This window comes from Podarcis melisellensis (genome assembly GCF_964234715.1).
Source record: "Podarcis melisellensis genome assembly, chromosome: 16".
Taxonomy (NCBI): Eukaryota; Metazoa; Chordata; class Lepidosauria; order Squamata; family Lacertidae; genus Podarcis; species Podarcis melisellensis.
This window is the reverse complement of record NC_138533.1, coordinates 4,712,460-4,834,355: the sequence shown is the minus strand read 5'-3', so window position 1 is coordinate 4,834,355 and position 121,896 is coordinate 4,712,460. Positions and strand designations below refer to the sequence as shown.

At 46.8% G+C, this 121,896-nt stretch overlaps 3 protein-coding genes and 2 long non-coding RNA genes across 9 annotated transcripts; 4 read left to right on the top strand and 1 right to left on the bottom strand.

Annotated features, from left to right (window-relative positions):
- Window positions 1–1,181: 1,181 nt before the first annotated feature.
- Window positions 1,182–42,737, top strand: RPRD2 (regulation of nuclear pre-mRNA domain containing 2). Of its 4 annotated transcripts, XR_014163470.1 has the most exons (12): window positions 1,182–1,498; window positions 25,671–25,800; window positions 26,890–26,990; window positions 28,205–28,354; window positions 29,576–29,628; window positions 32,247–32,373; window positions 33,051–33,226; window positions 33,981–34,272; window positions 35,062–35,382; window positions 35,924–36,127; window positions 36,826–39,910; window positions 40,002–42,737. XR_014163470.1 is itself a non-coding variant. In XM_081891296.1 (11 exons), exons 1-11 carry the CDS (start codon window positions 1,222–1,224, stop codon window positions 39,552–39,554), a joined length of 4,488 nt encoding a protein of 1,495 aa, XP_081747422.1. In that variant the 5' UTR covers window positions 1,182–1,221; the 3' UTR covers window positions 39,555–42,737. The 4 variants fall into 4 exon arrangements, 3 of the variants coding, with proteins under 3 accessions (XP_081747422.1, XP_081747421.1, XP_081747423.1); XM_081891296.1 differs by having other exon boundaries at window positions 28,277–28,354; window positions 36,826–42,737; XM_081891295.1 differs by having other exon boundaries at window positions 36,826–42,737.
- A 6,735-nt stretch (window positions 42,738–49,472) lies between these two features.
- On the top strand, window positions 49,473–79,736 carry TARS2 (threonyl-tRNA synthetase 2, mitochondrial). 2 transcript variants are annotated; one of them, XM_081891471.1, is made up of 18 exons: window positions 49,477–51,180; window positions 52,731–52,921; window positions 53,814–53,937; window positions 56,910–57,034; window positions 60,550–60,667; window positions 62,801–62,865; window positions 64,146–64,224; window positions 65,279–65,425; window positions 65,919–66,017; window positions 66,999–67,165; window positions 67,292–67,454; window positions 68,062–68,199; window positions 68,694–68,771; window positions 70,207–70,307; window positions 73,514–73,618; window positions 74,867–74,939; window positions 76,081–76,195; window positions 78,310–79,736. In XM_081891471.1, the coding sequence occupies exons 1-18, from the start codon at window positions 51,115–51,117 to the stop codon at window positions 78,456–78,458; spliced, it is 2,103 nt and encodes a 700-aa protein (XP_081747597.1). In that variant the 5' UTR covers window positions 49,477–51,114; the 3' UTR covers window positions 78,459–79,736. The 2 variants fall into 2 exon arrangements, with proteins under 2 accessions (XP_081747598.1, XP_081747597.1); XM_081891472.1 differs by lacking the exons at window positions 73,514–73,618; window positions 74,867–74,939; window positions 76,081–76,195; window positions 78,310–79,736 and adding an exon at window positions 72,734–73,495 and having other exon boundaries at window positions 49,473–51,180.
- A 2,629-nt stretch (window positions 79,737–82,365) lies between these two features.
- On the bottom strand, window positions 82,366–90,258 carry LOC309358786. Its single transcript, XR_014163597.1, has 3 exons — window positions 89,366–90,258; window positions 87,822–87,908; window positions 82,366–83,983 (listed from the first exon to the last, which is right to left on the bottom strand). It is a non-coding gene; the product is annotated as an uncharacterized lncRNA (long non-coding RNA).
- A 6,095-nt stretch (window positions 90,259–96,353) lies between these two features.
- Window positions 96,354–108,604, top strand: ECM1 (extracellular matrix protein 1). The gene is made up of 7 exons (XM_081891673.1): window positions 96,354–96,568; window positions 101,462–101,563; window positions 102,118–102,461; window positions 104,226–104,663; window positions 105,189–105,409; window positions 107,008–107,095; window positions 107,394–108,604. The coding sequence occupies exons 1-7, from the start codon at window positions 96,493–96,495 to the stop codon at window positions 107,571–107,573; spliced, it is 1,449 nt and encodes a 482-aa protein (XP_081747799.1). The 5' UTR covers window positions 96,354–96,492; the 3' UTR covers window positions 107,574–108,604.
- Window positions 108,605–117,222: 8,618 nt separating this feature from the next.
- LOC309358773 lies at window positions 117,223–120,078 on the top strand. Its single transcript, XR_014163582.1, has 2 exons — window positions 117,223–117,757; window positions 119,462–120,078. It is a non-coding gene; the product is annotated as an uncharacterized lncRNA (long non-coding RNA).
- The last annotated feature ends 1,818 nt before the right edge of the window (window positions 120,079–121,896 follow it).

The window sequence follows — 121,896 nt, the reverse complement described above, 5'->3', positions numbered from 1 at the left end:
TAGTTTGTCTACCTATGCAATAAACAGAACAATTGTGCTGTTTCATTGTTTTCAAGTTATTGCAACAAACTGACACAATAGATATTGGCGTATTACCAGTGTAAAAAATGCAATGCGATACAACACAGCCAGTAAATGTATTCGTATTCACAGGACTCCTGTAAAATTAGCAAAGATACATCATAACTGTGATAATCTATGTTAGAAATGTAAAGAAAAGGAAGGAACATTTTATCATATGTGGTGGACCTGCCCCAAGGTGAGAGACTTCTAGGAAAAGATATACTGTATAACGAATTGAAAAAAATGTTGAAATATACATTTATAAATAAACCAGAGGCCTTTCTTCTTGGAATAACAGGTTTGGAATTGCCCAACAAAGATGTTAAATTATTTTCGTATGCCACAACTGTGGCTCGTATTCTGTTAGCTAAAAAGTGGAAAACCCAAGAATTACCAATGATAGAAGAATGGCAGATGAAGATGGTGGATTTTTCGGAGCTAGCCAACCTAACCGGAAGAGTCTGCGACCAGAAGGAGGAGGAGTACCAGGAAGATCAAATTGAATTACTTAGTTAAATATGTTAAGTTAAACCAACTGAAAACAGCTTGCAGATACTTAATTGGCATAGGATTTTAAGTTAAGTGATGAATTAATATGTTTAATTTCATAATGTGAAGATCTAAGGATGTGAATGTTTAAGTTAAATTTTGCAAGAAAACCGTTAAAAGGACATGCAATGAAATTCAACCAAGGGGAAGCGAGGAAGTCACTTAACAATGTTAATAAGTGTAATTTTCAATGAGGTTATGATTTATGTTTGTCTTATGTGTTTGTTTGTTTATAATGCCGTGAAAACCAATAAAAACTTTTTTTGGGGGAAAAATGTATTCGTATCCATAACGCTAAATGCGCAGCTGCCATTTAACTATGACCATAATCGATATCACCTCGCCTCCTCCCTTCCCCGCCCTTCGCGATGAGCTTCCCGGGGAGAAAAAAAAGCTCCGCCTCGTCCCGAGTGCGCCTGCGCGCTGGAGAGGAGACGGCAAGCGAGAGAGAGAGAAGCGCGCTCGAGGCGGGCGGGCTGAGCGCGCGCACGTACGCTACGCACGCACGCACGCTCCGAGACACGCTCCCTCCCTCGCGCTCCCTCGCTCTCGTCCCCCCTCCCCCCCCTTCCCGAGCGGCGTTGCTTGTGCGACCGAAGGGGAGGGAAGATGGCGGCCGGCGGCAGTGGCGGCGGCGGCAAGGCCTCCTCCTCGTCGTCGTCGTCGTCCTCCTCTTCTTCGTCGTCGTCCTCCGCCGCTGCCGCGGGCGGCGGGGGCGGGCCGGCCTCGTCGTCGTCGTCCGGCCCTCTGGAGGCGTCCCTGGACAGGAAGCTGCAAGGGGTGACCAACACCATGGAGTCCATCCAGGGCCTGTCGTCGTGGTGCCTGGAGAACAAGCGGCACCACAGCACCATCGTCCACCACTGGATCAAGTGGATGCGCAGATGTGAGTGCGCGGGGGGGAGGCGGGCGGGCGGGGAGGGGCTCACCTGAGGGGCTCGAGGGGGGGCAGGGAAATGGGGGGTGGCAAAGGTGGGATACCTGGCGACGCCTCCTCCGTCACCTTTCAACAAAGCCTCGCTCGGCCGAAATCTCCCTCCCGCCCGGATAGACGCGTCAGTTGTTTTATTTTCACACACACATGTATTTGTATTTTGCTGTTTTAAACAGGGTTTCCAAATAGCTGCTTTTAAAAAAAAAAGTTATTTTTGCATGCGGTTGTCTTGAGCTGGCGTTTCTGTTATGTGCCGCTTTTTTCTATGTGGCGGTGTGGGATATACCTGGCATCGCCGCCACCGCCTCCCGCGTTCTTCTTCTTCTTCTTTCAAGGAGCCTTATATATATAAAAGGTCTTCCTCCCACTTGGTATCGCTCCCCGATCTGAATTGGTTTTTTTACATGTTCTGTTTGAAAAGGTTTGCCGCTGCTGCTGTTTGATTAAGTTGCTTTTGTACGCTGTTGTTGTCAAGGGCTTTTATAAATGTAGCTGTTTTTTATATGCTGTCTGTCTGCCTCTTTCCTCTCTCTCTGCCACCTTCCTTTTTCAAGGAGCCTTCTAAAATCTTCGCCTCACTTGTTATCTGTCTCGGAGCTGAATTGATTTTTTTTTTAGTGTAGGCGCTGTTGTTTGGAACTTTACCTGTTGTTTTTATAAATGTGACTGTCATATGTGGCATAATTTATGGGAAATTGCTCCAAGATGCTTCCTGGGGAGCAGTTCATAAATAAAATTATTAATAATGATATCTATGTGTAGATTTGCTTGGTGTTTTATGCAGGGCGCGATGTTACTATGATGGTGAAGATTTTACTTGGCTTTTTATATCGTATGCATTATTAATATTTTTGTGATGATGACCATTAACGTTATTATGTTGAGGGTACTCATCCTGTGTCTCTCTGTGTGGATTTTAGTTGGTAGTTTGTAATTGTTGCTATTACTGTAATTATTCATAGTGCTGTCGTATCTATGTAGACTAGCAGTTTATAGAGGGTGCATTACTATTACTGTGATTATATTTCTCTGGTAGTAGCACATGATGCGTACAGTATTTATGTGTAGATTTTATTTGGAAGTCTATCCAAAGTGCATAATTAAGGTTGCTATGATTATGATTATTGATGCTACAACAGAGGCACCATCTCAGTACAACATGTAGGTTTACTTGACAGTTTATAACGGATGCATTATTAGTAGTATTGCTGTGATTATTATGGTGCTGCTGCTGGTGTGTATATCTTAGCTGGTAGATGTTATTTTATAGTTTAGTTTATAGTGTGCATTATTTATTTAGCTGAAAGACAAGGATTTGTTTAGACAAGTGTCAAATGCTTCCACCCTGCTTCCCTCGGGGTAAGGTAGTCCTTCAGAAGTCCCTGTTTTGGCATTGTATTAACAGTACTATGATAAGCTACGTTGTGGTGGTTGAGGATAGTGTTATGTGCAAAATCACTTTGTAGAATTTACTTTTCATTTTATACAGGGTGCAATATTACTGTTACAGTGGTGGTAATGATGACTGTGGTGGCAACGATTATGGCAGCGTGTACAAGATATGCATAGTTTGCTTGGCAATTCGTGTAGTTTCTTAATTTTGCTGTGGTGTTTGTGCGTACACAATATCTGTGTGAATTTGACGCAGCATATTATATAGGGTGCACTGTTACTGATATTCCTACGTTGATGATGAGGCCAAATGCACTATATGCTTTCACTATGTGTGTGTGTGTATAATCCATCAATCAGTCTCCTTTATTGGCATAGAAAAAGTTCATCATATACATGGATCAGAACACTTACCCAGAGTTTGGAATGAGGCACAGTGTGGTGTCTTCATCACATACGGTTTATTTACACATATATACCACCTCAGACCACGATGGAGGGGTTCACAGCATTAGCACCCCAAGACGGGTCTTGCTTCCCCCATAGCTGCAGCCATGGGTGAATGAATGAATGAATAAATTTATTACGGTCATAGACCAGAAAAAACATAAAAAAACAACAATAGTTTACAAAGGGAATAATGGTGTCAATTAAAAATTGTGAAATTATACATAAAAGCAATACACATATGCACACACACCCACACACACACGCACATATACGCATATATGCACTACAGTGTATGTATAGACTTAAAAAATGGGGGGGCTTGTCCAGGGGTCAAGTCTTTTACTTTTTTACAGCTAATGCCCTCCGCTTGATCGCAGCCGCAGAAAATTTGGCCACTTTCAGTGTTACTTCTGGGTTTTTATCTCCTAGTAGGATTTTCAGCCGCTGAGATTCAGATCGACCTGGAGATTTCTGAACGATAGGGGAGATAAACAGTGACCTAATATCCCCGTAAAGGTCGCAGTGTAACAACACATGTGAAGCCGTTTCCACCTCTTTCAGACCACATGGGCAAACTCGTTCAGCATAGGGTGTGCCCTCGTATCTGCCCTTTAGTAAGGCAGATGGCAGTACATCAAATCTGGTAAGGGTAAACGCCCGCCTGTATTTTGCGATTTGTAGATCCAGCAAATATGGTGTTAGATTAAACCCTTTTCCATAATCTTGGATAGCTGGATATTTATCTATCTTGCTCATATGGTCCTGAAGCTCTACATCTCCTATTCGCTGGCTCACCATCCTTTTAGCCTTTTCAAAACCTGAGGCTATAAGTTCTTGTGGGGAAAGCCCCAGGCCCTTCAATTTTTCATAAAGCGACAATCTCCATTTAGACTGGAACGGGTCTATTAGAGTCAATGGAGCCACTCCCACTGGGAAAAATATGAGTTTTAGCCAGAAGTGAATCTTCAGGATCCATATCCTGGCATTAATAGGGAGTTGACCTACCTCCAGCCTGATGGCTGTGTTGGAGACACAGGTAGGTAACCCTAGTAGGGAGCGGTAAAATTTGGTTTGTACAGATTCCAGGGACTTGAGTTTTTGACAATTAAATATCTGGGTGCCATACATCAATTGTGGAAGTATTTTTGCAACAAAGACCTGGGAGGCAGCAGGAACATATTGACCTCCTTTTCTGTAAAAGAATCTTATGATAGCTCTGGAAGATCTTTGCGCATTTACAATGGAATTCTTAATCTGATGGCACCAAGATCCCTTCTCATCAAAAATTATTCCAAGATATCTAAAAGATGTTACTTGCTCAATAGGTTGGTTATTAATTTTCCATTTATGTCGGAGTTTTCTCTTGGAGAACACCATAATTTTTGATTTAGTGTAGTTTATTATTAGGTGTTCAGCTTCGCAGTACTCTGTAAGAGCTCGTAAAAGTTTTCTTAGACCCACACAAGAGAAGGAAATAAGTGCCGCATCATCTGCGTACAAAAGGACTGGGATTGGTATATTATTTAGGTTTGGGGGATGAGTACTTGCTTCCTCCATCTTTCCGACTAAGGAGTTTATATAGAAGTTAAATAGAATAGGGGCAAGAACACAGCCTTGCTTGACACCATGGAAACTTTGGATTTCCTTTGATAGGTTCCCATAACGGTCGCATCTAACACGGATCCGAGTATTTTCATGTAGTCTACGGATAAGAAGCAAAAGACGTCTATCGATGTTTGTGGCATTTAATTTTTCCCAGAGTCTGTGCCGGGGTATCAAATCGAAAGCTGATTTGAAATCTATAAAGGCTACATAGAGGGAGCCTCCTTTCTTTGAGGTGTATTTCTCCACTAGATGTTGCAATACCAGTCCTTGGTCTAGAGTTGATCTATGTCCCTGAAACCAGCCTGGGCTTCCTTTAGGATGTGCTCCTGTTCCAGCCAGTCCGCAAACTTTTCACGTAAGTGAGTTGCATAAAGTTTGCTAATGATGCTTAAGAGACTGATTGGTCTGTAATTGGCTGGATCAAGTTTACAGCCTTTCTTGAATATGGGAACGATGATTGCCAATCCCCAGTCCTCTGGTATTATTGCTGTTTGATCTATGCTGGTGAATAGGGTGGCAAGGACTGGGGCCCACCAGTCAATATTGGCTTTGAGAAGCTCAGGAGAGATATTATCTGCTCCCGGGGCTTTTCTGTGTTTGAGTGCCTGAATAAGCCTCCTGATCTCCGCAACCGACACCGGAGGCCACTCATCACCTGCCGCACACTGTATTAGTGGCTGTGTCAAAGGCAGAGCTGAATATGAAGATTGGAAAAATGCCTCCCAAGTCCCTGCAGGTATAGTGTACTCCACTTCTGAGGAGGTAGATCGCACTCCATTTGCTACCAGTCTCCAGAAGGTGGCCGAGTCTCTCTCTCTGGATGCATCTATTAGGCATTTCCATTCTCTTTTCTGTGCCAGGAGTTTTTTGTTTTTGATCAAGATTTTATAATTTCGTTTATCTTCAAACCAGACCGTGGGGAGTTGGGGTAAATTGGCAGATCTATAATTCTTGTATTTTTTCAGTAAGTTTAGCTTCATGTCCTGACATTCTTGATCAAACCAGGGTTTGGAGTTTTTATATACTGAGGATTGCCTACTTGACCTGTTCCTTTTTTCCTTCAGGGAATCTTGAAGGAGTGAAATTAACTCCTGAAATAAATTTATCTTTAATTCATGGCTTGAGGAAGTTATAAGGTTTTCTCTCTTAGTGAGGAATTCCTTTGAGCATAGCCTACTTGAAATTTCCTTATGCAGTTCATCTGTCCATCTGATACGAGAATATCTGAGCTCCAAAGCTGTAGGGCTCGAATGTTCGATTTTCTCAGCGCAGGATAAATCCTTTCCCGCAGCTACGAGTGCACTTAATGGCAGATGGTCACTGTCTAAGCGCTCCTCCACTTTGCATTCCAGAACTTTGTTTTGAAGATCATACGACACGATTATATAATCAATTGTGGAGGCGCCATTGTTAGATATAAATGTGAATTCTCCGACCTTCTCCCCCTCTGTACGGCCATGGGTGCCTGCAGAAATCAGGCTTGACTCTCCCTGCATTTCAAGCCTGCAGCATTTCCTGCAGCTTCTAGCTCACATCACTCAACCCTCAACTCCAGCCTTCTGAGGGAGGGAAGCCCACCCATTTGCCTTCTGGTCCCCTTAGGGACCCATACTTAGCGGGCCATTACCAGGCTGGCCTGGCTATTCCAGCAATTGAGTCCATGCTCAGACATACAGCCTACCCCACCTCCATACTTGTGTATCAGGGAAGATGTGAGTTGTAGTACAACAACTTTGGTCTTTGCAACAGCCCTGCACGGTGAAATAAGAATGGAGAGAGTAGATGCAAGGGGGATTGGGTGGGATTTCCTGCCATTGTTTGTGGTTATTGGTATGTGTAAGTGTAATGTTTGGGGAAGGACCTTATTGTAGAGCATCTGCTATGCATTCAGAAAGTCCCAGGTTCAGTCACCGATATCTCCAGGTAGGGCTAGGAATGGTTCCTGCCTGACACTCTGGAGAGACACTTCAAGTCAGTCTAGAACAATATTGTGCTAGATCAGGCATGTCCAAAGTCCGTTTCGGGGGCCTAATCCGGCCCACTAGTCAATTTAATCTGGCCCCTGTGGTAGTTTATCTCCTGGGGTAAAATCCTTAAAAAACCCTCAGTCCCCACGGCTCTTCACTTCATCAAATCTGACCTTCTTTGGAAAAAGTTTGGACACCACTGTGCTAGATGGACCCACGGTCTTGCTCAGGATAAGTCTGCTTCCTCTGTTGCCCCTAGATACGGATTTATAGAAAATCACATCTATGTGGGTGCAGATCTCACTTGTTAACTATAGCTTGTGCATCTACAGATGAAGGGTGATATACAAATTTAGTATAACAGGTTTAGTATAACACTTTACCAGGTCTTTATGATAAGAATTATTATGATGGTGATTCTTGCTGCTGATGCAAACATTTGGGATTGGTGCAGTGTACCCACTTAAATATTTATGCAGAGTGAATGTTCCTTGGTGCTCCTTGCAAGGGTCCCTCAAGGTGGGCTGAATATGAAGGGATTGCAAAGCGGTGGTGAGACCCTCTGCTTTATGGCCAGTAAGGCAGCAAGAGGACAGTGGGGAGTTAACTTCCTCTACAGGGGAGGAGAACAATGCGCTGTCCTCCTTGGAGGAAAGGAGTGATAAAAATGCAATAAATAAATGGATAAAATAACACAAACTTTGGCATTCCCCACTTCCCCTTCAAAGCGTTCAGAGGCAAATATGTAACTTCTGCCTTGCAGCAATTCTTTTTAGTGGGCTAAGAATGGGGGCTCTGGGGCAGTTCAAAGGGGTCTGCAATCCGTACAGAGGTGATTGGTGTAAGGGTGATGTTTAAGGCTGCTATCCTGCACCTGTGTTTCTTGGAATTAAGTTCAGTTGAAGCCAGCGGGGCTTGCTTCTGAGAGAGGGTCTGTGGTATGGCAAGCAGGCTGATCAATGCATCTGAAGAGGCCAAAGGATTCTGCTTGTATTATCTCGGTGACCCATGTAATAACTTTGCAAAGAGGGCCAAAATTTGCGGGGGTGGAGTGAGTTCCCACACAAAGTGAGGTGGGCTTAGTTTATTAGCACCCATGCACTACATTTCAATAGTATAGAAACCCTTTGCATACATTAGGTCAAAAGGATGGGTTGGTCTGCCTTGGTGCAGTAATACTTTTCAGATGTTTGAAGTGATGGTCTGTACAAAGCTGCGGTAAGGAACACTTAAATAACGGATTCCAATCCTTTTGATGAAGATTTGGGAAGGAGGGTGCTGAGGCTGAGTGAGTAGCGGCTTGGTTAGGGCCACCCAGCAGCTTGGTGGGTGGCGTGAGGTTTGAATCTTGAACCTGCTTGGTTGTCCTGAATATTTCCTAAGATAACAGGCAGCTCGGGGTAATTAGAGAAAGTGCCACATTCTCCTATTGTTAGCCCTTATATGTGTCATATTACCCCTGTAATGTAGGCTAAGTTGCAAGAACTGGGTTGTTGTGGTTGCTCAGTGAACCTCCTGCCTGAGTGGGAATCCAGTATCTTAGATTTTATTGCTTTGGGAAATGGAAAACATTGGGGGTGGTTCTGAATTGAGAGCACGGCATTCAAGCTGTTGACTTCAGGTACAGAATGAGATAAGTAGAATGGATGTAGGTGACTTTTTAACAATAATTCTAGATGACAAAAAACTCTTATGTTTTTTATCTGTCATGAATTGCCTGGAGTGTCGCTGAACAGCAGGGTGCTAAATCTGCTTTTGAAAGCCAGCAAACCTTCCTTTGCTGCTGCTGCTGCTGTTTTCAAAAGCAAGTTTGACTGTCCTGTGTTCTCCCCTCAAGTGCATAGCTAAATCTGAAGATTGGACAGTGTACAGGGATTCAACAGGCTGGCCAGTAAATAAACCTTTCCCCTCCACTTGAATATTTGCAATTAGCGAGCTGGAGGGGCTGCAAGTAGCCTTGCAAAGAAGTCTATGAAAGTTGCTAGGCTTGTGGACCATCCACCCATAATGCCTTATTAGTCACTGTTGCCTTATTAAAAAAAAGAACAATCTTGTAAATCTTCCCAGCTTGCCTCAAGGCAGTCAATTCCAACCACAAGTTGCTGGGCAAGTGACAATTGTCAAGCCTGTATTAATGTTTGTAAATGTAAGGAGTTGTGTGTGTATGCGTGTGTCCGTCCGTCCATCCGTCCGTGTGTGTCCTTCTTAGCCATCTCACTTCCACCTCTCTCCTAACATACTGGATTGTGAGCCCTGTCTGTCCATATTTAAGTAGAGATAGAGAGCCTATGGCCTTCCAGGTGTTGTTGGACTCCCATCTCCCTGGTCATCCCTGACCACTGGTAGGGCCAGTAGGAACTTAGGAAGCTGCATGAAACTGGGTTAGACCACTGGCCCATCTGTCTCAGTACAGTGGTACCTCAGGTTACAGACGCTTCAGGTTACAGACTCTGCTAACCCAGAAATAGTACCTCAGGTTAAGAACTTTGCTTCAGGATGAGAACACAAATCGTGCGGCTGCAGCGCGGCAGCAGCGGGAGGCCCCATTAGCTAAAGTGGTACCTCAGGTTAAGAACAGTTTCAGGTTAAGAATGGACCTCCAGAACGAATTAAGTTCTTAACCCTGAGGTACCACTGTATTGTCCACACTGGCAGCAGTTCCCCGGGCTTTCAGGCAGGAACTTCTAGTCCTACCTGGAGACACCCGCCATCAGGGCAGGGACCCTCTGCACTCAAAGCAGATTCTGTACCACTGAGCTATCCTTCCCCATAAGTGCAACATCTGGAGTGCCTTAGGTTTGACCTGCCGGCTGGCTCAAGTCCTCAACATGGTTGTCCAAGAAGAGCAGGATTGCTGTGATATCTCAACCACTTTGAATTTCCTTTCTGTGAGCAAACTATTTCAGTTTGTCCTCTTGGATAATGCTTAAGCCCCCGGGAAGCTTGAAATGTAGGTTGCATTTTCAAGCAAGACTGCTCACCTCTGTGTATTTGGCTGGGGCCTAGGGTGTATCTGAATCTGTCTGATCACAGAATTTTAGAATTGTAGAGCTGGAAGGGATCCCGGGGGTCATCTCGTCCAAGCCCCTGCAATGAAACAGAGGTGGCCCTTATAGGAATTGAACCTGCAACTAGTGATGTGAGGTGAGAATATTTTCTGGAGAATATTCTCTGCTAGAAAATTCTCCGGAAAATATTCTTCACAAACTGTAAATTTGCGGTTAGTGGCAGGCTTAGTGATTAACGTGAGTCATTCAGGTTGAATTTTCAATTTCAAGTTTAGTGAAAAAAAAAATCAAAGAATGTGAATTCACTGCATAGCCCCATTGAATAAAAGCATCTGTACAATTTTTGGTTGCCGTTTGAACAAGTTTACCCATGAATAAGCATGTATGTTAACTAATCATATCATTTTCAGTGCATTAAAATGAATATTCTCCTATTTTAAATGAAAATTCTCTAATACCTATATTCTCATTAATCGAGAATTTTCTCCAAAAGATTATTCTCGAGAATTTAACATCGCTATCTGCAACATTGGCGTTGTATCAGCACCATGTTCTAACCAACTGAGCTAACTGCTTCCTTCTGTTCTGTACCTGCAGCTGAGCTGAAACCTGTTCCTGTGGGGCAAAATATTGCCTAAGCTGTAATTGCAGCAAGATAAACCCCAAAAGTGAGCAACTATATTGGTGCAGTCAGTGCTGTATTCTAAAGGAGTGTATTAGACAGTTGCACTTGGCTTGCTTCCTACCGATGAAGGGAAGGAAATAAGCCAAGGCAGTAATATTTTACTGGAAGAACTTCTGCTAGTTTTAGGAATATGCAAATCTGAGTTACAAGCCAAGAGTGCTTCGCTAGCCGTGAATGCACTTGGTAGTGTTGAATGTTGGCTGCTTAGGGATGTTCTCATACATCTCTTTTGCAAGGATCAGCTTCTGAACTTGCAGCAGATCACATACTTATTTTTCTTTTCTTTTTGTGAAACGTAGACTCCTGCTTGCTCCCCTCATAGTCTGGAGGTGCATGGTGGGTTATCTGAGAATCCCTGAGCCAGTCCTTCACGATAATTTTGGTTCATTCACACTATCTTTCCAGACCTTGTGACAACGGCGTTTGTGGGACTATTTCATAGGCGGTCTCTGTGAGAGTCCTGATTGTCTATGTATTATGTGAAATCTTTCCATTAATTAGAAACTGCAACTTTAGGAGTTGCGGTGAGATACGGAAAAGGCAGTTGGGTGTAACAAAAGTCTTGAAAAGAAAAATGAAGTTTGCCTATCAAAATCCTAATGAATTGCAAAACAGCTGTTCTTGGGAGTTTGTGATCTTTAAAATGAGATGTTTCCAAAGAACACTTACTCAGTGAAAAGGCTTCTGGTGTGCACACAGTGGCTGAATTCACACATAAAACTGTGCCATAGTTTGTTCAAGAAGCCACGAGTTGTCTTTTTAGATGCCACACAGCTTATTTCTCCAAAACTGGTTCATTTTTCTCCTCTTGTACCTTTGAAGCTTGGTGAGCATCTGTGACAGGAGGCAAACAAACCATGGCTAAGCTTGGCTCAGAACAAAGCCATACGGTTTGCAAGCCAGCCACACACGATGGCTTCACACCATGGTTTGTTGCCACAAAACAAACCATGGTTGGTCTGCCAGGTTGTTCAGAAGTTTCAACCAACCACCATTTGGCTGTAGCTGAGTGTTAGAGCATCTGCTTTGCTTGCAGAAAGTCCTAGGTTCAGTCCCTGGCATCTCCAGGCAGGACTGGGAGAGATCCCTGCCTGAAGCCATGGAGAGCTGCTGCCAGTCAGTGTAGGCAGTACTGAGCTAGGTGGACCCCGGTCAGTGTTCAAAACTCCCATTGTTCTAGGCGCATTTTGCAGCAGGAAATTTCATTAGCGTGAGAAGTTTCTGAGCTCTTGGTGCAGTACCGCACCTAAGATTTCAGATTAAAACTGCAGATTGGAAGGAAAGGAGGACTCTTTTATGTCTCTACACTTCCAATTACTCTCTAAAGACTGAGGAAGAGACCCTCTTAAGAATATTAGAGGGGTGGGCAGGGGAGGAGTAGACCATGTGAAAAATGAACATGAATTTTAGCTGCAGTTCATTCATTTTCAGCTTTGTATTCTTGCTATATAAAAGCGCATCTAGACATTCTGTTGTTGTGCCCATAACCTAGGTTTAAGGTGCCATTTAGCTCCTAGCTTTCATATCTCAGTTTCTAACACGGACCCCAGTGGGCTTGAGTCAGTTTAAGGCAGCTTCCGGTGTTGGTAAACACACCATGGCTTGCTGATTCTATCTGAGCATGGACAGAGAGTTTGGTCTCAGATAGCCTTCCCTAACAGTCCTGGTTTCTCCCAGAGATTATGGGGTTCAGACTCCCACCAGTCCCAGCCAATACAGCCCATGGTCAGCGATCATGGGAGTTGTAATCCAACAACATACTTTACAAAGACTGATCTGGGGGCAGGGGTAGCCTTTTATAGAATCGTAGAATTGCAGAGTTGGAAGGGAATGCAGGAATCTCGACATTTTGGTTCTCATACATGCTGCTTGCATGCCAATCCCACACTTAAGGATCAGGTCTTATTAGCAGCACCTACTGAACATGGAGGCTCCACCATTGCCTGTACTTCTCTTGGTTCTTCTGTGGACTCAGCCTTGAGCAGATTCTTTTTCCACACTCCTGCAAACACCTGGCTTGATTTCTAGGTGATTTTTAAAAAAGAGTTAGCGTTTGTCAGAGACCTCGGGAACTCCTGGGACCTGGTTGCTGACGCACAAATTGTACGCATGAACCTAGTGGAAACGTGGAAGCACCTGCTTGTGCCAGACGGTGTGTGATGGTTCAGCTCCTCCTACCTCAATGCCAGCAATACTATACCTCTCACACCGGAGGAACACCCTGATCCCAGGCATTGTTTTTCAGAAATCTCATTCATTTTCATTGAACACCTGCTTCAAGAAGCTTAGAATTGGAGGACACAGAAGTTGCCCTTCTCTGGTTTCTTTTGTACCTCGGAAGAGAGGAGGGGTAGCAGAATGGTAGAGTAATCTATGGGCTGGTTTTTTCTTCCCTTGCAGAATTGCCCATTGCTGCAAAGCTGCTTTAGAAACTTCTGGGTCTGGTTGTAAATATTGACTTAAGTGTCACAGGGAAAAAGGGAACCCGCCTGTAGAAAGGATGTTTGAATAATGTTTGTTTCTGTTCTCCAAGCCAAGAGACAACTCTGCCTGCCTGCCTGCCTGCCTGTCTATTTAATTTATATCCCACCATTTCCCCAGTGGAGCTTGTGTTGGCTCACGTGGTTCTTTAAAGGAGTTGAGGGTGAATGAAGTCTTGCTCGCCTTCAGAGTCAGGGATTTTTTATACGTGGAAGGAAATAAATGGATTGACTGCTATTTCCAAACTGGAAAAGACACAAGGAGACCGTGTATGTAAAAAATTGGACAAGCTTCTTGTTCACATGGCTGTATGTAACAAAGCCTTCAGGTTTAGCCAAATGACTCATCAATTGGAATGGAAAGGTTGCTACTGTTGAAATGTGTGACCAGTCAAAGGACAACAAACCGGGTAGCTAGTTTTGAGCTGTATGTGTGAACAATTAAATGTGGAGCCCCCCCAGGGGATGCTCTGATTTCTCTCTTATTCCTATTCCTCGTCTTCTACTTCCTGAAGGACTTTTTCATAGATAGAATAATTGGAAGGGTGATATACATTGTTAGTCTCACACACGAGAGTATACCCAATGTAATCAATGGCCTTATGCTCAGAGGACAGTTGACTTAGTTGGATGTCAGTAGAAAATTTGGGAAACACCTGGAGGGGGGAGTCTATGACAACAAAATGATAACTATTTTGGGATGATGAGCGAAACAGTTTCTAAAGCAAGGTTCTATTCAAAATGTGTAGTGTAGAGGTTCTTAAGTAAGATCTCCATTTTTATTTTTTTAAATTCCATTAGTTGTATCCAACTAGGTTTACTCAGAATAGACACCTTGAAATTAATGGACCTAAGTTAGTCATGCCCATTAATAGCTGGTTACAATCCTTAATCTATAGGCAGCTTCTCGAGGGAGCTCCCAGCATGTTAGCAGCAACACCCGTAATAATTAAATAATAAAAACACCATATTAAAACATAGCATATCTAAAAATCATTAAAACAATGGATAAAAACAGTAGCAGGCTAAATAAATTTGTAAAAACAGCCTGCTAAGACTTTAGCAGCTGCTAAAGGCTTGTCTTCTACAATTTGAAGATGATACAGTTACATTCCCTCCAGCCACTGGGTAGCACTACACTTTGTGACTCTCTTATCTAGTGCATCTTCCTAAATTAACTCCTGGCTTTCCTGATATTGCCATGTTCTTCTTTGCTTCAATTCTCTACCTGCCCGAGAGCTTGTGTATTTTGTTTAAGAGCGTATGACCAAAGCAGGTCGCAAGCCAGAGGTTTCTTTTCTGAGAGATGGGGAGCAGCCATTGCTTCTTTATCCTAGAATCCCAGGTGTGCAACCTGAGATCTCAACACCTGGGAGGGACTCAGCCTGCAAATCTCCATCTCAGAATGGAGTCTACATACAGGCTGACCTCACCATGCAACAGCCCACCTAACCTTTCCTTTAAAAAAAGAAACCCTCACCCAGTCATGCCCTACCTTGTGTAACGTTATTTGATGAAGAGTTCTGCAGTGCTCAAAAGCTTGCCACACTTTTGTGCTGCATAATAAAGGTATTGCCTAACTCTGGACTTTGGAGTTTGCCAGCTTTTTGGTGCTTGATGTTTGTTGAATGGGAGCTAATTAATACCTTGAAGATGTTTCTTAAACAGTCTGTGAAGTTTGGAAGTTAGTAGGAGGCTAGATGTGCTTCTGAGCCAGAGCAGAACTCAAATTTTGAGTGGGAGAACAGGGAAAAATAGTTTGGGGATGTGAAATAGCCAGCAAGAAAGATAGTGCTGCATTCTTCAGCCAATGGAGCAGCAGCATTTGGAACTGATGCTGTTCATTTATCACTTACTTTGCATTCTTGGACAACACATTTTGTCAAAATGACCTCTATGCGGTTTACATTAAAGCAAAATGTAGAGTTAAGAATCACAAAAATGGCAAAAGTATGCAGTTAAAAGCCAACAATCAGTATAAAATGCAGAGGCTGTGTGATTTAGACATTTGCAACTTCCATACATTTTGAAGCTGGGGTGGGAGTGAAGAACAATTTTGCCCACAGGAATTTTGGAAAATGATAGAAATAAATCAGATCTAAGCTTTACTATATTTCTAAGAACACCAGACCCTCTTTTTTTAATGCATTTCTGGTCCATTTGGGTCCCTGTGTTTCTCCCTGCTTAGGACAGAGGCACCAGACAGTGTCGCTAGCAGATGTTCTCTTTTGCTTTGGCAAGATGGGAAAAGCTTGGTTTGTTTGCCTTGAGGGGCTTAACTCTCCCAGTGGCCGCTGTTCACACATCAGGATAAGCCAGTGGCACTGGTCTTGTGGAACATCAGGCGCCCACATGGCCCAGGTGCCCCCACTTCATTTCTGCCTGGCACAAGCAGGAGGAATAAGCTAGCAGTCACAGTTAAGTTGGCTTCCCAACAATTCATGAACGGAGGGTCCTGGCTTGTTCTTCTCTAACAAGCCAGGATCCCCAGCCAGCCTTAAACCAAGGTTTGCTTGTCACTTTTGAATCTCAGCTTGCTTCTTGCACTGGTGAAGAGAGAAGTGGGAGCGATTGATCAGTGTTCATGACAGTGGTGTAGGTTTTCTGGAAAATGCTTGGTTTGCAACAGAAAATGTCCTATTGCCCATCTAATTTAGCATGTTAATTTTGCTCTGTAATTAGTAAATACAGTGGTACCTTGGGTTACATACGCTTCAGGTTACAGACTTTGCTAACCCAGAAATAGTCCTCCAGGTTAAGAACTTTGCTTCAGGATAAGAACCGAAATCGTGCTCCAGTTGCGCGGCGGCAGCGGGAGGCCCCATTAGCTAAAGTGGTGCTTCAGGTTAAGAACAGTTTCAGCTTAAGAACAGACCTCTGGAACGAATTAAGGACTTAACCCGAGGTACCACTGAAAAGCTAGAAACTTTGAAACAGCCAAGCTTGGCTAATAATCGTGTTTGCAGTTGGCACCTGTGCTGTGCGTTCTTACTATCAAACTTCAGAAACGGGAAGTTTTTCTGTGTGTGTGTGGGACCTGGCTTTGTAGAAATTTCTGCCCTGCATCACTTGGGAACAGGGCACTCATTCCCCAGAAGCCAAGAGTATGCAGTTCTGGCTTATTATCATGACATGTGAATACAGTCAGTACCTACAAAGCTCTGCTTACGTGGTTCAGCCAGGATAAGGGCTGGCAGCAGTGGGGAGCAGGCATGAGAATTGAATCAAGGAGGTTCCCTCCCCTTTTTAAGCAGCCATAGCATTGAATTGGTGATACCCTGAAACATTACAGCTTTATCAAAAAGCCACTGGATAAATTTCCGTCTGGGCTGCTTAACCATAGCAGACCACTTGTCGATCTTTGAGAGGCTGCATCAACTACTGCCCTAAAGGTGCAGTGAGCAGCCACGAATTTGTTACAAGAAAGTCTCACCTTTGAAGGTCTGTTTCATTCACTGCTCCTTTCCTGTTCTGCGCACAAATTGCATTTCCCAAGGCCCTGTGTTTTATGGCAAGAGGTTTCAAGTGCTCTCTTCCCAAGGCCTCCCAGCCCCACGGCAAAGATCAAGTGGCTTGTGTTTGTGCTGAGAGCCTCCCTCCACACCCATACCCACACCCACACATGCGCTACACAGCTGTTTCCTATCTCCAGATGTGTAAAATCACCGCTGGGTTGCTACATCTTCCTCATCCCAGGCACAGGGACAGAGATGATGAGTTGGGGAGATCCTAGGAAATTTCTAGAGATTCTTTTAATTACTCCACTCCTGTTTATTCCCATTGGAACAAAGGTGAGGAAATGAAGTTGCCTTGTTCCCCGGAGCAATTTTATTGTGACTCTTGGGGAGGGACTGGAAGGCAGTACTGCTTCTGAATACAGTGGTACCTCGGGTTAAGTACTTAATTCATTCCGGAGGTCTGTTCTTAACCTGAAACTGTTCTTAACCTGAAGCACCACTTTAGGGGCCTCTTGCTGCCGCTGCGCCGTCAGAGCACGATTTCTGTTCTCATCCTGAAGCAAAGTTCTTAACCTGAAGCACTATTTCTGGGTTAGCAGAGCCTGTAACCTGAAGCGTATGTAACCCGGGGTACCACTGTATTAGTTGCTGAAAACCAGAGGAGGGGAGGGGGCTCTTGAGCTCGGGTCCACTGTGAGAGTGAGATCCTGAACGCCTCTCCTCATATTTCTGGGTTCACCTGCTGAAAAGCAAGGCTCCTTCCTTGATTCAGGGCTGGCTGTGTGGAGCGGGCACATTCCTTCTTGGGCTCCTCGCACAGCTGCCACATGAATCCCAGATGCGTTAATTCATCCTGCAGTTGTGCCAAAGGACCTGGGCAGGGAGGGTCTCCTTCTGCTAAGCCAGGGCCACAGAGTAGACCCCTAGAGTGTGCTTGGCCACCAGCAAGTGGGATGTGTGGGGTTTGGTTGGTGTGTGAACCTGGTGCTTGCAGGAGGCCAAAGAAAATATTTGTTTCCAGCTTAAGGAGCTGAGAGAAACGGAAGGGACGGAAGGAGGGTGTAGGTGGCAGGAAGGAATAGCAAGAGGCCATCTTTATTGTCTCTTAGTGCAGACTCGCCGCCCACCATGAACCACCATTGGCAGCAGATACGTTCTTTGCTTATTCTCTTTTATTCTCTTGTTAATTATGTTTTAAATGTGCAGTTTATAGTTGACTTCCTTTGCTAATGTTTTCTTTTGAAATATCTTTAAGATATTTATTTATTTATTTATTTATTTTGGTTAGCTATTGTCAGGGAACTGCCATCGGAGCCAGAGGGAGAGGGAGGGCTCCAGAGGGATTCCGGAGAGCATCCCCGGAGGGAGAGAAGCAGCTCATCTTCTGGGGAAGGAAATCAGCGTAGCACCAGTGGAGAAGGGGGGCAGATGGGGGAATCGGCGAGGTGGCTCCATGACTCCTCGCCGGGGACCAGCGGGGAGAGCACGGGTCCTCCGCTGCCCACACCCTCCCTGCACAGAAGGCTTCCGCGCAGGGAGAGTAGGCGGAGACTAGGCATCAAAGAGCTTCTTTGCTGGAAGAAGTTCAAGAAACGCCCACTGACGGATTCTGCCAGCGATTGAGACAGCCACGGGCGAGTGGCTGTCCGGACAGAAAGGGTTCACTCAGGCAAGCCAGCCAGGTGTGGTGCCGATTTACGCACGAGCAACCCCTGGAACCGTTACAGCTATGCTACATTAAATGTGCATTCTGCTGTTGACCTCTTTTGCAATGTTTTATTTTGAAATCTTTAGGATAATATTTAGTTTCCTGTTAAGAATGTATACTTTACTTGTTGATTTTCTGCAGCAATGTTCCATTCTGAATTGTTTTATTTGATGTTTTAATGTGTTGTAAACCGCTCTGAGATTATTATTTTTCTGTTGAAGATATAAAGCGGTATAGAAGCGAAATGAATAACAACTGGGGGGGGAGGGGGAGAGCTAAAAGGCGGCAGGGCTGGAAAAATCATTTCAGATTCAGAGGGCCCAGTGCTGAGCATTTCAGGAGCTAGTCCTACACTATTGTGGATGCTGTAGTAGCATTCCAACTCAGCCCCTCACCCTGGCATATTCTACTGGCTACGATAGAATGCTTCTTTCAAGGCTGATTTTAGCAGGTGGAGGGGAGGAGCCCTGTGGGTGCTGGAAGGGGGCTCTGGAAGGCACATGTATGGGCGCCATGTGGCTGCCCCCCATCCTAGGCAGTTCTCTTGCTGCTGCTTGGATGCCAGTTGTCTGGGGTCTTTCCCGCTCCCCACAGAGGGGCAGCTTTTAGAACTAGTGTGGCCAGACCTGCCCCTTGTGGGTGGGTGAACGAATGAACGAATCTTTATTTGCATCAGCCGTCAGCCATAGCAATAAAACAATACGAAATACAAAGAATAGAAATAAAAAGTCAATTATGTAAAATACATTTTAGGGTTTTGAAGCCTTGTGAGTCGTTGTTGAGTACACACAGATGGCAGTATATCTGAAAGCCCTTGCCCCCACCCAGAAGGACAGGGAACTTTATTCATTCTCTTTTGATTTTGCTGCTCCATTCAAGACTTTGAGCCAGGGAGCGTGCTTGGTGCATCTTGTTTTCTCGAGGGAACAAATACTGGGTGAGAGTTTTGACAGAGGTGGAATCTTGGTCAGACCTTGTGCTGTTTCTGCATAGCAAAGGGAGAGAAGATTTAGGAGGTGGGATGGGGGGGAGCCTTTTCTGAAGGAAAAGGAGGCTTCCTGCCTTGAGCGCAGCCTTGCATTGACTGTTTTTCAATGTCTCCTCTGATCTTTTGTCTTTCTTTCTTTTTTGCATTGGACAATTTCTTTAATGAGCATGATAAAAAGCTCTTTTTTTAAAAGCAAAGGCTTTGCAGTCCTGTGCACAGGTACTAAGCAGTATTTCAAGTGGGATTTCTATTTATTTCATAACATTTATACACAGCTTGATTGTAAAAAAAACCTTAAAGTGGTTTACAACAAACAAAACATTAAAATCAAAAGTAAAGAGCATGGGATTGTGCTATTTGGGGATTGTGCTATTTGGGGAGGGAATACTTTGCCATATGTTTCTGGACTCCTAGCAATTGTGGCCAGTGGTCAGGGATGATGGGCTTAGAGTCCACAGTCTGCATACCTCCAGATTAGGGAAGGGGAAGAATGAAGTGATGAAACTTTGCTGCAGGTCTGCTTGTTTCAGCCTGGACGTGGAACTGGGCACAGGGCGAAGCAGCATTTGAAGTGGCGGGGGTGTGTGTGTGTGTGTGTGTATGTGTGCTAGAAGCTAAGCTGGTGCCTTTATTGTCCAATGAGCTTCCGGGAGCTGGTGGTAAACCCAAAGGATCAAGGAAGCTCGTGATCTTCACACTCACATAAGAAGTCAGTCCCTTGGTTCAACTGGCTCAGTGTTGTCCACTCTGGCTGGCAGCAGCTGTCTAGGGTTTCAGGCAAGGGATATTGTCAGCCTTACCTGGAGATGCTGGGGACTGAGCCTGGAACCTTCCACATGCAGGGCATGAATTCTGTACCACTGAGCCATGACCCTTCTCCCGCTTGCCATTGCCAAGGAGCCCTGTTGCATCTTCTTTGTGTGTTTTGAGATAGCAAGAAGCATCTTTCAAGTCCCCGTGAGACACATGCATGTCTTCTCAGGCTCAGAAGTTACCCTCCGTGAGCTCTGTGTATGCCCAATAATGTTTCTAGCCCCTTTTTGCTGTCCTTCATAGAAAGAGGAGGAGTAATTCTGGGCAGGCTGCTTTTACCCACTGTTAGTAAAGGGTAAAGGGACCCCTGACCATTAAGTCCAGTCATGGCTGATCCTGGGTTTGCGGCGCTCATCTCGCTTTATTGGCCGAGGGAGCCGGCGTACAGCTTCCGGGTCATGTAGCCAGCATGACTGAGCCGCTTCTGGCGAACCAGAGCAGCGCACGGAAACGCCGTTTACCTTCCCACTGGAGCGGTACCTATTTATCTACTTGCACTTTGAGGTGCTTTCGAACTGCTAGGTTGGCAGGAGCCAGGACCGAGCAGAGGGAGCTCACCACGTCGCGGGGATTCGAACCGCCAACCTTCTGATCAGCAAGTCCTAGGCTCTGTGGTTTAACCCACAGCGCCACCTGTGTCCCTTACCCACCGTTACTGATCTTCAAAAAAACCCCCTTATAAGCTTCAGAGGAATCCCAGGGTTTGTAGAACACCTGGGATAAGCTGAGAACAAGAGGTGCTTGTTAACAAGAGTTAAGACTTGCTGTCTAATTTTCTACCCTCTTAAAAAGGAGCATCTTCCAGTCCCCAAATTGTGCTTGTCTTTCTAGTAATCGCTGCTTTCTGTGGATACCATGACATTAGGAAGTCTGTTTGTTACAGTGTAGGAATCTGGCCTTTGGAGTGGCACTGAGGGAAATTGAGCTCCCTCCCATTACGTATCAGGGCAGCCAGCATCTCTTACTGTCTTTCTGGCACCTACTGAAGACTTTCATATCCCGACAAGTGATTAAGTCAGGGGAGGATTGTACCTGTCTCTACCTGTCTCTACTTGAATAAATTGTTTGGAAATACGCTTTTTCGGTTGATGTTATTTATTGTTAATGGCATTGGAGTGTTTTATGGGGAGCGATTTATAAATGACAGAAACAATTAAAATAATCATGGGTCTTTGGGTGAGGAACATCTTTGCAAATATTTTCTGCAGAATTGGAACCCTGAAATGTGACAGTACAAACTATTAAAGGCTTTTCTTAGCATAATGGGAGCTACCTATAAAAAACCGCTGATCAAACAGATAGGTCCCTTGAGTCTGTTGGCGCCTCAGCTTGACTTAAATTAGTGGCTTGAATTTTTTATTTTTTATTTAAAACCAGTCCCTGTAGAGCCTGTTGACAAAAGTATGTCTCCACTAGCAGATCTCAGTTCAGCCTGCCTTATGTTTGGTTTGAAGAGCAGTTGGCTGTCAGTTCAGTGGTAATTGCAGAATATGCTGGTAGGCCAGGCAAAAGAAAATCTGTTGTCTGTTTCTGTCTTTTGTGGAATAAGCATGCTATTTTGTGTTGTAGCTTTTTATAGTTTCCGATGACTTAGAAATAGTCTTCAATCTTTGCATATCATGAGCGTTAGAATATGGCTTTACCTTGGGAGTTGGTAGCTAATGCAAATTGGCCCTACTTCCTTCCCTTTTTATATTGCAGGGGTGGGGCACATTTTCAACCCAAGGGAGGCAGCCTTTTGAGGGCCAGGGGCCAAGGTGGCTGTCCAAGCCAAATCAGTGTCTTGTGATGCTTGCTGTTATGCAGTAGGTGGGACGTGGGTGGCGCTGTGGTCTAAACCACTGAGCCTCTTGGGCTTGCTGAGATCAGAAGGTTGGCGGTTTGAATCCCCGCAACAGAGTGAGCTCCCGTTGCTCTGTCCAAGCTCCTGCCAACCTAGCAGTTCGAAAGCACGCCAGTGAAAGTAGATAAATAGGTACCACTACAGCAGGAAGGTAAACAGCGTTTCCATGCTCTCTGGTTTCCGTCACAGTCAGGGTGGACTTGATTTAAATCACTAGTCAGTAAGACTTGATTTACTGGACTTAACTGTCAGGGGTCCTTTACCTTTTTTTAAAGACTTGGTTTAAATATTTTTTTTTTTTTACAGAAAGACTTATTCTTGCTGGTATAATCTTAATATTTACTAGCAGATGAAGGTTTCATTTTTGGAATAATAAATTTTCAGAGTAGTTTTTACAGTTATATCAAAAATTACTAATTTGGGTATACTATTAGAAATACATAGACAGGTAATTATGAAATTATTGTGAGGTTTAATAAGTTAACTGTTTATATTTGGACAACTTTTCTGCTGTACTTTATTGGAAGGAGAAAAATGATCATTTCCTTAATAACAATTTAAACAATTTATTGAACTAAAGCAATAACATTGTAGCATATGTATCCCTGTTTGTTAACTGATGTGGTTAAACTTAAACAAAACAAAAAACCTTAGACTGAGTTTTACCACACATGAAAAACCTAAAACAAATCCTTATTTCCTGATGAATAGCCTTTGGACTATAATGTAACTTAAATAGAAAAATATTTAGAAAGCCTTTTCCTCCAAAAGCATTTTATTTTAAAAATCTGATTTAAATAATAATAAAAAATTATTTATTTACTTATTTTATTTTTTTAATCATTGATTTTTATCCACCCTGATCACGGTGTTTCATTGCACCAGAAGCGGGTTAGTCCTGCTAGCCACATGATCCGGAAAGCTGTCTGTGGACAAACGCCAGCTCCCTTGGCCTGAAAGTGGAGATGAGCGCCGCAACCCCATAGTCACCTTTGACTGGACTTAACCATCCAGGGGCCCTTTTCTTTTTACCTTTACCTATGCAGTAGGCTACGTACCAGCCTTGTGCAAGCCACAGTTTTCTACATGCACCTACCTCTCCACCCTCCCATCCAGACATGTAAGAGGCGTTAATCACAACTCTGGAGCACTTTGCAGCCAGGACAGCTTGTTCCGTTTTTTAAACCTCACCGATGGCAGGAGTGCTTGCAAGCAAATAAATACTTAATTAGAACGATTAATGGTTTGATGCTGTGCAGGGTGTGCGATGGCATGGGGAAATAGGCAAGATTTCACTGTGCTGTCCTAGTAATTTTGATGAGTGTGAGAGGCTGGATCTCTCACATTTGGAATTTGGACTGGATAGCGCTGTTTCTGTTACACTGCCCTGGGGGAAGGACCTCTTTTCAGTCAGGGCTGCATTCGCTCCTGGGCAAGACCAAAGTGGGCAAAGTAGCAGTTGTGACTCCTTAACTTTTGTCCGGTGAGCTAGATTCTGTTCTGTGCTGTCCAGGCAGGCAAGAGGCATTGCCACAGCTCAGGCCTATGTTCCCGCCAGGCAGAGGCACAAGAGAGGGCAGTGGCAGACAGAGGTGGGTCCTGGGGACAGTGCTGAGGACCAGATTGAGAGGTCTGGATGCTGGAGGTTCCCACGCACACAGTGCTACAGTGAGAAGCTGCATTCTGTGCTTTTTACTTCTGTTTGCCGGTGGTTACGTTCCTTGCATCATGAGAGAGAGAGAGAACAGACTAATTTAAAAAAGCTAAAAGGGGTATGTAACCTTTTATTAGGTTTCAGGTGCTTTACATCTTGAGTTTCGTCTCCTCCTTACATTACTAACAGTATATGGGCCCAGCAAGGAACAATTGTTGCTAATAATAATAATAATAATAATAATAATAATAATAATAATAATAATTTATTATTTATTCCCCACCCATCTGGCTGGATTTCCCCAGCTACTCTGGGCGGCTTCCAACAAAATAGTGAATTTCAGTACTGTAGTTTGTCAAACATTAAAAGCTTCCCTAAACAGAGCTGCCTTCAGATGTCTTCTAAAAGTCTGGTAGTTGTTTTTCTCTTTGACATCTGGTGGGAGGGCGTTCCACAGGGCGGGTGCCACTATCCAGAAGGCCCTCTGCCTGGTTCCCTGTAACTTGGCTTCTCGAAGTGAGGGAACTGCCAGAAGGCCCTCGGCACTGGACCTCAGTGTCCGGGCAGAACAATGGGGGTGGAGATGCACCTTCAGGTATAGTGGACCAAGGCCGTTTAGGGCTTTAAAGGTCAGCACCAACACTTTGAATTGTGCTCGAAAACATACTGTCTCTCCCCTTTGAGGCAATAAATGAGATCTAGCAAAAGTACCTGCTGAACATAGCATTGAGTCAGGCTTTTGGGTTGCTTCCGGGCAGGGTATACGCAGGAGGAGCGCCTTCCGAGGCTGCCCTGCCCTCTGTCCCCAATGTGATGGGAGCGGATTGCAGCACAGTCTGTTGCACTGTTCGCATCTTCATATCAGCAGTTCAGGGACAAGACTTGCCCATCTGGCTTACAGTTTGGGAGCAGAGATCAGAAGGGCTGCAGAATGGACTTGAATGGCCCGACTGCACGGATTGCAGTAGCCCATGTGTGGCTGCCTCACTGAGGAGGGGCCATCGTTCTGCATCAGGGGGTGGGGATATTGAGCTTGGGCCGCATTTGTGGAGTCTGGGAAACCTGATGGCTCCTTCTCTGCTGCAGAGTAGGGCCAGGGGGAAATCTGTGACGGCAACAGTGGGGTGGATAGGAAAACATCATTCTTCACCTGCCCTCTGCTTTCCCCACACTGTGGCAAATACCCTGTCTGGCTGGGGGAAGATTGCATAGGTTTGCCTCCTGCTTGCCTGGATTCAGAATAGAGAGGGGCGTGTAAGTTGTTTGTAGAATAAAATTTACATTTGTTGCTCCGCCCGTTTTTGTCCCTGGCTCCGCCCACCACTCACTTGTGGCCCTCAGGTTGAGAAGGTTTTCCTGTTCCTGTTCCAAATGCTTGGACTTCCCAACTGAAGGATCTTAATCAGGCAGAGAAGGGACACTGCCAGTCAGAGTCGACAGCACTGGTCAGCTTGGTCCAAGGCAGCTTCTTGCACATCTCCTTACAAGTCTTGACTCCAGCATCCGCCCTGGCTTCCTGAGCACTGCTGGTTCTCGATAGTTGCCAAGCTGGTCTTCAGAGAGTGGCCCTGCCTCTCTGCAAGGCAGAATCACAAGGATTCATGCAGATGGTGGCCTTGTGGTTGTGTGCTGTTCAGGGTGAGAATCTGTTCTGCCAGGTTGTGGAAAGGGATGAGCAGAAACACCTTTTAAAATTGCAGGTCACATTTTTTAAATGCTCCCATTTCTGCTGGGCTTTTCAATAGGGAGCCTTTTGACCCGAGGCATGTGCTGGCTGGTGCTGAAGCGAGTTGTAGCCCAGAACATCTGGAGGGCATCAGATTGGCAATGGCTGCCCATTAGCATGCTTGCTTTACTAGTATTTGCCAAGAGAAGGTTAAAAACGCCCAAACTGCCATGCTTTGCCTAATATTGCAGTTGCATCCCACATCCATTCATTGTCGCTGATGAACTTTACAAAACACATATTTTTTCTGAAGGAAAATTAAGTGTTGCAATAATTTCTACCCTACATTGCCGCCTTATCCCGTGGCTTTACTACCAACTGACCTTCTTCCTCCTTGCTCTTTCCAGCTGCCTTTCCGCATCGACTGAACCTTTTCTACCTGGCCAATGATGTCATCCAGAACTGCAAAAGGAAAAACGCGATTGTGTTCCGTGACACGTTTGCTGAAGTGCTCCCGGAGGCTGCCGCTTTGGTGAAGTAAGTTGATGGCTTCCCCCTGCATTTCTCATCCGACACAACAAAAGTCTTTTCGTTTTGCTGCTCGCCAAACTCAAGTTGGTGTGCGGAGGAGGCTGGCTGGATTTCTTTGTTTGCTTTGTGAATGAACAGCAAGGCATGTGTGAAAGCAGGTTCTGTCACAGGGTACTTCTTAGGAAGCAGAAAGCGCAGTGCGAGGGCAGGACATTGGCTTCTTTAGGTAGCCTGTGCTTAAGTAACAACACCCAAGTGACAACACTCCTTGGCACTTTTCAGGGAACAAGACAGAAGGTCTCTGTCCCAAAGATCTTAAAATCTAAAATAATTTTGTGATTTTAGCTTTGAAGCCACAGGCTTTTGTGTTGATATTCAGCTCTGGCTGGGGCAGATGGGAATTGTAGCCCAAAAAGAAACTAGAGGACATCAGGTTGATGAAAACTGTCCTAAGGGAAAGATATGGGGGGGGGGGAGATTTTTGCCTTTTCTCAGCAAACTATCCCTCTTTGCAGGTGTTGCTTGACTGCCTTGATCTAACCCCTGGTTTTACAAGTGCAGCACTGTTTGCCGCTTTGTAAGGACAAGTTGTACTAACTGAAAGCCAGGGCGTTGCCAGATGAAAAGACACCTTAGTCCATCTGTGAGCTCTGTCAATGTGTTTGTTAAATTTGCCTATGGAAAAAACAGTTTACAGCTTCACCCTGTAGGCGTGTGTCTGTTTCATGGTAGGAATGCCCCTCCAGAGTGGAGAATTTGGGGGAAGAGACTTTAGTGAGTGGCAGATCCCTGCACTAGCATTGTAAGATACGTGCTGAGGCTAGGACTACTATCTATGTCAGAATGTGCATGTTTTTTTGTGGAATTGGGGGGGGGGGGAAATATCAGTTGTACATATTTTTGTCATTTGCCCCAACCTGTGCTGGTTGCTATCCCCACCTGCAGAAAATTATTGAAACAGAAGGTAAGGTGAGAAGCCTCCTTTTTGCATTTTATTTTAATCAGCCATCTCTTCTGGCACTTTGTATGTCCATAGAGGAGAGGGCAAATTGATTCATTAGAAACAGTCATGTGTTATCTATGTGTCCTTTTCAGAGATCCATCAGTCTCCAAATCTATAGAAAGAATCTTTAAAATCTGGGAAGATAGAAATGTGTATCCAGAAGAAACCATCATGTTACTGAAAGAAGCTTTAAGTAAGTTCTCCATTACTCTTTTTCACATCTGTGCAGTCGTGGTGATGACTTAGAGGGTGAGTGAGGCAGAGTTTGGTTTGAGATTACGAGGACAACGTTTCATCTTTTAAATCCATTAACTATCATCTCTCTGCACCTGCACAGAAGTCAGTAGTGGCATTTTGCTTAGGGAAGAGAATTCTGGACTGTCTGCCCCAGGTTGCTGTGGTTTACACCACTTGCCACTTAATTTCCGTCCTTAATTTTAAATATCCTAAAGGTTTCTTAAATATCCAGCCCTGGGGAAACCCAGCCAGATGGGCGGAGTATAATAAGAAACAATTATTATTATTATTATTATTATTATTATTATTATTATTACAGTTCTATGTGACACTGGTGAGTGATGCAGTCTTTTAGCTTGCTGGGGCAACAAAGTTCCAGTTCAGCATTTCCCAGTGGAAAGTTCATGCAGTACATTTTTGTATGCAACTGTAAGGAAACTCACTCCATGGAAGCAGGATCCTCCTTTGTCCAGACTAACCTAATAGCCCCGCAGAGTAGCATCCGTACACTGAAGCCTCACAGACGGTCATGATGTTGCACGATAAGTCCTGCTTTTGCTATTTTGACGATGCTTTTCGTCTGGGGTGCTGGTGTTAGCATGTACCATCTCCCTTGTAACCCTTGGATTAGTGCCCCAGTCAACAGACTTTTCTCACAGCAGCAAGAGATTTTTAATGTTGATTTCCAGGTTGCTGTTCCTCAGAGCTTGTTTGTCTGTGGAGCCCCTACAGTATAAATGCTGGGCTGGGTGGGTCATGAAAGTAGAATGAGTTGTGGGGAGTGGCATGTTCAAAAAGTGTGAGAGACTTCCGTATTTAATTTGCACGGTGGAATCTTTCAAGTCCATTTAAGCTGCCAGACACCCATGGACATAAGGCTTCCTGTCTGCGCTCACAAGCCAAGCGAAAGGGGCTTTTAAACTACTGCCTGCAAACTCACTTGAGGTCCCAACTCCGTTCCTTGAGATTGCCAACTTCGTCCTTTTCATGTAAAGCCTGATTGAAATCCTGAAAGGCAGAGGGACCCGTCCTCAGAAGTTTCCGCATTGTAAGCTCAGATTTTTGGTTTTAAGTCTCCTGCTGCTTTGCCTTGTCAAATGTTTGCCAGCAGGTATCAACCTCTATTGGTCTCTCTCTTTCTCTCCCTTTTTTTATTTTAAACATGCATAGAGACTCCTAAAGGGCATCCCATAATCTCAGACTGCAAAACAAAAAACAAAACAAAACAAAAATGTTTTCCAGGTTCCACTTTCAAAGCTCAGAAGCAGCAGAAAGAAACTCAGAGCAAACAGCCAACTAAGTCATGGAAGAAACCTCAAAGTAAGGAAATCCTCACGGGAAACGGTCTGAGCTTTTGATATTTTAACCTCCTTGAGGAACAGCCTAGAACAGACACACACACACCAAAAAAACAATAACACCTCACCGTAGGCACTCACGGTGCCTTGTGTTCTTCGTCAGGCTGGCAGCGTCCTTTGCTAAAGGCACCAAGAGAGGCACTTCTTAAAATTATGCAGGACATATGACTGTGTTTAAATTAGACCGTGGTGTACAGAGAAAAGATGTGGTGGGGTGTTTAGGGGAGCTGGCGTTAGTATATTGAAAGATGGAGAGGCAGCACACATGATTAGTGAGTGGCAATTTACACCTGGCCGGTCAGACTTGAAGCCAAGGACCTTCATCCAGTGGCGCAGGACTAGGTTAACTTAAACAGCAGGCTCCTTTAAATGCAGCGGGGAGAGAGCGAGCACGCAGATAACAAACCGTCTTTGGCATTCTCGGAGAACAGCTTATAAGAGCAGTACAGGCAGGAAAGCCCCAAATGGCTAAGAGAAGATGACCAATGGGACGCCAGACAGGAAAGGCTTCTGTCAACCGCATTAGGCTAATGTTTGGGAGTTGGGCTTGGATCCACCTGGAAACCAGTTTGGCACAAGGCCGAAAGCCTGTCTCTCTAACGGCACGTTGTTCCTCTGTCAGGAGAAGAGACGTAACGGAGGCTGCAAATAGTCTTCATTTTGCTGAGCAACATCTGGATTTATCCTGAAAGGAGTATTCCGTTCTTCCTCTCTGGAAGCAGCAAATTAGAGCAAGGAAGCTAAGGCGTTGCTTTGCAAGCATTTGGCAGGGGTGGGGGGTACCGCAGAATGACCCACCTCTCACAAGAAGTTGCCCATCGCATCTCTGCATTAGTTGCTGCCCTGCACTAGGACAGAACAGGCATTCATGCAGAGGAGGGAGGGGATTCCTCCTCTTGCCTCTTTAGGGTAAGAGGCGCAGCAGTGCACTCAGAGGGTTTTTTTTTGGGGGGGTTGGTGGCAGAGGGCTGTTCCTGGGGAGCAACCAACCCGGGTGTATCACTCTCCCTGCATGTGTGAAGCATCCGTGTTACAATTGAGTGTGGAGGGAGGATAGTGGCTTCCTGCTGGGGGATTTTGCACAGACCCTTGCATGTGGGAAACGAAGGAGGGGGTTCTCCTCTAGAATGCTGCACCTGCCTGCACTATCTTCCTTAAACACCTTGCTCCTTTGTTCCCACAGGCTCTACAAATCCAAAAGCCGCACTGAAGTCCAAGATTGTTGCAGAATTTCGAGTAAGTCCAGTAACCTCCTCACCTTATTCGCTTTGTGCGTGGGCACGAGACCTGAAAAACCGTCAGTTTGCAGCAAGGATGACAAACTGGTGGCCCTTGGTGCTCAGGTCAGAAAGCAGGCCCTGGGGACCAGAGGTTGCTCGACTCCAACTCCCAGCAGCTGGTACAGGCCCAGGGAGGTTGCTGGTGGGAGTTGGCATCCAGAGACAACTGCAGGCCCACCGGTTAACGGCACCTGCCTTGAACTCTGCACCCATATCTGCCTTAAGACGGAGTGTCAATGAGATAGCAAAGTGGATAGGCTAGACACTCCAATGAGCTCTGCACGTTTTTCGAGCTACCCATAGGAATGCGGGGTAAACAAGAAAGTTAAGAGGAGCCCACTGGATCAGGCCAGTGGCTCATCTAGTCCAGCATCCTGTTCCCACAGTGGCCAACCAAGGGAAGCCCACAAGCTGAATCCAAGCACAATAGCACCAGCCTCTTTTGCTGCTGCCAGCAGATGGTCTGAATGGGAAGACAGAGCATGGCCATTGTGGCTAGTTGCCCACTCCTGCATGAATTTGTTCAGTCTTATTTTGAAGCTGAGGGGCGTAACCAAAGGGTGCTCATCAATGGTTCCTCTTCATCCTGGAGAAGAGTGACTAGTGGGGTGCCACAGGGTTCTGTCTTGGGCCCGGTCTTATTCAACATCTTTATCAACGACTTGGAAGATGGACTCAAGGGCATCCTGATCAAATTTGCAGATGACACCAAACTGGGAGGGGTGGCTAACACCCCAGAGGACAGGATCACACTTCAAAACGACCTTGACAGATTAGAGAACTGGGCCAAAACAAACAAGATGAATTTTAACAGGGAGAAATGTAAAGTATTGCACTTGGGCAAAAAAAAATGAGAGGCACAAATACAAGATGGGTGACACCTGGCTTGAGAGCAGTACATGTGAAAAGGATCTAGGAGTCTTGGTTGACCACAAACTTGACATGAGCCAACAGTGTGACGCGGCAGCTAAAAAAGCCAATGCAATTCTGGGCTGCATCAATAGGAGTATAGCATCTAGATCAAGGGAAGTAATAGTGCCACTGTATTCTGCTCTGGTCAGACCTCACCTGGAGTACTGTGTCCAGTTCTGGGCACCACAGTTCAAGAAGGACACTGACAAACTGGAACGTGTCCAGAGGAGGGCAACCAAAATGGTCAAAGGCCTGGAAACGATGCCTTATGAGGAACGGCTAAGGGAGCTGGGCATGTTTAGCCTGGAGAAGAGGAGGTTAAGGGGTGATATGATAGCCATGTTCAAATATATAAAAGGATGTCACATAGAGGAGGGAGAAAGGTTGTTTTCTGCTGCTCCAGAGAAGCAGACACGGAGCAATGGATCCAAACTACAAGAACTACAAGAAAGAAGATTCCACCTAAACATTAGGAAGAACTTCCTGACAGTAAGAGCTGTTTGACAGTGGAATTTGCTGCCAAGGAGTGTGATGGAGTCTCCTTCTTTGGAGGTCTTTAAGCAGAGGCTTGACAACCATATGTCAGGAGTGCTCTGATCGTGTTTCCTGCTTGGCAGGGGGTTGGACTCGATGGCCCTGGTGGTCTCTTCCAACTCTATGATTCTATGATTCTAACTACCTCAGTGAGAGGGTATTCTGTAGTTTTAGAAGCCACGAAGAAGTGCCTTTTTGGAAGCAGCACAAATATGGCCAGTCCCCTCTATTTGAAAACATAAAATCTAGCATGTCTTGCTCATTCATTCATTCTCTCTCTCACACACGTAACCGGTCATGTGTTTGGATGTATTTTGACATATCCACATCTTTTAAAAAGAAGGGACAGATTTGGAAATCGTATTACAAAGGCAATTTGTTTTGGGGTGCATGTGCCAGAATAGCAGGGCAAGACTCTGCTGCAAGCTGCAGGGGCAAAATCTAGATCCTGGAGCCTTGTTAGCAGCTTGGTCAACCGGAAGAGAGATGCTGAATCCTGGGCATCTTCGGGGCCTGTGTGTTCTTGTTGCTGGGTGTGTATTTAACGGTCACCTTTTGCCCACTGCCACACAGTGTGATGCCCTGGTGGTCGAGATGGCAGTCAAGAGGTCAGAGATCAGCACTGTACATGAGAGGGAGGCCAGAGAAATTGGGTGTTGGTGGGGAGAGGGGCACAGAAGCTAGAAAAATATCTTGCGTGCCTCACACCTGCAACGGTTTCCCATCTTTCTGTACACGTCGGACTCCCCCCTACCCCAAGAATTGGAAGCATTTGCACTGCATTCTTCTCTCCCTGCCTGTGTCACCACAAAGTACTTTCAGCTTCATAAATCAAAACAAAAAAAAAATTCCTTCCAGTAGCACCTTAAAGACCAACTAAGTTAGTTCTTCGTATGAGCTTTCGTGTGCATGCACACTTCTTTCTGAAGAAGTGTGCATGCACACGAAAGCTCATACCAAGAACTAACTTAGTTGGTCTTTAAGGTGCTATTAGAAGGAATTTTTTTTTGTTTTGACTATGGCAGACCAACACGGCTACCTATCTGTAACTTCATAAATCAGTTTGCTTCCATTTTTGTGTCTTGACGGAATCCACATCTCTCTCATTTTCTCTCCCTCCCCGTCCAGCCGCAGTCCCTGGTTGATGAACTGCTCTGCTACAAGCGTTCCGAGGACCAGATAGAGCTGAAGGAAAAGCAGCTCTCCACCATGAGAGTCGACGTCTGCAGCACCGAGACCCTGAAGTGCTTGAAAGGTGCAGTGCACAGGCGGGGCGGGACATTGGATTTCCCTTAAGCCACGTTGCCTTAAGAACTGCCCGAACCCTTACATATCCCTGCCTGTATACAAATACACACACGCCTATCCTCCCATGACCACCACCAAGGTGTAGGGTCAATGGCTTGTCTCCACAAAGTTCTACTCAGAGTAGATCCAGAGTAGTTAGATCTACTAACTTAATTGGGTCTGCTCTGAAGATCTCCCAGGCTGGGAGGAGAAAAGGAAGCTCCCAGGTGAGAGATGGGAGGGTGTCACACACCTTCTGTGTGAGACAAGAATTAAAATCTACTTTTGAGAGAGGGCTTTGTATTGTATTATAATTTTTCTCTCTTTTGTTTTGCTTTGTTGTTTTGTTTTGTACTTTTATTTAGATGAGTTTGATTAGTTTGTTTTTTATTATTTTATTATTTTTATTTTTTATTTATTATGTTGAAAAGATTCAGTGTATGTGTGTGTGAGAGAGTGTGTATGTGTGTGTGTCACACACACACACACAAGTAATATATATATAGATATAGATATATATGGGTCTGAGTAGGACTAGCACTGACCATCGCCTGTTGATTTCTTTCGGGGGAGGAAGGGTTGGTCTCTCTTGCTTTCTCTCCTCCCCCTGCTAAGCCAAAAAAAACCCCCTCCTTTCCCTTTCAGACAAAACAGGGGGAAAGAAATTCTCCAAGGAGTTTGAGGAGGCGAGTGCCAAGCTGGAAGAGTTTGTCAACAGCCTGGACAAGCAGGTGAAAAGCGGCCCATCCTTGACAGAGGTGCTCGAGAACGCGGGGATCTTCTACGAAGCGCAATACAAGGAGGTCAAGGTGGTGGCAAATGTGAGTGCAAAGGGGATTCTACACTCCATAAAGCAGCCTCCCGGCTGAGCACACCCATCAGCCCTGGGCATTGGCCAGGGGGGTTTGGTGGCGCTGCCATTTGAAATGTCCCGCAGGCACCAAATTCAGAAAGGCTAAAGCATCAACTGAGTCAGTGTAGTTAACGCAGTCTCATGTTCATTGGAAACCTGTGGCTTTCAAACTGCACTATTGGGAGTGGAGGGCAGTTTTCCTCCAGAACTCGACTGAGGATTTCTTAACGAACAGATTGGTGGTGAGCAAGCACCCAGTTCTGTGTTGCTCTGGGCAGCCACAGGAGAGCATTGGGCGTGCTCCAGAGTGTCCTCTTGGTTCGGGCGGGGCAGCACCCAGGGGCAGAGTCTCTTCAGTGGTGGCACCAAAACATCATAGAGTTGGAAGGGATCCCGAGGGTCATCTTGGAACCCCTTCCAATTCTCCAACCCTTCTGCAACCACAGCTAAAGAATCACTGACAGATGGCCACCCAACCTCTCCTTAAAAATCTCCAATGAAGGAGATTCCACCACCTTCTGAGCGGGAGTCTGTTCCACTGTCAAACAATCAGGAGTCCCCGTCCCCCAAATGTTTAGCCAGAGTCTTTTTTTTTTTTGTAATCTGAATGCAGTGGTTCAGGTCCTACTTTCTGGACAGCAGAAAACACAAATATTTGTGCACGCTTGTTAAAGGTAAGACATGAATACGGCTTTTCTCTCTCATTCCACCGCTTTGGCCAGGCTTACAAGACCTTTGCTAACAGAGTGAACAACCTCAAGAAGAAACTGGATCAGCTGAAGGCGACGCTTCCTGACCCTGAAGAATCGCCCGTCCCCTCCCCAAGCATGGACGCCCCCTCCCCGACTGGCTCGGAGTCTCCCTTCCCTGGGATGGGGGAGGACGACAACTCCCCTCCCCCAGGGGCAGAAAGGGAGAAGTCTCCGACTCCAGAGCCCGCAACGGACAATCGTGACGTGGAGGACATGGAGCTCTCCGATGTGGAGGAGGAGGAGGAAGCCCCAAAGATCATTGGTAGGTTGTCCATCACGGGTTTTTTTTTGGAGGGGGGCTTGAACTTAGGGAATGGCCACATGTAAAGATGGTTCTGGACTCTGCCATTCTGGGGGGTGGGAAGAGGTGAGGGATCTGTGGAAAAACAGGAGGGGCAATCATCATTGTGTCGGGGAGACAAGCAAAGCGTTGGTTCCCAAATGGGCAGTACTGCCCCTTGGGGGCACTGGGGTTACTTAAGGGGGGGCTCCAGAGTATTAAATGACTATCAGAGTTTGGAAAGTTGGCAGCAAGAGCTGGTTCAAGCTCATCAGTTTTGTTGAATGAATTAAACTAAATAGATTGAATCAGGTTTTGTGATTCAATATGCAGTTAATTACTGTTTTGAATTTTATCGTGTTCTTTCCCTTGTGGCTTGTGCAAAGCGCTCTTCTATATAATGCTTTTCATAGGTTAAGAGTAGGGGGCACTGGGGATGAGTTTAGGAAGCCAAGCTGGCAGTGGCCGCATAAGGTTTAGGAAACACATAAACTGCCACATTGGGGGGCAGGCGGGATAAGGAACTGAAATGGTTAGAATTGTTCTAAACTTTGTTTCGCACACACAGACAGAGTATTGCAAACACCATGAATGAATTTTGTGCATTTTCCTTCTCCAACCTCGTGCCCTTTGGATGTTTGGCTGCCAATCCTATTATCCACTGTGGGGAGTGTATTCTAAAACACCTGGAGGGTCCCTGCTTAGGGAAAGCTGGTGTGGACCGAGCAATGCCCTCTCCTCACTGCCTCCTCTCTGTGTCTTTTGCACCAGTGGACGAACGGAAAGAGAAGCCGGCTGTTTCCACAATGCCCCCTGTGAAGATGGCTGAAAGCGTCCCGAAAATCTCTCCTTCTACGACAGCTGCAGCAGCAGCAGCAGTGCCCCCACTGCAAGCAGCAGCAGCAGCGCTCCCTGCTCCTGTCGTGGCAACGCTGGCTCCAAGCCCCATCACCCCTACAACCCCTAAGCCGGCCACCCCAGCAGCACCCCTTCCCCAGTCCCCTGCCCTCGCCTTGCCGAACCTGGCCAATGTGGATTTGGCCAAGATCAGCTCCATTCTCAGCAGCCTCACCTCGGTGATGAAGAACACAGGTGAGAGTCGCGTGTCCTGGTGCTCTGTGACAACTGGATTGGGTCTTGGGCGTCTGTGTCAAGGGGTGGAGTCCTTTGCAGGCTGAGTAAATGACGCAAACTGGGCGTATGTTCTCCTTGCATAACCTACCTCTGTGCTTGTTAGTTGTGGGAGGGGCAGCGGCACTGAAGCCCCCAACACTGGAAACCGCACTTGGCCACCCTTCTTGGCGTGAGGTTTGCTTGCTCCCTTTTTCCAGCATATCTTTGTAGCCAAGAGAGCTAGAAAAGTTTTTTTTAAAAAGTGGAAATGTTTGGGAAACTGAATTCTCCTCCAAACTCTGCTTCTTATGGCTTTTCTTCACCTCCACAAAGTCCTAGCCCAACCTGACTTCCCAGCCTTTAGTCCCCTCTCTCCCTCTTGCTTTTTTTTATACGGTGCGTGAGCTTCTTGGGGTTTTGGGGTGAACCGTGGTCTTTAGCCTGGCTTGGGGTGTGTGTGTGTGTCAGGCCCAGAGGCTTCTGTATAATTCCACGTTGTGCAACCTTTTCTTCTCTCCAGGCGTCAGTCCTGCCTCGAGACCTTCACCTGGCACCCCAACCAGCCCAACGACACTGATGAGCGGCCTGAAGACTGCAGGGATGGGCCCCATGACTGCCCCTCCAAACCCTTTGGCCAATATCTTCTCCAAAGTCGAGATCACCCCCGAAAGCATCCTCTCGGTGCTCTCCAAGAGCCAGAGTCAGTCTGCACCAGGCCTGCAAGGTAAGTAGGTAGTCATCCTGGGAGGGATGAGGCCAGTGGTCAGACTGGGCCTCCCGCGAGGACTCCCTTGCTGGAATGGACCTTCTTAGTTGTCCCCCCTGGCTGATGCAGCTTGCTCCTTGAAGAGCAGCTTCGAGCTTAAAATGTCCCAGAATGCCCTTAGTATTGTTTTCAGGGGAAATGTTTATTTAGGGTGATTTCATACTCCTAGTTAACCCATTGGAATCAGCCGCCTTAATATTGGATGCCATCTTCAGCTTATATTCATTTTGCAAAGGTTGGGATCCAAGTAAATTCTGCTTAATGGACTGAGATTCAGTTGCGTTGGGTAATTTAAGCAGTTCTACTCTTAAGTAGGACTCACATTTGAGACAACCCAGTATCCCAAAATCACAGTGATACATAAAATAGCTTGTGGCCACGTGCCTGCTTGGCTCAGGTAGAGGGGAATTAGGGCTCTCGGAGGCCACGTTGAGATTGGCACAACTGTGTGGTTGCAGATTGGGGCTTCACAGCCCCTTGACCACCAGTAAAACAGTCCAGTAAAACAGTTAGATAAAATAACAACCTGGGTTGGCTTAGATTCTAAAAGGATTTTTAAAAGAACTGGCAAAGGTTCGCTGAAAGGCTGCTGCTTTATGGAGGTGGTTCTCTTGCCCCTCTTGCTTCTTGATCAAAATGTTCCTCTTCCGCTCCAGGTCTGTCCTCGTTCCTCCAGAGTGTGGCTGGAAACACAGCCCAGCCCACCGAGATGGCGTCGCAGAGTACGTCGGCATCGCCGGCCAACACGACGGCTTCTTCTGTAAAAGGAAGGAACATTTCCTCTAATGCTCAGCCCTTCATGCCCCAGAGTTTTGGCTATTCTCCAAATTCTTCCTCCTCGGCTGAGGTCTCTTCCACCTCGGTCAACAAGGTTCCTTCTGGGCACAGTGTGGGGCTCCCCAGCTCCAGTTTCAAGCCTCCCACCAATTCCTTGGGGTTCTCCGGCTCCCACAATGTCAGCCCTTCCCTTCGGCCGGCTGAGAACCCCACAAGCCAATCCTCCGAGCTGGCGGAGGCCAAGCTCGAGTTGGAACCCCCTTCCCCGAGTCTGGAAATGAAGATACACAATTTCCTGAAGGGGAACCCAGGCTTCAGCGGCTTGAACCTCAACATCCCCATTCTGAGCAGCCTGGGGTCTGCCGCCGCGCCCCCCGAGAGCCAGTCATCTTCCTCTGATTTCAACCGCGGACCCACAAGCACCTCTATGGACAGCATTGATGGGACTCCCGTCCGGGACGAGAGGAGCGGGACTCCGACTCAGGATGAGATGATGGACAAGCCGTCATCCAGCAACGTGGACACCATGTCGCTGCTGTCAAAGATCATCAGCCCCGGATCCTCTACTCCGAGTAGCACAAGGTCACCCCTTCAGAACCGGGATGACAGCTACCCCCAAGAATTGTCCAACTCGGTGTACAGGTCCTTCAGCTTGAGCCGAGATTCTCCAGCCAGCATGTACAAGCAGTCTTCTGATGGGATAGAGTTGCCTTCCTCTTTAATGGACTCCCCGCAGGAGAAGTTCTACCCAGACACCTCATTCCAGGAGGATGAAGACTACCGTGACTTTGATTACTCCGGCCCACCGCCTTCTGCTTTGGTGAACCTGGAGAAGCAGCCAGGAAAGTCAATCCTGAAGTCCACTAAGCTTTCTGACCCCTCCGAGTACCCGCCTGTTCTGTCGAGTTACGGTCAACGTGCCTCTGGGTTTGGCCTGAAATCTGCTTTCCCCCAGTCAATGAGAGCTCTCCACGACCAGAGCGAAAGCTGCGACCCATTGCCTTCGCCTGGAATATACGGGGGCTACGGTTTGCTGGGAAACGACTCCGGCTCGGATGCTTCGCCTACGCCGAGCAAGAACGATGTCTTCTTCCCACCGGATTCCAATCACAACAGCTTGTCCAAACCCATGCCTCAGAAGCAGTATCCAGATTCCCCACACTTGGTCCCCCAAAGGTCGCTTTTCTCACCGCAGAACGCTCTCCTGGCCCCGGCCAGTAGACTCCCCACGAGCAACGCAGACAAGCCCGTCGTGTCTTCCATCTCCGCCACTTCGACCATTGAGTTCAAGAACATGCTGAAGAACGCCTCCCGCAAGCCCTCGGACGAGAGCAAGCATTTCGGCCAGGTTGCGAAAGGGGGTCCCAGCGACAGCACGGGCCTCTCGGGCCTCGGCCAGGTGGGGGTTCCTCCCGGGGGGGAGCAGCAGAAGCAGCAAGAGGAGCATTACCGGATCGAGACCAGGGTGTCGTCATCCTGCCTAGACTTGCCCGACAGCACCGAAGAGAAGGGAGCCCCCATCGAAACGCTGGGCTACCACAATGCCTCCAGCAGAGGCATGTCAGGCGAGCCCATTCAGACAGTAGAGTCCATAAGAGTCCTTGGGAAAGGGAGCCGAGGCCACGGGCGAGAGACCCCCAGAGCGGGGTGGTTTGAGTTGAGCAGCGCAGGTAGTACCTTCGATAACGGTCCTTCGGGTACGACAGAGATGGCGCCCATGGGTGGCGGCGGTGGTGGCGGCGGCGGCAGCAGTGGCGTGTCCAGCTTCCCGACCCAGTACAAAGACCGTGGGCCACCGTTCCAGGAGAACGTCAACAACTTCCGACCTGGCGGCTTTGCCGCTGCCGCCTTCGACCGCCACGTGCCGCCCCCTCCCCTTGAGCACGGGGCGTCTTTCCCCATGGACCAAATTGGGCCGCCTCCCCCCACAGGGCCTCAGTCCCTGCCTCCGAAGGATCTCGGCAGCCTTTTCTCTCGGGACCACTCAGTCCCCCCGCCCCGGATGCCGTCGGTGGATCACGCCGGCCCTTTCTCAAAGGAAGCCGCCTCCCCGCTCGGCCTGCCCCACGGCGTCCCCCCGCCCCCGCCTCCCTCCTTGGAACGCAGCGGGGTGCCCTTCCCCACCCAGCCGCCCCCTCCTCTCCCCGGGGAGCACGGCAGCGTCCCGTTCTCCAGCCCGCCGCCCCCTCCCGGGGACCTCGGACTCCCGTTCCCGGCTCCCCCTCTAGCCGCCGAGCGCCAGAGCCCCTTGGCCGCGCACCAGGGGACAATGAAGGAGCATTTTAGCATGCCGTCGGGAGCATCTCGGGACCAGCTGGGCCAGGGGCAGCGCGACCACGGCGGCCGGGCGAGAGAGAACATGGGCCTGGGCGCCCTCCCAAGAGATCCTCTGGGCTCGGCCCTTAACATCAGCTCCTCTGTTCCCCCTCACCGGGACGCCACAAACCGAGGCGGGCTGGGGATGAGAAACCAGAGGCCGGATTTCCGACCCAGGGAATTGTTCTTAAACAGAGACCCCTTTAACAGCTTAAAAAGGCCTCGGCCCCCCTTCGCCAGGGGCCCCCCCTTCTTCGCACCAAAACGTCCCTTCTTCCCTCCCAGGTACTGAATGAAGGTGTTCCAGAACTTTTCTAGAGAGCGGCGGAAGTGACATGTTCACTTTCGTTTTATGTTTAAAATCTTTTCTTTAAAAACAAGAACAACAAACCAGTCTGCCCCTTAAAGGGCCCCACAACTTTTTTCGTTGTCAATTAAGGTATGTTCTGTACTTCAATGCATTTATTGCATTCTCTCCCCCCCCCCCCCCATTTTCATTCTCTTTGCTTGCTTGGAGGGGCTTTTTAGTTGACGGCCTAAATTTAGAGAGTGAGTTTTGGTTTTGGCTTTCCTTTTTTGCAGAATAACTAAAAACCTAACCATAAAGTGAACGTAGAAATAAAGACTTTTCAGTTCATGAAACATAGGGTTATATTTTTAATATATATATTATATATATTGAGCCAATGCATAGCAAATTGGGACTCCCCTAACATTGAAGTCACAGTTAGGAGAAAAGATCCTAACACAATTTAGGAAGAGAAAAGGTCCAAGAAGTCAAAGCTTGCCTTTCATGCTGTCGCTTTTAACTTTTCTTGTGCCTCTTTTCCTTTGGGGGGGGGGTCAGAATTACTCTCCCCGCCCCCTTCAGTGACCTGGGCTGATTCTTCATGGGCACATTTAGTATTTGCTTGAGTCAACCGTAGGGGAAAGGGAAGGATTTGTTATTTCTGTGCACCTGTTAACCCCTTTTTCTCGCTTCCTTGCAGTCCTTTAGGTTCTCATACATTTCTCAGATTGGCAAGGGATGGGAACGGGAGAAGGCCATGCCGGAATAACTCCACTTTGCCTGGGGTCTCGAGGGCTTTAAAGAGATTGCTATCTGGAGACAGGTTAAAAACAGGGTGGGTAATGGGCAAATTCTATCCTGGTGCTTATAGCCGGCTGAGGCTGCTGGAGTCATTTTGAGGGGGGCGGGCGGGGAGCAGATATGGCCCAAGCTCTCCCCCTGGTCACCTTCCTCTTGAAGCCAGCTATGCATTGCTAAAAGCTGCTGCTTTTCAGTCCCCCCCTCACCCCCAAATCACAAGAGGGCAGGATTTGGCCAGGACTCTGCTCAGCGTCGCTAAGCTCTCCTGCTTTTTCTGAACTTAGTTTGCTCAGATAGCGAGCTTTGCGCTCTTTAAGGAGAGAAATGGGCAAGGAGGTGTCATCAGTCAGTGAAAACGGCTTGGTTAATGCGTACCATTTTGTACAGGTCATCTGTGCCTCAGCAGACACATTGGCCTGGTGAATTTCAGCTCCCTTCAATTGGGTTCCACGGAGAATGGCTGTACCTGATGCCAGGCGACTCCTGCTTCCTTCTCCTCAAGTCTTTTCCCGCTTTCCCTCCCCCAAAATCCCTCCTCGAGAGCGGAGCTGTTCTCAAGTTGCCAGATGAACTCCACCCGCATTCTCTTCTCTACTGTCTCCCCTCCCACCTGTTACCTGCCCATTTGCCTCCTTATTTTTCTCTCAACGCAGCTGTGGGCATAGACGACTTTTCTGTAAAAACTGGGATTCACTTAATAGCCACGTTTCCTTTAAGGCGACAGGAAAGTTGCATTTTTTTAAAAAAAAACCACACACGTTAGGAATAATCTGCTATTCTGTGCATTTGAAACAATATTCCACAGCTCATATGTGCACAGTTTTCCTTTTTTTAAAAAAAAGTACATAGCATGAACAGTTTTTATATATCAGGTAGATCTTGAAGGTCCAGGGATTATGAAGAGTTTGGTTTTATTAAAACCTGACAGTTTTAAAATGCCAAGGCTCTAAAAAAAGGGGGGGTAGTTTTCCCTACAGTCCTCCTTGATCCACCCAATCTGGGTGATGTCTATTCTCAGGGGTTTTTCCCCTGAAAAGTTAATTTTAGCGAATGGCGGACCTCAAAAGGGTAAACTCAAGTTCATTCAGATCCTGGTGTTCTGATCCCCACCCCTAAGCTGAAGAGATTGTCACTATCCATATTAGGGGTCTGCGACTAGCAGTTCTTGAGCTCATCTCTTACCAAGAAGCAGGGAAGTCAAGTTTAAATCCTCTCGCAAGCTGATTGTGCAGCTGGCAGGACCCCTCTCAGAGATCCCTGGTTGCTACTGGCTTGTGAGCACAGGAACATTAAGACCCCTCCCCAGAACTGAAATTCCCAGAAGTGCTTGCAGGAAGGGGGCGCCCATCTGATAAACCAGCTTAACCTCACTATTGTGAAGCTCCAATTGCACCTGTCGTTCAGAAAAAAAAACCCATCTCTCCCCCCCCCCACCTTGTGACAACGAGGGAGCTAACAACAGTCTGTGGCTAATTTGTACAGCTAATCTCTCTCTTTAACTGCATGACTTCTGCTGCCACTCTAGATTAAAGTGTTTCATCTTTAGACATTAGGGAGGTTTTGTGGGTCTACGCCTCCCCCCTCAGAAACATCACTTGCTTGCATTATCCTGTATATAAACCCACGGGGCCGAAATCCATCGCAGCTTTCTCCCGCGTCAGACCAGTTCGTTTGGACGTGGCCCGCTCAGCAGAGCTTTCTTGTGAAACGTTCCCCGAGTCGGCTTCTTAGATTTTTCCACGGTTTCTTCAGAACAGGCTTCACAGTTTGTAGAGGGACTCAAAACCAATGTTGAAAACGAGCAAAGGTGGTTTGGCGGCAGCAGTGGCGCAGTTTTCTTTGTTTTTCCTTCCTAGGAGAATAGAATGTGAAACTTCTTATTTCTGCTGCTCTCTTTCTCTCTGTGGCGATTCCATGGATCCTTTTTTAAAAAAGAAAATTAACCCGTGGGCGATGAAAAGCACCCTCAGAGTTAACCGCTACTCAAATCGCCACAGAATGCTAGGAATTGGGGGGTGCCATTGTGGCGGGGGGGAGGGCTTCTTGCAGGAAAAGGGAACCTGTAAGAAAGAGAAAAATATTTTAATGGTAAGAGTTCCATGTCTTTCCCTCTTCTCCCCCAATTCTCTCATATATATATATTCATATATATATATATATGTGAATGATTTTGTGCTTTTACTTTAAGATGTTCACAGTTAGCAATGTACATATGTGTGTGTAAAAAAAACAAAAACAAAAAAGGTTAGGTTGTTGGACAGGAAGGATTTCCCTGTCTCTGGTTTCTTCACACACCCTTTCCCTTTGCTGTTACTTTTGTATTTCACCTAACAAGGAGAGAAACAAAATGGAAATAAGAAATAAACATGTATTTTTTAAGGAAAACCTTAGTCTCTCTCATGAAGGGCAGAATTTCCTAGGAGAGGGAGGCACAGATGTCTCCTCCCCCCCTTACTTTCCAGCTGTTTTGGAAAGGGGTTGAAAGTATCCCATTTAGGGAACCCGCTTCTCATTGATGACAAAAAATGGCAGATTTTTATAGGGTCATTGGGGTGGGGGGGAGAACAGCACCCTCCCCAGATTTCTTGGTGTCCATTATTCCTCCGGCACAGTTCCCCTTAGATACGCATTTTGACCTTCCGAGGCAAAATTACGTGCATAGCACAGGGGGGAAAGCGTATTTCATTCAGGGGTGGTGGTGGGGCACTTGGCATGTTTGCAGAGCCGAATCTCGGGCAGGGGGTAGCTTTCAGGGTTGGGGGAACGCGAGGGAACCCGCTTCCCATATTAAGGGAGCAGATGTTTTGGGGGTCCACCCCATTCCCCCCGGAAGTGTGCGGCTGTGCTGCCATTTTGGAAGTGAGAAAAAAACAAAACACTGTACATAATCGATGTGCTTTTCATTTTCTTTGTGTGTGCCTGTTTTAAGAGGAGGGGCGGGGAGAGTTTAATATTTGTTGGCTTGGTTTTATTTTCAAGTGTTTTCTTGTGGGGGAGTTGCAGGGGGAACGAGGGAGGGGCGAGATGTGCATTGGGCTGAAGAGCAAGCAACTGCAGACCATCTTCTTGATTGTATATTAACACGATTTAATAAAATACCCTAGTTTGAATGTTTTATATATACATATACATATATATATATATATCTCTACAGTTCTTGTAAATAAGTGCTCTCTTAAGTGTGCAATAGGTGCATAAGGTTGAGAACGGGACCCCCACCCACCCATCCACCCCTTCCTTGCTTTGCAACCTGGAATCGGAGCCGGAAGTGGTTTCTTCGGCACCAACCCAGCCTGGAGGGGGAAGAGCAGAGCAGACAGAAGAGTCGCCTCCGATTTCCGAAAGACCCACAGCGCTCCCCGTTGGAGGAAGTCTTGACTGTTGCTCTTTTAATTTATGCATCTTGTCTCAGTGTTGGAAAGGAGGTCTGGAAACCAATTCCAAAGCTTAAAACACGATCGGAGCAGTGCGGTTTTTTTGTTTTGTTTTGCTTTTTGAGGTTCTCTCTCTCTCTCTCTCTCCCCCCTGCCCTCTCTCCCTCCTTCCTTATTTTTGTATTGTATACTAATAAAGTGTTCTTGACTTGTTGTGGCCTCCATTTCTAGGAGAAAAGGGACCCAGCTCTCTGCCCTGTGGATTGGGGTCCTAAGCAGCTTGTGATACATTTTATTTTGGGGGGCAAATGGGGATTGTGCATCTTGACCATTCCTGGCCTGCAGATAATTCTGAAAGAAATCGAATGGGTGTTTTGTTTTTTTTGTCAAATCTTTGTTTCCATTGTTGGGCAAAGCTCATTTTGCCTCTGTGTCCAACCCCTACCCCTTTTCCCTCTTGGTTATAAAATGTTAAAAGCTCTTTTAAAAAAAAAATCACTGTTTTGAAGCTAAGTATTTGGTAGACGGGTAGTTCTTAAAATAATTTTAAACATCTGTTTGGGGTAGAGTGCACGAGAACCCAATCTCTTCAGAAGGCGCAGTCTTGCCGGAAAAAATGAGCCTTCTAAAACGCTGCTAGGTCTGGCACTTCTGGCTTCCAACCTTGGCCGCGGTGACCTTTTAAAGGCTGCAGCACAAATTTGACTATATTTTCATAAATGAATGTACTTACAGCATGGCAAAGGATCAGGAAGGGATCTGCGTGCCTCCAGTTGAACTTAAAAGCCACTGTTACGACATGACCCCCTACCCTAATGACAAGGAGAGCTTTATTTTTACTACTTGTGGTACAAAGGAGAAGGTGGCCTTTAGAAAATGTGTTTGTGTGCGCCTGCTTGCACTCGCAATCTCAGGCAGTAGCAGCAGCTCAGTGCACCAGTGCTTTACTGATACGTCGGGGACTCTAGCTGTGATTCCTGTATTTCAGGGGGTTGAACTAGATAACTCTTGAGGTCCCTTCCAAGGGAACTGTGTGCCTATTTTGTGTGTGTGTGTGTTGGAGGGGGAGGTTTTAACAGCGCTTCCCATTTAATCTACCAGATAAAGTCATTCTGAGCAGATACTTCGCTACTGTCACAGCACATGTAAAGTTTTTTAAAGGCCTGAAACGAGAGTTAAGAATTGTGGGTGCTGGATCTGCCCAAAGGGAGCCCCTGTGGTCCAAAATCCTGGTCTCATAGCAGCCAAGCGGATGCCTATTATAGGAAGTCCACATGTAGGGAGGTAGTTAAGGCAAATCGGAGCTAGTAGCCATGGATCGCTTTATCCTCCATGATTCATTAAAAGCATCACAATTGGTAAATTGTGTGGGGTTTTTGGAGGGGGGTGTTTAGCTCATGCCACCACCCTGGCAAAGCCAAAACCTTTAAAAGCCCGCTGTTTGTTCTCTGTCTCAGTAGACTTGCTTAAACTGGTTTGCGCAGTGCCAGCGACTGCTAGACTCCTAAACACCCATCCAAACGCTGCCTCTTCAGAAGCAAACCTCCCGTCTTGCACTGGTTTGCAGAGGACTGTGGCTTTGCAGGACCAGGGTCTGCGTTGCTCAAGTCTGCTGTGGTGGCATTCAAGCAACAGCTCAAACATTAAGCCCCTCGGGTTGCAGAAGTTGGATCGCCTTTCTCACCGGGGTAGAGTGGGGACAGCAGTCAGTCAACCAGTTGAGCAGGGACAGGCTGGGGGTTTTTAAATCAGAGTATACTAGTTTCAGGGTGCAAAGCTTTCCCACCGAGCGCACCCACTCTTGTGATTGGTGGTGGTCAAAATACTATCAGGCCATATGCATCCAAGGGAAGAATACAGAAATTTCCATCATTGTGGAGGAGACTACCATTGCAAAAAAAAAATCTTTCCAGGGGTGGGGGACAGCTAAGGAGCCTCTAGTAACTGGTTTTGCTTGGGGTTTTTTTGTTGACTGAACAGTATTTCTGCAGCCAGGAGTCTCCCTTTTGTCAGTGGCTGCATCTAGGAAATGTTTTCATGGGGGGGGGGGGCTGAGCTTTGCAGGGTGAAAGCCCACTGGCTCTACACCCTGTTGCATGCTCATCCTGCTGGTCTTGTTTTTATGGGATCTTCCGCTAGCCCGTACCTAAGTATTTACAACCGTGCCAACTCCTGGAGCAGGCATAACTAGGGTGTGCCTGATAGCGACCCCAATTGAATGGGGGGGGGGACACCCATCTGTATTGTTTGTGCCCGTGAAATCAGAAGGCTGCATAGAAATCTGGCTTAGAAGTTTGTGTGGAGGGCTGTCGAGTAACAAGGACAACAGTAGACCCGCAGAGGGCCATAAATCCCCACTGGAAAAAGATGATTATGTGAAGGGAAAGTATATTAGTCTTGAAATGGATGAGGTGGAGTTTCTTCACTGGACTGGCTCCCTGCTCCCAAGGGATGAGCACTTTGCTCCATCTAAGTGACCCTAGAATGCTCTCTCACAGTTATCTGGGGCATTCCTGCTTGCCAAGTACAGTATGACTCCTCTGGTCTCGGGCCTGGTTCTTTAAGCATGCAGAGGGAGATGTCTAGCCTAGCTGATCTCAAGAGGATGGCAAGCGGGGGCCCGGCTTGCATCTCCATACCAAGACAAGCACCTTGGGGAACTATTTCCACTCGAGACACCAAAGAGCCATCACAAAGCTTTCCAAACTTGCCTATAACTAGTAAGGTTGGCCAGGTTCTTACCCTGATGTAATCTCTTCGCTCTAGAAACTGTGCCACCTGACTACAGTGGTTGTCAACCATTCCAGTTTTTAAAATCTGCTTTGTTACAGCTTAAAGCAGTTCACCGTTCCTTTTTCTTCCTAAGGGCTGTGTCACTGGGAGAGGACTCCCTTTGCGTGTGGACAGTTCCCGGTTCATTCCTGGACCTCTCCCAAGTAAAGCTTGGGAATCCCCTTGCTTTAAAACGCCCAGGAGCTGCTGCCAGTCAGTGTAGGCAGATCTGGGTTATGCGAACCGAAGGCCTGGCTCTGTATAAGGCAGCTTCTTGTGTCCCTAAGAAATCTTATCCAAAAGAGCCATGAACAGGGTTAAAATTCACCAGATCTGTAACCCACTGCACACTTACCTGGGGGTGAACCGCCTTGAACTTAATGGCTTCTGAGAAGATGTGCATAGGACTATTCAAGCACAAGATTCAGCAACCTACTCTTAAAGGTTTCCTCCGAAAGGCTGACAGGGAGCTGAAGAAGCCGTGGAACCTTGGGTTTTAAGGTTCCTGCTTTTAAGGTGCCACTGCTGTCTGTAGTATCGCTAAGTTCAAGTGCAAGTAGCAGCGCTGTTTTCGCCTAAAGTGGCGACGCATGGCTGATGAAGCGCTGAAGTCCAAAAGCAGCTTTAGAGCACCAGATTGGGGAAGCTTGAAACAGGATCGTGCGCATCGGAGGCCTTTAGGCACTGGTGGTTCCCACAAGCAGAAGGGAAAAGGAGGAGCAGCTCTGTGTGTTCTTCAAGCCCGTTGAATGACTGGCTTCTCTTCCTTTGCCTGAATTGACTCTTGTGATCTGATGGCCAGATACATCCAATGGTTCATAATTTGGCTCAAAAGACGGGGGCGCTTTTTAAACCAACCAGCTAGAGCAACTTCGCGGGTTGAATATTTTGAAAGCTAGATGATCCTCTGGGTGTCTTGCAGCTCTACATTTCTATGATTCTAAGAACATCTTTGTTCACAGGGAAAGCCCTGAGGGCAGAGAAGATTGTAGCATGTATTTGCAGCATGCTACGAAAAAAATCCCCCAGGGAGGCAGGTGTTGTGCAATGGCAGCACAAACCTATGGCTCCAATTGGCTTGCTTGCTCCCTGTCACACAAGTGCGTCTTGCTGCTATTGGCTATTTTTTTCTACTCAAGCCATTGGCTTGAGGTGCTCTGAATCCTAGGGCAATAGAAGGCCTGGTCCAATGAAGTCCCTGGGGAGTAAGACAAAACCAAAGGTGGCATCTGTGCCAAAAGGGCTTGGGTAGGAAGATCTAAGAATAAAGTTGCACAGACAAAAGCTTCACCTGATGCTGAAATAGCCAAATCTGTTGGTGTGGTGGAAACATTAGCTGAGTGGAATCAGGCTTGAAATGTGCTTGTGAGAGTGATGTTGCTGGGAGCATGGAGTGCAAGTGTGACCTGTGTTCATGTGCTGAGTGTCTTTGCCGTAGGAGCACACGCCTGGGTGCTGGATATGCAGCGAAGCTGAATATTGCAAGGTTCAGGGCAGAGAAAATAAACTTCTCCATGCAGTGTTTAGTGAAACTATGGAACTTGCTCCCAGAGGAGGCAGTGATGGGTTACCAACCTAGATGGTTTTAAAAAAGGATTAGATAAATCAGTGGGTGAGAGGACTTCTGATGGCTGCTAGCCGTGATGGCTGTGCTCAGCCCTTCACAGTTGGCGGCAGCAATGGATCTGAATCCCAGTTGCTGGAATCCACAAATGCAGGCAGAGAGCTCTTGTGTTGAGATCCTGCTTTCAGGTTTCCCATTAAGGGCATCTTGGTCACTGTGAGAACAGGATGCCGGACTCAATGGCCTATTGGCATGATCCAGTAGGCTCTTCTTCTTTCCTTACGCTCTGATGCCTGCAGCACCCTTGCCTAGAAAGAAACTCTGGACTACTCTCTTTTGGCAGGTGTGCTTAGTGCCCCCATAGAGAACCAGTCCCCGTTCCATGCACTGGTCAGACCTGAGCTGGAGCTTTAAACCTTACAGTGGTCTATTAAATCTCTTCATGCCGACATTGCAAATTATTTAGGGGCCCAATAGTACCAATAATCAATATGTACAAACTCTTCTCTTTTTGAAGAGGCATAGATCATGCAATCCAGCAACTGTCGTATACATGATATACATGTGTGTTGCCAGGGGGTGGGGTGAGACTGCCCACTCCTCTCCCACCTGAATTGGGCACCAGCCTCATAAAAATTTCCTTGAAAGGGCACCACATCAGCCTAGCTCATGTGGGCACTCTCAGATTAGACCTCCTCAGTTCTTGTTCTTTGTCAACCTGAATCGACTCCTTTGAAAGGTTTCCTACAAAACTGGGTTACAATTTATTTCTTCTGTGTCTGTGCCTTGTTTTTAGGTTTTGGTTTTTACATTTATCATCTCTCTCTGCACATCTGATTATTTTGCCAAGGTAACAACCTGGTTATCTGGTTTTCCTAGCATGCTGTTTACTTAAGTAGTTACTTTACCTCCAGAGGTAGGAGTGAGTTCTGCTGAGCTTATCTGTATTTACATATGGGGCCCAATCCACGCAACTGCGGTCCTGTGCACATGCAACCAAGAGTAAGCCAAATTGGGATATGCAACCAAATAAATGTAGGTAGGACCAAGCTGTTTGTAATTCGCAAACACTTCCATCATCCTCAGAACAAGCCTTAAAAGCTAGGCCATGCTTGAGAGGTTTTTTTTTTGGTGTGAGTGAGGCAGTAATCCACGGAACAAGTCTTAAGAGGTAGGACACAATGGGTTTTTCAGTTGTGCGTGTGAAAAATAATAAGGCATTCTTCAGATAGAACAGACACCAGTAGCAACTTCAGAGTAAAGAGCTCACTCTGCCATTGCTCATAGGAAAAAATCTGGTATGAGCGTCGTGGATTTGCTGATTAAAAATATGAAAAACTCAGAGAGTGAAATATGATCCTTTTTGATGTTAGAAGGGAAAGGGGAGGGTTAGGGATTTACATCAATTTCAGGTGTTGGGGTGTGTGTGGGGGGGTGAAATATACTGGGAGCTGTCTGGCTCTCGTGAGCACTTGGCAGGGCCGGCCCGCCCTCAAGGGAAGATGAGGCGACCACTGCAGGTGGCTGGATTCACAGGGGCAGCAGATTGCAATGTAGATCTTTACATTTCAGGGAGGAGAGGAACACCATCTTGTGGTTCGTCTCGGGTGCCAAAATGTCTTGGGCCAGCCCTGGCACTTTTATACCACATTGATTCTAGTAGAAGGGATTCAAGGATATGCACTTAACTCTCCTGCTGGGAAAAAAATAGTGGAATTTAAGAGGCTGTCTTTGGCCAAATCCTGCCCATTCTACGAATTGCTCATTGAAAAGACTGGGATCCAATTCATATTTGGGTGATTACTTTCTAATGTGATTTTAATGCTTAAATACACCTTTTCTGCCTTTTGTATGTGCACACTGTTAATCTGGTTTATAGGATTTCATGGAGCTGCTAGGAGGATATGGGGTCATGACCTTTTTCCTGACAGGAACCCCTGGGCCCTTGAATCAGCAGCCTAACAGGCAAAGGGTTCGTATGTAGTGTTAGTCATACTCTTGAGTAAACCCACTGAAACAAATGGACATGATATAGGTCCATTGTTTTCAATGTGTCTACTCTGAGTAGAATTCAGTTGGGCACAATTCAAAGCTTGCCCCTTTCCCTGTGATGAATAGGAAGTGGTAGAAGCTGCACCTGTTGAATTTCCACCTCCTAAAGTACTTAAATGAGACATAGGAAAAAATTACTTTATTTAGAACACTGATTATGCTACATATGTTTTAAATAAATAAAGGCATTTTTAAAGCCCTTTGAGTACTGTAGGGGACGTGGAAATCCAACCAATGCAGCTTTTCCTGAACTCTGCCTATCAGGCTGAAAGCTGCATGCTTTATGCCTGTTACGCAGAAATTGGTTATGTTTTGGTTTTAATTGCAGCATGCAGTTCTCTTCAGTGTATGGCCACAGAATTCCTCTGCAGCTAGGCTGTGTTTTGCCCTAAGCGTTCCCTGCCAACGCTAAGGCTGCGCCTACTGGGTTGCCAACTTTCCAACTGGCCGCTGCAGCTGTGCAGCTTGACAGACATCGCTCAGCAGGGTTAAAGCGTGCTTCTCACCTGCATGCAGTGAGGGGAGCCTTTCCCCCTTTGCACCCTACACAAAGGCCTGCCTATCAGTTTCTGTTCAGCTGGCAACCTCGCGTGCAAGCCTGCGATCCAAGAAGCCCTTCTTAATTTGCAAGAGAATCGGTGGCTGCAGCATTTCATTTCCCCGTCTTGCTTGTCGCGTGGATCCGGGCGGGGGAGGAAAGGTGGGCGGAACTTCACCTCCTCGAGTCCTTGTTTCAGGAGGGGAGGGGGAAGGAAACTCCTTCCAGGGGGAGGAAGCCTATTGGCCAGCTAGACTACCAATCCGCGTTCTCTTCCTCTTTGCAGAGGCGGCCAATCAGCGCGCGCAGAGTCCCACGCAGGCTGCTGCTGCTCCCCTGTTCGCAGTTTGCAAGGTGGAGAAGGAATGCTGGAGCTGCTTTTGCAGAGGGTGCAACCGGCCTACGGGACCCCCGGCAGTTTCCCACGTGGGAACTGGTGACTTGACACGGGTTTCCTCAAAGATGAAGGTCCTTTGGCCTTGGAGGAAGATCTGGGCTGGGAAGAGCCATCTCTGCAGGCTGTACAGGGTCTGTTGATAGTCTTCTGATTTAAATGTATTTATTTTTCGAATCCCTCCTTTTCCCAGTCTCCAGTCCTACTTTTCTCGCTGCCCCATAATTTCTAAAGCTGCAGCCTCTCGTCTTGAAAGCTCCTGTGCTGCTGCTGCTGTTTTTCTGTCCAGCAGGCAGGCTTTCAACGGGTGAGGCCTTCCATCCGCCCCAGGAGTAGAGCCAGATTTTTGCCTGTTGTAGCAGGTCCTTCAAAGCACCGGCACTTTCAGATTTATGTGAATGACCAAGGCGAGACCGTCTGGCCTGAACTTGGCCGTTCCTTAACGTTGCTTTCAGGACAGTGCTGTGTAGAGAAAACACGTTGCAAAGCGATGCAACATAATGGAGCATCTCTGAACATGCACAGAGTGCAACTGTGGCATTTCCCCCACACCGCTGGGAATGAAGAAGCATGGTTGCTGGGCAATCCCTGGTGTCCAGCGTCGCTTCAGATAAAACAGTACTTTCTTCCCTTGACAACCTTCGCAGCTGATCATCCAGGCTCCCCACCCCAAACCTTAAAGGTTATTGCTTTACAATGGTGATCCCATACATTTGCAACACACCCAACTGGGGCTTGCTAAATGAAACGACTAGGTGCCAAATGCACTCCTGTAGCATCGCTGTACAAGTTGTGCATCCTTTGGAGGCAAGCTCCCGTCAGTAGATGCTCTTTATTTTTCCTCTATCTTGGGAGCATCTGATGTTTGCCCTTGAGTGTCTGACTGAGCGCTGAATTGCCATTCTGGGCGCCCCACGTGACACCTGTTCTTGGAGAGACAGGGCAGGGGTCTGTATATCAGTTTCTCTTTGGGTTGGCAGTTGTCACACTGACACTCCTAACTGGTATAAAAGGGAGTCTGCTGCCTCCAGGTTTATCTGCTACCGGTTTGGGGGAGAAAACTGCTCCAAGGCAGTTGCTTACCCCTTTCCATCGTTCTCGGCAAACGGTACCATTTCCCCACAAACCATGTAACTCTTCTTCACTTTCCCCTCAACAGAACTATGTTGGCTGTAGCACCTGGAGTGGGTTTTTTTCCAGTCCTGTAACAAATATGTAAGGGACGCGGGTGGTGCTGTGGGTAAAACCTCAACGCCTAGGACTTGCCGATCGCATGGTCGGCGGTTCGAATCCCCGCAGCGGGGTGCGCTCCCGTCGTTCAGTCCCAGGTGCAAGTAGATAAATAGGGACCGCTTACCAGCGGGAAGGTAAACGGCGTTCCGTGTGCTGCGCTGGCTCACCAGACGCAGCTTGTCACGCTGGCCACGTGACCTGGAAGTGTCTGCGGACAGCGCTGGCTTCCGGTCTATAGAGTGAGATGAGCGCACAACCCTAGAGTCTGTCAAGACTGGCCCGTACGGGCAGGGGTACCTTTACCTTTAACAAATATGAACATTGATAGATTTCCTGGCCATCTGTTTTAATGGGGGTCTTGTCAGTCATTCTGCATTTTGAAAGTGGCCATTTCCCTAAGGTAAGGCCAGAATTAATGGCGATTGACTCTGTCCTATGTCTTCTCCTGTAGGCGGGTGCTCTTCCTTCCCACATCTCTGAGCGCCTGGCGTTTTATGAGAAGCTAAAAGCTGCTGCGGCTGAACGATGTGCCAAGCGAAGCCACAAAAACAGCCGGCCGATCCGGATTTCCCTACCAAGTGGCAGTGAAATAAACGGGGAGGCCTGGATGACCACGCCGTATCAAGTGGCGCTGCAGATCAGGTGTGTGTGTTAGATGTTCGCTATGTGCTGTCTTCAAATGTGCTTCCTCTTGAACACTTTTTTTTAAAAAAAAACACCAAACTGTTTTAGGCAAAGGGTTGGCAGCTCTTGAGATATCAACAGAGAGGTGCGATTCAAAAATTTGAGATCCTGTCCTTCACTTGTAAAAGCATATCCCTAGAAGATGAGTAACATTTGAAGTTTTTTGAGATGCCCCTGAGTTGATGGGAGTTGTAGTTCAGCAGCATCTGGAGGTTCAGCACCTTTGGCCTTCTTAGCAAGCTCTTCTTTAACTCAGAATCTGAAACCTTGTGATTCACTGGAACGGCCGTAGCTCAGGGAGAGAGCATCTGCTTTGCAAGCAGACAGGTCCAGTTTCTATCCGCAGTGGCATATCCAGGCTGGGCTGGGAAAATCCCCCCTGTGGGATTCTAGAGAACCTCTGCCAGTCAGTGTGAGCAGTACTGAACTAGGTGGATAGTCTGGCTCGCTACAAGGCAGTTTCCAGCTTCTGCCTTTTGGGGGCAATCGTACCTTAAAAATAACAATATGTTTCTGCACCGCTTAGAGATTATTAATATCAAGCAGCGCAGAAGTACCTAAAATAAATAAAAATAAATATCTGGTCCGTTTCTCCTCGTGGTTGCGAGGCAGTTGCCAGTCAGATGTGTCCTAACCTCCCACTTTAGAAGACATCTGAAGGCATCACTGTTTAGGGAAGCTTTTAATGTTTAATAGGTTATTGTATTTTAGTGTTTTGTTGGAAGCCGCCCAGAGTGGCTGGGAGGACCCAGGCAGATGGGTGGGGTATAAATAATAAATTATTATTATTATTATTATTATTATTATTATTATTATTATTATTATTATTTTATTTTTACTGCTCTTGCAGCCGGAGTCTGGCCCAAGGTGCCGTGGTGGCACGGGTGAATGGGAGCCTACATGACCTGGATCGCCCGCTGGAGGGCGACGCCAGCTTGGAGTTTGTGGATTTCGAATCTCGGGATGGGCAGGCGGTGAGTACCCAGAGTAGTTTCACTTGTGCGGAAGAGAGGGAAGGAAGCTGCTAAATCTTGACTGGAGTTTAGCAAGCAAGAACGGAAAAGGGTCTCACTCCCCTTCCAGATGCCAGAACTTCTGGGGGCTGAAATCAAGGTTTGGCACTGCCAGGCACCCTGATTCCTCATTGGCGGTGCCCACCAGGTCCTCCACAGGGAACTGGCGTGTGGCCCAAGCAGCAGGATTAAACCCTCTGCTCATAAGCAGAGTGTTCATATAAATTCCGTAAATTTATATTAATACTGTTACTGAAAATAAATAAAAATATCTACCCCACTCCAAAAGAGCAGAGAATCCTTTCCTACGAGGAAGATGCTGGTGATACAAACCTCTCCCCTCCCACCGCTATTGGTTAACTTTAGCAGTTGGGTGGGCCTGCCCACCTGTCAGCATTTCTTTGTGGGGGGCGCGGGGGGGGGGGAGGGGAAGAGAAAGAGCTGCCCTCCCTGGCCAAGAAATGGGTTCCTCAGACCCTGCGCTACAGGAAGAGCAGCTTTTAAAAGGAGCTCGTTGGTGGGTAATAGGCGTGTGAACAGCTATGAGCTAAATGGGGCTGGTCGCCTGCATCAAACCTTAGCTTGTGAGCTTCAGGGGCTTGTAGAGGCAGGCTGCCTGGCAGCTTGGACCCAAGCTGTGTCTCGTTGCCAGTGTTCCAGGAGAGGATGCTTTCAGGAGGAATGTCCTGGTGGGCGGCCTTCTCCGTCTGGGTGGTGTGGTCATTCTTGCCAGGAAAGTCCAGTCTGGTGACGTTGCTCTGTAGACGAAGGCAGAAAGACCCTCCTCTTTCAGCCCTCCTTCCTCAGGCTCCTGGGGTGTCATCTTTTCAGAATTATATTGGGCTTCTTCCTAGCTCCTTGCATGATGGCTGGAAGATTTGGGACAGAGAATATGATAAAAACAACAACTATTATTATTATTATTTATTTTTTATACCCCGCCCATCTGGCTGGGTTTCCCCAGCCACTCTAGGCGGCTTCCAACAGAATATTAAAATAGAGTCACCTATTAAACATTGAAAGCTTCCCTAAACAGGGCTGCCTTCAGATGTCTTCTAAAAGTCTGGTAGTTGTTTTTCTCTTTGACATCTGGTGGGTGGGCGCTCCACAAGGCGGGTGCCACTACCCAGAAGGCCCTCTGCCTGGTTCCCTGTAACTTGGCTTCTCGCAACGAGGGAACCGCCATAAGGCCCTTGGCACTGGACCTCAGTGTCCGGGCAGAACAATGGGGGTGGAGCTGCTCCTTCAGGTATACTGGACTGAGGCCATTTAGGGCTTTAAAGGTCAGCACCAACACTTTGAATTGTGCTCGGAAACGTACAGAGAGCCAATGTAGGTCTTTCAGGACCGGTGTTATTTGGTCTCGGCGGCCGCTCCCAGTCCAGCTGTCGCATTCTGGATTAGTTGTAGTTTCCGGGTCACCTTCAAAGGTAGCCCCACACAGAGCGCATTGCAGTAGTCCAAGTGAGAGATAACCAGAGCATGCACCACTCTGGCGAGACAGTCCATGGGCAGGGAGAGTCTCAGCCTGCGTACCAGATGGAGCTGATAAACAGCTGCCCTGGACACAGAATTGACCTGCACCTCCATGGACAGCTGTGAGTCTAGAAGAGGAAGGACTTCCTCACACAGAGCACAGATAAACTCTGGGATTCGTTCCCATAAGACATAATGATGGCCAACAACTTAGATTTGAAAGAGGGTCAGGCTGATTCAGGGAGGAGGCAGAGGAGACTGTCAGTGTCTAGCAGCCTAAGGACTGTTCTTCCTCTACCGTCAGAGACAGTAAATGCCTCTGAACAATACCAGCTGCTGAGACTTACAAGTGGTGAGAGGGCTGCTGTTGCTGCACTCAGTCCTGCTTGCAAGCTTCCCATTGGGGTATCTGGTTGGCCACTGCGAGGACAGGATCCTGGGCTAGGTTGGCCACACCCCCCCCAGCAAGGACTTGTTTATTGAGCAGACATTTTAGAATTAGAATTCCGTAACAGTTTCACTTTTGAAGCTTTAAGAAAAAAACCCATTTTGTTTAATTTAAAAGCTGTCTGGCAAAAGAGCACCCCAGCCTGTTCTTCCATTTTCTGTCCAGCTGTTAAGGTACGTTTAGCACCAGACAGAGCTTATTTGCCTAAACTGCTGGTTCCTTTTCAGGCTTGTAGATTGTCTAGTAGCACTTTTCAAGAAGATTGTTTTTCTAAGCTGCATCATATGCATTCAACCAAGTCCACGCCTGCAGACAGACAACAGTTCTGGGCACCACAGTTCAAGAAGGACACTGACAAACTGGAACGTGTCCAGAGGAGGGCAACCAAAATGGTCCAAGGCCTGGAAACGATGCCTTATGAGGAACGGCTAAGGGAGCTGGGCATGTTTAGCCTGGAGAAGAGGAGGTTAAGGAGTGATATGATAGCCATGTTCAAATATATAAAAGGATGTCACATAGAGGAGGGAGAAAGGTTGTTTTCTGCTGCTCCAGAGAAGCGGACACGGAGCAATGGATCCAAACTACAAGAAAGAAGATTCCACCTAAACATTAGGAAGAACTTCCTGACAGTAAGAGCTGTTTGATAGTGGAATTTGCTGCCAAGGAGAGTGGTGGAGTCTCCTTCTTTGGAGGTCTTTAAGCAGAGGCTTGACAACCATATGTCAGGAGTGCTCTGATGGTGTTTCCTGCTTGGCAGGGGGTTGGACTCAATGGCCCTTGTGGTCTCTTCCAACTCTATGATTCTATGAGTCTAACATTTCTTAACGGCCTGATCTAGCAGCCAGCCTCTTTTGATGTTCTTATAATAATATTCTCCCTTGGTTTGTTTTGACCATTGTCCTCAGCTCGCCTCTGCAAATGGGGAGGGGGGCAGTGCTGCTGCCTTGGGAAGGAGCCCGGAGTTCCTGCGTACCTAACTAGACCTCTCCCCAAATTTCTCTTTTGCCAGCTTTTCTGGCACTCCAGTGCCCACGTTCTAGGAGGTGCCGCCGAGCAGTTCTACGGTGCCTACCTGTGCCACGGACCCAGCACTGAAAATGGCTTCTTCTACGACATGTATTTGGATGAGGAAAGGTAAGTTGGAAGGGCGATGGTGGAGAGTGTGGTTGAAAAGATGCGGCAGAAAAGGAAGAAGGGGTAGGAGAGGAAAACAGCAGATGCAGGCTGTAGTTCTTCAGGTTACGGAGTTCTTGTAACAACTGGCTGGAATGTAAAGAGAGTTGGAAGTTAAAAGTCCCTGGTCTCTTGGCTGAGCTGCTGGAGAGGCCCTTCCTCCCCTCTCTCAAGTGAAAGGGACACATGGCTCAGTAGTAGAGTCCTTGCTTGGCATGCAGAAGGGCCGGAGTGGTTTCTCCAGGTAGGGCAGGGAATTTCCTGTGGCTGAAACCCTGGAGAGACACTGCCAATCGCTGTAGACCATACACCCCCAAACTTGGTCCTCCAGCTGTTTTGGGACTACAACTCCCATCATCCCTAGCTAACAGGACCAGTGGTCAGGGATGATGGGAATTGTAGTCCCAAAAACATCTGGAGAGCCGAGTTTGGGGGTGCCTGTTGTAGACAATAATGGATTAAGGGTCTGATGTGGTATAAGGCAGTTCCTTCTGTTCCTAAATTAAGCCTTGCTTTCAGAACCATAAAGGCTGCAGACATTGATTTATTTTTAGGGAACAGCTGTAGCTCAGTGGCTGAGCTCCTGCCTTGCATGCAGAATGCCCCAGATCCAATCCCTAGTGGCGTCTCCATGTAGGAAGGGAATGTCCCCTGCCTGAAACCCCCAGAGAACTGCTCCAAGTCAGTTATTATAACCCTATTATAAGAAAAGGTTGCAAGTGGACATCTATCCTTTCTAAAGAGAGCCAGTGTGGTGTAGTGGTTAAGAGCGGTAGTCTTGTAATTTGGGGAACCGGGTTCACGTCTCCGCTCCTCCACATGCAGCTGCTGGGTGACCTTGGGCCAGTCACACTTCTTTGAAGTCTCTCAGCCCCACTCACCTCACAGAGTGTTTGTTGTGGGGGAGGAAGGGAAAGGAGAATGTTAGCCGCTTTGAGACTCCTGAAGGGGAGTGAAAGGCGGGATATCAAATCCAAACTCTTCTAAAGGTTGTGTGTGTTTTGTGGTTGCGGTGTTTCGTTGCATCCCACATGCTTCTCTTTGGGGGGGTGGGGTGGAAGGAAGCGAATATCTAAAATAAGAAAATGATTTCTCCCGCCAAAGGGCTGACCTGGGGTGCAATGGAACAGAGTGCGCTCCATGGGGAAAATAGGCAAAAGTCAGCCTAACCCAGGGTTAAATGCAACAATGGCCTGTCTTGGCATAAGCCACCTTCCTGGGTCCCCATTTAAATCATCCGTTTATTCAGAAACATGAGGACTGGAATCTTAATTTTATTGCTTAGAGCCAGGGCTGTAGCTCAGTGGGAGATTACCCATGGTGCATGCAGAAGGCTCCAGGTTCATTCTCTGATGGAGCTGGGAAGGACTCCCTGCCTGAAGCACCAGAAAACAAACACATAAAACGTAACCGGCTGTGCACTCCCATAAACAATTCTCTTCTGTATTTTTATCACAGTATCAAATACTTCTCATGCACATTATCAACACAAAACCACCATCTCATAAGTTCCATTATCTTGATATACTACATACGAACACGTACAGCTGATAAAGCCCAGGAGGGCGAAACGAGGCATTATTCCGGAAATCCTTGTCAAGATTCTGTGGAACTGTAGTAAGCTCCCATTTGGATTTTATGAACATACAAAGACATACGTGGAACAGAAACTAGCAGATATTTGGATTCTATAAATGAACTGATCTATTGGGACTTCTGCTTACATTGTTGTACTTTAGGTGTTGATAATGTGCAAGAGAAGTATAAAAATACAGGAGAGAATTGTTTATGTGAATGCACAGCCGATTATGTTTTGTGCGCTTGTTCAATGTATTTTACGTAACGCTAGTTTTGATCTTGTTTTGCAATGAAGCACCGGAGATACATTGCTGCCAGTCACTGTCAACAGCATTGTGCTAGATCATGGGTCGGCAAACTAAGGGCCGTGGGCCGGATCGGGCCCAATTGCCTTCTAGATCTGGCCTGCGGACAGTCCGGGAATCGCCGTGTGGATCGCCAGCACACACGTTCTTTCCCTCTCCCTCTCTCACGGTGGCGCTTGTCTCAGAGATGGAGCAATCTTGTCCCACACTGGTGCCGTCGATGGTGGGAGTTGACTTGCCCACCTGCCCGCCTCAGCAGGGTGGCACTGTGAAGGAGGCGTGTGACGGCAGCGGCTGCTGTGTTTTCCTCCTGCTCCTCCTCCCTCTCCCTCAGTCCGCCCTCCCTTCCTTCTCTGCGCCCCTTTTCCACACCGCTTCCTCACGCGCCTGCTTCCCTCCCTCCTTCATTCCTCCCATGGCGTTCAGGCGGGTTGTTGCGGTGGCCACAGCCGCCGCTTGCAAGTTGGTGGGCGGCTCTGTCTTCTTCTCTGCGGTACCTCTCAGGAAGCAGCAGCAGCAGCAGGTGGTGGGTAAAAGCTCTGGCGACCCCCCAGTTCTCCTACCTCTGCCCGCGGTTCCTCTGTCGGGGCTGCTGCTTTTGTCTTCGCTGGCTGACTCAGCCTCCTACCCCACCATGGCGCCTGGCTGGCTGGAGAAGCCCAACTGCGGCTATTGGGAAGACAGCTGGGACTAGTAAAGTGAAGCATCTTCAGGCCTCTTTGCGGACGGGCGAAAATCGTTCATTATTTTTTTCCTTCTAAATATAGTCCGCCCCCCACAAGTTCTGAGGGACAGTGGATGGGCCCCCTGCTGAAAAAGTTTGCTGACCCCCCTGGACTAGATGCACCTTAATGATCTTACTCGGTATATGGCAGCTTCTCATGTTCCTCTTAATGTGTTCATTGCTTTTGAGATTTTGTTGTTGGAAAAAAAAGAGGCAGGATAGGCATGAGATATTGAATGTGAAAAGAATCTCCTTCTGAAAGTGGTCTGTGTGTATGCGCGCGCACACACCTTTTGCCTCGCACAAATGAATTGGCCTGTAGGACTTGCCTCAATCCCGTGGGTGTGCGTGTTACACCTCTGCTGTCCACTGGGTGTCGCCACTGGTCAAGCAATGGCTTTTCTGTACTGAGAAATTTTGCTAGTCTTGAAACTTCTTTCCAAATCCCCCTGATGATTTAATCTCTGAATCGTCATAAAGTTTGACTTAAGCAGAAGTCTTGCAAGGGTTGCTGGTTGAGGGTGGTGGTGGGGGGAAGCTTTGCGAGAGTCAGAAAATGGCAAACAGGATAACAAAGCCTTAATCTCCAAAGTTTTTAAGATCAAACAAGCAGGGAAGTAAATAAACTTGATTAGGAGCAGTTCACAACATATGCAGGGACAAAGGCTGTCTGGTCCACAGAACTGGCTGGTCCAAATTGAGGTTTATCTTTCTGTCTGTTGGTTAGGTATCAAAACTTTGAAGATCAGAGGTTTTATGACCCTCTTTGTCATTTTGGGTCTGCCTGGGCTGCCTATGATTGCTTGACATTATCTGTTGATGTCTCCATGTGTCCTGTAAAATGCTTCTCATTTTTTTCTTCTTCACAGGACTGTTTCCAGTAAAGACCTGCCGGTCCTGGAGGAAATCTGCAAGGGGATAATCGCCAAGAACCATCCCTTTGAACGGCTGGAAGTCTCTCGAGAGGAACTAATGGAGCTCTTTAAGGTGCAAACTCCGAAGAATTTCAGAAGCGCCCTCCGTCATTTCGTAGAAAGACGGAATAAAAAGAAACTTAGAATTATTTAGTTAAATGCTGGGGCCTCTGCCTTGCCAGTGACATAACTGGATTTTGCACCTGAAACCAAGATGAGGGAGGATGGCAAGAGTGTTCAGGAAGGCAACATCTTCTGGACAAGTACTATGTTAGAGGAGCACAAGAAGGACAAGAAAAATAGTTTACTGCTTAGGTAAAATGTGACATATTTGTCCCCTGAGCTGAGGCCATGGTTGTCCAGAAGTTATTGTATTGCTAGTCCATTTCCAGTTTGAGATCTGGTGCTCCCTGGTGTTCGTGGATTGGAATTCTTGTTGTCATCCTTGACCACTGACTAGGGTGGAATCTTGCAGCAACATCTGGGCTGCCACAGATGTTCCACACCTTAGTTTCAAGGTGCTGTGGGGCATTCTTCCCTTTGCTTTGCTTTCCTACCCTACTGGAATTTCCACTCCTGAAAACGTTGTGGCTGTGAAAATTACTAAAATGGCTGGCAACAGGTTCTTCGAGCTTTTTCTTCTGTTTTTGTTTTGATGGCCTGGTTTCTGAAACAGGTGCAAAGTTGTCTGCAATTCCTGGAAGTTGACTGCAGTTTGTGGCATCTGCTGCCACAGAATGTGCCAATGAACCAGAGGCTTTAGTGTAGCTTTTAAGAGGGCATTAAACCAGTTTCTGAAGAGCTGCCTGTCAGTGGCTATTAGTCAACTGAACCTCCATGTTCAGAGGCTGTCTATCCCAGTTGTTGGAGACATAAACACCTGGCTTCCACCCTCTCTTTCAGGGCCTCCCAGAATAATTTGTTTGGGCTTTTGTGGGGAAACAGAACGATGGCCCAGTTCAGCCTTCCCTGGGCTCATACTCTACAGATATTTTGGACTTCAGCTCCCATCATCCTTAGCCAACACTGCTGTGCTAGTATGTCATTGGGGAGAGCTGTAGTCCAAAAGATCTGGAAGGCCCCAGAAGGCATGGGGAAAGGCTGGGCTTGGTGGCTGATTTTTAGAAAGAGTGCAGGGTTCCTCTTGCATATCCCGCTTGGATATGGAAACATAGGTGCAAACTCACACTCAGGCACAGCCTTCGAAATACACGGCTCCATTTGACTGGTTTATCCAGAGTGTTCCGTGCTTGCTAGGATTAGAGGGGTCGTATCCAATGCAGTGCTAAGTTAGTCACTTAGCCGTATACGTGACATGTTTTGCACAAGAGAACATGTAAGTAGGTTGCTGGTCACTTGTGTTGACCGATAGATTGTGCAATCTGTTGCGCAACGAGTTTCCACTGGCACAGCTTGTTGTGCTGAATTGCCCTTGCACTAGCAGAGAGAGAATACAACCCACAGCCTCCAGGTCTAATGGCAGGATACCATTCGTGCAACAGTAGAGAGAGAGCCTTGAAGGACAGCCTTCACCTATGTATTTTCAGCGAACCTGCCCAGGTCTAAGTATCTGCAATTAAGGTCCAACTAGGCTGTTGAACGCAAGGAACGGGGCCTTTTCAGTGATGGCCTCACATTTCTGAGGCTTCCTCCCAAAGGAGAGGTGTTGCTCCCTCCCATGTTTTGCTTTTAAGCAGGCTTGTTCTTTCGACCCACTTCTTATTGAAATGATGAGCTGTGTTTTGGATATTGTTTCTTCTCTCACTGTTTTGGAACTAATAATGGCTTTTTAGTAGCGTGGGTTGTTTCAAACAGCTAGTAAGATTTCAGTTCTCATGGTTCTGATTAATAGGCCAGTTTAAATAGGGCTAGAGGAAGCTGCCAATTAATGAGTCAGACTGATGATCCAACAGAGGTTCTTCCAGGGGTTTCAGGCAGCGGATATTCCCAGCCTTACCTGGAGATTGAACCAGGAGACTTCTGCATGCGGGCCAGCAGCTTTGGGTTGAGCATTCAGACTAATTTTCTTCTTTTGGAAAGTGTTCAGGGAAGTGGGATTTTGGGTGGTGCGGTTGCGGGATGGATAGAACACCAGAGGAGCTGGCAGGATCAGGCCAGTGGCCCACCTAGTCCAGCACCCTGTTTCTCACAGCGAACTATCGCAAAACTTCCTTGACGATTATTGGCTCTTTCTTTGCCCTTCCAGCACAACAAGTTCAAACTTCAGATTATCGACGAAAAGGTGAAATCTCCGACTGCCACCGTGTACAGGTGAGAGGAACTCTTGACTCTGGACATCCACGGCTAACCTGCAGTTGTTGCCTCCTTTTGAGACGCGGGTGGCGCTGTGTTCTAAACCACTGAGCCTCTTGGGCTTGCTGATCAGAAGGTTGGCAGTTCAAATCCCCGCAACAGGGTAAGCTCCCGCTGCTCTGTCCCAGCTCCTGCCAACCTAGCAGTTCGAAAGCACACCGGTGCAAGTAGATAAATAGGTACTGCCCCGGCGGGAAGGTAAATGGCGTTTCTGTGCACTCTGGTTTCCATCATGGCGTTCCGCTGCCAAAAGCAGTTTAGTCCTGCTGGCCACATGACCCGGAAAGCTGTCTGCGGACAAATGCCGGCTTCCTCAGCCTGAAAGTGAGATGAGCGCCGCAACCCCATAGTCTCCTTTGACTGGATTTAACTGTCAAGGGGTCCTTTACCTTTACCTTACCCACCTTTTGAGAAAACAGGAGCGCCTCCTGATCTTTAGTACAAATCTGAGCTTATTCCTGGCGATGCAGATGAGCACGTCAGTTTATTTCTATCCCATCTCTTATTTCTTACATGTCGTAAGAACCTAGGAAGAGCCTTAGGGCTGGATCAAGTCAATGGCTCAGCATCCTGTCCTCACAGTGATCAACTAAATTCCCCAATGGGCTCCTCTTATTGTAGCAAGACCCTTCAGGGGCATCGGTGTAAGCAATATTGCCACCTAGCCCTTTAACAGACCTGTTGCGATCGCCACAGCGTCAGTGCTCCTGTTATTCTAATTTAGTTTCTTTTAGTTATATTTCGTAAAGAGCTACAGTATTTATATTTTGAAAAACAAAAGCCTCAAGGCATCCTAAAGCAGGTTAAATTACACAAAATATATGAATCGGTCTTTGACCGCAATAATAAATTATTATTATTACACAAAATATAAGCAATTTCGTAAGTCGTCTTCTTCTTTGGCGATCCCTCATAGTCAAGTACGATTGTCTTCCATGAACACGGTCTTAGCCGTGTGTCCGTAGGTAACTGTGGAGGCCAATTCTGGATCCACACGTCCTTCCGCAGTGGGGACATTGGTTTCCAGGCAGGAGCTGATCACGGTGAGGGTTTGCCAAGAGTGCCTTCCTCTTAGCAAGTTTCTCCCTTTCGTCCTGAGTTCGAGTGTCTTCAAAACCCATGACACGTTTGTTAAAGGCTGTTCTCCAACTGGAGCATAAGTACACCACCTAAGGAGTCAAAGCATCAGGAACAATCAAGGCCCGATACTCACCATCTCTCCTCTTCCCTGTCTGCAGGTGCGGGCCCTTCATCGACCTCTGCCGGGGGCCACACGTCCGGCATACGGGGGAGATCCGTGCACTGAAGCTCCTGAAGGTGGGTGCTAATGTCCCAGGTCCTTGCATCCAGAAGTAGGGTGGGGAGCCTTTGAGGGGGGGCTGAAGAGCCTGGTGCAAATGCTGCGAATCAATAAAATAAAGATAAGCGTATTAATGAAGCATAGCTGTTGTGTGAACATTTTAATGTTTCATATAATCCCCCCCCTTTGTATTTGTTTTTAAGTCACTTGGAGGCTTGTTAGGTAGCAAGTGACCATTAAGTCTAAATAGCAATAATAATAATAATAATAATAATAATAATAATAATAATAATAATAATAATAATACAGTGGTACCTCTGGTTGTGAACAGGATCTGTTCCGGAGGTCCATTCGCAACATGAAAAGAGCGCAACCCGCAGTGGTGCATCTGCACATGTGCAGGTTGCAATTTGCCGCTTCTGCACATGCGCATGACGTCATTTTGAGCGTTTGCGCATGCACGAGCGGCGAAACCCAGAAGTAACCCTTTCCGGTACTTCTGGGTCGCTGCGGGACGCAACCTGCAAAGATTTAACCTGAAGCAAACATAACAAGAGGTATGACTGTAATAATAATACTAATACTAATACTAATACTAATAATAATAATAATAATAATAATAATAATATGCCAGGTGGTAGAAATGCCAAAGTCGCGCTAATGTAACAGCTTAAGCAGAGGCTGCTGAACCAAGCCAAGGACCCACCTAGCCCAGCATCCTGTTCCCACAGGGGCAAGACAGATGCCCTCAAGGGAAACCAGCAAGCAGGGTTTGAACACAAGAACCACTTTCCCCACTCACAGTTCCCACCAACTGGTATTCAGAAGCACTGCTGCCTCTAGCAGTGGAGGCAGAGCATAGCCATCCATGAATTTGCCTCAGATCCTCTTTGGAAGCCATCTTAAGTTTGCCACCATCACGCCTCCCCCGGAAGCCAGTTCCATAGTTTCACTGCTTTCTTTTCCCCTGTCCTGAACCTTCACACGTTCAGAAACCCCAGGGGCTTCTTTCTGGACCAGGCAATATTGCATGCTTATTTTATTTGTTTGTCATTCCTCTTGGCTTGGCAGAACGCCGCCTCCTACTGGCACGGAGACCCTTCGAAGGAGTCCCTGCAGCGGGTCTACGGCATCTCCTTCCCCAGCCCCAAGCAGCTCGCGGAATGGGAACGTGCTCAAGAGGAGGCTGCCCAGCGGGATCATCGGCGGATAGGCAAGGTGGAATTAAGACCTGTTGGGTCTGGTATAACCTCTGGGAGGAAATGCTTCCCCCCCATGCCCCAAGGGAGGGGGAGGTTTTTTTTTAAGCCCAGGGAGTCACATTCTTTTATGAACAAGCACCTTTAAAATATATATTGATGCACTGGCACCCTGCCTTCCTGCTGAGTAGCTCAAGGTGGTTGTACGTGGTTCTCCCCCATTTTTATCCTCTCATTACTCCTGCAAGCCATAGAGCAGGCATAGGCAAACTCGGCCCTCCGGATGTTTTGGGACTACAATTCCCATCATCCCTGACCACTGGTCCTGTTAGCTAGGGATGATTGGAGTTGTAGTCCCAAAAACATCTGGAGGGCCGAGTTTGCCTATGCCTGCCATAGAGACAGTGACTGGGACCAAGGTCTCCTTGTGAGGATTTGAACCCTGCTCTCTCGGATCCTATTCCCCCGTTCTAAACTATTACGCCGCACAGACTGACTTTGTTTCTCTGCAGGATCAAGAGCTTTTCTTCTTCCATGAACTGAGCCCAGGAAGCTGCTTCTTCCTCCCTAAAGGAGCGCACATTTACACAACTCTCATGGACTTCATTAAGGTGTGCTCTGCTTCCTAATCCATCGCTTCTCAAATGTTCCAGAGTGTTTGCCTGTGCGTGACTTATGTGCAAAGGTCAGAGCTGGTCTCTGATGCCACACACTGTTTGAGGCGGACAATCTAAGTTCATCCTTCCCTGGCTAAGTATCAGAAACAGTCCGCAGAATGCAATTCAAGTTGACTTTAAACCCAGTGTTCGTTATTGATATATACCATGCGAAGATGTTTCCCTGTACAGCACAGTCAGGATTCTGTATGGTAAGAATTGGAAAAAATCTGTGTCCTGGACAGGATAATAGGATGGCCAGTTTGAAAAAGGCAGTTTCTGCCACTCTTGCTACATCAGCCCATTATATGTCAGCAAAGAGATGCAAGCAAATGATCTAATTTCCTGTGCAGACTTTATTAAAAGACGAACCACATAGCCTATTGGAGCGAGTTATAAAGTCAGGAGGGACGCGGGTGGCGCTGTGGGTTAAACGACAGAGCCTAGGACTTGCCAATCAGAAGGTTGATGGTTCGAATCCCCACGTCGGGGTGAGCTCCCGTTGCTCGGTCCCTGCTTCTGCCAACCTAGCAGTTCGAAAGCATGTCAAAGTGCAAGTAGATAAATAGGTACCACTCCAGTGGGAAGGTAAACAGTGTTTCCGTGCGCTGCTTTGGTTCGCCAGAAGCAGCTTAGTCATGCTGGCCACATGACCTGGAAGCTGTGCGCCGGCTCCCTCGGCCAATAAAGTGAGATGAGCGCCGCAACCCCAGAGTCGGTCACGACTGGACCTTAATGGTCAGGGGTCCCTTTACCTTTATAAAGTCAGGAATTAAAAAACAAACAAACATTTATTATTTTTAATGAGCTGGTGCGTGAAGAAAACTAATATTAAATATCTTTTAGCCGTGCTGGGACTAATGCTCCATCTTTTACTTAATTCTCTGCCCCCAACTCCTGGGGTATCCCCCTCCCTTTTGTTTTTTGGTGTCCCAGAGTGAGTATCTCAAGCGCGGCTTCTCGGAGGTGATCACCCCCAACATTTACAACGTGAAGCTGTGGGAAGCGTCTGGCCACTGGCAGCACTATGCCGAGAACATGTTCTCCTTCAGGGTCGAAGATGAGACCTTTGCCCTCAAGCCAATGAACTGCCCTGGCCATTGGTGAGTTATGAATTATTGGGGGGGGGCAGGGATGGAGACCTGGGGGGTATATTCAGCTTGCCCCTACAGCTCCACTGATGTGCCCTGAGAGGTAGAAGGAAGTTCCTCTCCCTTTCCTCCACGTAGCCTCATGTTTGGCCACCGCCCCCGATCCTGGAGGGAGCTGCCTCTCCGCCTTGCTGACTTTGGGGTTCTGCACAGAAACGAGCCGTCGGGAGCCCTGACTGGGCTGACGCGGGTGCGCCGGTTCCAGCAGGACGACGCTCACATCTTCTGCGCCATGGATCAGGTGAGGGATGGGGAGATGGCAAGATACAGTGGTACCTCAGGTTACATACGCTTCAGGTTAGACTCCACTAACCCAGAAATAGTACCTCGGGTGAAGAACTTTGCTTCAGGGTGAGAACAGAAATCGTGCTCTGGTGGTGAGGTGGCAGCAGGAGGCCCCATTAGCTAAAGTGGTGCTTCAGGTTAAGAACGGACCTCTGGAACGAATTAAGTACTTAACCAGAGGTACCACTGTACCTGCATGGCTGAACCCGAAGGCTCCACCTGTCTCTGTTGAAAGCTTTTCTCTCTCTCTCTTTCCTTTTCTTTCTTCAACCTTCCTCCTCTTTGCTCCTATTTCTTTTTTGATTGGATTTTTAAAACATTTCTTTTATTCTCGTATATCATAGAAGTAGAATTTGTGTTGGGTATAAACTTTGGTATACCTTTTGATGAGTATCAGTTAAAAGGAAATGTAAAAAAACAACAACATAAAAGTCTTCAAATACCAAATGGGCAAAAAAACTGGAACATCTTTTAAAGGAGAGGAGGGAATGCCGGTACAAACCAGGAAGGGACGGGATATGATCACCTCTTTTCTTCTCTCTTCGCCCACCCCTCAAATTCAGCTGGAAGGAGAAATTCAAGGCTGCCTGGACTTCCTTCAAGCTGTCTACTCTGTTTTCGGATTCACTTTGCGCTTCTACCTCTCCACCCGCCCCGAAAAATTCCTCGGGGAGCCTCACCTTTGGGATCGGGCCGAGGAGGTAAGAATGAGACCCCCTGCCATTGCCTGTTGTTGTTTAGTCGTTTAGTCGTGTCCGACTCTTCGTGACCCCCTGGACCAGAGCACGCCAGGCACTCCTGTCTTCCACTGCCTCCCGCAGTTTGGTCAAACTCATGTTCATAGCTTCAAGAACACTGTCCAGCCATTGCCTAGGATAGCCAATTTTTTCCCCTGCCTGCAAATTGATCAACCTGAGAAGCACTTAAATAGCTTTCAATGTTATGTTTCAATCCATATTCGTGCGGGTTTTATCCCTCGCAGTGATGGGAAGGATTAGCTTTGTGTGTGTTCTCCAAACGCTTCTCTCCCCTTTAAAAATATCCTTTGTTCCATCCTGTTTGCTAGGCAAACATGCCCTGAGGTCCTTTTTCTGCTCAAAGAAGCTCCCGTGACCTGGCCACCCAGCTGGCGGGCGCTTGCCAAGGGTAAAACAAGCTCAGTTTCCTGACTCCTCCTTTTTCTCTCACCTTCCAGCTGCTGGAAAAAAGCCTCCGAGACTTTGGACAGCCTTGGGAGCTCAATCCTGGGGATGGCGCCTTCTACGGGCCAAAGGTCAGTGAGTGGCCCCGCCTGCCAGAAATCCTGAACCGTAGGAAGAGCCCGGTAGCTGGATCCGGCCAATGGGGACCCACCTAGGCTCTGGTTCCCCCTAACTCTAGAGCTTGTGGGCATCAAGCAAAGCTGAATGTTGCAGAATTCAGAGCAGTCTGAATAAAGTCCTTGTCCGTGCAGTGCAGAGTTTAAACTATGGAACTCTCTCCCACAGGAGGCAGTGAATGCCACCAACTTGGATGGCTTTAAAATAGGACAGGACAAATTCATGGATGGCTGTGAAATAAAAAAAAATAAGGTCTTACATATATAATAAATGTCCATGGATGTGCCAGGCAAACACGTACATAAATGTATGGGCCACATGTCTGAAGCAGCATAGGAGGACAGCCCTGGAGCCATTTTGGCTCCCAAACTGACCAGTTGTTTTCTCTGCAAGGTCAAAGGAAAATGGAAAAGCCTCCCCATTGTCTTTTCATTCACAAATCCTGTCTTAAGGGTATGTCTGTGTATGAATAGGGTGAGCCTGTGACCTGGCTCAGGAACTAAGTATTTGTCACTACAAAAGACTGGCCAGGCTCCCCAGGGTATCCAATCAAGTAAGCATTAACAGGTAACCTGCCAGACAGGAGATAAACAACGCACTCAGATTTCTGTTGTAGACTGCCTCTTCTGTGATGTGGGTATGATGTGTCTGGGGGTGGTCTTGGACTCCAGGGCGGGCAATTTAAAACGACTATATAAAGGCGGGCACGCCTTTGTTCGGGGTCCTCCTCCTTTCCTGCGTGTGAGGGGAGCACCCTGTCGCAACAGTTCAATAAAGATCAGGCTTACGATCTGCTTTGCTTCTCAGTATTCTCTGGTTGGCCTCTGTTATTTTCTCTGACTGATGGAGAACCTACAAAGGACTCTGTAAGGTCTTTTGTGTTCCCCATAAGGGAATAAGGGCAGATTTTCGTTTATTACAGCTGCTAGTCCTGGTGGCTCTGCTCTGCTTCCACAGTCATAGAGGCAGCAGTGGTTCTGAATACCAGTCGCTGGAGACTCCAGAAGAGAAGAATGTTCTTGCGTCTGAATCCTGCTTGCGGGTTCTCATTGGGGCATCTGGTTGGCGACTGTGAGAACAGGGTTCTGGACCAAATGGGCCCCCTTTGGCCTGATCCAGAAGGCTCTTCTTATGTGCTTGTGTTCACAGTGAGAACCAAGCCCACTCCTCTCACTGAGTCCCGGCGACTGACGTTCAAAAGCTACCTGCCTCCGACAGTCAAGGCAGAACATGCCCAGTAGGGTTGGCATCCACTGACAGCCTTATCCTCTGTGGATTTTTCTGATCCTCTTTGAACATCGCCCAACGGCACTTGCAGGTCAGAGCTAGCTGAGGCACGTAATGGGTCCTGTTCCTCACAGCATTCTCTGTGTTTGCATTTTTTCCCAGGTTGATATTCAGATTAAAGATGCCCTCGGCCGGCACCACCAATGTGCCACCATTCAGCTGGATTTCCAGATGCCCATCCGGTTTGATCTCTCATATGCAAGGTGAGCTCTGCTCCAGGTAGATAGCCAGGAGGCTTCACATACTTGCCGCTCTGCTCCTGTCATCCCCTAAAATTCCCAGGTTGCCTTCGAATTTTCATGCAGGGGGATTTAATGAAAAGAAAACGTTTTGGAAACAGAGGGAGCTGTCTCCTGCCATGTCAGGCCATTATGGTCTAAGGGGAAGGCCATAGTTCAGCGGGAGAGCATCTGCTTTCCATGCAAAAGGTCCTATGTTCAATGGCATCTCCAGGTCAGACAGGATTTCCTTTACCGAAATCCTGGAGAACTGCTGTCAGTGAGTGCAGACACTACTGATGTAGATGGGCCAATGGTCTGACTGGGTAGGAGGCAACTTTGGGTCTTCCTCTTGGTTCCCCTGGACACCTGTAGCTGTCCAGACTACAATCCCCACCATCCCTGACTGGCTGGGATTTATCTCGATCCTTGGTCTAGGCTGACAAGGCAGAGTTTTCTGTCGGGGGCCTTGAAGAGCCCTACCTGGAGTTGCCTGCCTGGGACCTTCTGCATGCAAAACAGGTGCTCAACTGCTCAGCTATAGCTATTCCCTTAGAAAGAAAGCAAGGTCCCAGTCCTCATGGTTCTGGAAAAATGACTGGTTTTCAACAGCATGGAAGGACGCTCAACTCCCAATCAGCCAGCATAGTTACTGGTTAGAATTCTTATCATTCTTATCATTATTAAGATCCCACTCTTCATCACAAGATCTCAGGGAGGTTCACACAGTAAAAATACAAGGTAAAAGCACAAATAAATAGAGTCACGCCTCATGTTACGTCCGCTTCACATGACGTTCTTTCAGGTTACGTCCTGCGGTGACCCAGAAGTACCAGAAATGGTTACTTCTGGGTTTCGTCACTTGCACATGCGCAGAAGTGCAAAATGATGTCACGTGCATGCGCAGAAGCGGCGAATCGCAACCCGCGCGTGTGCAGATTTGCGGGTTGCGCTCTTTTCATGTTGTGAACGGGCCTCCGGAATGGATCCCGTTTGCAACCAGAGGTACCACTGTAGTTAAAATGGTTAAAACTAAAACAAACAAAAAATGGGTACTGTAGCCCAATAACACCTGGAGAGGCACAGGTTTCCATTGTGGCCCTGCGCTAATTGGCAGTGGTTCTGTAAGGTGATGGTGGGGAGCCTTTGGCCCTCAAGATGTTGTTGAACTTCAACTCCCAGCAGCCCCAGCAAGCATGGCCAGTGGCTGTGGATGCTGATGATGGGAGTTGTAGTTCAGCAATGTCTGGTGAGCCACAGTTTTCCCCACACCTGCTCTAGACAGAAGTGTTTGCCCACCGTCCCTGGAGATGCCATTGGGAATTGACCCGAAGGACGTTCCGCACGCAAAGCAGACTTTCTGCCGCAGAGCTACAGGCTCTTGCATTTTCAGTTCTTGGCTGAAGTGACTCAGATGCACCCGAGTTTCTTTCCAGACCTGCCAGATTGTGCAAGCGAAACGTGGAGTAAGTTTTGTGCGAATGAACCTGGCACCGTAGCATGCAAAGCAGATGTTCCACCACTTGGCTTGCACCCTTCGCTTCGCTCCCCCCCCAAAAAAAAGCCCTACACTGAGCACAGCACATTGCCATAGTGTTTATAACATCAAGCAAGAAGCTCAGACATGAGTGCGTAACTTCTGAGAGAGCCAACGCAAAATCTCCACGGCGATACCGTCAGAGGAGCCTCATTCTCGGGTCTCTTTGAGTGGAAGGTTCCCTTTTCTCACTCTCTCCCTCTCCCTTCGCTTCCTCACACCCAACTTTCGCAACTGGTCCTTCCCCTACCCAACCCCTGTCTGACCACAGGACAGGGAAAGAGGAACTGCCTAGGAATGTGAAGGCGCCTTTGTTTAGTAGCTTTCTGGAGATTGGTTTACCAGCTGCAGGAGCTAATCTGCAATCTGCGTGGCACCAGCTGTGTGCCAGCTCTAGGTGTCAGACTTGGAAGAATGGGGAAGTGTTTTGTCTGCCAGAGGCCTGACTGTAACCTTTTTGTTGGGCAAGCTTTTTTGTGCATCTTGGCAAAGATCCCTCTTAGAAATAAGGAATATCTAGGTGGGGAGACTGGGCCCCTTCAAAGTACTATCTATCATCTATCTATCTATCATCTATCTATCTATCTATCTATCTATCTATCTATATCTATCTATCTATCTATCTATCTATCATCTATCTATCTATCTATCTATCTATCTATCTATCTATCTATATCTATCTATCATCTATCTATCTATCTATCTATCATCTAAAAAAAGCAATTGTCTTAATTTTAAACCACAAAACAGGAGTAACAACACAAGCAGGCAAAAGCAAAAAAAAGCCCGAAATAAAATTTTGTTCCAGACCTGACGTGGTTTGGTTTGGTTTGGGGAAGGGAGGGGTTGAGATCCTTGTTCACCTTCCCAGCAGGAAGTCAGGCACAGCTGCTAGAATCTGCATGCGAAAGGTCCCAGGTTTTACTGCTGACCTCTCCAGTTAAGTCTGGGAACACCCCTGCCTGAAACCCTGAAGACCAGATGCTGGACAATGTGGACAAATACTGACCAAGCATCTGACTTGGATATAAGGCAGCTTTCCTAAGTCAGCCCTTGATTTGGAACCACAAGGACTGGAATATTAGCGTTATTTAGTGGTAGGATCACATGCTTTGCATGCATGTTCAGTTCTAAACGGCATTTGCAGGAAGGGATGGGAACGTCTCTTGCCTGAAATCCTGGAAGGCTGCTGCCAGTCAGTTTAGACGGACCCAAATGATGTGATTCAAGGTATGGCAGCTTCCTTCATTCCTAAACATGTGCCATCTCCTGCCTTCCGCCACAAATCCACAGGGAAGCTACGGGGCCCACCTGAGCGAAGCTTGCACCCCTGGCCTAGATTACGCAAACGCACTCAGCCCACAGCTGGAGGCAGCAGTGCTTCCGAATCCCAGGGGTGAGAGAGCTCTTGTGCTCAGGTCCTGTTTGTGGGGATTCCCACTGGCATCTGATGGCTGACCACGGTGAGAACAGGAGGCTGGACTAGATGGGCCACTAGCCTGATCCAGCAGGGCCCTTCTTACCTTCTAAATTTCCATCGTTAGCGTTGGGGCAGAAACCAAGGTTAGCTTCACCCAAAAGGATTTCAGGAACTTGGAGCATACACAGCCCTGAGAGTTCAGGTGCTGACTCTGTGTGTTCATGTCCCATACAGCAAAGACAGTGGTTTGGAGGAGAGACCAGTGATGATCCACCGAGCGGTCCTTGGCTCTGTCGAGAGGATGTTGGCTGTCCTGGCGGAGAACTACGGCGGGAAGTGGTGAGTGATCAGAGGGGCTGTGCCGCCGATCTTCCTTGCTGGGTCTCGCCGTGTTGCAGGATGAGGTGGTGAAGGGGAGGCTGCCATTGTTTGAAAAGGTTTCCTCTTGTTCAAATACGTATAGATGAAGTTTGTAAAACAATGCATGGCCTGTGGAAACTGGATAGGGAAAAGTTCTATCTCACGTAACGCTAGAAGCTGTGGACATGCAATGAAGCTGGACAATTCAGGACACAAAAGAAAGTCCTTCTTACTGAACCATATAGTTAAACTATGGAACTCCTTCCTGCAGGACACCAACCTAGATGGCTTTAGAAGAGAAGTAGACAAATTCACGGAGGCAAGAGGGCTATCGATGGCTTCCAGCCATGATGGCTATGCTGCGTCTTCATAGATGGAGTCAATAATAATTTTGAAAACTGGAAACCTTAGGAGGTTGCTTGCAGTTTTCCTGTTGGGGCATCTGGTTGGCTACTTGGAGAACGGGATGCTGGTTTAGGTGGGCCATTGGCCTGATCCTTCCAGTTCTTAATGGTAAAGGTAAAGGGACCCCTGATCATTAGGTCTAGTCGTGGCCGACCCTGGGGTTGCTGCGCTCATCTCGCTTTATTGGCCGAGGGAGCCGGTGTACAGCTTCCGGGTCATGTGGCCAGCATGGCTAAGCCGCTTCTGGCGAACCAGAGCAGCGCATGGAAACGCCGTTTACCTTCCCGCCGGAGGGGTACCTATTTATCTACTTGCACTTTGACGTGCTTTGGAACTGCTAGGTTGGCAGGAGCAGGCAAGAGCAACGGGAGCTCACCCCGTCGCGGGGATTCAAACCGCCGACCTTCTGATCAGCAAGTCCTAGGCTCAGTGGTTTAACCCACAGCGCCACCCGCATCCCTAGCGCCACCCGTGTCCCAGTTCTTACGTTCTTATAAATAGGCTCCCTGCTGCTGTGTTTCTACCTGTCAAAGAAAAACCAACAATCAAAATGTCCAACTTTAAGTGTTAAGCTGGCATTGTCCCTGTGGAGCCAGCTATATACACTCTCCAAGGTTTATTGTGAACAGAAAATGCCGCAATGCGGGGGCAAAAGCAGTCAAGGAATCAGAACCGTGGGTTTTTGTGAAGCTGCGAAAGCTGCTGAGTGCCAGCTCTAAAAGTTAATATATCAGTAGATATCACCCAGGAAGTGGGAGCTGCAGGAGGGGAAGGGAGAATTAGACTGACTTGAAGGTGTTGTGCTTTCTGCTCTCATTGCAGGCCCTTCTGGCTGTCCCCGTTCCAAATTATGGTGATCCCTGTTGGCCCAGACGTGGAGGACTATGCCTGTGAGGTGAGAGACAAGAAGGATTAGCATGGATCTGCCTGTTCGTTATACACAAAGCATTATATGCTGTGAAATCTTGTAAGGAAACAGAGAAGGGGAGAAATATTAGATGCGCAATTTAGATTTCTAGGAATTTCAGTGCATTAAAATTTCAGTGCATTAAAAAAAAAAACTCTATTCCTCATGGTGTGAAAAGTGTGCCATAGCAGCTTCTGCTGAAATGTGGGAAAAGCTATAGAGGAGGTCAAGAAAGGCCCCCCCTCCCCAATCTATCGTGGGCAGGACTTCTGTTTAATTGCTTGGCCTCCTTTTAATCACTCCCTGCCGTCCCATGTCCCCTAGTCAAATGTTAAATACTGTTAATAAGTTTCATGAAGTGAAAGGGGTTAAGGCATGCAGATGGAAAGGCCCAGAATTGCTTTGCCACAGAATGTTTAGTGTACACAAATATATATTTTTATAAAGTGTAGCTGCCTTAGAGGGATAGAACTGGGGTGTGTGATTACCAGTAAGGAAGTGAGGAATGGGCAGAGTAGCCGCCTATGAGGCATCACCTGCTCGGAATAGAGAGGGGACTGCAAATACCGTATTTTTCCGTGTATAAGATGGTAATTTTTCCTTAGAAATAATAGGCAAAAATTGTAGGTCATCTTATACACGGATAGCAGAGGGGTCCGGGCGATTGGTGGCAGCAACGGTCAGGAGATTGGCAGCGCCAATTGGGCGTGTGATTGGCTGCTGTGGCAAGGCCTGCTGACGATTGACTGCAGCTGCAGCAATTGGGCGTGTGATTTACGCCAGCGGTGAGGCATGTGTGCAATCGGCTGTGGTTGCGTCAAGTGGGCAAGTGGGTTTTTGGCAGCGAGCGTGCAGACGATTGGCGGCCGCGCTGATGCGTGCGATTCGTATTTGCTGCCAGGCTGTAGAGTGATTGGCGGTGGTGACCACAACAAAAAAAGCTCAACAATCCCCACGCCCCAATTTTTTTGCTGCGTTCCAAAAAAATAGGGGTCGTCTTATACATGGGGGCATGTTATACATGGAAGAATACGGTACCTCCTCTTCCCCCACTGCCTCCTTCCCAGCAGACTGCAGCTGGGTTAACTATTTGACACCTTTCTCACGCACTCTCTCCCTTGTGTTTCAGGTCCACCAGCTCTTCCACCAGGCAGGATTCATGGCAGACATCAGCGCCGACCAAAGCTTGACCCTCAACCGCAAGATCCGAAAAGCCCAGCTGGCCCAGTACAACTTCCAGTTTGGTGAGCTGGCATCCCTGAAAGCGAGTGGGAATAGCCTGCCTTAACCCGGAGTCAGACCAAATTGGTTCATCTAGCTTCAGCATTGTCTACACTGAGTGGCTCTCCATTGTTTCTGGCAGGGGGGAGTCTTTCCCCAGCCGTAGATGGAGGTGCCGGCGAATGAGCCCGGGATCTTCTGCTCTGCCGCTGAGCTACAGCCCTTCCCCATCGTAGGAAGCTACGTTATGCCAAGTTGGATCATTGTCGTCGTCCCCAGCTGTCTTAGGTTGATTAAAAGTTTGGGCTTGATCCAAACTTCTTTACAGCTGCAGCATCCACAAGGGTGAAGAATAAGCAAAGTTTCTGGAATGGGCTCAGAATCAAGTTTTGAGTTGTTACGCTTTTGGCTATATGCTTGAAAATGTAGGGGCAATTTTTAAAAACAACGGGGAGTTTGGGCAGCCCTGTTTTATGTCCCCTGAAAGCTTGCAATCCATATAGCCAAGTGGTCTCCTCCAAATCTCCATGTCTCTTCCTGTTTCTTCTCTACTACTGCTTAGAATGAAAGTACGCCTGCATGCAATGTGTAGTTAAACTAAACTGCCTCGGCCCAGTATACCTGAAGGAGCGTCTCCACTCCCATCATTCTGCCCGGACGCTGAGGTCCAGCGCCGAGGGCCTTCTGGCAGTTCCCTCACTGCGAGAAGCATAGCTACAGGGAACCAGGCAGAGGGCCTTCTCGGTAGTGGCACCCGCCCTGTGGAACTCCCTCCCATCAGATGTCAAAGAGATAAACAACTACCTGACATTTAGAAGACATCTGAAGGCAGCTCTGTTCAGGGAAGCTTTTAATGTGTGACATTTTAATGTATTTTTAATCTTTCTTGCAAGCCGCCCAGAGTGGCTGGGGAAACCCAGCCAGTTGGGCAGGGTATAAATAATAAATTATTGTTGTTGAACTCCCTCCCCCAGGAGGTAGTGATGGCCACCATCTTGGATGGCTTCAGAGTAGGATTAGACAAATTCATGGAGGAGGAGGAGACACCTATTGATAGCTACTAGCCATGATGGAGAGGCTGTGTTGTTCCTCTGCAGCTGGACGCAGCAATGCTTCTGTTGTTGTTTTTTTAATAATTTTTATTAAGGATTTTACATTACAAAAAATGAAAGAAAAAAACAGAAAAAAGAAAAAATATCAAGCAAAAATTGTTAAAAACAATCAATCTTTCCATCTCCTTATTTTTCATTTACTTGTTTCTCGGACCTCCGCATACCACCCTTTTTTGTATTCCAAATCAAATTATTAATTCAACAATTTCTTTCCCTCTTTTTACTACCCAGATCTTATTCTTAAATTATTACAATCTTAGATTTTTACTTACATAAACCCATTTTTTTCATATTCTTTTAACCCATCACAGCTAGAAACCACTTAGTTCCAATCCAACATTATTCTAAAATTCCTTAATTTTACAATATCTCTGTAAATAGTCTTTAAATTTCTTCCAATCTTCCTCCACTGACTCTTCTCCCTGGTCTCGAATCCTGCCGGTCATTTCCGCCAATTCCATATAGTCCGTCACCTTCATCTGCCATTCTTCCAAAGTGGGTAGATCTTGTGTCTTCCAATATTTTGCGATAAGTATTCTTGGTGCTGTTGTGGCATACATAAAGAAAGTTCTATCCTTCTTTAACACCGATTGGAAAACTATGCCCAGGAGAAAGGCCTCTGGTTTCTTCAAAAGGGTATATTTAAATACCTTTTTCAGTTCATTATATATCATCTCCCAGAAAGCCTTAATCCTTGGGCACTGGACTCAGCAATGCTTCTGAATGCCAGTTGCTGGAAAACACAGGGCAGGGGAGTGTTAATCTTGAGCTTGGGTCCTGTTTGTGGGTTTACCGCAAGCAACAGGGTGGCCTATGAAAACAGGATGCTGGACTGAGTGGGCCCCTTTTGTCCAATACAGCAGGCTCTTCCGATGTTCTTATGGGGCCTCCAGTTTCAGAGGCAGACTATTGAGATTACTGGGTTCTTCGGGGCATTTGGCCACTGTGAGAACAGGACCCTGGACCTTGATGGGCCATTGGCCTGACCCAGCAGCCTCCCCTTAATCTTATGTCCTTGCTTCTAGTGGTCGGCCGGAAGGAGAAGTCCAACCGCACCGTCAACGTCCGCAGCCGCAACAACCACCAATACGGCGAGCGGGATTCGCACGAGGTGCTGCGCAGGCTCCACGAGCTCCAGGAAACTCGTGTCATAAATGCTGAAGAGCTCTTCTAAAGGAGAGGTGAGACCCCCATCATCAACTTGCCAGGACATCTGCAAGTAACAGAAACAACAGCAAAAGCTGTGTGTGTGTGAATCATTTCACAAGTGTCATGCTTTTGGGGCACCTCAAAGTCATGATACGTTTCAAGATCCTTGTCTTCACCAAGTTGCATCGTTTCCCCCACAGTTTGGAGACTGAGGTCATCTTATCAAGCAAGCAATCCTTGTTTGCTAGAGCTGAACCAGCCCAGGCCGTACATCAAAGCCTCCCCGCTGCCTTCTTCGAACATCCCTCAAAATCATGCCATTTTTCTTGGTTGACTGGCAGAGCAGCATGTCCAACAACCAGGCCGCAGGAGAGCAGGACCCGCTTTCTCAGAAAAGCTGTTTGTGGAAACGCATTCTTGGAGGGATGCCAAGTTTCTCTCCAGCCTGTCTTTCATGGTCACCGCATCCCCTGCGGAGGTCCGTAATTAAAATACCTCTTCTTGAGAAATTGCAGCTTGGCTGGCAGTCTCATTGATTGGTTGGCCTCGCTGCGAACTACTGCATTAGCCCCAGGGGCCTTGGCGGGTCAGGGTCAGGCCAAGTTGTTCTTTTCTAAGGATGCGTAAGGTGTGTCTTGTTGACAAGGGATCCCACTGAAACTGGTGCCTAGAGTGGGGGGGGGGCATTTATCGGCAGGTGTGTGTGTGCAAATTGCTCAGGTGATTCATCTTTGTCGCAGTTCGTTCCCGGAAAGCTGCGGAGGACCCACAGGTGGGAAGGGAAGAGAGACGCACACACACACCTCTTCACAGGACTGAGTCAACAGCAGCTCGGCTCATAAATTCTACCTTGCCCCCTGCCCCTAATATCCTTTATCAGATGCAAATAGGTCTCTTTAATGGTTATGGGAGTTGAGGCATGGAAATAGTTACTCAGGGCCGGCCTGCGTAACATCCCGGTAGCAGGTCCATCGGGGTCTTTTTAGGTACTTACGTTAAGTGCTTTTTAAGTTGTTTTAGTTATTTTTAGTATTTAATGGTTTTAGCATTTTGGTATATCAGGGTGGTGCAGCCCACGAGGCTTTTTTTGGCGGCCCTCGGCAACATTCAGGAAAGAACACCTTAAAGCCGTTAAGAATTAAATTGTGTGTGTGCCATGCATTGCTAATGAAAGCGCATGCATCTGTTGGTGTATAAAATTTCTTTACTGGTTAAACCTATTAATTGTGTATATAATTATAAATATTTAATTAAATATATAAATTGTGTACATTAAATAATATTCAGTATATTGTGAACACTTTTTATTTACGATATGGAAATTTACTTCAGTGTGCGGCCCACAGGTCCTGTGTTGGAAGTACTCTTGAGGCCCACTTGGCATGAAAAGTTGAACTGCCCTGGTCTATCTGTCTGTCTATCTATCTGTGGAAAGCTAATAATAATGATAATTCACTTTGCCTAATGATAGGTTCAGTCTTGCAGCTCTTGTCTTTTAAAGCTCAGGTGACTGTCGGGGGGGGGGGGAGATGGAACCAGTTCACAGAGGAGAGCTCTATCAAAGACCTTTTAACCATGGTGGTGGCTTAAAATTGAATCTCCCATGCTCAGAGGCAGTGTGCCTTGATATTGATTGATTGATTGATTGATTGATTGATAAAATACTAGGGGGGAAATATCCCTTGAACGTCAGCTGCTGAAAACGGGAGGGGAGAAGGTGTTCTTCCGGTCAAGTTTCCTGTTGGGGCACCACTTTGGCCTCTACATTAAACTTTAGCTGGTCACTGCATCTGATTCAGCCGGGCTCCTCTTCTTACGTAAGACACTTACGAAACACTTGGCGGAGGGGGAGGGGGCAAGGGGGGAGAGGAAGGAGCAGGATTCTTTTCTGGTTCAAGAATACTTGAAGTTGGGGCAACAGGTGACGTGGGTCGCCACCCAACTCTGACTCAGTTTGGCTTTCATCCGCTCAAAGGAAAAGAAAAGGCACGTCCTTAATGCCACAGTTGAGCTCCGGAACAAAAACGAAGCTATGACAGGGTGTCCCTGAGCATGGACAGAGAACCCTTGACTCACAGTTGAGTAAATCATTGCGTTCAGGTGTTCTAGATCAACCTGCACTGTTGGCTTTTCCACGGCTCTGCACCCCCTTTTTCCTTTTGGATAGGACAGAAACGTGACCTCCTGATAGCAAGCCGGATATTGGGGGGGCGTATCATAAAGAGCCAGGCTAGGAGTCAGTTTTTACTGGGCTTCAGTGACTCTTCAATATTTTCTTTGGTGGCTTTGTTTGGCTTGTTAAAAAGGGGGGAAAGGGATGCTGAAGGCCTGAACTCAGAAGGAATAGGAGATTTTCCGCTGCAGGTTGGAAAAACCTGTTTGAAAGGATTTATCACCTGCGTATGAGTGACTAAGTGCTTTTAAATCTGTAATTGGCATCCAACAAAAATTCAAGGCGCCCGCTAACTCTGTTGCAAACATAACCTGGCATTCAGCTCTTCAGAGAGAGAGAGAGAGAGAGAGAGAGAGAGAGAGAGAGAGAGAGAGAGACTGAGACCTGAGGTCTTTTAGATGACTGGCACCCACTACCCTCTGATCTTTAACTTACTTACTTTCTAACTTGCAGGGAGTTAGGAACTTGGGGAAAAGGGAGTGTGGACTGAGTAATAAGTGTAATGCTCTCTGTTCAAACTCAGAAGTACATATGCTGTTTTTGCTTTACCCCAGGGGACTGGTAGATTTCCCCTTGCTGCAGTAAGTCAGCGAGGCTTTCACACAACTGCACAAAAACACAGCCATCATAGGATCATAGTATTGTAGTGTACTTACACTTAGCACTGCTTGCTCAGTGGGAATGTTCTCTCTCAGTCTTGGTGTTTCCTGGCTGGCACTCTCCACTGGAACAACAACTCGTTCCGTGAAACTGCATGTAAATAAAAATAAACGATATATTTACACATCTTGCCTTGCCCTTAAGCAGTTGATGTTTCCACATCAGTTTTCCTTGACTGTGAAATAGGCACATTTAATTGGTCAAAATTTGGATTTGTAGCTGGTTGACTGATGGAAGCCAAAGAATGCTTACTAATGGTTCCTCGGCATCCTGAGGGAAAAGTGGCAAGTGGAGTGTTGCAGAATTCTGTCTGGGGCCTGTTGTTGTTCAATATATTTATAAACAGATGCAGGAACTGAGGGGATGCTCATCGGATTTGCAGACGACACCAAACTGGGAAGGGTAACTCATGCCACAGAAAACAGGATTGGGATTCAAAATGACCTTAACAGATTTGAGAACCTGGGCCCAAACGTAACAAAATGAATTTCAATAGGAACAAATGTTAAGGTTCTGCACTTCGGCAGGAAGAACCAGATGCACAAATATAAGACGGGGGACACCTGGCTTACTAGCAGTACATGTGAAAAGGATTTAGGGGTCATAGTAGACCACAAGCTGAACATGAGTCAACAGTGTGATGCAGCAGCAGCAGCAGCAGCAAAAAAAAAAAGCGAACGCTATTCTAGGCTGCATCAACAGAAGTCTAGTGTCCAAATCAAGGAAAGTAATAGTACCACTCTATTCTGCCTTGGTCAGACCACACCTGGAATACTGTGCCCAATTCTGGGCACCGCACATTAAGAAGGATATTGACAACCTCGAATTTGTGCAGAGGATGGCAACCAAGACACAGGTGCTTTCCCTTCTTGATGCATCCCAGCTCTTGCCTTGAGATCTTGTTCTGCAGAAACAAGGCCGTGGAGCCAGCCCGTGGATTGTGGAAGCAATCTTGGAAAGTGGGTACAGCTTCACCAGTGTGGTGTAGTGGTTAAGAGCGGTGGACTCGTAATCTGGTGAACCAGGTTTGCGTCCCCGCTCTCCACATGCAGCTGCTGGGTGACCTTGGGCTAGTCACACTTCTCTGAAGTTTCTCAGCCCCACTCACCTCACAGAGTGCTTGTTGTGGGGGAGGAAGGGAAAGGAGAATGTTAGCCACATTGAGACTCCTTCGAGTAGTGATAAAGCGGGATATCAACTCTAAACTCCTCCTCCTCTTCTTCTTCATTCATCTATTTTATTTTCTTAAACGGCCTCCGGTTGCCCAAGACAACAAAATGGCTCCTCTTTCACAACGTCTTGCTCCCTCCCTCCCCCTTTTCCAAGGAGCCAGAATCCTCATGTGAGTAAAGGATGACTTTCAAGTCCCTGATGCAATTTCGCTTTTCTTTGGCAGGAGTGGCGGCAGCAGGGCTCATTGTGGTGTAGGCTTCCCTTGTGCAATGGAGCCTCTGGCAACTATTGCAACTTCCTCCTCCCCACCCTCTCTTTTTCAGGTGAAAAAAAAACTCCCAGAGATCCATAAGCAGGACTGTGAATGCTCTGTGGGGCTGGGTTTCTGCTTCAAGGTGCAGGGAGTACCGTCTCATGAAAAGTTGGATTTTTGCAAACCTGTGAAAGAATTGCATCAGAAGAGCCCTGTAGCAGGATCAGACCAGTGGCCCATCCCATTCAGAATCCTGGTCTCACAGTAGTCGACCAGATGCCCCAGTATGAAGCCTGCAAGCAGGACCCAAGTGCAATAGCAACTGGTATTCAGAATCATAGAGTTGGAAGGGACCTTCCAGGGTCATCTATTCCAACTCCTTGCAATGTAAGAATCTCAACTTAAAGCATCCATGACAGATGGTCATCCAGCCTCTGCTTTAAAACCTCCAAGGAAGGAGAGCCCACGACCTTCCAAAGGAGCCCGTTCCACTATCTCTTGCTGCCAGAAAGTTCTTCCTGATGTTTAGTCTAAATTTCCTTTCTTGCAACTTGAAGCCATTGGTCTGAGTCCTGCCCTCCAGAGCAGGAGAAAACAAGCTTGTTCCTTCTTCCATGTGACAGCCTTTCAGATATTTGAAGACGGCTCTCATATCTCCTTTCAGTCCCATCTTTTCCAGGCTAAACATACCCAGCTCCTTCAACCGTTCCTCATAAGGCTTGATTTCCAGACTCTTGATCATCTTGGTAGCCCTCCTCTGCACATGTTCCAACATCCTTCTTAAATTGTGGCGCCCAGAACTGACCAAGGAAGAATATTGTTGTTTAGTCGTGTCCGCCTCTTTGTGATCCCCTGGACCAGAGCACACCAGGCACTCCTGTCTTCCACTGCCTCCCGCAGTTTGGTCAAACTCATGTTGGTAGCTTTGAGAACACTGCCCAACCACCTCGTCCTCTGTCGTCCCCTTCTCCTTGTGCCCTCCATCTTTCCCAACATCAGGGTCTTTTCCAGGGAGTCTTCTCTTCTCATGAGGTGGCCAAAGTATTGGAGCCTCAGCTTCAGGATCTGTCCTTCCAGTGAGCACCCAGGGCTGATTTCCTTCAGAATGGATGAATGAATGGCAGAATATAGTGGTACTATTACTTCCTTTGGTCTGGACACTATTTCTGTTGATGCAGCCTAGAATAGCATTAGCTTTTTTTCTTTCACTCTACTGCATCAAGCATGGCTGCCTCCAGTTGTGGCTGCAGAATATAGGCATTATGGGGTAATTGGTGGTCGTCACTGCCTCCTATGGAAATAAATTCCATAGTTTATGCACTGCATAAAGATATACCGTCTTTTGTCTGTCCTGAATCCTCCCTATGTTCAGCTTCCTGTGATTTTTACTCTTAAGTTTCAATATATATAAGTATAAAAAACTGTTGAAAGCAGTTTTCCAAACAGAAGCACCAATAAACAAATAAAACTCTGGAACATACACTTGCACACGCCCCCAAAACCCAACAACTATAATGGCTTTACTGCTGAAGTAACAACATATTGGTCAAATATAGACGCAGATAATATGCTACCATATTCATAAGACAGAGGGATAAACAACATCAACTGATGATCATCCCTTGGACACTTTAATCATGTAAATTAGTTTAATTTATTGTGCTTGACTAGATGCGTGATGTGTCGAGGAGCTATTTAAATTATAGAGCTATTTCAGTAGATGGCACTATGTAAAGCACGAGAAGGCAATTTCCATCCCTGAGGGGGTTACAGTAAGAGAGCAACCATGAGTTCAAAACACGATGCTGGGAAAAGCAAAACAAACCATTTATAAAAATAATTCCAGAAGACAGGAAAGAGAGAAACAGGGCTGGGCGATTCTCCCTAGTACAGTGGTACCTTGGGTTAAGAACTTAATTCGTTCTGGAGGTCTGTTCTTAACCTGAAACTCTTCTTAACCTGAAGTACCACTTTAGCTAATGGGGCCTCCTGCTGCCGCCGCACCGCCACTGTGTGATTTGTTCTCATCCTGAAACAAAGTTCTTAACTCGAGGTACTATTTCTGGGTTAGCGGAATCTGTAACCTGAAGCATCTAACCTGAGGTACCACTGTATGTGCCACAGTAGTGGGGCCACAGTGAAGCAGTCCCTGTGCCTGATTCCCTTGGTCAGGTCTTACGTAATGAATGGGGCCAGAATAGGGACTCAAACGCACCTCGCAAGTCTTGGTGCCCTCCATTTGTTATTGGACCATAACTCCCCTAACCCCTGGTGCTTACTATTTACACAGTATTTACATTGCCTTGTGTCCAAGCAAAAATGGGTGGGCAATCCAAAGGCCCTTTCCCCAAGAAGCTTGCAAACTCCAATTTCGAGAGAAGGGTAGAGAGGAAACAGGTTCAACGAGCACAAACCCCTTCGCACAAACGTAAGACTTCACGACAGGCTGGGCTAGACTGGGGCGTTGTGTGCACCTGTGTTTTGGGACAGGTCTGGGCGTCTGTGACATTCTAGCTTAACTGTCCTTTTCCGCATGACTTGCTCAATTGGTTGGCACTTGAGGTCCTATTTTGCTGGGAGATGAGAGGCTGTCCTTTCAGAGGAGATGTGAAGCACAAGTTGCTTCCTTCCTTATACCCAAAACAAATGATGCCACAATTACTGGCTTTGGATGCATGTGTGTAATGCGTGTCTCATTCATTCAATGGCATGCCCCGTCTCTGGGTGTTAAAAAAAAATATTTTAAAACATGAGGGACAGTGGACGCTTTTGTTCCCCTTCCATTATTCATTGCCACATACGTGTTTTCAGAGAACTCTTCATAAACATTATGACACATTTTGTTAGAGAAGAATGAGACGTTCTTTCAAAAGACGAGAGGTTCCCCTAGTTACCAGCCTCCTGTATTCTGCATCTTCCTGTAAACATTCCCATACCTTCCGGGGAGATCAAACTGCCCGCTTTGTTTTCGAATCGGGGAGATCAGATAAAATTCCCCTGACTAATGCTCACAAGGGGGGTTCTGGGGAGAGATGGGTGCAGTGAGCCCTTTTTTTCTGCTCAATTACCTTAACCAAACTGGTTCCTGAAAGCTGAACCGAGAGGAGCGCACCTCAAGAACATTCCTTGCAATGTACTTTCGCACACCTGGTGTGTTAAGGTTAGCCCACACCTGGCTCTGAGGTTGTCCTGGGGACACACTCCTTTTTCAGATACACAAGCTGGTACATTGCCACACAAGAATTTGCCTTCTTGGATCCATCCCAACAGGAAGCCCACAATTGGGTCTTGAAGTCCCCTCCATGCAGTCTTTTCCCACCCCTTAAATTCTCTGGTATTAATAGAGACACAATGGACAAAGCCACATCCCTGCCCTGTGCAACTTTGGGTAGGGCTGGGATTAATTGCCTGTCTGAAACCCTGGCGAATCGCTGCCATTTAGTGTAGACAGTATGGAGCAAGAGGGTCTGACTGGGTTTAAGACAGCTTCCTACATTCATAATGCCCTTTAAACAACTGCCAATTCTCTACTTGCCAGAAGGGCTGGTGATGGAACAGAAATGCAATATGCATCTGGTATCATCGAGGCTTTCAAAAATTCCAAACTCCTCCTCGGCCGAGCAGTACGGTAGAAGTTCGAAAGATTTTTATCCAGGCTTTGCAAGATTGGCTTGGTTTTATTGCAAATTAAAATTAGTAGGAAGCACCGGGTTCTGAGGAATTCCGCATTCACTAAACAGAGCAACTGCTTATTTCAGCACTCTGCAAAAACCAATAAACACCCAAACCCAGATGCCGCTGGATTCTGGCCCAAGTTAATTGGCAGGAGGCAAGGAGGACATTGTTGTGGATTTTCTGTTTAAAGCCACAAAAACGCTTAAGCAGCCATGACAGGGCCAGCCCATTCTTATTAGACAGTCAAGCTGCAGTTTCTAATTATCCAGAATTTGCACTCAGAGCTGGACTGTCAGACAAATGCATAGACAGCAGTGCTAAAATAGGGGTGCAGACCCTTTTTCCAGATTAAGGACCACATTTCCTTCCAAGCAACTTTCCATTGATGGGCAGGGCCAGAGACAATACTGGATGGTGAATGAATGCAAATGTTCTTTGCATTGTCTTCTTTGGCGATCACTCGAAGCCGAGTAAGATTGTCTTCCATAAACATGGTTTTAACAATGAGTCCGTAAGGGACTGTGGAGGCCAATTCTGGATCCACAGTGGAGACATTGGTTTCCGGGCGGGAGTTGATCACGATGTGGATTTGCCAAGCGTGCCTTCCTCTTAGCACATTTCTCCCTTGTGTCCTGAGTTCAAGCGTCTTCAAAGCCCATGGCACCTTTGGTAAAGGCTGTTCTCCAACTGGAGCGCTCGCAGGCCAGTGTTTCCCAATTGTTGGTGTTTATACTACATTTTAAAAGATTTGCCTTGAGTCAGTCTTTAAACCTCTTTTGTTGACCGCCAGCATTACACTTTCCATTTTTAAGTACACACGCTCACTCCCCACCTTGAGACACCAGTGAAGACCAGTGAAGGGTGTGGTTTGGAGAGAGCCCAAGTGCCAAATAGAGAACTTTGGGTGCTTGTGTTTGTCTTTCAGGCCAGAGGTTCCACACCCCTGTGTTACCCAATTTTTGGTACCAATGACATGACCCTTCTCCAGAGTACCCCCATTGGGATTACATCCCTTAGCACAGCACCCTCAAGCCTTCGTCCAGTGCCCATAGCACCAGTGATATTGTGAGGAACAAAGAAAGTAACATAAGTGGGGAGGAGAGAGAGAGAGAGAGAGAGAGAGAGAGAGAGAGAGAGAGAGAGAGAGATGTTTGCACAGTGAGGACTAGAATCTTGAAACGTAGACGTGAAAAGTGAGAAGGAAGGAACCAGAGAAGTTTTAGGCTGTTGCAGCAGAAGCTAATGCAAGACTTTCCTTGCACCTTGAAGCAAATGTTTCATGCCAGTAGCTTTTAAAGAGAAAAGGCTTGCTGAGGAGAAAGAGCCAGGAAGGCTAAGAAGAGAGACCACAGTTGTGGAGATCAGAGGAAAGATTTAGAAGCAGGAAAGGGTCCCTTTAGGTGGCAAAAAGGTGCTATATTGATAAACAGCTACATGGAAAAGCCATCTTCTGCCTTGTAATGTGAGATTGATGTCCCTTCCAGGCATCGACCCAAAGCTTTTGGGAGTGCCCTGGAGAGAATTATAGTCATCCCGAGTTCCTGAAAGGGAACAAATGGAAACAATCTTGTATGACTTTCACTTTGAATTCTGGAGAACTTTCCCTCTTTAATTTCTGTCTGTTGTGCAACTATTAAAGGCTCAGTAGTGCTGACTGAAAAATCACTAACTGACATTTTTGTGTTCCTCAAATTCTTCACAGCCTACATCTTCAGATCCAGAGATGAGAGGTACTGTATATATTTTGAATAGTACCTCAGAAGTTAGATTTTTAGAGTATTCACATCTCTCAGTGAATAACATTCTCAGAGCAATTCTGGAATGTCTGTAGACTTTATTTTTAATTGCAAATGTTCACTTGTGTTCAGAAGAGATAAATATGCTGTTTGCTTAATCAACCTTCCTGCACTCTAAATTTGTTTCTTTGCTGAATCATTGCTCAATTTTTCTTTCCCTGCCATTGGCTTTTACAGCAATTTCAAAACAGTTTTCTTCCTTCCTGGATATGAGATGAAATCTAACCAAACAAGCCTCCACACAACACAACCAGCTTGCATCCCCTTGCAGCTTTTATGGCACTTACATACCCATACCCACACACCCACACCCACACATTGCCAACTTGAAAATGATGCCTGTTCTTAGCTAGGCCTTTCTGCAAACCCAGATCAGACCGTGCACCTTTAAAAATAAAATAATGAAAATTGAGGTGGGAAATGACGCCAATTCCCAAACCGTTTTGTCACTCTGGTTTTGGGTGTGGCTGAGTTGCTTAACCTCTCATCCAGCAACGGCAATTCCTGGGTGGAAGTGAGCCCTGGATGAGAAATTTGCTGACTCTGCCAGTCTGGGCCAACTTTTTGCAAAGACCTGGAAGCCTATGGGAATCTTCTTACACGTATTGACACAGAATAAATGGGGTTGTGTTCAGCCTTAAGTCATTCTCAGAGTAGGCCATTAATTTTGATGGATCTACTACGACTGAGTAAAAACTTGGATGCAACTCAGATTCACCAAGGATATACATCACCTCTTCCCCACATAAAGGGATGGATAAATCTTGTCAATTTCTTATTCAGTCATAAATTCAGTTTGCAATATTTCCACATCAGTTTATATATATATATATATATATATATATATATATATATATATATGTATGTAATCGCAAAAAATCATCAATATTTAGTGTGTATTTCTCATAATATGCATTTTTTAAAAAAGAAGCTTTTGCCTAATATAGACACTTTTCAAGTCCATTCCCCTAACCTAATGCCTTTTAGTCTGCAATTTTAATGAATGTCCCCTGATATTCACATTTTTTAACCCATTGTAGAACTGCAGCACAAAATTTGTGTAAGTGCAAATCTTGCAGCGTAGATGTGGGTATTGGGGTTGACGTATTGCTCCAGGAAGTGCAAATTTGTAATAAAATCCAAACTAAACCAAACTATCCCCCTCAAACACAACACCCAAAGCCACTTTGTTTCTTCATTACCTCATCCTTTGGTGAGGAAGTGTCCTAATGTCTCTAAAAAGAGCGTGGGTGGGGAAACTGAGGCACGTAATGAAAGAGTTCTCTGGAATTTGCTCTCTCACTGGCACTTCATGTAATCCAGGATAAGGTCTCATAATCGGTCTGTTGTTGTTGCCGCGCTGCATGGCAGTCCAGCTGCAACTGTCGCAAAAACCGGGAAGGGGCAGTGATTGCATTTCCTGCAAAGAAGTTGTAATGGCAGTTATATCCCCACCACCCTTTCCTTAATTTAAATTCTGTGCTTCTAGTCCTCAAAGAACAATTTCCACTATTTGCTACCCGCCGTTACAACAAAACAGTTGTAGTTGCCGTTTATTCCTGAGACAATCTAGTTCCTCAGCTCGGTTTTGCTGGAAGGGATCTATTAACTTATCTTATTGCATTTATTTTTGTTTTAATCAAATATTCCAGCTAGGTAATAGCTAGGTTTTCTGTGTATATGTTGTAAATAAATAAGATAACCAAAATAAAAATAAAACAGTATTTTTTTTTCTGAGGAAACTGCGTACAGGTAGCAAATTAGTTTTGCCAGTTTCAAGAGGGCCATGCATTTTTTTAAAAAAATACCAAGGTGTTTTATCATTTGTAAAGCTGTAGAAACATCAAACAAATGTATCTGATAAGCCCTTGGCGCTGACCTGTGTTAAAGGAAAATAACATTGATGACAAATGAAGAAAGGAAAGGGAAGATGAAGATAAAGACCGTAATAAAAAAAGAGAAGAAAAGGGGGAAATCTTTAACTGGATTATCTGTGCAATCTAAAAGGGAAACCAGTGGGACTGATGTTTTGAGTCAGAAATATCAAGATTAGCCCTCTCTTGGCTCCCTCTTACATCAGTGAATTCAAAAAGTTATCAGGTATTTTGGCGACAAGTGTTTTGTTTGGAAAGTTATTCTCCTGTCACAACAATCAAAGAGCTCCTTTTCCCTCACACAACCAGTGTGCGACTTCTCAGCATGGTTTGCCTCAGACTGGAAAAGTCTGTTAGATTTCAGTCTTTTTCAGACAGAAAACTGGGCAGCTTACAACAGAAGCTAAAACCAATTTTTCTATTGCTTGGCTATAAAGGGACAGGTGTAAAGAACACCTCACAATTTTTTTTGTGTGTGGCTATTTGGTGTTTTTTTGTTGCATAAAACTCCCCCAAACCCCAACCAAAATCTGAAGTGATTTTTTTGTTTGTTTCAAAAGGGCAACATACACAGAGGAGGTAATCTGATCCAGAAAACCAATGAGCGTTGAAAAGGTGAAAGGGGCATTGTTTGCCATGAGGTAAAGGTTAAGATGGCTGCCTCAGATAGCATAATGAAAGTCCAATGAAATGTTGGGCCATTTATATTTGAGTTATGTTTTATTGCCTTTTCAAGGCAGGGCTTTTTCTATTTGGGTTTTGTGCCTCAGGTGACAAATTGTTTCAGGCCGGCACCAAATATCCACATGCGGTCATTTTATTTTATCTCTCTGATCTTACAAGATCAGGCAGCGGATTCAAAAAGCAAAATAATTTTTACTACTTTTGCCCTTCAAGGAGGTTTCTAACCACAATGGGAGAGAGTATTTCCTCAGACTAGTCTGTTTCCTTAGTAGTGATTTTGACAGCCTTTTAAGACATTTTCTCTTCCTAATAACCCCCACCACATCTGAGGTGGCATTTTGTGAATGGAAAGAGTGTGAAAACCCGTGTAAAGAAATGATTCCCGCTAGGTTTGTGCCTCTGGGCATGTGTAGAGTGCATTGTCCTCAGCATGGAGTAACCATGGGCAATTCCCCACACGAGAAAAGTTTTTAAAAGGTTGTAATTTCCAGGCAGCTTGCTTTCATAGCGTGCGCTTTTGGGAACTCTGCTAACAGTGTAGGTTACAAAAAACCGGGCATCCCCTCCACCTTTCTCCACCCGGCGCTCAAAGCCTCCAACCTGAGCAATTAATCCCCTGAAAGTGTCAGTTTTAATCTCCCTTCTTCTAAAAAAGCAAGTTTATTGCCTCATTGCTGCTGTCCCACAATGCAAGCAGGGCCTAACCTTGCAACTTTAACCACGTACGCCATGAAGATGGGGAGGGTGAGAAAACACACATTTAATACACTCTTCCTCCCCCCTGCTCCCCTTTCCCCACATAAATAAGCAGTTTTAGCAGGTGGTTCCCTAGGATCGGAAGCTGGCTTATTTCTCAACTGAGGGAAACAATGAGCTCATTCAACCTCTATCCTAGTCTTGGCGGCTTCATTTCACAGCATTTAATGATGGCGGTTGTTTTTGATTTTTGTTTCTTCCTGGCTGCTGTGTTGTTTTTATTTATTTATTTGCTTTGCTTTATTTGCCCGTTTATTCATGCTTGCTGGCGTGCCCAAACGGGATAGCATAAGAAGAACAGCAGTATATCCACCACAAGGAATCCTGGGAACTAGTTTAAGGGTGCTGGGAATTATAGCTCTGTAAGGGGGGTAAACTACAGTTTCCTTTTTCTTTCTTTCTTTTGTGGCGATTTCCTTCACTCCTGGGATGTTCACAAGCAAAGCATGATGGGAATATCCATCCCTGTTTGAAAATGCAAGCTTGTGGGGAGGAGGTGGGTGAAGAAAGCTCTCAGTCTGTCAGTTATCCTCTTTTATTTTAATTTTATTTTATTTTAATTTATTTTAATCTCACTCTGTTTCTTTATTTTCTAATCTTCCAGTCAGGGAACACAGGGCGCTGCTATAGGCTGGATCAGTCTACTGGTGCTCAAGGGACAAAGGTGGCCCTCCAGGCCTCTATGCCTGGCCCTTTAGACCCTACTGAGCTCCCTTCCCACCTCATAAGCCATGCCCCATCTCCCTAGTCCACACCCTGACCAGCCCTGCTTCACATACATGGAAATTAGTTTATTGTTCACCAACTTTTGCCTCAGGCCTCACCCACCACTAAGGTGTGGCCCCTGAAAGGTTGCCCAGATGGGAATGTGGCCCTTGGTCTGAAAACCGTTCCTCTCCCCTGATCAAACATAGCGTAATTTCCTTTGACTGACAACACCTACGGAGTCCCTGTGCTTTTAGTTGCACCTGCACAGATTGAAATGTTTATTATTATTATTATTATTATTATTATGGCATACAAGGCTCATAGTCTACCACTGCGACCTGAGGCCTCTTGAATTGTGGACTTTATTAGATTTTAAGGGAAGGAGGAACACCCGTTAGGTACTGAATGATTTCCATTAGCGGCTTAAAGAAATGATTAGACCTGAAGAAAAACTCAAATTGCAAGAAGGTTACATGTGAGAATTCTGAAGTACCGCCAAATTTTGAATTGGTGCGTTGTTTTTCTGCCCTAGCAAAGGTGTCCTGTCTTTCAATATGGAGTGTTGTGTTTCTGGGTGCTAGACATTGCCAGGCCAGTTCCTGTTTACTTCAAAACTCCAATTCACCCAAGTTTCTAGCCTTTGAGGTCTAACCATTTTTTTAAAGCCGCTGCTCACACTGCAAAGGTGGGTTGCCTAGGGTAAAACATCCAAATGGCGCCCTCTATAGATCGGAAAAATATATAATGCATGATTTTTAAAATCCTCGGTTTTCGGACGTTATCCGTTCCAGAAGACTGCTCGACTTCTGAAACGTTCAAAAACCAAAGCATGCATTTCCGGAAGCATTTACTTACGGAAAACGCAATATGGAAGCACATTTGACTTCTGAAAAGTGTTCGAAAACCAAAGCAGTTACTTCGGGGTTTTCGGCATTCAAAAACTGAAACGTTCGACTTCCAAGAGTTTGGAAACCGAGGTACTGTACCACTGTATACATAATGGAACCTGTTGAATGTCTTTCAAGGGCAACCCAAATGTGATCCGTGAGGTGACCATCTCCGTTCTGTTCCAGAGTAGGGCTGGCCCTATTACCCAGATCCACAGATCTCGACACGTAGGCGGCAGGGAGATATGCTGCCGTTCACGAGGTCTTTCACATGCTCACCCACTAAGCAGTTGGTGCTTGTGGTGCCGCTGTGGGCGTAAAGAGATCCGTCCAGGAAGATTGAGCAAACCGTTTGGAAGGGGAGTAAAGTTTCAACAAAGTTTGAGAAACCCTTTTGAGTGCTAAATGTCCATCTAGCACCACGAGAAGCCCCAGGCAATCAGTTCCTATAAGTAGATATATCAAGCTTGGTAATGTTTACCCTGACTGGCATCAGCTCCCCTGGGTTTTACGTAGGAAATATTCCCAGCCCTAACTGTAAATGCCACTGTGGACAGAATCTGGAGCCTTCTTGCATGCAAAGCAGATGTTCTATCACTTGACTTACAACCCTTCCCCAATGGAGAGGTATACAATTTGCTCTTTCATCATAATTCTGCAGCAGAGCCCTAGTTTTTGTAACAATTTTTAACATGTACACAATCAAAATAGATCATAATTCAGGGAGAAGCTGTTCACGATCTCAAGAATCCAAATGTGCCTATAATATCCAGATCATTTGTTTTGACTTCCACTAAGCCAGAGTTGGGACGCTGGTGGCTCTGTGGGTTAAACCACAGAGCCTAGGACTTGCCGATCAGAAGGTCAGCGGTTCGAATCCCCGCGACAGGGTGAGCTCCCGTTGCTCGGTCCCTGCTCCTGCCAACCTAGCAGTTTGAAAGCATGTCAAAGTGCAAGTAGATAAATAGGTACCACTCCGGCAGGAAGGTAAACGCCGTTTCCGTGTCCTGCTCTGGTTCGCCAGAAGCGGCTTAGTCATGCTGGCTACATGACCCGGAAGCTGTACGCCGGCTCCCCCGGCCAATAAAGCGAGATGAGCACCACAACCCCAGAGTCGGCCACGACTGGACCTAATGGTCAGGGGTCCCTTTACCTTTACCTTAAGCCAGAGTACTGACCATAATAAACCTAGCACTGCCTCCTATTCTGGTTAGTGGGATTTTGCCACTCATTGCCACAATTTTACAAGCGTAACTTCTTCACAGCCTTGAGGGTGAGAAACTTTTTCACTTGGTGATGGTGGTAAATGAGAGAGCTGATTCTGGGCCTCTTAGAAATGCAGAATTTGCAGCTAAACTTATAAATGCAGAATATACACCTTCCTCTGTCCAAGGGATTTGTTATGCTAAAGAATCATCATCATTTTTATTTTACACTGGTCTTTTGGCCATTTCCTCTATTAAAAGTAGAATAAAATTGATGTGAGATTTGCCTTTCTTGTACCATTCAGACAACACATGAGCTGTGAGTTCCAAGCCGCTATGGACACAAGTAAAAAACCAAAACAAACGAAACAAAAACAGATGCCCCCAAACATGATGATTTTATGTGTAGCACAAACACACACACACACACACACACACAGAGAGAGAGAGAGAGAGAGAGCTTTCTGCCACCATTTGTTCCAATTGCAAATACAGAGAAGAATCAGGAGTTGCGTTTTCTCACACTTGGTTCTATAACAGATCCCCTTCTAGCAAGCCTGCGCAGGCCTTATCTCCCTTAAAATATACCATTTGATGTTGCCAGGGGCTTGTTTTCTAGTTACTGCAACAGCAGCTACTGTTTCTGTTGGGACTAAATTTCAGGCATGCTAGAAATGGAACAACAGCCATAACCCCAGGTCACCAGTGTTTTGCTGAGTCTGGCTTCTTTTTCTGCAAAGCACTGTTGACATTTCGCTATCAACAGACCAGACACTTTCTTCTTCTTTGCAAAGTTTGATCCAAAGGAGATCTCAACTTGGAAAAATACATCAGCCAAGCACATTCAGCAGTGGGCAGCGGGACATCAGACAGATGAGGTGACTTCTTTGGAAAACTGTAACTCACAACTGGATCTGTCAGCATTGGCATCTTAAGTAAAAAAAATATTTTTGAAGGTCAGAAAGGGGGGAACAATGTTGTGATGTATCACAGCCCTTCCCCTAAAACTAAGATTCTAGTCCTTGTGGTTCTGAGTTAAACAGGACAACAGGAAACTACTTTAATCTGAAGTAGACACTTGGTCCATCAAGTCTAGTATTGTCTCTAAGCTGACTGGTAGCAGCTCTTTGGGATTTCAAATGAGGGGGTCTGTCCCTGCAGTACAGTGGTACCTCGGGTTACAGACACTTCAGGTTACAGATGCTTCAGGTTACAGACTCCGCTAACCCAGAAATAGTACCTCGGGTTAAGAACTTTGCTTCAGGATGAAAACATAAATGGGGTGGCGGCAGCGGGAGGCCCCATTAGCTAAAGTGGTACCTCAGGTTAAGAACAGTTTCGGGTTAAGAACAAACCTCCAGAATGAATTAAGTTCTTAACCTGACGTACCACTGTACCGGGAAATTCAAGGGATTGAGCCTGGGTTGTTCTGCATGCAAAACAGATGCTCCACCTCTGCACTACGGGCTGTCCCCAACTGCATGTTCTTTTATTCAGAAGCACCGCCTGATTTTGTAGGGAGTGGAGCTGGGAGTTGGGAAGAGACATTATTTACTTATTTTGAGTCTTTCTTCTGCACCACCAGGTGGGTCTCTGCAACAAAGAGATCAGCTGCAACATGATGAAATGATAAAACAGCAACCGGTTTGCTTGTGGGTTTTTTTTGGGTGTGGGTTTTTTTTAAAAAACCCTAAAGTCAAACACATTCTTTAAACAGATTTGCATTAGGGTGTATTCATCACCTCCCCCAACTCCTTTGTACTGTATTATGAAATGGTCTGGTGATAATTTCCTAATAGGCGGTGAATGTTCTCCCTTCCTCTTTTATTTATCTGTTAGCAGTTGCTTTGAAACCTGATCCTTAATAAGGAATCATGGTTGGGCTTGAGGTTGGGGAGGGGGCAGAGAGAGGAGGAGGAGGAGGAGGAGGAGGAGGAGGAGGAGGAAAATGCCTCTGTTTTTCTTTCCTCCTGCACCACCACCCCCAGTTGTGGTTTTGGTGGTAGTGGGTTGCTGGCTCATGAGCACCCAGGGCGTGTCTCCCTACGTCAGCCAATGACTCAGTTTTCGCCTGCCAGTCTCCAGCCTTATAAAAGAGCACAGCAGCAGCCAGCAAGCCAGCAGCAACAGCAGCTCAGGCAAGAAGAAGGAGCAGAGAGGAACCACCACCTGGAGTCACAACCCCTGAGAGAAGCAAGACTCCACCTGACTCGGGATGGCTATGAAGATGCTGGTCCTTTTCCTGGCCTCTTGGCTAGTCCTGGCGCAATCCGCCACTCTTGCGCCCGAAGGTAAGCCTACTCGAGAACCCATCACTAACTATGACAAGTTGGGACCTTGCTTGCTTACCTGTTTCCTGACCTCCCTTTCCTTGTTGCAAACTAGGGCAGATGTGTGCAGGGCAAGGTGACAGCTGCCGAGCGAGATCTGCAAGCTGGCATGGCGGCAGTGCGCTTCAGGTTGGCACTTTCCTTGCGCCCTCCGTGCTGCCTGTTAGCCGGGAACAACCGGTGCATTAGACTGTATACGCACCATACCTTTAAAGCACATTTATTCCTCTGTAAATGGGAAATGTAGTTTGCCCCCTTACAGGCCCACAATTCCAAGCACCCTTGAGAAACTACAGTTCCCAGGAGTTGTGGGTGGGGAGAGCCATGTGCTTTAAATGTATGGCGTGTACACAGCCTTATGTGTGTTAGTGCCACGCTCCTATAAAGCCGGGGGGTGGACATTTTAAATTTCTGGATCCTTCCCTGCTTGTGCAAGTCTTCTCTGAAACTGCCTATTCTCCCCCACCTTCCAGCTGTTTCAGAGAGAGTACCTTATTGTCACTGCAGGGAAAAACCGCTGGCTGCATGGGCACCATACATTTCAGGCACACCCCCACCCCGAGGAAACTGTAGTTTGTTTAGGGTTCTGGGGTTTGTAGCTTTGTGAGTTGGCAAACTACACTTCGCGGGATTATTAGTGGTTTGTGTGCTTTAAATGTAGGGTGTATGAATACACAGGCAAGAGAACTTTCAGCATACTGTACACATACACAAACACACACACACACACCAGCCCCTTTTGTGTTTTATAGGAGCTAACCCCTGTTATCTCCTTCAGACTCCCTGAACGTTGTTGAGATGTAAATCAAAGATTAAGCCATTCTGAGGCCTGCAATCTACCTCAGTTTTCTCAAAGGTTTGGGTCTCCCTACCTTTTGAAATTTCAAGACAGCTCTCATTTTATTCTCTGAGCACAGATCCAGAAGCTATTCACAGCCTCTACTTTATCTTTTTATGTTTATTTGTGTCGCTGGGTGCTCCCAAATCAACCAACATTGTTGCTCTCTTTCCTTAATCGTGTTTCAGAACTGCTGTTGTCTTAGTGGCTCAGGCTGCATAAGGCTTCAAAACAACACATCTATCATCAATCTTGTGATTGGGATCCAAAAACCAATTATTTACACACTTGCTGACCCTCTTAAGTATTTGACAATTTTTTCAAGGCCTCCGGGCAAAAAACCCCAGACACTCTAGGCATTGTGAAATCTAGCACAACTGGGCGATAAATCATGATTTTCAGTAGCTTTAACTGGAAAAAAATGTGACACTGGCTTTGGATCTGAAAAATCTCCTGATTAACCTTGTGAAATCTGTCGTCTTGTTTGGTGTTGTTTTTTTCCAGCCAAATTGTGTTGCAATGTTTTAAAATTTAAACGATTCCTTCCCTCTGCAAAAAAAAAAAAAAGAGGGGGAAAAGAAGAAGTAGTATCAGATAAAAGAACAACTCTAGATTGAAGGGACACATACCATAACATAATAGATTGTAAAGAATAGTACTATACCTCTGTGTCCAAGATGCTGTGTGTATCTTGAGTTACAGAGAAAATACAGCCCTCCCAAAATGCATGTGTGTGTCCCAACCAAAAATTTAAAACCCAGAACCCAAAACAGTGCCTCACAATAACCCTTTCTGATAGGCCGCTACAGATGTTCCCATTTTACATATGAGGAAAACTGAGGCTGAGGCATTGGATAATTTGTCCCATGGCAGAGCCAAGCCCACAGATCCAGGCCTCTGAGGTCTCCAAGCTTAGTTCTCTGTCTAGTGGAGTGCAGTGGCTCTGATTTTCCATCGTGCACTGCATGTTCCCCCAAACCTCAAAGTAAACAAAGGTTGTGCAGAAGCTGGTCGTTCGTTTTGGAAGGTCTGTTGTTTCTTGGTGATTGCTTGGAGGACAAGCTGGCTTGCGGGGAAGGAAGGAAGTGAAGTTTCTGCTATTTATCACCTGGGATGTTTGAAAGCATCAGTGTGGTCAGGCCAATTGCACAGCATAAACAATTGGCTACAGAGACCTTTTCAACAGTAGCATCCTTGGGAGCAGCGCAGGTCTATCATGGTCTACTGGGGGATTTGCAGTAGTTCAGCAAGAGCTCCTGATCCGCAACGAGAATGACCCAAACACCAACAGCCCCTATTAGATGCTGAAAAAGAACGCTCTGTGGTAGGGTGACCAGAAGTAGAATTTTGAAAGGAAGGACTTCTTATCTTGATTCCAGTACTGACCATCTGGTCTCAGTACATGCCCAGAGACACCCTGGTTCCTTAATTCTTAGCATATGTCCACCAGGCTCAGTCTCTATTGTGCACCTGTCTCTTGTTGTTGAACTTCAGGTTTTTTTAGTTAAAAAAACCCACACACCACAAAGTAGATCCCAGAAACCTAAACTCCATACCAAACCTAGAACCCCCTCCCTTGATGTGAGGGTATGATGGTGCAACCAGCCTGCCTTTCTTTTGCCGCGAGGAGCAACCAGCAGGGATTTTGGCTGTGCAAACTGTACAAAAGCGCTGCGCTGGCTGTGAGAATGAACTGTTACTTGTTTTGAAAAGGGGTGTATGTGTTAAGAATGCACATGTCAGGTGCAGCCCAAGACCTTGTGGTGGGTGGCTTCCTCTAGATCTCATTCCCTCGGCATGCATGATACAATATTTACCTTCCCTAAGCAGGGAGTGGATTCTGAGGCCATTATTTGCAGAGAACTTAAAGCAGCTCTTGATGCCAGAGGACTTTTCCCTGCCACAATGGCAACCTCACCCTGCAAGACCAGAAGAATAAGCTGGCTTTTCTCGTTCTGTTCGTAAACCAACTAGACTCATCATACATGCATTTAAAGTACATCACTCCCCACAAAGAATGCTGGGAACTGTAGTTTGTTAAGGGTGCTGGGAATTATAGTTCTGTGTTGAGGTAAACTACAGTTTGCAGGATTCTTCGGGGGGGGGGAAGTATGCTTAAAATGTATGGTGTGTATGCAGCAATCTTCTTCCTTCCTTCCTGGTTACTATTGACACCCTACACAATGTGATACTGTGTTTATGGAAGACAATCTTACTTGACTCCGAGTGATCGCCAAAGAAGAAGATTACTGTACATGGGAGGACACACATTTGCCAGAGACTTGCAATGAAATGTTGAATGTGGTGATGTCATATAGCACATATAGCTGGTCACTTAGAGAAGCATCTGTGTGGCCTGCCAGATGCGGAATTGAAGAACTCAACAGGGGCCATTTCTCTCTCTCTGCCCCCTCCCCAATTGCTGCACCTGTACAGTAGAATCTCTGCCTGTCCAGCACCTGTTTTTGAAGCTGCAGGAGCTATGCTGCAAAAGAATGGGTAGAAACCTTCACAGGAAGTCAAGGACAAAATATGTACAAGACAGATAAGGTAGTCAGGCTGAGTCTGCCCAGGAAACTGGCCCCACGGAGCGAGCCAGACTTCCATCATTGCCACAAGTGTTAATTAGCAGGTGGCAGAGTGTATTGACTTCCTCTTCTTTTGGAATTGATTGTGCTTACTCATCCATGAGAACTGTGCTTGTAATTGACAAGAGGAAGTTGATTAACCAGGCTGATTAACTGTAGCAAGAAAGACTTGGTTCCAGCAACACATGGCTGGCCTTCCTGCCCGTAAAAGCAGTTTTGCTGGAGCTGGCGACGTGTGCTAAATCATTTTTGTATTCTGATTTCCAAATCTACTTAAAAAAAAAAATTCTATCCCACACAATGAGGCCCCTGGGCAAAACAATTTAAAATATTGGGGTTGTGTGTTCAGTGTTAATCCTACTCAGAGTAGACCCATTGAAATTGAATGGGCATGACTGAGCTAAGCCCACCTTTTTCAATAGGTCTACTTTGACTAGAACTTGGTTTGATACCACCCATAGGTCTGTATCCTCCACTGCTCACACGGAAACTCGGGGCCAACACCTTGCCGCTGTCTACCTGCCACCAGAGGCAGCCACGTCTAATAGTAGGACCGGCCCCAATCGAAGTCTCCCTTCTGTTTGAGCTCTGCCCCAACCAAATCTGGGCAGAGTGGCCACATGACTTAAGTCAAATATTAAGGAAGTCACATTCTTGTGCTATGGTTGCTTGTTTTAATTAGTCCTTGATGCCCTGGGGGCCAACTCCTGAATTCCCCAAGTACAGGGTACAATTATTGTTTTGGAATTCGTGCAGCTTCCTGATCAACACACCACTTCCACTCTGGAGTTGCGGTTCAGCGTACCTGCTACTGAGCCATGGCACTCCCCCTTTAAAATAAAGTAAGGCTCCAGTCCTCATGGTTCTGGAAAAAGATAGGAAGAAAAAAAGTTAGGAAGCTGTCTATGCCGAGTCAGAACATTGGTCCTTCTAGCTCAGTATTGTTTACAAATGCCCGACAGAGGCTTTCCAGTGTTTCAGGCAGGGGGAATTCCCAGCCCTACCTAGAGATGTCAGGAATTGAACTTGGGAACTTCTGCATGCCAAGCAGGTGCTCTGTCCCATAGCTATTGCTTTTTGCCAAACTTTCTTTTGTCCTTGCAAACCAAGACTATATGCTCTTGAGAAGTCCCAAATTAAATAAGGGGGGAAATTTGTGATGCTGGATCTAGTTTGATTTTGCTGATATAGGTCCTGGCAACCCCATGATTGTTAGATGGAAGCATGTTTTCAACTGAAACTGTTTTTAATTTTTTTTTTTTTAGAATGTTTTGTTTTACAACGTTTTTTTGGTTTGTTTTTAAATTGTGTGTCTGTTTGCCACCCTGGAATCCTTAGAGATGAAAGGCAGGGGTATCAATTCAGTAAAAAAATGTTGTTGTTGCTTAAAAACATCTTCTAATCCCTCCTCCCCAATTCTCTCTTTAGTTATTGAACTTGGGAAGCCAATTCTCCAAGAGGAAATCCCTCCGGCCGAGATCCCACGGGACATTCTGCTTCAGAGGACACTAGATAATGATGAACTGGGAGGTGAGGGTTCAAGGTTCTCCATTCTAATTACAATCCATGCTGGGGATTGGGGCCAGTTTCTCCAGGAAAAGTTTAGTCAGAAAACCTTGGGCTGTGCAAGAAGAGAGAATTGTACAGGAACAGATTGATGTATTTGTTTTGAATAGGTAATACCAACCTGGGGTAGCTCAGTCAGTACAGCATGAGACTCCTAATTTCAGGGTTTGAGCCACGTGATTCCTTCCAACTCTACAATTCTACGAATCTACTATGTCTATCTTATTGTTTTGTAAGTCTGAAGGGAAATGTTTCGTCAAACAGCGACCCAAATAATGACTGCTGATGTCTCGGAAATTCTCAAACACCTGCATTTCTCTGTACATGGCAACTGATAACGAAATCTCCCATAGAGTAAGAAAGAACGTTCATAGACTTATACTTCCCCTGCCTCCAAGCTAATAAAAGAAAAAAATAGAAATATTTAAAGGTTTAGTTTCAAAACGGGCACCTTCCAGCTAATGCATGTGAGGTGTGAGTGCGCCTTGTTTGATTTCCATCCCTCTCCTCTTCCCCAGAGTTTGATCTCCCGCTGCTAGTCAATGGGGAGCCCCAGACACGGTTATCCTCTCCCCTCAGCCCAAGGGGCAGGAGGCCCAGCTGCAGCAGTGCCTTTGGGTGCACCCGGCTCCCCCCTCGCTACAGACTGGACGAATTCCCACCTGCCCAACCTAACATCAGTAATATTGACAACATCTGCAATGAAGGGAGGAGCAAGCTCTACTACGGTCCCTGGAATGTGCCCCAGACGGGTTTTGGTCACCTCAGCCGCCAGGGAGATGCCCTCAACAACATGGAGTCCGGGGTGGGCCAGTGCTGCAAGCTGCCTGACAGCGAGAAGCTCCCTTGCTGTCAGAGTGTGGTGAGTTGCTAGCGTTGTTGTTCCTGGTCTGACAAAAATGACATTGCTGTGATAACGGGTGCATTTTTCTTAGGTACATTACAGGGCAGGAGCTGCAACTCCTAAGAAACATTCTGTTCCTAGCCGCTCTTTGGTTTTGAGCTTGAATTCTTTCCACCATTTATTTATATTTTTGGGAAAGTCTAAAAAACCTTTCTTCTACGCTTTGTCGGTGTTGAAATCACCCTATTGAGAATTTTGGTGAAAACGTTTAAAAAGGGACTGTTGGTTCGGTCCCAGTCTCTGAAGGCCGACAGTTCTCAGCCCAGATCTGTAAATCTTACGTGTCTATCAGGGTTGGAAAACATCTGTGGCCCTCCAGTTGTTGCCCATCATCCAGCCATGCTGAATAAGGGCTGATTGGAGTTGCAGTCCGACATCTGATCTACCATTGTAGATCATTGTAAATATGCTCTTAGGCATATTTTTGTTGTTGTTTAGTCGTCTAGCCATGTCTGACTCTTTATCTCTCCTTGGAAAGACTGGTTTTGAGCTTGAATTCTTTCCACCGTTTTTTTAAAAAGGCAGGAGGAGTCTTGCATGCATGGATTTTGTGGGTGCTGAACATGCCCTACGGAGCATTTTGGTAGGAACCTTTTAAAAAAGGGATAGTTGGCTCAATCCCAGTCTCATTCTCACCCCAAATTTGTTAATCTTATGCTCTTATCAGGGTTGGGATTGTCTGTGGCCAAGCCATTGTATTTCCTCATGCAGTAAGAGGAACTCAGAGAGGTATTCTATTCTGTAAAAGGAGACTTCTACACAACTGAGATTGGATGAGATTCTGGGCACTTTGTCTTGGCTGTGTGTATGTAGTATAGCATACCCCTCGGTGGTGGTTGTGACATGCTCAGATACTGCACTGGTTGTGTAGGCCAACAATGCCTTTGTATGACGCATCCTCAGCTTTTCAAAGGTTGCAGCATAAAACCGAGCCTCTGTGGGACTCTAGTGGGACTCCTTTCAAAGGGCTTTTGGGGTCCACACAACTTTGCACAGATTTGGTCTCTCAAGGTTAGCTTTTGAAGCTGCTTCTCCTCTCCCTCCAGATCTGTTGGTAGGGCATGCTGTGGTTGAGGCAAAGTCACTCTTTATACCATGGGTCGGCAAACTAAGGCCCGTGGGCCAGATCAGGCCCAATTGCCTTCTGGATCCAGCCTGTGGACAGTCTGGGGATCGCCACGTGGATCGCCAATGCGCGTGTTCTTTCCCTCTCCTTCCCTCTCCCTCACATGGCGGCAGTGGTGGTGCCTCCTCCCTCCCTCCTCCTGGCTTCTCCCTGCCCTGCCTAGAGGAGGAAGGGGGCTGGGCTTTGTTGGTGCCAGCAGCAGGCGCGCTCAAGTGGCTGCCATTTTAAGCAGCCCCTCTCCGGAGCCCTTTCGCGCGCTGCTCATCGTCCCTCTGCCGCCACCAGCCCCTGCCGCTCTCAAGACACAGGTAAGCAGCCACCGGGGCTCGTGGGGCTCTTGCATCACCCCCCCCAATATTGTCCGGCTCCCCACAAGGTCTGAGGTACAGTGGACCGGCCCCCTGCTGAAAGTTTTCTGACCCCTGCTTTACACAGCCAATATCTGTCCTCTTCTCAGTCTGCTCCCGCCTTGCACATCCCAGGACAGACAGACAGACATGTGGTATCAAAAGCAGACTCTTGAGTTTGGGCCCAGACTATAAAAACTCTGGTTCGCCATCTGATTGACCCGTTCATCTCTCCCCACCCTGCTCCAGTGGTCAGATGTTCTGGAGCAGTTCTGCGACGCGGAATTCTCGACAAAGACCAAGCCTTACCACTGCTGCATGCTGGAAGGTGCCAGCCGGGATCACTGCTTTGACGAGGATTCCCTCTTCCCGAATTATGACTTCAAGAGCTCTGATGGTCAAGGTCCATCACAGCCGGTCACCTGCAGCAATCCTTCCCGGTGCAAACCCTCTGAGCAGGTCAACCCACTGAAGCTTCTAGAGGTCACCTTTCCTCCTGGAGAGCCCACCAGCGCCAACATCAAAAATATTTGCAAGCTGCGTAAATTCCGGCCCACCTACCCGGCCAGCATCTTCCCAAAGTCACTTTTTGGCTGGTTGGTGCGCCGAGCCCAGGCTGTGAACCGCTTGGAAAATGAGTTTAAGAAATGTTGCCGAAAGGAGGATGCCGTCTGTGCCCGCAAAGGGGTGAGTGAGTGAGTCAGGAGGGACTCCTGGAATCTCCTGCTTGGGTCTTTTCCTAGCATCCCTTTCTCTCCCAGCATTCCATGCTTTATGGTCTGTTTCGAACACAAGCTGCCTCTCCCGTGCAGCCAAAGTATCTGAGCAGTTCACAATGAAGGATTTGTCCTTGATTTGGGGTAACACCCAGTGTGGCATTTTGGAATTTTGCAGCCCAGCAGGCTAACCGTTGGGAAGTTTGTCGCTTCTTCCAACCAAGGAACGGGTACACAGATGCGTAAATTGTGCATATAATGGTCTCTATTAGCAAATGCAAAAATGCTTTGTATTGGGGAAATTGCAAACACATACGTAGCATACAAAAATGTACATATTAGGAAGAAACTGAAAAGAAAGTGCTGGCAAATTTTCATGAGAACTGAACTTAAGACTGGTAGACCGCAAGGAGCTGCAAGAAACGGATGGGTTTTCATTCACCTCTAGAGGGTGTCGCTCCCTCATGACCTCCCCCTGTTTTGCTTTCCTTTCCAGTGGGAAAAGGTTCTGACCCAGTACTGCAAACAGGAGTTCTCTGTGAAGACCAGGCCACACTTCTGCTGTAAAGTCCCTGCAGGGGAGGCCCGTTTTGGTTGCTTTGCCAATTTGGCTCCATACCCAGCCTACGACCAGGAAATTCAACAGGTCAACCTCGGTCAGGTCACCCCAGACCTCCTGGACTCGCTCTGTGGCCAATTCACGCTTCTCACCAAGCAGTAAGTATGGTTATTTATTCCGTTTCAGTTACTTACCTGCCCTTCCCCTTCAGGTCCCCGGTCGAGCTACAGCAATTTAAAGTTCAGTATCACAAAGAGTTTCCAACAAGTGGCAGCCACAGGAAAAGGGTGGCTCTTGTAAAGATATATACAGTGGTACCTCAGGTTACATACGCTTCAGGTTACAGACTCCGCTAACCCAGAAATAGTGCTTTCAGGTTAAGAACTTTGCTTCAGGACGAGAACAGGAATCGGGCTCCGGCGGCGCGGCAGCAGCAGGAAGCCCAATTAGCTAAAGTGGTGCTTCAGGTTAAGAACAGTTTCAGGTTAAGTACGGACCTCCGGAACGAATTAAGTACTTAACCTGAGGTACCACTGTATCAGGTATCAAAGGCCAGGTTTGAAAGGTACATCTTCTTCCAATACATGGCAGAAACTGCATAATGTTGGTGCTGGACGCAGCTCTGTGGGGAGGGAATTCCTTGACTTAGGGGCTGTCACACAGAACTCCCCAACTTCTGAGGGCAGTGGAATATCAAGAGGGTTTCAGGTTTCTGCTGGGCTGTCAGGAAGTAGATTGCAGGGGAGGTTGGAGAAGTTTGGTTTTCCGATTTGTGCCATGCACTTCTCCAGCTAGAAAAAGTGTGTTTAAGAATTCCTATACTGGAGGCAGGTGGGGTGGGAGCGTGAAAAGGGCATCTGTCAGTAGCAAGTGGTATAAAGACGCAACGACTGTTATTCCAACTGGGCAGAATATAGATTGCGGAGATTGCAGCCACCCCTGATATCAACAATTTGCTTGCAGGCAGCAAACAAGCCTTCTGTGTATCTTTTAAAAAGTTAAACTGTGCTGTTCAGAAATAATTAATTTAAGGAAGGCTGGATAATTAATTCAGACCTAGGGTTGTTGCTCCCCCTTGTGGCTGAAACCCAAAGTGATTTCTCTTTTCTCCTCCCCTTTACCCAAACCATTCTCAGTCTACAGTTCAAGATCCTCCTCCTCCTCCTCCTCCTCCAGTCTATGTAGTCTTATTAGCTGAAGACAGGAAGGAATGGGAGAGAAATTCACTCCTGTTTGCTTTTTCAAATAAGCCCAATTTGCACTTCCAGGAATGATATGTGAATTGAACCATGGCCAAGATTCGTGCTTCTTCAAATTTTGCAATGTGTGGAAAATTGCAAATATTTTGTTGACGTATGCTAATAAAATCCCATATTTTAGTGAATGTGACATACAGGTGTGCATTATACTAGAGGAAATTGCTTTGCAAAGGTGTGCATGTTAGGACAAATTCACACTGAAATTCTGATGAACATTCCTGAGGACATTAAACGAAAAAATATTTGCAAGCTGATGTGGAAACATGGTGAACTGAATGAGGGAAACTGAAATTTGATAGAGTTGCCAGTCTCTAAATACAGATAATAGAAAATTTCGAGGAAGAAAGAAGAGAATTTGCCATCTGAAATGGTTGACGTGTCGATCAAGACTTGTGTCTGGCATAAATGTTTAACTGTCCTTGCCGAATTGCAGGGTATTTTCCATTAGTATATTTTTATAACCACAACCCCCCCAACTTTTTCACATTGTTCTCCAGGAAAAACATCCCTGCTTTGGTCCAGAACATCACAGAACCCTGTTGCAAGTTGCAGGGCAGTGAGAGGACACAGTGTGCTGAGGATGTGGTGAGTAATCGGTTGGAGGAAGCAGTAAAGTTCATCTGTAAAGAACAAGGCAAGGGTTGTGGGGGGGTGTTGTTGGCAAGGATCTTGATTTAGGAGCAGCCTAGTATGAGCTGAGCACGAGGGGTTCCGCTTTTAACTTATGTTTCACCCCTCCCTCCTCTTTCTATAAACGAGGGATGGGGACCTGTGACCCTCCAGGTGGTGATGGGTGGCAATGATGTCCCACCTTTTCAGAAAAGAGGGTAACACTGACGTCCTTGATTCTTTAACTTGATGTGGTTATTTCTCATCCCTGCAGAAATCCCAGTTCATTGTGGCACTCTGCGGCTCCCAGAAGAAAACGTGGAAAGACCCCAAGAAATGTTGTTCCCAGTTGGAGGGCGAGGCCCGGAGCAACTGCTTCAACGCCAACTACCTGAACAAGGTGTCTCTCGCCAGTTCCGTGCAGATCACCCGCCCAACGGTGCCGTCCGTGTGAATCAGAAACAGACTCGCCCCCTACTGCTGAAATGCGCCTCTTCCCTTCCTCTGCCCTCTCCTCTCTCTGGCTGGTTCCAGTTCCATGCTTCCGGGAAGTGGGTTAGCTGCTTCCCTGACCTATAGACTATCAACTATCTAAGACGTTGCTCCCTCCCCAAGACAAAGCAGAGTGGGGGGTGGGGAGCGAAAAGCAATCTGCACACACTGACCTCTCACTAAGGGGGCCTCTGGGAGCCCTCACTGGTACGCACTTTAAATTCTAGGCAGTCGCGACCCAAGAAAAACATCTCAGTCCTTTTTTTAAAAGAAAAAGTTCTGTCTGATTTTTGTCTTCCGTCACCAAAGTGCTAAAAGGCGTTTTGATTCAAAAGGGGAGTTTGGGAGAAAGCAGAGAGAGGATTTCTCTTGCTAGGGAGTGCCTCCTCCTCCCCCACCACCATATTGGCCAACTGGCAAAGTTTAATCCATTCCCTTCAAACCAGACACCTCCAGATCTTCGTGAGATATCTGAAGGGTCTTTGTCGCCATCGTTATTTGGAGCTTTGCCTTCTGCTTTTGGATTTGTGCAAAACTTAAGTTGATCGGGATGGTCTCCAGTTAGGTAGATGGGTGCCAGTGCTTTGGGTTTTTTAGTGAAGAAAGTAGAGCAGGAGCACAGAGCCTGAAGGACTGGAGAAGGGGAACTTCTATTTCTGAGTAGCTTTTCTGCTGATCTTAGGCAGGTACAGCCCTACCAACAAGGCTCTAGCAATCAGGAATGATGGTGGGGACGGTGGATAAAATAACAAGGGAAGAGTTGGTGTGGTGTAATGGTTATTGAAACATGCCCAGAAAACACACTAGCCCAGAAGGAAACACTGTACAGGGGAGTTTGTGGGTTACTCTGCCAAGTCACACCATTGCATCTCGATCTTTGTTTCCCAGCTGTAACTGAGCTCACAGAACATGTTTTCATATCGTAGTGAAGTGCTTGTATGGATGGATATCTGCCCAGGGCAAAGGGCTCTAATAAACCACTTTTTAGATGAATCCTTTCCTTTATCTGACTTCTTTATTTTACTTATATATTTGGGGAAATTGGCGGGGGGGGGGAGTCGGTATGGTCTACCAGCTCTGTTCCTGATCATAGAATCATAGAGTTGGAAGAGACCACAAGGGCCATGGAGTCCAACCCCCTGCCAAGCAGGAAACACCATCAGAGCACTCCTGACATATGGTTGTCAAGCCTCTGCTTAAAGACCTCCAAAGAAGGAGACTCCACCACACTCCTGGGCAGCAAATTCCACTGTCGAACGGCTCTTACTGTCAGGAAGTTCTTCCTAATGCTTAGGTGGAATCTTCTTTCTTGTAGTTTGGATCCATTGCTCCATGTCTGCTTCTCTGGAGCAGCAGAAAACAACCTTTCTCCCTCCTCTATGTGACACCCTTTTATATATTTGAACATGGCTATCATATCACCCCTTAACCTCCTCTTCTCCAGGCTAAACATGCCCAGCTCTCTTAGTCAGGGATAGCCATTTGTTAAGTGACCTTGAGGTCAGATTACTGCAATGCGCTCTTGGTACTAGTTCTGAAATCCTCTCAAAACGGATATGTGGCAATGAAAAATAGAAGGGGAACAAAAGTGCTGGCTGTTCCTCCTCCTCCTTCTAAATCACGCAAAGAGACAGGACATGCCATTGAATGAAAAAGACCTTCGTTACACAGACACACAAGGAAAGCCACCCACAGCAAGTAATTTTGCCATTGTTTTGGGTATAAGGAAGAAAGCAGCCTCTGATCAAAATGGCAAGAACAGCCACGAAATGGGTTTTGAGTGCCAACGCATTTAGCAAAAGTCATGCTTAATCTGGAACATCAGGGACACCCAGAACTCTGCCAAAACACAAATGGCACAACAGCCCAGTCTGTCTGCAACAAAGTCTTACATAACATGCAAAAGAGATCCTCCATGGAGCCCAAAAAGGACATTGGTGGGGGTGGAGAGGGGCTGCATTTTGGTTTCAGTTGCTCAGCCTCCCCGCCGAACAACTCCAGTTGACGAGACGAGTTCTGTGGAGAGACAGCTGGGTAGCAAGGGGGAAAACAGGTGTTTAGAGGTTTTTTAGAGAGTACTCAACACTTAGGACACGGGTGGTGCTGTGGGTTAAACCACAGAGCCTAGGACTTGCCGATCTGAAGGTAGGTGGTTCGAATCCCCGGGACGGGGTGAGCTCCCGTTGCTCAGTCCCTGCTCCTGCCAACCTAGCAGTTTGAAATCATGTCAAAGTGCAAGTAGATAAATAGGTACCGCTCCGTTTCCGTGTGCTGCTCTGGTTCGCCAGAAGCGGCTTAGTCCTGCTGGCCACATGACCCGGAAGCTGTACACCAGCTCCCTTGGCCAATAAAGCGAAATGAGCGCCGCAACCCCAGAGTCGGCCATGACTGGACCTAATGGTCAGGGGTCCCTTTACCTTTTTACTCAACACTTACGTGATTTTGGGGCCCAGAATGTAACTCCCACATAAGTGAGAGGAGAGACACTTGTACAACACTTCACATGTGGTGGAATTGTGTGTGCAAATAAACTAAAACCCAATTTAGATTAGCTAGGTGTGAAGGACGCTCAATTTTTGTGGGGGGTTGGGTGGCCGTTTAATGCACCAATGTTAATGCATTAGAAATGCTAAAATTGAATTATATGTTATTGCCTGTTCAAGGTTCAATAGCGTACCCACTATTTGAATTTTCTGCCTCAAGTGACAAAGCATTTTGGGTAGGCAGAGTAATCTATTTCCAAATAGAGATCCTGACTCCTACCCCCCATTCAAAACATTTTATCTTCATAGTTACCCCATAGGACTTTTTCTTTTGGCCAAAGGGGGAGATTTATAAACTTTTCTCTTGCACTTCCTAGTCTTTATGTGAGTTTCTGTGGCTTGTAATCTCAAGGGAGATCAGCTGGCCCGTAGAAGGATAAAAGAACAAAATGTTTTAAAGTATATATTAAAAAATCCCTAAAGCCAACAAAGACCTTTAAACATCATTGTATTTTGGATACACTCAACAACAGTTTATCATTCTCCCCCACCCCCAACCCCCAGCAGCTTATAAAACCAGCAGCAACTATAGCAGAGAGAAGGAGAAGGAGGAGCAGAGAGGAACTGTCTGGAGCCAGAACCACAAACCAGGAGAGAGAAACCAATTCCGTCCGACTTCAATATGGCTATGAAGATACAGGTCCTTCTCCTGGTCTCTTGGTTCGTCCTGGGGCAATCTGTTCCAGGCTCAGGTAGACCTACAAGAGAATCCATCACTAACTACAAGTTGAGATTTTGCTTGCTTTGCTTCCCACTCCCTTTCTTTGTTCCAGACTAGGGCAAACATGTACAGGATGTTCTGCGGGGTAAGGAGAGAGCTTGCCGAGCGAGATCTGCAAGCTGGGCACAGTGTGGGTGGGCTTCAGAATGGCCCCTTGGAAGGCAGGCTTCTTGGAAGATGATGACACAGTGTTGGTTTCCCTGAGCATCACGGCAGGGCAGACGTTATTCAGAGGTTGCCAGGCAGTGCATCAAGGCTCTTTGGGTACCAAATCAGACCTGAGGCTGGATGGAAAGGGGGTCCAGATATTCCTTTTCCTCCAAACATGTCTGAAGTTGACCAGCCACCACTGTGTCAGCGACCATGCCCACAGTCACTTCCCCCCTCTGTGTGTGTGTGTGTAAAGGTAAAGGGACCCCTGACCATTAGGTTCAGTCGTGACCGACTCTGGGGTTGCGGAGCTCATCTCGCTTTACTGGCCGAGGGAGCCGGCGTACAGCTTCCAGCAGGACTAAGCCGCTTCTGGTGAACCAGAGCAGCACACGGCAATGCCGTTTAGCTTCCTGCTGGAGTGGTACCTATTTATCTACTTGCACTTTGACATGGTTTCGAACTGCTAGGTTGGCAGGAGCAGGGACCGAGCAACGGGAGCTCACCCCGTTGCGGGGATTCAAACCACAGACCTTCTGATCGGCAAGCCCTAGGCTCTGTGGTTTAACCCACAGTGCCACCCGCATCCCTGTGTGTGTGTGTGTGTGTATAAAACCAAAATTTAAAATGGCTTTAAAAGTAAATGAAATTAAATTAAATGAGCCTGCCCTCTCCCACCCTGCCTCAAAGAGAGAGAGAGACAGAGAGAGAAACAGAGACTTGTCTTATGCTGTCTACCACACAAGAAAATAAAATTTGAGAGAGAGAAGTGAAGGAAGAAGCCTGGGACTTTGCAAGGGGTGGTTGTGTCTGAGATAAAAAGCGGAGGAGACAGAGGCTGCATTGCCTGTGTCCACTGAGGTCTCTGAGTCTGGGTGATGGGACAGTATCCACTTGAGCACCAGAGAGCCTTTCCTGTGGGAAGGGCTTGACGTGTGGGGCTTGTAAGGTAAAAAAGGGAAGGCCCCCTGGCAGTTAAGTCCAGTCAAAGGCAACTATGGGGTTGGGGCGCTCATCTCGCTTTCAAGCCGAGGGAGCCAATGTTTTTCCACAGACAGCTTTCGGGGTCATGTGCCCAGCATGACTAAACCGCTTCTGGCACAATGGGACACCGTGACGGAAACCAGACTGCACGGAAACACCGTTTACCTTCCTGCCAGAGTGGTACCTATTTATCTACTCGCACAGGCGGGCTTTCAAATTGCTAGGTTGGCAGGAGCTGGGACAGAGCAATGGGAGCTCACCCCGTCGCGGGGATTCAAACCACCGACCTTCTCATCGGCAAGCCCAAGAAGCTCAGTGGTTTAGACCACAGCGCCACCCGCGTCCCTGTGGGCTTGTAACTGTGGGGAGTTGCCTTTTCTCATGTTTCTTCATATTTATTTAGCGAATTTATGGGCCGTTTGACGTGGCCGTTTCTACATCCGTATGGAACTCACACAAAAAGGTCCCATAATTTTTTAGGGACTGTCAAGTTTGTAGAGTAGATGCTGCACTCAATGAGCCTTCTTGGTCCCTTCCAGCCCTACAAATCTATGTCTATTAGGATCATTCGCTATGCCTGGCGTAGGACCCCCGCTCACATCCTCCACTGGGCAAGATGGAGGACAGGGCAGCCCCCCCAACACCTCCCTGCGCCAGTCCACCTGCCGCTGGGAGCAGCCATGTCACTCTGCCTAACGGTAGGACCCGCCCTGAACAAAATCTCCCTTTCTAGTGTTACCGGAAAAATCCGAGGGCTCCCTTGGACAAAAAGTAAAGACACCAACCAGAGTAAATTGAAGCAAATCAGCAGCCTGTAGGCTTGGTCTTTATTGAAGAAAGACTGTTGCGACAGGGTGTTCCCCTCACTTGCAGGTGAGAGGAAAGACACAGAAAAATGGTGTGCAAGGTCTTATAAAAACCTTTGGAATTCCCATCCTGTAAGTCAAGCCCACCCCCCAGAAACATCATGCATACATTACAGAAAGGAGGGGTTGAGGGAGGAGTTGTGGTGGTAACCTGAGTGTCTTGTCACCTGGCTGGTTCCCTTCTCCCCCTCCCCATGAGTCATTTCCAGAGGACAAAGGGGAGTTGGCAGTTTCCTGCCCCCAGAGGGAAGATCTGATCATTGTCCTTTGTTCCAGTCCATGCTGAATCCACTCCCATATGCAAGTTCTTTGTGATCTTGATTGTCTTCTGTCTAGGACCATCAGGGTTGGCATAGCAACTGGGCAGGGCTCCTGTGGATGTGCTGGGATGGTGAAGGGATTATGGCTGGCCTGTATCAAGCCTTCCCCATTTTATAGTCCTTCCTTCATGGAGTAAAATAAAAGTGGAACAGTGCAAATCCGATGCATGGTTGATTTTCTATGAATTTATAACAGAAGCATGGCGTATGTCGTGTGTGTGTGTGTGTGTGTGTGTGTGTGTGTGTGTGTGAAGTTTGTAGAAACTGGATGATTGGGGGGGGTTTCCTGCTACACTAGCTAAGCCCCATCCCATCCCAATCTGGGAAGAGGCTACCGCGTCCCTTAACTCAGGTATTAAGGAAGTTGTCAAGGAAGTTCTTTTGGTACGGTTGTACGGTGCCAGGGGTCAAACTGGGAAGCTCCTTTGCGCAAAGCAGGTTTTCTGCCGCTGAGCCGTGGCACTCTCCTTTTAAAATAAAGTAAGTCTCTAGTAACTGGGACGCAGGTGGCGCTGTGGGTTAAAGCCTCAGCGCCTAGGACTTGCCGATGGAAAGGTCGGCGGTTCGAATCCCTGCAGCGGGGTGCGCTCCCGCTGATCGGTCCCAGCGCCTGCCAACCTAGCAGTTCGAAAGCACCTCCGGGTGCAAGTAGATAAATAGGGACCGCTTACCAGCGGGAAGGTAAACGGCGTTTCTGTGTGCGGCTCTGGCTCGCCAGAGCAGCGATGTCACGCTGCCCACGTGACCCGGAAGTGTCTCCGGACAGCGCTGGCCCCTGGCCTCTTGAGTGAGATGGGCGCACAACCCCAGAGTCTGTCAAGACTGGCCCGTACGGGCAGGGGTACCTTTACCTTTACCTAAGTCTCTAGTCCTCATGGTTCTGAGGAAAGGGCTGCTTCAAATAGGAACACCGGAAGCTGCCTTTGCTGAGACAGACCAGCGGTCCCTCTGACCGGGGGTGTGTGTGTCTGTCTGTCTGAGTGTTCAGGCAGGATGTCTCTCAAAGCCCCACCTGGAGATGCCAGGATCTGAACTTTGTTGGTTTTTTTTTTAGAATGATCTAACTGTTTTACACTATTTTAGCTTTGTGTTTCTGTTTGCTGACCTGGGTTCCTTGGAGAAGGAAGGGAGGGATTTTAATAATAATAATAATAATAATAATAATAATAATAATAAATTTTTAAAAACAAGACAAAACACCAAATTTTAATGTATCATTATCTTTTTTTCCCTGATTCTCCCTACAGTTGATATGTACCAGCGACCGATACAGATGTCTGGACAAGGTTAGAGGGTCTCTTTTCTAACTACTATCCGTGTTGGGGGATGGGGCTAGTTTCTTAGGAAAACAGTCATTTAGAAATCTTAGGTTATGCAACAAAAGAAAATCATATACTAACAAATCAATGTATTTGATATGAATTGGCATTACTACGTATTTTATTGTTTTATATGTTGCTTTGAGACTTTGGTAGGAAGCGGTGAACAAATGGAATACAGTGGTACTTTGGGTTACATACGCTTCAGGTTACAGACTCCGCTAACCCAGAAATAGAACCTTGGGTTAAGAACTTTGCTTCAGGATGAGAACAGAAATCATGCTCCAGCGGCGTGGCAGCAGCGGGAGGCCCCATTAGCTAAAATGGTGCTTCAGGTTAAGAACAGTTTAAGAACGGACCTCTGGAACGAATTAAGTACTTAACCCGAGGTACCACTGTAATGAATAATAATAATAGAGAGATAAGGAGGGCGAGAGAAAGATTCTTTCTTTCTTTCTTTCTTTCTTTCTTTCTTTCTTTCTTTCTTTCTTTCTTTCTTTCTTGTATTTTGATACAATTTATTAATTTTATGATAAAAAACAAAAAACCCCAAAAACATCACAATCAAAATCATACATCTTAATTGACTTCCCTCCAACTCCCCCTCCTCGTACCATTTTAAAATATTTTTTTTACTTATTTATACACATCTGCAGAATCTTATACTCTTAACTATCCAATTTTAAAACCTTAATAATAAGAATAAGAATAATCTTTATTTATATCCCGCCCTCCCCAGCCAAAGCCAGGCTCAGGGCAGCTAACAACAATCATATAATCCAACATTCTAAAAACATTTCATTATAAAAATTAATTAAAATCAAATTGATGGCAACCGTTCAGCAAAATTCTGTGCAGATTGCCAGAGGAGGGAGTCAGGCTGCGCCCTGACCAAAGGCCTGGTGGAACAACTCTGTCTTGCAGGCCCTGCGGAAAGATGTCAGGTCCCACAGGGCCCTAGTCTCTTGTGATAGAGCGTTCCACCAGATTGGAGCCGCAGCCGAGAAGGCCCTGGCTCTAGTTGAGGCCAGCCTAACCTCTCTGTGGCCTGGGACCTTCAGGATGTTTTTTATTTGCAGATAGTAGGTTCCTCTGTGGGACATACCAGGAGAGGCAGTCCCATAGGTACGAGGGTCCTTGGCTGTATAGGGCTTTAAAGGTTAAAACCAGCACCTTAAACCTGATCCTGTACTCCACTGGGAGCCAGTGCAGCTGGTATAGTACCGGATGAATGTGATCTCGAAGCGAAGACCCCATAAGGAGTCTTGCCGCGGCATTCTGCACCCGCTGGAGTTTCTGGGTCAGTCTCAAGGGCAGCCCCACGTCGAGCGAGTTACAATAATCCAGTCTGGAGGTGACTGCTCCATGGATCACAGTGGCTAGGTCAGGGCGAGAGAGATAAGGAGCCAACTGCTTAGCTTGGCGGAGATTAAAAAATGCCGCCTTTGTTATAGCTGTAATCTGTGCCTCCATAGAGAGGGAGGTATCGAAGATTACACCCAAACTCTTAACGGACAGTGCTGGCACTAATTGCGCCCCCGCAGAGATGGGAGTTGCCCCCTCAATCCCATATCGTCCTGTCCTAGCCAGAGGACCTCTGTCTTCGAAGGATTTAACCGGCTCCCATGTAACCATCCAGCCACAGCTTACAGAAATCTGGTCAGTGTGTCTGGGGCCGAGTCAGGATGGCCGTCCATCAACAGATAGAGTTGGGTGTCATCGGCATACTGATGGCAACCCAGCCCAAAACTCCGGACAAGCTGGGCGAGGGGGCGCATAAAGATGTTAAAAAGCATCGGGGAGAGTATTGCACCCTGAGGCACTCCACACACCAAGGAGTGGCGCGATGACAATTCCCCCCCAAGCGCCACCCTCTGTCCCTGACCAGAGAGAAACGAGTGCAGCCATTGAAGGACTGTGCCCTGGATCCCCACGTCGGCAAGGCGGTGGTCCAGGAGTTCGTGATCGACCATGTCGAAGGCTGCTGACAGGTCTAGAAGAATCAGAAGCCCCGACCCGCCTCGATCCAGCGGAGATCATCTGTTAGGGCGACCAGAGCCGTCTCGGTCCCATGACCAGCGCGGAAGCCGGACTGGAATGGATCCAGAGCCGATGTTTCATCCAGAAACCTGCCAAGCTGTTCAGCAACTGCTCTAAAAGGAGAATGTTAGCCGCTTTGAGACTCCTTAAAGGGAGTGAAAGGCGGGATATCAAATCCAAACTCCTCCTCCTCAATCACCTTACCCAGGAATGGAAGATTCGAAACCGGGCGGTAATTGGATAGATCTAAGGGATCTAATGATGTTTTCTTTAAGAGCGGACGCACCACTGCCTCCTTCAGTTCCCCTGGGAATATCCCGGTGCCAAGGGACAAATTGATGATATCCCCCAGGGGGGCCCGTACCTCGTCTGGACACGCTCTAATCAGCCATGACGGGCACGGGTCAAGAGGACAGGTGGTGGGCTTTCCAGCTCGGAGGAGTCTGTCCACATCAGCTGGGGATATCCAGTCAAAGTGGTCCAATACTGGACCTGAGGACAGTCGAGGGGCCTCCAGTTCCTTTATTGTATCCAAATTGGCAGAGAGGTCATGGCAGATATTATTACAAGTGAGCTTTTAAAAGTTCGACTAATGTAGAAATCAATGCACAAAGCTTACTGATTATGCCTGAACATTTCTCCCCCTTTTTTTTAAAGGGGGGATTGTCTGGTGTGTCCAGTATAGTTCATCAGTTTGTTTTGCCAATCTCCTTCGTCATCTTTGGCGGTGTCATCTTCCTTCTATTGGGATGAGTGTAGTTTGATTTCCATCCTTCTCTCGCTCTCATCTTCCCCATGAGCTACTTTTAAAATGAGGTTGCATTTTAAATTGCATTTTAACCTGTAATTTAAATTGGGGTTTTTCCCCCCCTATTATGTTTTTACTGTAATTTTTACTGTTGTTAGCCACCCTGAGCCCGGCTCTGGCTGGGGAGGGCGGGGTATAAATAAAATTTATTATTATTACTATTATTATTATTATTATTTTCTGGAGGGCCAGAAAAATTCCCACCTGCCCGCCCCAGCGCCAAGAATATCGGGAACATCTGCAAGGATGGGAGTAAGAAGCTGTCCCAGGGCCTGAAAGGCTCCGGTAACTCAAACGTCTATGACAAGGCTAATGTCCTCGTGGATCTGGGAGACGCACTGGGCAAGTGCTGCCGGCAGTCTGAAAAAGAGAAGCTCCCTTGCTCCCAGAAAGCAGTGAGTGCTTCTCATTGTCCTCCTTGGCCTGACAAATATGGCAACTGCATTAATATGGGGGCCTTGTGGGGCCAGGGGGGCGCTGCTCTTAGATATCCTTTGAAAGACTTGTAATCTTTCCAACTTTTTCATTCCTTCCTTCCTTCCCTCTTTCCTTCCCTTTCCTTCCTTCCCTCCACCTCCCTCCCTCCCTCCCTTTTCATCCTTCCTTCCCTCTTCCCTCCCTTCCCTCCCTCCCTCCCTCCCTCCCTTCCTTCCTTCCTTCCTTCCTTCCTTCCTTCCTTCCTTCCTTCCTTCCTTCCTTCCTTCCTTCCTTCCTTCCTTTTCCTTCCTTCCTTCCTTCCTCCCTTTTTGTCCTTCCTTCCCTCTTCCCTCCCTTTCCTTCCTTCCTTTCTTTGGAAGGGGGATGGGTCTAAAAACCTTCCTTGTGTGCTTGGATTTTGTTGGTGTTGAATATGCCCTATCAAGCATTCTGAGGGAATCCTTTTAAAAAAAAAAAAAAGGACACAATCCCTGTCTCCAAGGCCCAACTGTTCTCACCCCAAATTTGTTAATCTCATCAGGGTTCGGAACATCTGTGGCCCTCCAGATGTTGCCTTGACCATACTGGCTGGGGCAGCTGAGAGCTGGAGTCCATCAACATCGGGGGAGGTACAGATGTTCCCCACCCCTGTGTTAGGTGGGTCAGGATCTCCCAGTGTGATGAACAAGGAACCAGACATTGTGAAGACTGGCGGTCGGGGGAACGTTGGTGGTGGTAGTTCTGAAACCCACAATAAGACAATCACACCCCTTCCCAAATTAAGACAAGTTTGCATTTTTGATACTAGCTCTTGCTCCTGACAAGAGTGCCTTCATTTCCCAACTAATAATAATAATAATAATTTATTATTTATACCCTGCCCATCTAGCTGGGTTTCCCCAGCCACTCTGGGCGGCTTCTAACAAAGATTAAAAATACAATAAAACATCAGTCCTTAAAAACTTCCCTAAACAGGGCTGCCCTCAGATGTCTTCTAAAAGTCTGGTAGTTTTTTATTTCCTTGACATCTGATGAGAGGGCGTTCCACAGGGCGGGCACCACCACCAAGAAGGCCCTCTGCCGGGTTCCCTGTAACTTGGCTTCTCGCAGTGAGGGAACCACCAGAAGACCCTCGGCGCTGGACCTCAGTGTCCGGGTAAAGTGGTGGGAAGTGATTGGGAAGGCAATTAGGATTCAGTTGTACAGTGGTACCTCGGTTCTTGAACGTAATCTGTTCCGGAAGACCCTTCAGGTTCTGAAACATTTGAAAACCGAGGCGCAAAGAAAGGGCAGGCTGCAAATTCAACGGAGAAAACTGAAAAACACACGGCAGAAGCCGTTCGACTTCCAAGGCACGTTTGAAAACGGAAGCCTTTGCTTCCGGGTTTTCCGAAACGTTCGTCAACGGAGACGTTCGAGAACTGAGGCAAAAGAACAGCCTCGTCTCGAATGCCAAATGTGATCGTTGGTTATTTCGGGATGAGAGACTGTTCTGCAGACGACCCAAAGCTGCCCTCTTCTCAATCTGTTGCTGTTTTGTGTGCAAATCCACACACACACACACATTTTGCAAAACAGACATTTGGACACATATTAAAAAGAGGCTTTGAGTTTCGGCCCAGATTAAGAAACCCTACTTAGCCATCTTATTGACCATCTCATCTGTCTCCCTCCTTGTCCAGTGGTCAGCCCTCCTGAACAAGATGTGCGAAAAGCAAGGTGCAGTAAAGATGGAACACAATAAGTGCTGCCAAATGAAGGGTGCCGCCATGGAAAACTGTTTTGACCAGAATTCCCGCTTCCCAAATTACGATTTCAAGAATTGATGGGCGATTCTGTAGTGACCAATGTAACATTTGCAGCTTCTTTGCATATATATACTGCGTGTGATTTGACTAGTATTATGTAACTCCAATTAACATGAAGCTGTTTCTTACCTGCCTTGATCCTTGCCTATAAAAACAATCAATCATTATGGCCGAGGTTGTTTAAATGTTTTCTTTTTATTGTGTTTTTTCAAAAAGATGTAGCTAGCCAATGTAACAGCTTTGCAACCTCAATAACCTATCTGTAACGTCGGCAAGCTTTTCCTCTGAAAGTATGAATCAATTTTTCTTCTGTTTGTTGTACTATACTAGGGTTTCACGGCCAAGTGCCAAATCGTTGGTAATGTTTATTTGAAAAGTGCAGAAAAGAGGTTTTCTGGCAAATGAAATGTGACCAACGTAACATGACCGATGTAACAATGTGACAATTCTTTCCTAGACAATCACAAAATAAAGGACTTGATAGCATGTGACATCTTGCATAACTGGCTAAGTTTAATTCAATCACTCCAAACCAGATACCTCCAGATCTTGGTGAGATTTCTAGAGAATTATTATTATTATTATTATTATTATTATTATTATTATTAAGCACTGCCTTTTGTGCCACAGAACCTGCTTTTGGATTTGTGTAAAATCTAAATTGATCAGGATAGGTGGCACTGGTGAATGCGGCAGCTAGACTGGTGACTGGGAGCAGCCACTGAGACCACATAACACTGGTCTTGAAAGACCTACATTGGCTCCCAGTACGTTTCCGAGCACAATTCAAAGTGTTGGTGTTGACCTTTAAAGCCCTAAACGGCCTCGGTCCAGTATACATGAAAGAGCGTCTCCAGCCCCATTCTTCTACCTGGACACTGAGGTCCAGCGCCGAGGGCCTTCTGGTGGTTCCCCTACTGCGAGAAGCCAAGTTGCAGGGAACTAGGCAGAGGGCCTTCTCCGTGGTGATGCCCAACCTGTGGAACGCCCTCCCACCAGATGTCAAAGAGAAGAACAACTACCAGACTTTTAGACGACATCTGAAGGCAGCCCTCTTTAGGGAAGCTTTTAATGACTGATGTTTTATTGATGGTAGGGACGCGGGTGGCGCTGTGGGTTAAACCACTGAGCCTTGGGCTTGCCGATCAGAAGGTCGGCAGTTGAATCCCTGCAACAGGGTGAGCTGCCATTGCTCTGTCCCTGCTCCTGCCAACCTAGCAGTTCGAAAGCACATCAGAGTGCAAGTAGATAAATAGGTACCGCTCCGGCAGGAAGGTAAATGGCATTTCTGTGCGCTGCTCTGTTTGCAGAAGTGGCTTAGTCCTGCTGGCCACATGACCAATAAAGCGAGAGGAGCGCCGCAACCCCAGAGTCGGCCACGACTGGACCTAATGGTCAGGGGTTCCTTTACCTTTACTAGCACTGATGGTGACTGCCGTAAAATATTCTTATTCTTATTCTTAATTGAGTTTATATACAGTCATACCTCGGGTTGAAGATGCTTTGAGTTGAGCGCGTTCAATTTGCGCTCCTTGGCAACCCAGAAGTAACGGAGAGCGTTACTTCCGGGTCTCGCCGCTTGCGCATGCGCAGACGCTCAAAATGGCATCACGCGCATGCACAGAAGCGGCGTCGCTAGTTACGTTTACTTCTAGATACAAACTGGGCTCCGGAACAGATCCTGTTTGTATCTAGAGGTACCACTGTACTGCCTTAGGTCTCAGGTCAGTTCCCAGAACAAAATCAAAATATAAAACCACAAAACATATAATCAAAATAAAAACATATATATGTTCATTCATATGTTTTATTTGTGCAAATGCCTCCAACAAATGCCCAAAGTGGCAAGCAACAGAGAAAGCAGGAATGATTTGCAGCACCAGACACTGTAAAAGTGTTTCAAAACGTAAGAAAACAACAGGAGAAGAAGCATAACAGCATACAAAACAACAGCGACATCCTTTCGGCACGGTGAATATAAGGAGATTGCATGAACAACATCCAATAATAGCAAAAACAGCAGAGGGTTTTAACCACCAGGGTGCGCTTCTGCATTGGCACTGGCCACTTGCAGTCGGTCTGCAGTGCCAGATCTTTTAGACACGGTTTAATTTGCACCTCAGCAGGACTGGAGTTTGCCTGGCTCAGCCGCACCTCTGACACATCACTCAAGATAGGCGCTCAGCCATTTGTTTGGGGAACAGATTTTTTTTGGGGGGGGTTGTCTCTTCGCCCCCTGGAAAGCTGGAGCAGTCGGAGAATGACAGGACGCATCTGCCTCATGTTCTGGTCATATAATGAACATGATT

What these genes read in the sequence shown, in the direction of transcription:
- TARS2 (XM_081891471.1), top strand. Translation starts at nt 51,115, where the DNA reads ATGAAGGTCCTTTGGCCTTGGAGGAAGATCTGGGCTGGGAAGAGCCAT. An exon ending in GTGCACTGAAGCTCCTGAAG is followed by an intron (nt 64,225 to 65,278) that starts GTGGGTGCTAAT and finishes TTGGCTTGGCAG; the next exon opens with AACGCCGCCTCCTACTGGCA. An exon ending in TTTGATCTCTCATATGCAAG is followed by an intron (nt 70,308 to 73,513) that starts GTGAGCTCTGCT and finishes TGTCCCATACAG; the next exon opens with CAAAGACAGTGGTTTGGAGG.
- ECM1 (XM_081891673.1), top strand. Translation starts at nt 96,493, where the DNA reads ATGGCTATGAAGATGCTGGTCCTTTTCCTGGCCTCTTGGCTAGTCCTG. An exon ending in CGCCACTCTTGCGCCCGAAG is followed by an intron (nt 96,569 to 101,461) that starts GTAAGCCTACTC and finishes TTCTCTCTTTAG; the next exon opens with TTATTGAACTTGGGAAGCCA. An exon ending in CACAGTGTGCTGAGGATGTG is followed by an intron (nt 107,096 to 107,393) that starts GTGAGTAATCGG and finishes TCATCCCTGCAG; the next exon opens with AAATCCCAGTTCATTGTGGC.
- RPRD2 (XM_081891295.1), top strand. Translation starts at nt 1,222, where the DNA reads ATGGCGGCCGGCGGCAGTGGCGGCGGCGGCAAGGCCTCCTCCTCGTCG. An exon ending in GATCAAGTGGATGCGCAGAT is followed by an intron (nt 1,499 to 25,670) that starts GTGAGTGCGCGG and finishes TGCTCTTTCCAG; the next exon opens with CTGCCTTTCCGCATCGACTG. An exon ending in AGGTCAAGGTGGTGGCAAAT is followed by an intron (nt 33,227 to 33,980) that starts GTGAGTGCAAAG and finishes CGCTTTGGCCAG; the next exon opens with GCTTACAAGACCTTTGCTAA.